We start from the raw sequence: 136,759 nt of genomic DNA, 5'->3' as shown, positions 1-136,759 counted from the left end.
CCTGATATAGGTCTATTCAGATTTGTTAATTTGAAGTCAGGTTCAGCAGTTTGTATCCATCTAAGAACGTGTCCATTCCATCCATGTTTCCTAATTCACTGGCATATAGTCCTCAGTTTTCCTTTTTATCCTTCTGATGTCTATAAGGTCAACAGTAATGTCCCTTTCATTCCTGATTTTTTTTTTTCTTGACAGGCAGAGTGGACAGAGAGAGAGACAGAGGGAAAGGTCTTCCTTTGCTGTTGGTTCACCCTCCAATGGCCGCCGCAGCCAGCACGCTACAGCCGGCACATTGCGCTGATCCAAAGCCAGGAGCCAGGTGCTTCTCCTGATCTCCCATGTGGGTGCAGGGCCCAAGCACTTGGGCCATCCTCCACTGCACTCCCTGGCCACAGCAGAGAGCTGGCCTGGAAGAGGGGCAACCGGGACAGAATCCGGCGCCTGGACCGGGACTAGAACCCGGTGTGCCGGCGCCGCAAGGCAGAAGTTTAGCCTAGTGAGCCGCGGCGCCGGCCCCTGATTTTAAGTAATTTTATTGGTCAGTCGAACTTAAGTGTGTTGATCTTTTCAATGAACCAATTTTTATTATATTGAGTTTTCTCTATTGTTTTTCTATATTTCTGCTCTGAACTTTGTTTCATTCCTTTTTTTTTTTCATAGTTGATTTGGGAGGAAGTTTAGGTACAGATATGAGACTTCTAAACATTTATATTTGCATATATAAACTTCCCTCTGAGCACTGCTCCAGCTCATCATGTAGTATTGATATCTTCTGTGTGCATTTTCATTCCTACCAAAATAGTTTCTGGTTTCCTTTGTGATTTCTTCTTTGAACCACTGGTTATTCATGGGTGCTTATTTCCACTTATATGTGAATTTCCCAGATGTTTTTCTGCTTTGATTTCTAATTTCATTCTACTTTAGTTGAAAACATACTCTGTGTGATTTCAGTCCTTTTAAATGTATTGATAGGTCTTGTGATGTAACATATGATCTTCCTAGAGAATGTTCTATTTACACTAGAAAAGAATACATCTTTAGCATTTTTATGTCGACATTGCTGGGAATTGCTCTGTAGATGTCTGGTACATCTAGATGGTTTATATTCATTCAAGTTTTCTTTTTTTAAATATTTTATTTATTTATTTGAGAGAGCATTACAGAGAGAGGGAGAGACAGAGAGAAAGGTCTTCCACCCACTGGTTCACTACCCAGATGGCCACAACAGCCAGAGCTGAACCCATCCAAAGCCAGGAATCAGAAGCTTCCTCTAGGTCTTCCCATACGGGTATAGGGGCCTTGCTTTCCCAGGCCATAGCAGAGAGCTGGATGGGAAGAGGAACGGCTGGGACACAAACCAGCACCCATATGGGGTGCCAGTGCCACACCTCCCAGCCCACTCCCTAAATGCCTGTACTGGCCAGGGTTGGGTAAGGCAAAAGCCAGGAGCTGGCAACTCAGTCCATGTCTACCCAACATGGGCAACTGGAAGCCAACCACTTGAGCTACCACTTGCCGCCTCCCAAGGTCCACACTGGCAGGAAGCTGGAATTAGGAGCAAAACTCAGACTCCTTTGCAGACACTCTAATACAGGATGCAGACAACCCAAACAGTGGTTTAACCACTAGACCAAATGGCCATCCACTTTTTTTCTACAATATATTCAAGTTATTTCCTTAGTGGTTGTCCTAGAATTATAATTAACATCTTAGTTTATAACATTTTTCTTCAGATTACTATCAAAATAACTTAAATAGTATACAGAAACTTTGCTTCTCTATAGCTCCATTCTCCCCCTACCTTTATACTATTTTTTTATTTAATAAATGTAAATTTACAAAGTGCAACTTTTGCATTGTTGTGGCTTTCCCCCCCTAACCTCCCTCCCACCCGCAGCCATCCCATCTCCCACTCCCTCTCCCATCCCACTCTTCATCACGTTTCATTTTCAATTATCTTTATATACAGAAGATCAACTTAGTATATACTAAGCAAAGATTTCAACAGACTGCACCCACACAACCACACAAGATATAGAGTACTGTTCGACTAGTAGTTTTATCGTTAACTCTCATAGTAAAACACATTAAGGACAGAGATCCTGCATGGGGAGCATGTGCACAGTGACTCCCATTGTTGATTTAACAATTGACACTCTTATTTATGACGTCAGTAATCACCTGAGGCTCTTGCCATGAGCTGTCAAGGCTATGGAAGCCTCTTGAGATCACCAACTCTGAACTTAGTCAAGGCCATATCACAGTGGAGGTTCCTTCCTCCCTTCAGAGAAAGAAAGGTGACTCCTTCTTTGATGGCCCATTCTTTCTGCTGGGATCTTGTTCACTGAGATCGTTCATTCAGGTTGTCTTTGCTACAGTGTCTTGGCTTTCCATGCCTGTGAGACTCTCATGGGCCTTTTAGCCAGATCCGAATGCCCCAAGGGTTGATTCCGAGGCTGGAGTGCTGTTTAGGACATTTGCTATTCTATGAGTCTGCTGTGTGTCCTGCTTCCCCTGCCGGATCATTCTCTCCCTTTTAATTCTATCCTTCATTCTTTGCAGACACTGGTCTTTTTTGTGAAATCTCTTCGACACTTACCTTTTTGAGCAATTATGTACTTAAACTTATCACTTTAACAAGTGAGATGCCATTGGTACATGCCTCCTTGATAAGATTGATTTGGAATCCCCTGGCACATTTCTAGCTCTACCATTGGAGGTAAGCCCGAGTGAGCATGTGCCGACCTGTACATCTCCTCCCTCTCTTATTCCCACTCTTCTATTTAACAGAGATCATTTTTCTGTTAATTTTAAATGCCTAAGAATAATTGTGTATTAATTACAGAGTTCAACCATATCCTGCTATTCTTACCCATCAGGGTGACAAAAAGTTTGAGAAAGTGGAATTAAAACATATTAGATAATCCATGCATCTGATGAGTCTTCAAAAGTTTACAGAAATGTGTACTATGGAAAAACTATGCACTTCTTGGTTGACATTTCTTCCCTGCAGCACACTGAATGTGCCATCTCACTGCCTTGGGGCCTCTATTGTTTCTGATGATACATCAGCTATTAATCTTTTGATGATTCCTAGTATATGATGTTATTTTCTCTCGCTGCTTTCAAGATGTTCTGTGTTTGGCTTCTAATAGTTTGATTATGATACGCCTATATGTGAAACTCTTTCAGTTCATCCTACTTAAGAATTCCTTGAACTTCTTGCATGTATAGATCCATATGTTTTATTAGGTTTAGGAAGTTTGAGGCCACCATTTCTTCAAATATTCTTTCTCCTCTTTTCTCCTTCTGAAATTAGTAAGCTTGATGGTGTCCTACTCTCTAGGATTGCATCCATCTTTCTTCTTTCTTCCTTCTTTCTGTTCCTTCAACTCAACAATCTCAATTTATCATCAAATTCCTGATTCTTTCTTCTGCTTAGTCAGATCTGCCACTGACACTCACTAGTGAATTTTCCATATTAATTACTATGTTTTTCAACTCCTCAATTTCTATTTGGCTCCTTTTTATAATTTCTGTGTGTTTTTTTTTTTTAATTTAGAAAGCATACAAAGATGGTGATCTTCCACCCACAGTTTTACTCCCCAACTATCTCTATCATGTGGGGCTGGGGCAGGCTGAAACAGGAAATGGGGAACTCAGTCCAGGTCTCCTCTGTGGGTGAAATTACCTGCTTCCTCCAATACTCTGCATTAGCAGGAAGCTGAAGTTGTGAGTGGAATCAGAACTTGAACCCAGGCACTCTGCTATGGGATGCAGATGTCCCAAGCAGCGTCTTGACTGCTGCACCAATCAGCTGTCCCTCTTTTTAAAGTAATTTCCATATTTAATATGGTCCATTTGATGAGGCATAGTTTTCATTAGTTCTTTACTAAACAAAACTAAATGGTTTCCTTTATACTTTCTTAAACAAGGGTGTCCTCACTCATCACTTCCATTTTAACATCTGTTTGAAAGGTAGTGACTGACAGAGAGGTCTTCCATCTGCTGGTTCATTCCCTAAATGCCTGCAAAAGCCAGAGCTGGGCCAGACCAAAGCCAAAAGCTTGGAAAACCATCTGGGTCCCCCACATGGCTGGCAGGGGCTCCCACACTTGAGGCAAAGCTGCTGTCTCCCAGCACGTGAAGCAGCAGGAGGCTGAAGTCAGAAGCCAGGTAGGATGTGGACATCCCAAGTGACAGCTTAACCCTCTGCACCACAACACCCACCTCTGAACTTATTATCAGTAACTGAATCAAGTCTTTGTCTAGTGAGTCCAATGTCTGGGCTCCTCAGGGATAGTTTTTTACTGAAACTGGAATTTCCTCTGAGTATGAGCCATATTTTGTTTCCTTCTTGCTCTCATAAAAAAATGAACATTTTAAATAATATAGCAATTCCAAAAACTAGATTCCTGTCTCCAGTTTGGTGTTACTAATGCTTGTTGTAGCAGTTGCTGTTATCTAGCCACTTTTCTGAACCAATGCTATAAAGTTTGTATTACTTATGATGTGTGGCCATTGAAGTCTCCACTTGGTTAGCCTGGGGGTCAGGACTGAATAGAGAACTCCCTACAAGTCTGGAATCAACAATTCTCCCAGCTTTTGTCAAAGAGCTCCAAGTACACGTTGTACTGTGTCCTTTCTGTTCTTAGCCAGGCAGTCCAGGGCTGTCTTTTCTTTTACTTCCTGCATGCATAGAACCTCAGGATCAGCCAGTTATAAAGAAGTCAGGGCCCCTTCAGGTCTTTCCTGGCAAAGCTTATAGCCCTAGATATGTGTAAGGCCTTCCAAATTCACAGGAATACATTCCACCATCTTCCAGTGTCCTGAGGGTATATTGTGTGTTTCAAAGTTCTAATGAACATCTTATTCCTCAGCTTCCCATGTTAAGCTTTTTGAATAGACTATCTTTTGGTCCCAACTGCTATCCAGTATCGCACACAGCTTCCATGGTGAAGCACTTGCCTGTAGTTATTTCCCAAAAACAGCCTCTGAGAGAGGCTTCATTCTGCATGTTTATCTCCATTCATTTCCATTCTCTCTGTCTCTGTTCTGTCTCTCTCTCTCTTTCTCTCCCTCCCTCCCTCCTTCTGTCCCTCTATCCCTCTCCCTCTCTCTGATACTGGGCATACAGGCTATTTTTTTTTTATTTTGGAGAGTTTGGAGGTTTTTTTTTTTTTGCTCATTTTACACATACTTCTCTTTTCTCTCATTATAATTCCTGATTTGGTTCAAATGTAGACAAAATAAATTGGACAAAGTTCAAACATTATCCAACATTCACATGGTTACATATGACTTTGAGTATGCAAGTAATACATCTCATAATTTTAAAAAAATTGAGAAGCAACAAATTAAAAATAAAATTCACCCACAATCCAAAAACCTAAACCCAAATATTACTAAGACATCAGTCTATTCCTAAAGCAGATGTTTCTTTTTTAACCTTTATTTAATAAATATACATTTCCAATGTACAACTTCTGGATTATAGTGGATTTTTGCCCCCATAACTTCTTCCCACCCGCAACCATCCCATCTCCCATTCCCTTTCTCATCCCATTCTTCATCAAGATTCATTCTCAATTCTCTTTATATACAGAAGATCAACTTAGTATATACTAAGTAAAGATTTCAACAGTTTGCACCCACACAGAAACACAAAGTATAAAGTATTGTTTGAGTACTAGTTATACCATTAATTCACATAGTACCACACATTAAGGACAGAGATCCTACATGGGGAGTAAGTGCACAGTGACTCCTGTTGTTGATTTAACAATTGACACTCTTATTTATGACGTCAGTCATCACCCGAGGCTCTTGTCATAAGCTATCAAGCCTATTTTTAAGGCTACCACTGAGCTTGCCAGGGAGGAACTGTCTAGGGCAAGTTAAATACACGAAACCCACACAAATCTCACTATTCTTAGAGAAAGTCAGCCAATTTTCTTGAGTAAATGCCCCACAGGTGGCTGCAAGCCTTTGGTTAAATTTCCAGAATTATCAAAAACTTGATTCTGACCACTTTTACCATTTTGTTGTTCCCTTTATGAAGGGATAAATTTTCAGATGTTCTCACTCCACTGTTTACATAGGTTTCCACTGATGTCACCTACAACATGCTTTTAAATCTCTAGTCTCAATGACTCTGAGCTAAATATCTAATTGTGGGATAAGATTAGGGAAAAGGAATAAAAAGAGAAACTAATTTTCATGAGCGCTATCCTGAGAAGGTTGATGAAATTTTCAAAGTACTTCTATATTTAGTCATCTCAAGCTTCAGATTAAAGTGACAAATATTTGGACCCTTTTCTGCACACATATTAGACACAGTCTGGGGCAGGACTGAGCTCCAGCTCCAGCTTTGCTTCTTACAAGTGCAGTGACCTACAACAAGTTACACAGCCTCTGTGACTCAGCACAATATATATCACAATAGGCTACTGGGGTACAATACCTATCACAGAGGTTACTGGGAACATCCAGTGTTGAATGCTGAACACAGATGCTTGGCAGCCCAATCAATATCATCTGTAAGAGTTATTATTTTCACAGTCTGTAACAGTACAGTACGTTTTTGAGTAGAGTTAAACTAAAGGCAGTTTTTTTTTTTTTTACCTGTTTTTGTTTTTGTTTGCTTGCTTTAAAAACTTTAAAAATCTATTACAGCATTTAGGAATGAAATTTCCCACAACATGAATTTATTCACTGTATTGGTAGGGAAACAAAATGTGAATTCTTTACTCAACAAATATTTATTAACCATGCAGTAAATTTCAGGCACTATGCCACACACAGGCATAACAAAGACAATAACAATATCCCTGCCCTCAAGGAGCTACAGGCCAGGAGACTGACAGGCCAACAGGTGATGACAAGCAACGTAACAAAGACTGATGTGACGTGATGTGACGTGATGTGATGTGACGTGATGATGTGATGTGATGTGATGTGATGTGATGTGATGATGTGTGATGCGAAATGAGAACACCAGTGGAAGAACGTGACAAGAGTATGGCTTTGACGTGGGTTCTTTTTCCATCAACTAAATGAATTAAGTCATGGCTTGTTTAAAATTTCCAAAGATGAAAGGCAAGCACCTTGAATTATGGAGAACACAGGATTAGTGTTTCCTACACAAAAAAGGGCTTCCCTATCAGTGTGGTCACTTCTATACGTCTTTCTTTTTTAAGACACAGACAGCTCCCACCCACTAGTTCACTTCCCAAATACCTGCAATGGCTCAGGCTAGGCTAGGCCAGGCCCAGGCTGAAGCTGGAAACCAGAAACCAGTCCACGTCTCCAAGTAGATAGCAGAGACTCAACCAATTGAGCCATCACCACTGCCTCCCAGGGTCTGCATTAGCAGGAAGTTGCAATTAGAAGCTGGAACTGGGAATCAAACCCAGGCATCTGATTTGAGACGTAGGTATCCCAATCTGGGTGTTAATTGCTAGGCAAAACACTGGCTCCACTTCTAAGGCTTTTCACCTAAAAAGTTCTTTGGCATATTTTGTGTTTATTATGCATTTTTTTGTATCTTTTCTCTTTCTCTTCTCCATTCATCCTCTAGGAGACATAGATAGTTCCCAAAGAACAAGTGCTTTTTGAATCCTAAGGGTGATTTGTAAGTACACAGAAAGTAATTTTAAGCCTAAAATGTCTACACAAAAAAGAATATAATTTCTCATACAGTCTTGTGCTTACTGAAATGGCCGATTCCTTTAATTCCATTGCCTTTTTCAGAAATCTCAATCGTAATCCTCTGACAAATGTTGAAGATTCGTATCTTTTTAAACTGCCAGCATTAAAATATCTGTAAGTATGAAAATAATCTTTTTTTATTTTCATCAAACATTAAGTATTTGAGATTGAGGCTAAAAAGTCATGATTTTAAATTAGGTTACTGAAAAAAGTTATTGACTGAGGCAAGAACTGAGAAAGAATTTATCATGGGAAAGACAGCTGGCAGGGCGAGACAGTGTTACATGCAAATACATGTTAGGAATACCATCTATCCCAAGCAAAGAGGTATAGATGTAAATTTTTTAAAGAAAAAATAAGAATTAAAAGAGGTCAGTGTAGTATAAAATGAAAAATAAGACAATGGCAGAAAAAGGTGTAGGTTCTACTCTTCAATGCCAAGGTCATTAATCTGATGATGCAAATAGTAAAGTCATTTCAACCAGGGCTTTCTGGAACTGTCTCCATGACAAACTCTTGAGCTGTCTTGCTTTATAGAGAAGCCAAAACTGATGTAACCACATCTTCCTGAAACAACCTTTTTAAAGACAGATCTTTTTATTGAGGTCCATACCGTGAATGTTTGGGCTTTCTCCTTCAGAGACTTGGGAACAACACAAGTACCACTTACCACAGTTGAGAACATTCTCATGATGACTCTTCAACTGGAAAAACTGTAAGGTATCTTTTTCTTAGGTTTATTTCCATGTAAGTCTGTAGATGTGTTTTCTTAAGTCAGGCTTATGGAGGTATAATTTTTATGTATTTCAATTCGCACTGTAAAGTTTGCTGAGTTTTGGCAAACACGTGGTTATGTAACCACCACCAAATTCCTGATGTAGAACATTTCTATCAACCCAAAAAGGTCCCTCATGGTCCTTTCCAGTCAATCGTCTCCTCCCATCCCCAGACCCAGGCCCTCAAACCACTCACCCTGTTTCTATTCTTGTAGTTTTTCCTTCCACAGTGTCTTATAAGCAAAATCATGTAGTAAGTGTAGCCTCTTGTGTCTGGCTCCTTTACTCAGCATAATCCTTTAGAGATTAAACTACTATTCATGTTGCTGCCTCTACCTATTGCTGAGTAATATTCCAATTGTGTAGTTACACCAGTTTATCCATTTCATCAGCTTATAGAACTGTGTTTTCCAACTTTTTGCAATTATAAATAAAGCCACTAACAGCACTCACATGCAGGTCTGTAAATGAATATGTGGCTTCATCTCTTTGGTGTAAAGATCTAGGGGTAGGACAGTTCATTACCTACTAAGTGTATATTGAACTGTTTAACACACAGCTAAACTGTTTGCCAAGTAGCTGCTGCAGTCTGCACTCTCACCAACAATGTTCGAGAGTGGCAGTTGCAACATGTGTTGTCCCAGTCCTCAGGTTTCAACTTTAACAAAAATTTAGAAACTGGATGTTGTGGCACAGCATTAAGATACCACTTGGGGGGCTGGCACCATGGCTCACTTGGCTAATCCTCCGCCTGTGGTACTGGCATCCCATATGGGCGCTGGGTTCTAGTCCCGGCTGCTCCTCTTCCAGTCCAGCTCTCTGCTGTGGCCCGCGAAGGCAGTGGAGGATGGCCCAAGTGCTTGGACCCTGCACCCGCATGGGAGACCAGGAGGAAGCACCTGGCTCCTGGCTTCAGTTTGGCGCAGCTCCGGCCATAGCGGCCATTTGGGGGGTGATTGGGAGGTGAGCCAACGGAAGGAAGACCTTTCTCTCTGTGTCTCTCACTGTCTAACTCTACCTGTCAAATAAATAAATAAATAAGATACCACTTGGGATGCCTACATCCCGTATCAGAGTGCCAAGTTTGAGTCCCAGCTACTCTGCTTCCAGCTAATGTGCACCCTGGGAGGTAGCCGATGGTAACTCGAGTATTCTGGTCTCTGCCACCCATGTAGGAGACCCACACACTGAGACCTATATCCTTGGCATAGTCCTGGCCCAACCCTGGCTGTTATCAGCATTTGGGGAAGTGAACCAGCAGATGGAAGGTCAATCTTTCTCTCTCTCTCTCTTTCTCTCTCTCGTTCTTTCAAATAAGTTAAAAAACAAAACTTTTTTAATGTAGCTTTTCTGCTAGTAGATATATAGTGGAATCTCTATTTTTTTTTAGTATTTAAAAATAGTTACTTGAGAGTCAATCAGTTCTCTCACCAAATGCCCACCATGACCAGCACTGGGCTGAAGCTGGAGTTGAAGGCTGGGAATTCAACCAAGACCTCCCATGTAGGTGGCAGGAACCCCAATTTCTCAAGCCCAAGAAAGGCAGGAGAACTATATTAGCAGGAAGCTGGAATCAGGAACCAGAGAGAAGAATCAAATGCAAGTGCTCAAATGTGGGACTCAGTCATCCTAACGCTGGCACCTTGGGTACACTCACTGCAGTTTAAACTTGCACTACTCTAATGACTGACGATACTGTTGTGCAAGTATCTTTACCAAGTGTCTATTCAAATCTGTTCCCATGTAGTAATTTGATGTTAATCTTAGGGAGGTTTTTTTTTTTTTTTTTTGACAGGCAGAGTGGACAGTGAGAGAGAGAGAAAGAGAGAAAGGTCTTCCTTTGCCGTTGGTTCACCCTCCAATGGCCGCCGAGGCTGGCGTGCTGCAGCCGGCGCACTGTGCTGATCCGAAGGCAGGAGCCAGGTGCTTCTCCTGGTCTCCCATGGGGTGCAGAGCCCAAGCACTTGGGACATCCTCCACTGCACACCCTGGCCAGAGCAGAGAGCTGGCCTGGAAGAGGGGCAACCGGGACAGAATCTGGTGCCCCGACCGGGACTAGAACCCAGTGTGCCGGCGCCGCTAGGTGGAGGATTAGTCTATTGAGTCGCAGCGCTGGCCGTGAGTTATCCTTTCACTCTACTAAGTGTACCTTCTGAAGAGTAGAAGTTAATTTTTTAATGTTGCTGAGCCTATAGCAACTTTTTATCTTGTATGGTTTGTCCTTTTATTGTGCCTTTCCTAAAAAAATCATTCAAATAACCCATTGTCTAATCTAAAGTTACAGAGATTTTTTCCTGTTTTCTTGTAGAAACTGTAGAGTTACATTTAGGTCCATGATCCTTTCTAGTTAATTTTCATGCAGAGTTTGAAGTATCTCAAGTTTTGAAGTTTTAAAAAGGATTTCCTTAGAGCCCTATTCTGACATTTTACCATAAACTCACTGCAACTTCCATTGTGACCTCCCCCCTGCCAATTGGACAAGCTAAACAGAAACTATGATAAGGCTAGTCGAGCGGACTCCACAAGATAAGAATGGGGAAAGGCCTCTCATAGCATACCCTGCCCTAATCACTTCTGTCAGATCACCTCCTTGACTAACTTCCCACATCATCAAATCCATTGGTTTCTGCTCTAGCCTCCTCTTCCTCAACCTTGGGCAGCATCTGCCACAGTGGATCCTCCCAGGTCAGTGAGAGGCCTTCCTCTCCAAAGAGTCAAAGCTCTCATCATCAACAAGCTTTCTCAGTTAGCCAAGGCTGTGGTGTTCTAGCTGCTTTTTTCATACTTGACCATCAGTGGACAGGAAAAGTGCTAGCATTTTCTGGAGCCATGTGCAACCAAGGCTATAAAAACCTGAAAGCAATTGTTACACTGGAGTTCATTATTGGAAGTCCTCAGGAGTTTAGACAAAGCAGGCCAGCTCACTTGTGTCATGACTCATAAGTGATGGTCCTTAATGCATTCTTAAAGACTTACTTATTTATTTGAAAGGCAGAAATACAGAGAGAGAGAAAGATCTTCCATCTGCTGGTTCCTAGCTCAAAAGACCACAACAGCCTGGGCTTGGCCAGGCCAAAGTCAGGCGTCGGAGCTTATTCTGACTCATGTGGGAGCAGGAGCCCAAGCACTTGGGCCATCCTCTGCTGCTTTCCCAAGTGCATTAGCAGGGAGGTGGATCAGAAGCAGAGCAGCTGGGACTTGAACCCGTGCCTATAAGGGATGCTGACACTGCAGGTGAAGGCTTAACCTGCTACACCACAGCGCTGGCCCCTTTATAGCATATTAATGTGCAATGGTCTTATCTAGTAAGAATAAGCTATACCTCAGGTCATTAGCAATTTCAAAAGATTTTCCAATATTTTTTTAAGATTTTATTTATTTATTTGACAGATAGAGTTATAGACAGTGAGAGAGAGACACAGAGAAAAAAGCCTTCCGATGGTTCACTACCCAAATGGCCACAATGGCCAGAGCTGCACTGATCGAAGCCAGGAGCCAGGTGCTTCTTCCCAGTCTCCCATGCAGGTGCAGGGGCCCAAGGACTTGGGCCATCTTCCACTGCTTTCCCAGGCCACAGCAGAGAGCTGGATCAGAAGCAGAGCAGCTGGGACTAGAACCAGCGCCCATATGGGATGCTGGCACCACAGGTGAAGGATTAACCTACTGTGCCATGGTGCCGGCCCAGATTTGCCAATATTTTTAAAAATAATGATTTGGGGCCCAGCACTGGTGTTGTGGCATAAGGTGAAGTTGTCTGTGATGCTGGCATCCCATATGGGAGTGCCAGTTCAAGTCCCAGCTGCTCCACTTCCCATCCAGCTCCTTGCTAATGAACCTGGGGAAGCAGCACAGGATGACCAAAGTGCTTGCCCCCTGCCACCCAGGAGAGACCTGAATATAGTTCCTGGCTCCTGGATCCTGGCTCCTGACTTCAACCCAGCCCAGCCCCAGCTGCGGTGGCCATTTGGGGCATGAACCAGTGGCTGGAAGATTTATTCACATTGGCCTTAGAAAGATAAATTGAGGTACATGCTGTAAAACAACTGATTTGAATGCCTCAAAAATCCCAATGCCATGAAACACTGCAAAAAAGGAACAGTTCTAAACTGAAGAAAATTAAAGAGCCATGAAAATAAAATGCAATGCCTGATTTAAAAGTAGCCAAGACATGTTTGGGACAACTGAGAGCACCTGCATGTGGACCACAATAGACGGTGATGTTAATGTTAAAGCTGACTGGGTGATAATAGTGTTGTGGATATGCAGGAGAATGCCTTTGTTCTTAGGAGACGCAGACTTCAGGTTTAGCAAGAAAAGGTCATCGTATGTACAGCTCATTCTCAAATGGTTTGTCCAAGAAGTGCATAGAGACACACACGTGGAAAGTGAATGTGGCAAAATGTTAGCAACAGTTGAATCTAAGTGAAAGAACATGTAAACTCATGACACCAATCTTTCGGATATTTTTGTAGGCTTGAAAATTTTCAAAATACGAAGTTAGGGGTAGAAAGGACTTAACGAAAATTTCCTGTTAGAATTGAAGTCTAGTAAAACACTAGCTTAGCATTCTGAGTGCATTCTTTCTATATGAAGCTTTCTCTGGACCCAAAGAAGTAACATTAGTCATCTGTAACAACTCAACCATTGGTTATTCTATTGGTTAGAAAGAGCCTGGCCCACTAAGTGTATCCAGTGTTAATCTAAACTCTATACATTGTGCCCCCAACCCACAGCCTTCGTGTTTCCATGAAACACAGGTTCTGTTTGCCTAATAAAGTCATCCTTTTGCCTCAGAGAAGGCCCCCAAACAACCCAAGGTGGGAGAGCATCAGTACTGTGCAGGTAGTGGTTTGCAAGTGAATAACTAGAGTGGCTAACTTGTGTTGCACACTCACACGTGTCAGGCACATTTCAAGTGCTGATTCATTTGGTCCTCACATCTCATTAGAGGTAGGTGCTATCAGAATGAGGTGGCTGAGAAACAGAGTCTAAGCCATTTGCCCAAGATCATATTATTAGCAGAGCTAAGATGTGAACCTAATCTGGTGATGGAATTTGTACTCCTAATCACTACATTATACTGCTTAAGTATAATATTGAGGACTCACTCCTATTAAACAGGCTGTTTTTATCTCCCTGAAACAGCCTCCAATAATTCTTTTTTTTTTTTTTTTTGGACAGGCAGAGTGGACATTGAGAGAGAGAGAAAGGTCTTCTTTTTGCCGTTGGTTCACCCTCCAATGGCCGCCACTCCCTGGCCACAGCAGAGAGCTGGCCTGCAAGAGGGGCAATTGGGACAGAATCCGGCGCCCGGACTGGGACTAGAACCCGGTGTGCCGGCGCCGCTAGGTGGAGGATTAGCCTATTGAGCTGTGGCTCCGGCTCAATAATTCCTTTTTTTTTTTTTTTTTTTTTTGACAGGCAGAGTGGACAGTGAGAGAGAGAGAGACAGAGAGAAAGGTCTTCCTTTGCCGTTGGTTCACAATCCAATGGCCGCCACAGCCGGCGCGCTGTGGCCTGCTCCGAAGGCAGGAGCCAGGTGCTTATCCTGGTCTCCTGTGGGGTGCAGGGCCCAAGGACTTGGGCCATCCTCCACTGCACTCCCTGACCATAGCAGAGAGCTGGCCTGGAAGAGGGGCAACCGGGACAGAATCCGGTGCCCTGACCGGGACTAGAACCCGGTGTGCCGGCGCCGCCAGGTGGAGGATTAGCCTAGTGAGCCGCAGCGCCGGCTCCGGCTCAATAATTCTTAATAAGATAACCAACTAGCTTTGTTAGCGTTTTTGCCAATTTTATTTTAAAAATACTCAAACCTACTAGGGACAGGCCTTGTGGCACAGCAAGGTAACTCACCACGTGTGATGCCGGCACTCCATATTGGAATGTCAGTTTGAATCCCAGCTACTCCACTCGGCTTTTGTGGCCATTTGGAGAGTGAAAAATAATAATAAATAATAACATAAATAAATAAATATTTTTAAAAATAATTCAATCCCCCAAGAAAAGTAAAGAATAGTACAAAAAGTACACCGAGAACCCAGGCACTGCCATACAGGATGTGGGTATCACAAGCAGCATACTTCTCATGTGGACTCAATCATTAGCCTTCCTTCCCTCCTCTGCTCCCTCACTCCCACCCCTCCCCCTTCCTCCTCCTCTCTCTTGCTTCCTCCCTTCCTTCTTTCCTCTGAGCAGTTTCATAGTAGTTCCAGAGATGAAGAAATAATAGACACAGTGGACCACCTATGTGGATAGATGTATATACCATAGGCCATGACCACAGCAAAATACCCGCCACCTCAACTTGTGCTTTTTTTTATCATTCTTCCCTTCCATCCCTCCTTGCGCTCCCCAATCCAATTTCCATGGAACCTTGACCTTCTTACTGTTACTATGGGCTATTATGCATGTTCTACACGTTTATAGAAATGGAACCACAAACAGTATGCACTGTTTTCTAACCAGTTTTTGTCACTCAACATGATTAAGACACTCTTGTTGTTGTGTGTACCAAGAGTTAATTTCCTTTTATTGCTGAATAGCATTTCATTATATGAACCTACCATAGTTTATCTATTCACCTATTTGTGAACACTTAGGTTGTTCCAGTTTGGGGGTATTAGAAATTAAGCTGTTTGCACTTACCCCCCCCCCCCCGTAGGAACTCTGTCCTTAATGAGCTGTACTATGAGAATTAACTGCAAAACTTGTTCTCAAACAGTACTTTTTATGTTGTGGGGTGGGGGGTTGGTGCAAAGTGTTGAAATCTTTACTTAGTATAGAGTTGCTCTTTTGTATATAAAGTCAATCAAAAGTGAATCTTAATGAAGAATGGGATGGGAGAGGGAGTAGGAGGTAGGACGGGAGTGGGGGTGGGAGGGCAGGTATGGAGGAAAAAACACTATATTCCTAAAGTTGTACCTATGAAATTGGCATTCATTACATAAAAGCTTTAAAAAATAAAACAAATAAAAATTAAACTGTTTACGATGGCAGGCATTTGGTGCAGCCGTTAAGCCACTACCTGGGATACTCCAATCCCACATCAGAATGCCTGGATCCAAGTCCCGGCTCTGCTCCACCCTAGCTTCCTGCTAACATGTACCCTGGAAGGCAGTGGGTGATGCCCCAAGGACTTGAGTTCTTGCTCCTCACATGGAAAACCAAACTAGTTTCTGAGCTCCTGGCTTTGGCCTGGCCCAGCCCTGCATGTCGCAGACATTTGGGGAGTAAACTACCTAATGAAAACATGTGGTCGGCACCGTGGCTCAATAGGCTAATCTTCCGCCTTGCGGCGCTGGCACACTGGGTTCTAGTCCCGGTCGGGGCGCCGGATTCTGTCCCGGTTGCCCCTCTTCCAGGCCAGCTCTCTGGTATGGCCCGGGAGTGCAGTGGAGGATGGCCCAAGTCCTTGGGCCCTGCACCCGCATGGGAGACCAGGAAAAGCACCTGGCTTCTGGCTTTGGATCAGCGCGATGCGCCGGCCACGGCGGCCATTGGAGGGTGAACCAATGGCAAAAGGAAGACCTTTCTCTCTGTCTCTGTCTCTCACTGTCCACTCTGCCTGTCAAAAAGAAAAAAAAAAGAAAAGATGTGTTTGTGTGTGTTTCTCTCTCTTCCTTCCACAGAAACTTTCGAAATGATAAATTTGAAAAAAATATAATGAAAATAGACTGACAGTTTCTTAAAAACACACACCTACCATAAGTTGCAGTCTTTCCATTTCTGGGTATTTAGGGAAGCACCACCTGACACATCCCAGGGCACTCCCTGGCAGGAAACAGGGATCAGAAATGGAGCCAGGCACTCCAGAAGGGGATGTGCTTGTCCCAAGCAGCATCTTCATGGCTGAGCTAAACACCTGCCTGTTCAAATTACTTTCACTCACCCATCAGTGAGCGAGTGTTCCTTTTTCTCCACATCTTTTCCAACAATTACTGCAGTCAGTCATTTTTCTGGGACCAGAGTAGTTTCTAATAGTGAACACTTCCAACAGGGATGGAGAAGAGTACTCCAGAGGTTGGGGGAAGTCCTCCTGTGCACTCCCAACCCACAATGAGACTTGTGAACTGGAAGGAGACACCCCTGAGTCAAACGACAGATCCATGGTGCCCAATGCTCACCCTGTTGACTTTATTTTGGATACACCACACCCACTTCCATGCCTATGCCTCCTTGGGCCACCTCTCCCTCCTTCCTTTATTCTCATATTCAAGACCAACAATTGGCCACCAGGCTCCTACCCAAATGTCCTGGCCACATACCTCAAGAACTCCTTTGCTGGCACCTTGGCTCACCTGTTTGACCCACCCAAGGAACCCCTTTACAGGTAACTTAATTCTCTGTCTCTATTCATAGGATCTTACCCAGCCATATGGCCTGCTGCCTCTGCCAATTTAAACATACTATCGAGGTTGTCTGCAACACCGTCAAGCTTCACTGTGACAATGAATGCCTGCCAAATACGACACATTGCCGTGAGTCGGAACTTCCTGAGGATCTTTTTTTAATATTTATTTGTTTTAAATTTCTTATTTTAAAATTTTAGGGTCAAGTTTAAAGTAACAATGTAATTAATTGCTGAATTTTTATTCATTCATTCAGATTTAAACTCCCTAAATTGCTACACTGCTCCCTTGCTGAAAGTCAGGTTCGCAATCACCGCTATGTAATTTAATAACATAGTTACCGCTATGTAATTTACATATGCACAAAGGATCATGGAAAAGAGGTGGAAGGGGAAGGAAGCAATGTTGGGAACCACACACGTGGTGTTCTGTGCTCTTGGGTGCTTTGCTTTTCAATGATAACTCATTTGCACACAGTCTATAAACTGGTTTTCTATGTGTTGGGCCTCAAGGGCCCTCTGTCTTATAGAACAGGTCTACACTGCTCACCGCGGTTGTTTGTTTTTGCACTTGTATAAAAGAGTACAAGTGATGCTGTTTTATTTGGAGCCGGGGAGTTTCTGGTTCCATAACCAGAAATGGCTGCCTGGCTGCTCTGATGGAGTCGGAAGGCTCCTCCATGCACTTGTAGACTGTCCAACTCTGAACCTGCTCTGAGTCTCACGCTTTTCTATCCACAGAACACTCGGGTAATTTTAAGTATCCTTCTGTAGATGAGGGTTATTACCACTGATGTCGTGACTTCCAAAATGTGACCGCTTTCTTCCTTAGACAGCTTGAATTCGGATCTCAGTCAGGGATCTGAGGCATTAGCACAGTGATAACTGTATACCCATCTACACAGTGTTGCTCACCTTCCAGACCAGTTTCCTACCAATTATATTATTCCCTTCGTCTCAAGAGGTGAGAAGGACAAGCATTGTTAATCTCCCTTTACAAGGGTGGGAAAGAACACACTGAGGTGAGGAGCAAGGCCCCTTGGCTTGACCACCTCTGCCCTCACTCCCCTTACATGCCTATCTCTTGCCATGGACACCTGTGATGGTAGCAAGAACACAGGGCCACAGGGAGGGAGGGAGGGAAGGAGGAAGCCTGTGCTCCCTCAGCATGAGGCAGGACTGTAGAATGATGTGGCTGAGAAGCAGGGGCAGAGCCACAGAAGGGGCAGCTGGGTGGGGCCATTTGTCCTCCAGCCTTATTCTAAGCCTGGAGTGGTTGGTCATTGGAAACCAATGAAATAATACTGATCATAGTTACTGCTTTTTAACACTGCGAACTCTTTGAATGCCACTCTCAAAAATATCTTTTTCTCCTTTGTTGTTGCCATTTCATAGGTTTGAGTTTGGTTTTACTTTTCTCTCTAAAGTCTCAATGGTACCCCAAATATTGGATTTGACTCCTAATTTAATTGATCAGAGTGTAGGGCTGTGGACTGACATAAAGCTGTCCCATCAGTCTTCTGTGCCAAAAAGCAGTCTCTTCTTTTTTTGACAGTTGAAGAAGCATCTATAGGGAACCCAAAGGGGGCATTCATGAAGATATTGCAAGCCCGGAAGAACAACACCAGCAAGCAGCTGACTATTGAGCCAGGGAACCCAGTATCAGAGAGAAACAGCGTGGACTTCCCAGGCCGCATGAGTGAACAGCGGGACCTCAACGATGAAAGTGATGTTATTAGTGCACTGAATTATATATTGCCTTATTTCTCAGAGGAAAATCTACAAAATGTAGAATCAACATTATTACCATTCATTACACTGCTTTTTTCAAATGTGCAAGATAGAGATAAGTCCCTGAGCTACGTGAAAACCCACATAAGAAGGCCCTCTCATCCTTACAGAAATAAGTTGAGAAAGCTCTATTTTCTGGAGAATTTGTTACATGAAGTAATTCAAGAAAAAAATCGATAAGGTTAAGAAGGAAGAAAAGGCCATGCTTATGCAGCCTATCCTGTTAGGTCATCAATTTAACCCTCAAATCCTCCAAAAGAAATCAGAAACTGCCCCGTCACAGGAGAACAGCCTGGCAACCATGCCAAGTGTGGGGTACAGGCTGCAGAGAGTGAAAAAAGTCATCAAGGGGCCAAAGGGCTTACGGGAAAGGCACCTCCAGGAGATGAGGAAGAGCCTCGGGAGGAGACGGGGCACCTGGCCCTTTGCGGAGAGCATTGGGGGAAGAAGGCTTGGGAGAGCAGGCTCCAGAGAGCTGAAGGAGCTTCAAGTGGCTCAGAGGCCCAGGCAGGTGGCCGGAAACTCCTTGCACACGGAGCCCTTGCTCACAAAGGAACGTGAGGCTGCAGCCTCCTCTTTCCTGAAGAAACACATCCTGGGCAGGCCTTCTACCTCCCCTGCAAAATCTCTCTCTGAGATCAACAACAAAGGAGGACTTAACCTACACCATTTTTGTCTTAGAAGATGCCAATGCTAGAGCCAAAAATAAGGCGGCAGGGAAACCAATCTGGCATTCCAGACAGAATTACCGCTTTCATAAAACTTGCTCTCACCTGGTCCTCCGAACCCCCAAGGCCAAACTGAGTCGGAAGTTCAGAAGGAAAAATTCCCTCAACAGGCTGACGGCTGGGAAGAGGCCTCCGTTCCCTGCACTGCGGAGTCTCATAAACTCCCCCTCCGGAGAGGCTTTCTCATCCCCTGGAGGCCTGCATTCTCAGGGGAGTCCTCCTCTGAGAGAACCTTCTATAGAAGACACTAGGGAGGAAAACCATTCCGGAGGGCGTGTTTTCGAAGAAAATGTTTTGACAGAAAACACCACTGCACATGAAGAAACGCTCCCTGGCGACAAAATGCACACAGATCCTTCAGCTACAGATTCTGCTGGGACCGAGTTCGACCTAATGCCGACTGTGGACCAAACCAAGGAAACACAGTGGGAATACCCCAGCGAGGGCACTGAAGCCCCCACCACGCCCGCAGGCTTCACCTACCCCGTGATGCTGTCCCAGGGGCAACAGTTTGAAATTCAGCTGAATCAGCAGCTACAGTCCCTCATCCCCAACACGGACGTGAGAAGGCTCATTTCTCACGTCATCCGCACTCTGAAAATGGACTGCTCTGAGGCCCAGGTGCAACTGCCCTGTGCCAAGCTCATCTCCAAAACAGGCATCCTGATGAAGCTCCTCAGTGAGCAGCAGGAAGAAAAGATAGCCAAGGAAGAATGGGATGCAGAGCAGTGGAGGACCGAGACCTATATCAATGAGAGTACAGAAGCCCCGAGTGGACAGAAAGAGCAGGAGTCGAGTAAGGTGAGGACAGGAGACCTGCACTTTCCCATCACTTAGGAGACCCCACGCGGGAAGACCAGGGGCTCCCAGTCCAGATCCCTTGGCTCTCTGAGCCCTGGTCTTCCCACTCCTTGAATGTCCCACCTGAATCGCCTGACTCGCTCACACCCATGGCAGACCCTGGCGGCTTTGATGACCTGGGGTCTTCTGCTCCCTCCCGGGTGCTGACCTCGCCTCAAGAGTCCACTGTGAGTTTGCTTCCTTTTTCTGGAACTGCCCCCAGAGCCAGAACAGCTTGCTGTTCCGTACCAGTATTTCGATAGGCTGACTCGACAACAGAGGCTACCAGAGGCCATTCCCGTGCTAGACGGGGATCAGGATCAGCCCCCGGCTCTGCCTCCTCGACTGGAACGAAATGCTCACCAGTCATTGGAAGCATTCGTTCTGCCTCTAGACAGTCAGAGTTCACAAGGAAACAAGTTGATTGTTTCACCCCTGACCCCCAAGAAAGATCTAGCTCGGCGTCGACGGCTTCCTAAGGTTGGTGTTGGAACTCCAGACAAAGCAGCCAAGCTTCAGGGTCAAAATCAAGTTTTGCCGGCTGACTATGGGGTCTATCCTGGTGGTTTTCCTACAGAATCCCAGGAGAACCCAGGAGAACCTGCACAGCCCTCTGAGCAGGCTGAACCATCTCAATTCCTGATGGAAGGCCAGACTCAAAATCCAGAGACTCAGGAGCCCATCCAATCCTCCTCTGCACAGCAAGAAGAACAAGTTCCGCCTCCACAGCCCGTTGAACCAGATGAACTTTCTTCACCCCAGCAAGAGGGCCCAGGTGCAGACCTGCAGCAGCCCGAGGAAGAAGCATCTCCGTTGCAGCAGGAGGCCCCCGCTCAGAATCCATTTGCTACTGCAGAAGTAGCAGGTCAGGCATCAGTGTATCACGATCCTAACACTCCATCCTCACCTCAGATTGTAGCTCTCCAAGCAAACTTCCCCAGCGTCACACTGAAACCTGCAGACACGGAGCTGACAGAAGCCTCAGGGGCAGGTGAGGAAGTTCAGTCTACTCCAAGCACGGAGCAGGCTCCAGCTCAGCCTCTGGGGCATCCTGAGGGAGTGGGACTCCCCTCAGCCCAACAAGAGGCCCCAGTGCAGACTCCGGAATTCCCTGGGAGGGTGGAATCTTGGACTCAAGAGGGTCTAGCTCAGACCTCAGATCTCCCTGAGGAGACTGGACCTTTCTCTACCCAAAACGATGCCACAGCTCAGCCCTCAGAGTATGCTGAGGAAGTCAGCCCATCTGTAGGCCAGCAGGGAGCCCCAGCTCAGCCTCCAGGCCTGCCTGTGAACACTGAATATTCCTCCAGCAATCAGGAGCAGCCTGCTCAGCCTTCTGAGTCTCCAGAGATCGAACCTTCTAGAAGCCAACTGGAAGCCCCGGAGAAGCCTTCGGCACTCCCTGTGGAAGTCAAATCTCCAGTACAGCAAGATCCCCGAGCTCAAGCGCTAGAATCTCCTGAAGAGACTATCATAGCTCAGACTCCACAGATTCAGAAGGGGACGGACTGGTCTCCAGATCAGAATCAAGTTCACCGTTATAACCTGCCCAATGTTACCATCAAGCCTGCAGATGTGGCGCAACCATAACTCCGGAGCCCACCATGGAGCGGGACTCTTCTCCAGCGCAGCAGGAGGGCTCTGCTCAGACTCCAGGCCCTCCTGTGGAGACAGAACCCTATATTAGTGATCAGGAGCAGCCCACTCAGTATGTTGAGTCTTCTGTAGAGAACAAACCCTCTCCAGCCCAGCAGGAGACCCCATATCAAACTCTGGGCCCTTCCCTGGAGACAGAAGCTTCTCCAGCCCAGCAGGAACCCCCAGAGCCGACTCCGGTCCCTTCTGCAGAGACGGAACCTTCCCCATTCCAGCAGGCACCCAGAGCTCACACTGCACGCCCTTCCGTGGAGGCAGAACCTTCTCCCCGTGAACAGGAGCAGATAGCTCAGTATGCGGAGGCTCTGGTGGAGACTCAGCCTCCTCCAGGCCCTCCCGTGGAGACAGAGCCTTCTCTCAGAGAACAGCAGCAGATTGCTCAGTACGCGGAGGCCCTGGTGGAGACTCAAGCTCCTCCAGGCCAGCTGGAGGCCCTAGCTCTGACTCCAGTCCCTCCTATGGAGACCGAACCTTATATCAGTGAGCAGGAGCAACCAAGGCGGCCCTCTGAGTCTTCTGAGGAGGTTGAATCTTCTGGAAAGAAGACAGAAGTCCCAGCCCAGCCTCCAAGTCATCACACAGTGACCATTTTACCTCCCGGTCACCATCAAGTTCAGCAGTACGACTTGCCCAATGTGACTACTAAACCTCCAGACCTGCAGCTGACCCTAACACCAAAACCTGCAGCAGAAGTGGAAACATTTCCAGTCAGCCACGAGGTCACAACAACTCAGGCCTCAGTCCCAGCTCTGCCTCCAACGCCTCTTGAAGAGGTTGAACCACTGCCAATTCAATCTCCAGAAGTTATGCAGGATGAGAAACCCTCTATGACCCAGCAGGAGGAAACAGCTGAAATTTTACAGGCCCCTGAAGAGGCTGCACCTTCTCCAATCCATCAGGAAGCCCAAGCTCACGCCTCAGTGTTCCCTACGGAGCATGAGCCTTTGAAAGACCAGGAGGCAGACACAGCTCAGCAGCCAAAGCCCCCAGAAGAGGATGAGCACTCCCCACTTCCAGGGGTCCCAGCTCAGCCTGAACAACTGAAGGAACCTTCACCAAGCCAGCAGGGGATTTCTGTTCCACCTCTAGAGTGCCCCATGAGTGCTTACCAATTACCACTCCAACAGGGAAACACAATCCAGCCTTCAGATATCTTCCCAGAGATGAGTGATGCTATTCCAATGAATATGACATTTTCACCTCATATTCCAGAAGAAATACTCAGAACTCAGCATTTAAGGATGTCTAAAACCAAACCAAAACATGTGGATATTGACCTTACCAGAACCCTAAAGCCCACTCCAGAAGTTTATCCTTACTGGAGTCAGCAGGAAGGACCTGCCCAGCCTACAGTTCCCACCAAGCAAGTTGAATTTTCTCCAACCCAGCTTGGGCCTCCTCTTGCCAAGCCTCCAGCACTGCCTGAAAAGATGGAACTTTCTCCAGCTGAGCCTCTAGAGCCCCTCAAGAATGCAGAACAAGCTCCAGTGCAAAATGTAGCCCCAGCCAAGCCACAAGACTTCCCTGACACTCAATCATCTGTAACCCAGCAGGAGCTTCAAACTCAGCAACCAAACCTGACCAAAGTCACAGGTCAACCTTTGGATGTGGAACTCACCATAACTACACAACCTGGAATGGAAGGCGGACTTTCTCCAATCATGCAGGAGGCCCCAGTTCAGCTTCCAGGGCCATCTAAGGAAGGTATAGCTCAACCCCCAGGATATCAGGGGGTGACAGTTCCAACACCAGCTCAGGATCAAGCTCCGTTTCCAAAATCACCCCGCATCACATTTCAACCTTTTGATCTGGCACTTACAATAACTCCACAGCCCATTACAGAGGCTGAACTTGCCACAAATGTGCAGGAGACTCCACCTAAAGAATCTGTAGCTCAGCCACCAGTGCATCATGAGGGTCAAAATCAACCTCCACTATCACCCAGTGTCACAAATCAACCTTTAGACCTGGCACTTACCATTACTACAGAACCTACTACAGAGGCTGAGCATCCTGCAGACCTGAGCAAGACTACAGCTCCATCTCCAAACCTGACTCCAGCCACAACTCAACATCTGGACCTGGGACTTACCATAACTCCAGAAACCAGCAGTATGGTGACTGAACCCTCTACAGACATGCAGGAGACCTCCAGTCAACCTCCCATGGAGGGTGTAACCCAATCTCCAATACATCAAGAGGTGACAGTTCCAACACTGGGTCATAATCAAGCTCAATATCCAACATTGCCTCACATCACAGTTCAGCCTTTGGACACAGTGCTTACCATAAATGCAAAGCGTACCAGGAAGGCTGAACATTCTACAGCCCTGAAGAAGACTAAAGTACCTCCCGTGCTCCATGAGGGGGTACTTTCACAACCAGACCAGGTTCAGGCTCAGCATCCAACCCTGACAGAAGTCACAGTTCAACCTTTTGATGTAGAACTTACCCTAACTCCAGAATCTGTTGTGGAGGGTGAACCACTCCCAACCATGCAGGAGACTTCAGGGCAGCCTCCAGGGCCACATAATGAAGTGGTCTATCAGCCTCCAGTTTATTATGAGATGGTAGTTCCAAAACCAAGTCAAGATCAAACTCCGCATCCAATGTCACCCAGTGGCACAGCTGAACCTTCGAAGTTAGAGTCAACCATAACTCAGGTACCCACTACACAGGATGAACATTCTACAGCCTTCAAGTCTATATCTCCTCCTCCTTATCCAATGTACCCTGAGGTGACATTTTCACCTCCAGTCCAGATTCAGACTCAGTATACAAACCTGCCTCAAGTCACAGTCAAGCCTCTGGACCTGGAAATTACCCAAACTCCACAACGTACTACAGAGGCTACACCTTCTACTACCATGCAAATGACCCTAACTCAGTCTACAGAGCCACTAAAGGAGCTCGTAACTCAGTCCCCAGGGGACAATGAGATGACAGTTCCAACAGCAGGTCAGCATCAAGCTCAGCACCCAACATCACCCAGTGTCATAGCTCAGCCTTCCAAGATGGAGCTAACCAGAACTCTGGTACCCACTGCAAAAGCTGGCCATTCTCCATCCCTGAAGAAGACTACAGATCTACATCCAGGCCAGGTTCAGACTCAGCACTCAACCCTAACTGAAGTCACAGATCAACCCCTGAATGCGGCTGCCACCATAAATGTCTGTGAGCTCTGCACCTGCAAAGATGAGACACTTTCATGCACTGGCCTCAGCCCAGTGCAGAAGCTTCACAGAGTTCCTGTACCAGAGCCCAACAGCTACAATGGCACCTTCAGCATATTGTAAGAATCTCCCTTCCTCATGGTTCCCTACAGCCTGCCTGTCTCAGCAGCTTTTACCCAAGATCTTCTGAGCCCTCCTCAAGTCCCCACCTTATGTTGACTGTGTGTGTGTGTATGTGTGTGTTTTGGCAGACAGAGTAGGACAGTGAGAGACAGAGAGAAAGGTCTTCCTTTTTCCGTTGGTTCACCCCCAAGTGGCCACTTTGCTTGTGAGCTTTCCTGATCCTCCTTCTCTTATTCTCTTCTGTCTCTTCTACAGTCTCATGTGATTGCCCTTACTGCTTTTCCTGATTCATTATTTATTGACATTCACCATGTTATTACCTCATTGCTTTAATCCCACTCTTCAACACAGCCCTCATCCCGACTTATTAGAGATGATACAACAGATTTAAGGATAGATTCTGGAGCCAGGTTGCCTGGCTTTGAACACAGGTCTCCCAGTGATTAGCTTTGTGACTTTGGACAAGTTATTTAGCTTGGATTCAATATCCTCATCTGTAAAGCTGGCTTAAAGAATTGTGTGATGGATTGTAACAGAAAATAAAAATGCGTGACTCCACAGTCTTTCCCTGGATGACAGCGAGAATGATGGTGGTCTATAAGGCAGAAGCACAGCAGTCAGAAAGAAGAGCCCGTTAGTGGGAGATGTGTTCAGTGTTAGGCACTTTTTATTGATGAGCATAAAGTAACCCGAGAGGACATATCCACCAGGCAGGTGAGCATACAGGTATCTGTTTTATTGCTGCTCCTGCTTCCAGGAAAATGTGTACCTAAAACAAATAGGTTCATTGTTGCTGAGGAGTGAGGACAGAGTTAAAGCTAAGCACTCACAGCAATTCAAAGTTGAAGCTAAATATAAGTCATTTAACAGCTTCTTGTAAACAAGTATCGATTATGAGCACCTTTCCACTTTTTAAAAAGTGCACAGAATGTAGGATAAAATGTGAAAGTATGAACCCCCACACACCCTCATCATCCCCTGGTCCTCACTCTATTACCTGTAACCCAGGTGTGCGTCTTTCCTTCCAACCTCCTCTCTTTTTTTTTTTTCCTATGGAGGTAATGCTTGGCTCCTGGCTCAGTGATCGGCACTTTTACCCTATGCTGTATTCCAAAAGGCTTTCCACATCAGCACATTAGTCCCTCTGATTTTAAATTGTCTGTATCCATTCAGTACTTGGAAAGATTTCAGCAGAGGGCGCTTGGCCAAAGCACTAGTATACCTGCATAGGTTTTCATTATTCTTATTGGTGACAATACATTTTGCCCATTTTTTCTTGAATAATTTATCCTTTTCTCACTGATTTATAGAAGTCAGTGTAGACACCTGAGTTATTTTGGTGAAAATACTTAATATTCAAAGTGATTGACTGTCTTTACTGTCAAAGAGACTGGACAGAGACGAAGTTAAGCTTCTGAGAGGATGCTTCATTGTTTATGTCAGTGGCCCCTCATTATTTATTGAGTGAGCAAACTGGGAAGCAGAGAGCTACGGAACATAAAAGCACTGGTATTTATTAGAAAGCTGATAATATTTCTGTATTTCAATACTCCCCCATGAGGGTGCCATGATTTTTTTCCTCATTCTGTTCATTCTTTTCCAACCCATTCAAGGATGTGAACTGTGTTCCTTTACAGAAATTTCCAAGGAAACTCGATTTCTTTCATTGATGAAAATGTATGGAAAGCATACCGCTGGGCTGAGACACTGTGAGTACACGCTCCCAAACATGAATACACAAAACTAACTGCATTGTAAGAGCTTTCTTGTTCTACTATTTTGAGGTCAGTATGTCAGAAAAAGTATTCCCTCTCCATGTCACAATCAACATCTGTTGATTATAATTCTATGGTTGTTTTAACAAGGCACAGAATTTGAAATAAGAAACTACTTCTATTTATTTGCATTTTATCAGTAATACCATTACATTCTTAGTAGATAAAAAGTGATAGGGATAGTGAAGACCTTCATTGTGTCCTAACTCCCTACCTATGAGGTAATAATTACTGCTCTGAGTTTGGCATATATCCTTCCAAAAAATTACCTACAAACATATTTACATAGAGCATAATAGTTGTGTTGTGTGGTTTCTTTCTTTTTTTAACCTAAATAGTAACATCCTGCAACTTGGTTCTTTCACTTCATGGTTTCTTCTGGATTTCTTTCCCTCCTAGTACTCAGTCAGTTACCCTATTCATTTAACTCCTGCATGATATTCTATAGTATGGATGGCCATTTCACAGTTTACTTAATAATCCCTCTATTGATGGATTTTCGATTATGTCCACTTCTCATGTATTGCTGCAAGGAAAATCCTTGTGCACACTTGTGAACATGGACAAGCATTTTGCAAAATAGAAGTCTAGAAAGAAAATGGGGCAGCTAGCATTGTGGCATAGTGGGAAAAGCCTCCACCAGCCATGCCAGCATCCCATATGGGCGCTGGTTTGAGTCCTGGCTGCTCCACTTCTGATCCAGATCTCTGATATGGCCTGGGAAAGCAGTGGAAGATGGCCCAAGTGCTTGGGACCCCGCACCCATGTGGGAGACCTTGAAGAAGCTCCTGGCTCCTGGCTCCTGGCTTCGGATCAGCACAGCTCTGGCCATTGTGGCCAACTGGGGAGTGAGCCAGTGGATTGAAGACCTCTCTCTCTCTCTCTGCCTCTCTCTCTCTCTCTCTCTGCCTCTCCTTCTCTCTGTGTGTAACTTGACTTTCAAATAAATAAATAAATCTCAAAAAAAAAAAGAATGAAAATGGATGAAGACTACGGAAATAGGAAATTTTAATTGCCCTCAGAAAAGCTGTGCACACTTACTTACACTCCAGCTAACAGAATATAAGAACATTCATTTCCCTTCATCCTTTTTAAAAAGATGTATTTGTTTACTTGAACTATGGGAGTGGGGGGAGGGGGAGATGGAGCGAGAGCAAATGAGAGAGTGAGAGAAAGAGAGAATCTTCCATCCACTGCTTTATTCCCCAAATGCCCAAAACAGCCATGGCTGGGCCAGGCCAAAGCTAAGATCTAATACTTGATTCTGGGTCTCCCACAGGGATGACGAGGAATCAAGCACTTGGGCCATCATCTGCTGCCTCCTAGGTGCACTAGCAGGCATCTGGCTCAGAAGCAGAGGGCCCAAGACTTTAACCAGGCTCTCCAATATGGAATTTACGCTTCTCAAGTGACGGCTTAGCCTGCTATGCCCCAACACTGACTCTTCCCTTCACCTTTTCACCTCGGGATGCTCTTTGTCTTTTTGCTAATGTGACTGGCAAATAAAAGGGTTCCCAGCTGAATCTGGATTTCTCTGATTACTCATAAATTTAAATGTCTTTATATACTTATTGAACATCTATGTTTCGTTGAGGTTTTGTCCACTGTCCATTTGTTGAATTATCTTTTCCTTACTGATTTTTGAAAGGAATCAGTTTAGACTCCCAATTTTGGGGGAAAATACTTAACATTCAAAGTAATTAACTAAAAATAAAAATCTATCATGTCACCTAGGCCAGTGAACTAGAAATTTTGAAGTGCTGAGTGTAACATAATAAAAAAAAAGGAATTAATTGACATTTTTCACGACAGTTTGCGTGTTATATCACTGGGACAACTTGTACAGACATCATAAATTATTTCTGAATACAAACAAGACATATAACAGACAAAGGAGAAGGGTTATGATCACTTTAAGATAAATTTTCCCAGGGCCTGTGCAGTGCTGCAGTAGTGCAGTGGGCTAAGCTGCTACTTGCGGCGCTGGTATCCTGTACAGGCACCAGTTCTAGTCCCAGCTGCTCCACTTTAAATCCAACTCTCTGCTATGGCCTGAGAATGCAGTAGAGGATGGCCCAAGCACTTAGGTCTGTGCACCCATGTAGGAGACCCCAAAGAGGCTCATGGATCCTGGCTCCTGGCTTCCAATTGGCCCAGCTACAGCCATTGCAGCCATTTGGGGAGTGAACCAGTGGAGAGAAGACCTTTCTGTCTCTCCTTCTCTCCATCTGTAATTATAACTCTGAAACAAATAAATAAAATCTTTTTTTAAAAAAGATAAAAGTTTCCCCTTAGCCTACTATCTCATTTCTGATGGGAAAATGCTAGAATCAGGCAGTTGTGACTTTTAATTTATGATGTTTCTTAAATGCAATACACACAGTTTGTATATATTTTGGTTATGCTTCATTTAAAGATGTCCCAAACTTGTAAGAAAAATCAAAGTCAGGGCTGGCACTGTGGCATAGCAGGTAAAGCCACCACCCACAGTGCCAGCATCCCATATGGGTGCCGGTTCGAGTCTCAGCTGCTCCACTTCTGATCCAGCTCTTTGCTATGGCCTGGGAAAGCAGTGGAAGATGGCCCAAGTCCTTGGGCCCCTGCACCCACATGGGAAGACCTGGAGGAAGCTCCTGGCTCCTCATTAGCACAGCTCCAGCCTTTGTGGCCAATTGGGGAGTGAACCAGCGGATGGAAGACCTTCCTCTCCCCTCTCCCCTCTCCCTTCTCCCCTCTCCTTCTCTCTGTGTGTAACTCTGACTTTCAAATAAATAAATAAATCTTTGGAAAAAGGAAAAATCAGAGTCATCTGACACAAAAGTAAATAACAAAATCCACTCAACGTGGATTAAAGACCTAAATCTTCGTCCTGACACCATTAAGTTATTAGAGAACATTGGAGAAACCCTTCAAGATATTGGCACAGGCAAAGAATTTCTGGAAAAGACCCGGGAGGCACAGACAGTCAAAGCCAAAATCAACTATTGGGATTGCATCAAATTGAGAAGTTTCTGTACTGCAAAAGAAACAGTCAGGAGAGTGAAGAGACAACCGACAGAATGGGAAAAAATATTTGCAAACTATGCAACAGATAAAGGGTTAATAACCAGAATCTACAAAGAGATCAAGAAACTCCACAAAAACAAAACCAACAACCCACTTAAGTGATGGGCCAAGGACTTCAATAGACATTTTTCAAAAGAGGAAATCCAAATGGCCAACAAGCACATGAAAAAATGTTCAAGGTCACTAGCAATCAGGGAAATGCAAATCAAAACCACAATGAGGTTTCACCTCACCCCGGTTAGAATGGCTCACATACAGAAATCTACCAACAACAGATGCTGGCGAGGATGTGGGGAAAAAGGGACACTAACCCACTGTTGGTGGGAATGCAAACTGGTCAAGCCACTATGGAAATCAGTCTGGAGATTCCTCAGAAACCTGAATATAACCCTACCATTTGACCCAGCCATCCCACTCCTTGGAATTTACCCAAAGGAGTTTAAATTGATAAACAAAAAAGCGGTCTGCACCCTAATGTTTATTGCAGCACAATTCACAATAGCCAAGACCTGGAACCAACCTAAATGCCCATCAACGGTAGACTGGATAAAGAAATTATGGGATATGTATTCTTTAGAGTACTATACCGCAGTAAGAAACAACGAAATCCAGTCATTTGCAACAAAATGGAGGAATCTGGAACACATCATGCTGAGTGAAGTAAGCCAGTCCCAAAGGGACAAATACCATATGTTCTCCCTGATAGGTGACAACTGACTCAACACCAAAAAGGAAACCTCCTGAAGTGAAATGGACACTATGAGAAATGGTGACTTGATCAGCATAGCTCTGACTGCTAATGGACAACTTAATACATTATCCCTCATAGTATTTTTTTTGTCTGTTCTACTTAATATGACTGGTTTAATTCTGTAATTATCACACAGTTATTCTTAAGTGTTGAAAATTAACCGAAATGTGATCCCTGTTAAACATAAGAGTGGGAATAAGAGAGGGAAGAGATGTATAATTTGGGACATGCTCGGGCTGACTTGCCCCAATTGGTAGAGTTGGAAACATACCAGGGGATTCCAATTCAATCCCATCAAGGTGGCATGTACCAATGCCATCTCACTAGTCCAAGTGATCAATTTCAGTTCACAATTGATCATAATGAAAGGACTAAGAGTCAAAGGGAGCACATAAACAAGTCTAGTATCTGCTAACACCAACCGATAGAATAAATAAAGGGGAGAGTGATCCAACATGGGAAGTGAGATACTCAGCAGACTCATAGAATGGTGGATGTCCTAAATAGCACTCTGGCCTCAGAATCAGCCCTAAAGGCACTCGGATCTGGCTGAAAAGCCCATGAGAGTATTTCAGGCATGGAAAGCCAAGACACTCTGGCAAAAGATCTCTGTGAGTGAGATCCCAGTGGAAAGAACAGGTCTTCAAAGAGGGAGGTGCCTTTCTCTGAAGGGAGGAGAGAACCTCCACTTTGACTATGACCGTGTCTAAACAAGATAAGAGTCTGAGAACTCAAGGGGCTTCCATAGCCTTGGAAACTCATAACTGGTGCATAGGGAGATTACTGATGCCATAAACAGGAGTGTCAATTGGTAAAGTCAACAACAGGAGTCACTGTGCACTTACTCCTCATGTAGGATCTCTGTCCTTAACGTGCTGTACACTGAGGCTTAATGCTATAACGAGTACTCAAACAGTATATTTCACTTTGTGTTTCTATGGGAGTGCAAACGACTGAAGTCTTTACTTAATGTACACTAAACTGATCTTCTGTAAAAAAAAAAAAAAAAAAAAAAGAAATTTTCAATTCCCAACTTGACTCTCACTGGGATTAAACATGACAATAGGTCTGATCTGATTTCATCATCATTTTAAAAAAATCATCTATTATTTTTCACTTTATGTTTCTGTGTGGGAGCAAACTGTTGAAATACTTACTTAAGGTATACTAAGCTGATCTTCTGTATATTAAGATAATCGAAAATGAATCTTGATGTGAATGGAAGGGGAGAGGGAGTGGGAAAGGGGAGGGTTGTTGGTGGGAGGGACGGTATAGGGGGGGAAGCCATTGTAACCCATGAGTCGTACTTTGGAAATTTATATTCATTAAATAAAAGATAAAAAAAAAAATAAAAAAAAAATTAAAAAAAAAAAAAAAGTAAATAACACTAGTTTCCTCTGAAGAGTGAAGACGGGAGTTGGAAAGGCTAAGGGATAAAGGGAAGGGGAAGAAAATTTAATTTTTCTTATTTGAGAGGCAAAGGCAGCATGCTATCATACACTGTTCACTCCCCAGATGCCTGTAGTGGTGAGACTGGGTCAGTCAAACTCAGGAACCTCAAACTCAGTCTTGTTCTCCTACATAGATGGCAGGGATTTAAATACTCAGCCATCATTACTGCCTCCCTGGTCAACCTTAACTTGTAGCCCCGGCATACCTCAAACATGGGGCTTCGGTAGTAGGGCTTGGGGAAAAAACAGAAGGAAATGGCAGTTCTGCCAATCTTGGTGCCTCCCAGTGTTAGGTTCTAACAGGGACATTGTGACCTACAGAGCAGACATTACATTTATGATTTGGTGGGAAGGACGGATAGGTGTATAGAGATGGACAAAAAAGGGAGAGTGGGAAAAATGGTTTAAATTAAAATACAACAGACATTGCCACCCTAGAAGTAAATTAGAATCTGGGTATTTAAACAGCACCATTACCAAAGTTTCCTCTACATACAGAGTTAGTCCTGTGAAGCAAACAGCTGCAGTTGTCATTTTGATTCAGAAGTACCTCTTTCATTTTCCAGAATCCTCAGTGAAAATGACTTGACTGAATTACATAAGGACTCATTTGAAGGCCTGCTGTCCCTCCAACACTTGTAAGTCAGTTAATCATACTTATTTATGAGATTTTAGTTACATTATCTAGAAAACAAATATGGGTCCCAGCTGGATAATCTCCAAGGTTTCTTCTGGAAGTCTACACTGTAGGGTCTCATATCTCTAACATGGAATACCTACTATGTGCTTTGTGGTTTTTTTTTTTTTGACAGGCAGAGTGGACAGTGAGTGAGAGAGAGAGAGACAGAGAGCAAGGTCTTCCTTTGCCATTGGTTCACCCTCCAATGGCCGCCGCGGCCAGTGCGCTGCGGCCGGAGCACCGCGCTGATCCGATGGCAGGAGCCAGGTGCTTCTCCTGGTCTCCCATGGGGTGCAGGGCTCAAGTACCTGGGCCATCCTCCACTGCACTCCCTGGCCACAGCAGAGATGGCCTGGAGGAGGGGCAACCAGGACAGAATCCGGCGCCCAGGCCAGGACTAGAACCCGGTGTGCCGGCGCCGCAAGGTGGAGGATTAGCCTAGTGAGCCGCGGATTATATTTGTATTTAATTTACAAGCAATGGATGAAATTGGATCCAAGGTCTGTCTTCATACAGGTCCTAAGTTAAGAATGAGTTTTATATTTATAAAGGACTGTAAAGAGAAACAAAGAAACAAGAAAATACAACAGAGACAATATGTGGCCGACCAAGTCTCAAACATTTATCATCTGGCCTTTACAAACAAGGTTTGAACAAGTTGGTTTAATACAACAAAGGGAAGAAAACATAAACCAACAACATTAATTTGAATGCCATCAACTGAAAGTTGTTAGATGATCTAATCTTGAATAAGTTAACCTTTAGCCATTAAGTGACTTGCTAAACAGGTAAATTATATAAACAATATTATCAAGAATACTAAGCTACCAAGAGAACAGATTTGGCATTAATGATTTCCATTAAGGAACTATTATACCCATGTTGGAAATAGATAATTAAAACAATAGCTACATAGTATTGGGAAGTGTACATCATTAATCCTTATTAGGCTAATTACTGGGCCTCTTCAGCAAATAGATTCTTGTCTCAAAAGTACAAGGCTTAAGGAACATAGCATGTGATACTCACAACACTCCTTTGAATGATGATCAGAACTTCTAGGCCATACGGGGACAACCACATCTGCATGGTTCCTCTTGAGCACCTTTCCCATCTGGGCTCCGGAACCTTGCAAACATGGTTTGGAGAAAAACAAATGAGACTACTGCTGGTAGAATAGGCCCTTCATTGTTTCTGCTGGAAAATCCTTTGTAGCCTAATTAGTTTATGCTAGTGTATGTATTCACTTCATTTTCAAAATGCCAATCAATTGTCTAAAGCTGAAAGAGAAAGCCAAACACTTTGCCTAGTACTGGAGACACATAAATGAGTAAGACAGGATCCCACCTTCCCAAGAGCTCACAATCTTGCAGGGGAAACAAATACACAAGCTCAAACCAATACCCAATAAGCACTATGTAGCTGACAGAGTGCTGCAGAGGGACCAGGGAATAATAAAACCACACTGCTTTTTAAAAATTCACTTTTCCTTCTTCTACCTACTCAACCATTCCTTCATTTAATAAACACCTGAGTCTATTTCCATGAGTCAGTTTTAAACATAGTGGGCAATGTAGATGAGCAAGGCCAAATCCATGCTTTCAAGAAGTTTATGCTCTGGGGAAATGGAAGGCACAAGTAACGATATCAAAAGAAATGGATATAGAGTCCAGACGAGGGAGAAGACTTTGGGCTGGGTCAGGGACGATGGAACCAGGGAGCAATGCCAGTTGAACAGGACTTCCAAGGGGGCAGTGGGCATCATCAGACGTCTTGGAGAGAATATCGTGGGAGAAAGGGAAAACATGGAAGCTTCTGAGGCACAGAGATGCAGGGAAAGCTGGAGGGTGAAGCCAGGTCTTCCAGGCCTTTGAATGCTGAGCAAGAGTCACCACGGGGAACCATGCTATCACAGCAGTGCTCTAAAACAGACTTGAGCTTGCACCACAGTTACCTGGGGCTCTGAACCCTACCCCCACAGTAACTGCCTGAGTCGGTCTAGAACAGGGCTGAGAATCTGCCTCTTCTGTAAGCACCTAGTGATATTGGCCTCGGAGAGTCACTTAGGGCAAGTCCCACTGGTGACTGCGCGTGGGACAGGTGAGAGAAGGAGATTCTAGAGATGGAGCCACCAACAGATGAGTTGCAGGTGAAAAGTGAGGGTCAAATTGTAATCAGTGGAAGTAAGAGTCCTCTACCACCAAGAGTGTTTTCAAGTGGGAATCCAGTGTCGTGCTGTTTTCTGACGGTTCTATCATGGCTTTCATGGACTATCAAGCAACAAGCAACAAATAAATTTCCTTTAGTATGACAGAAAGTGTAATTCTGAATCAGTTCAAAATAATGAATTAATTAGAGAACCAATTTCATTTCAAATGATTCAAAAGGGCATCTTTTTTTCTGGTATTGAATGAAGTTAGAAAACTAGGACTAAACCAGGAAAGATGTGAAAATGTGAGTATTCTTTGGAATATTAGACATTAAAAATGGAGATGACAGCTTTGCTCCTTGTTTCTAATGGATGAAGACTATGAAAGTTCATCTAATCAATTCTGCACTCAGGAAAGTTTACCACCACAATCTATCAAGATCTATAGTTGTGTATGTCATTGATGAAGGTTCTAACAGTGAGACTATTAGGAGAGGTTGTAAGAAGGGGTAGTATCTCCAGAGGGTCAAATACAAGTCCAAAGCTTTACAGTTTAGGTAAAAACTGCATATCCAACATTATCAAATGCAAATTTTATTATCCCCACTGACTATATAGGTAATAGCTAACCAAGGCAATGTTTTCCTTTTCCTAGAGATTTATCCTGCAATAAAATAGAGTTTATCGAAAGACGTGCATTTGAGTCACTCCCTTTTTTGCAGTCTATGTAAGTTACAATTTCATCACATTTGGAATTTTAATAAATCTTCACTGTTCACCTTGAAATAGGGTTAAGATTCTACTTTACATTTGTAGTAGAAGGTTGCTAAAATTCTGTAACAGGTCCTTTTCCTCTCTAGCAAAAATACTATCAGGTACAAAAGTCAGAGTGAATCCCACAGAGCAGGGCTTCTCAGCCAACATGATTTTGCATTCAGGTAACAGCTTGCAGCCCTGCACGTGCTGCTGACACTGCGTGAGCTAAGCCCAGCCTGCTGTTAAGCCACTTACTATGTACAGGACAAACCTCCACAAGAAAAGCATTATCGAGTCCAAAATGTCAATAGCATTCAAGTTGTGAAACTCTGTTCCAGAGAAGTAAAGATCACACAGTACAAGTATGTCATGTAATATGAAAATAATATGATGAAATTTAATGTAAATGTGCAAGTATAATTCAGAAACCAAATCTTCCAGTACAAGTAAATTCTTTAGTGTGTAGATAAAATGTGGAAGTATTGTTTCATCTATAAAAATTAGAATCACTCCTGAAAGAAGAGTATTCTGAAAATATTTCTTTTTTTCTTCTTCATTCTCTTTCACTCGTGTCTTTTTTTGTAGAAATCTTGGTTGCAATTTACTGACAGAACTGAGCTTTGGGACATTTCAGGCGTGGCATGGAATGCAGTTTTTGCACAATGTGTAAGTGCAATAGATGATGAATACATATTTAAAAACCATTTGTGTATAAAAATGGTATATAGTTATGCTTATCTGGGTATTAAGCCCTGTATATAAACTCTGCAAAGAAGGTCTTCATTTCCATTTTTTTTTTCCAAAAATCTAACACAAAGTACTCTGGGAGAAAAAGGTTCTGGTGCTTTCTCAGGGTTACCTGCTTTTAAATCCTAATGCAAAAATAATTCCTGGGACCCAGCCAAAGGGCACATCTCTCCCCATCACCCACCCAGATCATAAGCTTTTTCCAAAATGTATTTAGCTCTCAATTTATAAATTATCTGTGGATACTAATAACTTTTGAAATAGGAAGAAGTGGCATATATGTTAAACTGTAGTGTTAAAAAAATAAGAAAATACACTGCTCTAGCCTAATCCCACATATTTTGTCCTGACTAAACTGCAACAGAAAGTGAGTTTTATTCACTTTCAACTCAACAATTCTGTGATGTTCAATGGCCCAAGGGAATTTTAGATTCAAGATACAGATTCTCCACTAAACCTGATGTTGAAAGACTATCCACCTGTTCTGTGGTTCAGAATCCCAGCCAAACACAATTCATTCTGGTTATGAGGGAAGGTTTTAGGATGTGTTGGGGATGGACCAACAGTGCCTGCAGATCTTGAGGAAGAACACTGAGAGTCTGTTTTTACTTCACCCACACACCGGGAGCTGGTTCCTGGAGCCCCAACACCAAGTGGTTTTGGTAGCATCAGTAAAAATGGCCTCAACATATATCATTCCATTAGATTCCCTCCTAAGGGGCCGAGTTCCAGTACAGCTTTCTGTAGACAACACAGGGAGAAAATCTGTGGAATCACAGTGGATGAAAAGTAATGAATTCATTTAAGAACATTCACTGAGTGCCAGGCCCACCGAGTGCCAGGTGCTGTATTAAGTGCTGGGGGTACAAACTGGAGCAGGACAGAAGCTTTGTCTCCAGAGACTTTCATGCCAGCAGGGGGAAGTTGGACATTGATGGGAAAATGAGTGACAGCCATGCTAGCATCTGTGCAGCAAGGCCAGAGAGATGAGCTGAAAAAGTAGGAGCAGAGCTAGGGATGGCGCACAGTGCACGAGGCACCAGTTCATTTATCTCAAGTTTCTGTGTCCATCTTAAGCCAAAGAAAAAAAGCATTTGCTTCATGGTGATGCAAAAACCAGAGCTAGCTGGTATTGGAAACTAATCCTCTTATCATGCGATCTGAACATATCTAACTCATGGTTGCTTCAAAAATTGGCACAATGGCTGTAATACACCAAGTGTGTGTTGGGAGCGGGTCTCCTTTATTTGGGGACATATTCTTTTATTAGACAAAGCTAATCTGCTTCAAGGAAACTTTTGCTATCCCCGTTGCCCCAGGAAGACACCAGTGATCTTATGACCAAAGATGAGGGTTTTTAAAGTGAAAACAATGCTGTTCACTGCATTACAGAGTCCAGAAAAGAGTGCCAGCTGAGCTGGATTCATCATGAACTGGAGCCTAAGCTTCAAGGCTTTACGCTTGCACGTGCCCCTTCCAAGGTCCTGGGAGGGGCTGGAGCAATTTTTATATTCATAATTCTGCATGTTTCATTATAAGGGATTCCCCAAATTAGGTTAGGCTCATGCTCAGCAAAATCTGCATTCACCCTTACTTTGCATGTACTACATGCAGCCCAGTAAACATTCTTCTGAATGAAGTCTCTGTGTAAAACAGCAGTGTGGTAGGATCAATCTATTGTGAATATGAAATCTACCTCAAAGACATGCCAAGAGCTTACCAGTGACATAACATTCTTTGAATAGTAATACTCATCAAATCTTTCAGTGAAATCAGAAATGAAATATATTATGGAAAATCAGCAGTAATTGATAATTCTAAACATTAAGTATACTTTATTTCTTCTGCTTCATTCATTTATGTCGCTCCCCCTCTTCGTGGAGGAACGACACAGGACCCTGCGTTGTTCTTTCGTCTGCTCGGCCCTCCCCAGGTTTGCTGCTGGTTCTTCCCGGGTTGGCTACCGTCCCTTCCACCTCCGTGGAAGGGCGGTTCCCCCTGCCGCTTTCCCCACTTCTGCGGGGGAGCGGCACACCGCCGGCCGGCTCTCTCGGGGGCTGCACAGGTGTTCCTTCAGATAGATGTTCCTGGTGCATGTTGTCTCTCTCCTCCTTTATAGTCCTCTTCCACCAATCCCAACTCTGCTACCCACACGCCGAGTACGCTGCTCTCCTCCAATCAGGAGCAGCTCCTGCAGCTTGTCAAGTTGGTGAAAGGCAGCTGGGTAGAAGCTGTTTGCTCCTCTCCCAGCGCCATATTGTGGGAGAGCAGATGCATAGAATAAGTCTTAATTCCAGTAACTTAGTCTAGTCCGAGTTGCTCCCAGTTGCTCCCCACAGATCCCCCTTTCTTTTTATTTTTGGCGTTGATACACGCCTGTCTTCGGTGCCCCGCAGCACACACACTGCTCTGCTTGCTAGAGTTGCCCACAGGTGCTTACAAGCCCTACCAATCAGGCAAACTGAATCCGGGTCCTCTCTTCGCCATGTTGTGAGGAGGTTTTTAGGCGCTGATGCGTGCCTGTGTTCGGTGCCCTGCAGCGCATGCTCTGCTCTGCTAGAACTGCCTGCAGGTGCTTACAAGCCCTACCAATCAGGCAAACCGAATCCAAGCCTTCTCATTGCCGTATTGTGGGGAGACTTATTGATGTTAATTCGTGCCTGTCTTCGGTGACCTGCAGCGCATAAGCTGCTAGCTGCCCGCAGGTGCTTATCGTCTTACTAATCAGGCAGACCGAATCCAAGCTCTCTCATTGCTGTGTTGTGGGGAGGCCTTATTTTTCTCTATTTCTCTACCTCCGGGCATTCCTATTTCTCCTATTTTACTTCTATCTGCCAGCATTCCTATTTCTCTCATTTTACTTCTAAACTTGTTTCTCTTATCCCCGCGGTTTCCCAGCGCCCGCCCCGAGGCTGCTTCTCGGCGCCTCCCCCGCGGTGGCTTCCCGGCTCTGCGCGGCTTCCCGGGGCCCGCCCTGCGGCGGCTTCCCGGCTCTGCGCAGCTTACCGGCTTCTATTCGCACCCCGTGCGCTCTCCCCGTTTGTGCCCCGCGCGCTCTCTCTGTGCGTGGCGGCTTCCGCGAGTCACACAGCCCAGCTCACGTTTCCGCCACCGGCATTCAGTCCAAGTTCCCCGGGCTAACCTGGTGAATTCAACCTAGCTCACGTCTGCGCCCCCCAGTTTGGCTTCCCGTCTTTTGCTCCCCGGGCTAATCTGACGGATTCCAACCTGGCGGCCCACGTCTCTGCCCCTGGTTCCAGATTTTCGCCTTTTGCTCCCCGGGCTGACTTGAAGAATTCCAAGCTAGCTTACGTCTCCGCTTCAGCCTTTCCCCCCGCGGCTTCATCCTCCCTACCATTTTTCTCTACCCGGTATGTTTCCTAACTTTTCTTCCAACAACAATCCCCTCTCATTTCTCCTGGCTTTTCCCCACAGTCCGTATCCGAGTCTAAGTTTCTTCTAGGTTTCACTTTCGCTTTCAACCTGCAGTCCGTATCTGAGTCTAAGTTTCTTCTTGCTTTCACTTTAAATCCTAACTTCTTTCCCACAGTCCGTATCCGAGTCTATGCCTAGGCTTTCAATAGCTTCTTCCGGCACCTTTTCCATCTGGCTTTTCCCTAGGTTCTTTGCTAGTCTCTCTCTCCGGTATTTTCCCACTTCTTCCCGTTTCTTCCCTCTTCTTCCCTCCTAGGTTTCCTATCCGAGTCACGGCACCATTATGTCGCTCCCCCTCTTCGTGGAGGAACGACACAGGACCCTGCATTGTTCTTTCGTCTGCTCGGCCCTCCCCAGGTTTGCTGCTGGTTCTTCCCGGGTTGGCTACCGTCCCTTCCACCTCCATGGAAGGGCGGTTCCCCCTGCCGCTTTCCCCACTTCTGCGGGGGAGCGGCACACCGCCGGCCGGCTCTCTCGGGGGCTGCACAGGTGTTCCTTCAGATAGATGTTCCTGGTGCATGTTGTCTCTCTCCTCCTTTATAGTCCTCTTCCACCAATCCCAACTCTGCTACCCACACGCCGAGTACGCTGCTCTCCTCCAATCAGGAGCAGCTCCTGCAGCTTGTCAAGTTGGTGAAAGGCAGCTGGGTAGAAGCTGTTTGCTCCTCTCCCAGCGCCATATTGTGGGAGAGCAGATGCATAGAATAAGTCTTAATTCCAGTAACTTAGTCTAGTCCGAGTTGCTCCCAGTTGCTCCCCACACATGTACATTAAGTCTTAACTCATTGGCTTCTTTCTAAAAATTGTTTTAGTCACTTCATTGGTCCTCACAAAACAAGTTTCATAGTTTAGTAGTGGAAGGACTCTAGAGTGTAGAGAGGGGCTCCCTTATCCAGACAGAGCACATCCACATGCTCACTCGTCTGTTACTCACAAGCACTGTGGGTGACTAGGAGGAGAGTCCAGGCTTTCTCCCTCCTCAGATATTCGCCCCACTGTTGACACTGTAGGTGAGCTGGGTGTGGTCGTACCCTGAAGGTCAGCCATGGGCATAGCCTCCTTCAGGCAAGCTGTGGATACACCTGCATTTGCACACTGCTGGCACAGTCCTCCCTCTGTGGTGTGTCCTGGAATCCAAACAGCATCTCCCCAAACTCAGAGAGAGGCATAAACCTTACAGATGAAGAGAACAACTCAGGTCTGCCCTTTGGGGGTGTTTTGTAAGGGTTCACAAGTTTTCACATTGTCACTTCCTGCAACTATTACACTTTTCTTCTCATAATCTTTTCATCTGCACCATATTCTCATCTGTGTAGCAAGAGGTCTTCTTTTCTCTTAAGGTAATTCTTCCTCTGCACCGTATGCTTCTCTTAAAGTATTCTCTTCATTGGCTTTAGGGTTTTTTTGTTCTTTTACTTTTTTCTTTAAGATTTATTCATTTATTTGAAAGTCAGAGACACGGCTGGTGCTGTGGCACAGCAGATTAAAGCCCTGGCCTGAAGCGCCAGCATCCCATATAGGTGCCGGTTTGAGACCTGGATGCTCCACTTCCAATCCAGCTCTCTGCTATGGCCTGGGAAAGCAGTGGAAGATGGCCCAAGATTCTGACAGCTCACTGGGATGCACTTTGGAGGAGCTCAGCTTCATTCTGCATGCTCATCTCCATTCATTTTCTTTTTTCTTTTTTTTTTCTTTTTTTACAGGCAGAGTGGACAGTGAGAGAGAGAGACAGAGAGAAAGGTCTTCCTTTGCCGTTGGTTCACCCTCCAATGGCCGCCGCGGCCAGCGCGCTGAGGCCGGCGCACCGTGCTGATCCGGTGGCAGGAGCCAGGAGCCAGGTGCTTTTCCTGGTCTCTCATGGGGTGCAGGGCCCAAGCACCTGGGCCATCCTCCACTGCACTCCCTGGCCACAGCAGAGAGCTGGCCTGGAAGAGGGGCAACCGGGACAGAATCTGGCGCCCCAACCGGGACTAGAACCCGGTGTGCCGGCGCCGCTAGGCGGAGGATTAGCCTAGTGAGCCACGGCGCCGGCCCTCATCTCCATTCATTTTCATTCTCTCTCTCTCTCTCTCTCTCTCTCTCTCTCTCTCCCCCCCTCCCTCCCTCCTTCCCTCCCTCTGTCCCTCTGTCCCTCTATCCCTCTCCCTCACTCTCTCTGATACTGGGCATACAGGCTATTTTTTTTTTTGGAGAGTTTGAGGTTTTTTTGTTGTTGTTGCTCATTTTACACATACTTCTCTTTTCTTATTATAATTCCTGATTTGGTTCAAATGTAGACAAAATAACTTAGACAAAGTTCAAACATTATCCAACATTCACATGGTTACATATGACTGTGAGTATGCAAGTAATACATCTCATAATTTTAAAAAATTTTGAGAAGCAACAAATTAAAAATAAAATTAATCCACAATCCAAAAACCTAAACCCAAATATTGCTAAGACATCAGTCTATTCCTAAAGCAGATGTTTCTTTTTTTTAACTTTTATTTAATAAATATACATTTCCAATGTACAACTTCTGGATTATAGTGGCTTTTTCCCCCCATAACCTCCCTCCCACCTGCAGTCATCCCATCTCCCATTCCCTTTCTCATCCCATTCTTCATCAAGATTCATTCTCAATTATCTTTATATACAGAAGATCAACTTAGTATATACTAAGTAAAGATTTCAGCAGTTCGCACCCACACAGAAACACAAAGTATAAAGTATTGTTTGAGTACTAGTTATACCATTAATTCACATAGTACCACACATTAAGGACAGAGATCCTACATGGGGAGTAAGTGCACAGTGACTCCTGTTGTTGATTTAACAATTGACACTCTTATTTATGACGTCAGTTATCACCCGAGGCTCTTGTCATAAGCTGCCAAGCCTATTTTTAAGGCTACCACTGAGCTTGCCAGGGAGGAACTGTCTAGGGCAAGTTAAATACACGAAACCCACACAAATCTCACTATTCTTAGAGAAAGTCAGCCAATTTTCTTGAGTAAATGCCCCACAGGTGGCTGCAAGCCTTTGGTTAAATTTCCAGAATTATCAAAAACTTGATTCTGACCACTTTTACCATTTTGTTGTTCCCTTTATGAAGGGATAAATTTTCAAATGTTCTCACTCCATTGTTTACATAGGTTTCCACTGATGTCACCTACAACATGCTTTTAAATCTCTAGTCTCAATGACTCTGAGCTAAATATCTAATCGTGGGATAAGATTAGGGAAAAGGAATAAAAAGAGAAACTAATTTTCATGAGCGCTATCCTGAGAAGGTTGATGAAATTTTCAAAGTACTTCTATATTTAGTCATCTCAAGCTTCAGATTAAAGTAACAAATATTTGGACCCTTTTCTGCACACATATTAGACACAGTCTGGGGCAGGACTGAGCTCCAGCTCCAGCTTTGCTTCTTACAAGTGCAGTGACCTACAACAAGTTACACAGCCTCTGTGACTCAGCACAATATATATCACAATAGGCTACTGGGGTACAATACCTATCACAGAGGTTATTGGGAACATCCAGTGTTGAATGCTGAACACAGATGCTTGGCAGCCCAATCAATATCATCTGTAAGAATTATTATTTTCACAGTCTGTAACAGTACAGTACGTTTTTGAGTAGAGTTAAACTAAAGGCAGTTTTTTTTACCTGTTTTTGTTTTTGTTTGCTTGCTTTAAAAACTTTAAAAATCTATTACAGCATTTAGGAATGAAATTTCCCACAACACGAATTTATTCATTGTATTGGTATGGAAACAAAATGTGATTTCTTTACTCAACAAATATTTATTAACCATGCAGTAAATTTCAGGCACTATGCCACACACAGGCATAACAAAGACAATAACATATGTTCCCTGCCCTCAAGGGGCTAACAGGCCAGGAGACTGACAGGCCAACAAGCAACGTAACAAAGACTGTGATGTGATGTGATGCAATGTGACGTGATGTGATGTGATGATCAGTGTGATGTGATGTGACGTGATGATGTGATGTGATGTGATGTGATGTGATGTGATGTGATGTGACGTGATGTGATGTGACGTGATGATGTGATGTGATGTGATGTGATGTGATGATGTGTGATGCGAAATGAGAACACCAGTGGAAGAACGTGACAAGAGTATGGCTTTGACGTGGGTTCTTTTTCCATCAACTAAATGAATTAAGTCATGGCTTGTTTAAAATTTCTAAAGATGAAAGGCAAGCACCTTGAATTATGGAGAACACAGGATTAGTGTTTCCTACACAAAAAAGGGCTTCTCTATCAGTGTGGTCACTTCTATACATCTTTCTTTTTTAAGACACAGCTCCCGTCCACTAGTTCACTTCCCAAATACCTGCAATGGCTCGGGCGAGGCTAGGCCAGGCCCAGGCTGAAGCTGGAAACCAGAAACCAGTCCACGTCTCCAAGTAGGCAGCAAAGAATCAACCAATTGAGCCATCACCACTGCCTCCCAGGGTCTGCATTAACAGGAAGTTGCAATTAGAAGCTGGAACTGGGAATCAAACCCAGGCATCTGATTTGAGACGTAGGTATCCCAATCTGGGTGTTAATTGCTAGGCAAAACACTGGCTCCACTTCTAAGGCTTTTCACCTAAAAAGTTCTTTTGCATACTTTTTGTTTATTATGCATTTTTTTGTATCTTTTCTCTTTCTCTTCTCCATTCATCCTCTAAGAGACATAGGTAGTTCCCAAAGAACAAGTGCTTTTTGAATTCTAAGGGTGATTTATAAGTACACAGAAAGTAATTTTAAGCCTAAAATGTCTACACAAAAAGGAATATAATTTCTCATACAATCTTGTGCTTATTGAAAGGCCAATAACTTTAATTCCATTGCCTTTTTCAGAAATCTCAATCGTAATCCTCTGAAAAACGTTGAAGATTCGTATCTTTTTAAACTGCCAGCATTAAAATATCTGTAAGTATTAAACTAATCCTTTTTTATTTTCATCAAACATTAAATATTTGAGATTGAGGCTAAAAAGTCATGATTTTAAATTAGGTTACTGAAAAAAAATAAATTAGGTTACTGAAAAAAAGTTATTGACTGAGGCAAGAACTGAGAAAGAATTTATCATGGGAAAGACAGCTGGCAGAGGGAGACAGTGTTACATGCAAATACATGTTAGGAATACCATCTATCCCAAGCAAAGAGGTATAGATGTAAATTTTTTAAAGAAAAAAATAAGAATTAAAAGAGGTCAATGTAGTATAAAATGAAAAATAAGACAATGGCAGAAAAAGGTGTAGGTTCCACTCTTCAATGCCAAGGTCATTAATCTGATGATGCAAATAGTAAAGTCATTTCAACCAGGGCTTTCTGGAACTGTCTCCATGACAAACTCTTGAGCTGTCTTGCTTTATAGAGAAGCCAAAACTGATGTAACCACATCTTCCTGAAACAACCTTTTTAAAGACAGATCTTTTTATTGAGGTCCATACCATGAATGTTTGGGCTTTCTCCTTCAGAGACTTGGGAACAACACAAGTACCACTTACCACAGTTGAGAACATCCTCATGATGACTCTTCAATTGGAAAACCTGTAAGTTATCTTTTTCTTAGGTTTATTTCCATGTAAGTCTGTAGACTTGTTTTCTTAAGTCAGGCTTATGGAGGTATAATTTTTATGTATTTCAATTCACACTGTAAAGTTTGCTGAGTTTTGGCAAACACGTGGTTATGTAACCACCACCAAATTCCTGATGTAGAACATTTCTATCAACCCAAAAAGGTCCCTCATGGTCCTTTCCAATCAATCGTCTCCTCCCATCCCCAGACCCAGGCCCTGCAAACCACTCATCCTGTTTCTATTCTTGTAGTTTTTCCTTCCACAGTGTCTTATAAGCAAAATCATGTAGTAAGTGTAGCCTCTTGTGTCTGGCTCCTTTACTCAGCATAATCCTTTAGAGATTAAACTACTATTCATGTTGCTGCCTCTACCTATTGCTAAGTAATATTCCAATTGTGTAGTTACACCAGTTTATCCATTTCATCAGCTTATAGAACTGTGTTTTCCAACTTTTTGCAATTATAAATAAAGCCACTAACAGCACTCACATGGAGGTCTGTGAGTGGATATGTGTCTTCATTTCTTTGGTGTAAAGATCTAGGGGTAGGACAGTTCATTACCTACTAAGTGTATATTGAACTGTTTAACACACAGCTAAACTGTTTGCCAAGTAGCTGCTGCAGTCTGCACTCTCACCAACAATGTTCGAGAGTGGCAGTTGCAACATGTGTTGTCCCAGTCCTCAGATTTCAACTTTTTTAACAAACATTTAGAAACTGGACATTGTGGCACAGCATTAAGATACCACTTGGGGGGCCAGCACCATGGCTTACTTGGCTAATCCTCCACCTGTGGCACCGGCATCCCATATGGGCACCAGGTTCTAGTCCCAGCTGCTGCTCTTCCAATCTAGCTCTCTGCTGTGGCCCGGGAAGGCAGTGGAGGATGGCCCAAGTGCTTGGACCCTGCACCCGCATGGGAGACCAGGAGGAAGCACCTGGCTCCTGGCTTCAGTTCGGCGCAGCTCCGGCGGTAGCGGCCATTTGGGGGGTGATTGGGAGGTGAACCAATGGAAGGAAGACCTTTCTCTATGTCTCTCCCTCTCACTGTCTAACTCTACATGTCAAATAAATAAATAAATAAATAAATAAATAAATAAGATACCACTTGGGATGCCTACATCCCGTATCAGAGTGCCAAGTTTGAGTCCCAGCTACTCTGCTTCCAGCTAATGTGCACCCTGGGAGGTAGCCGATGGTAACTCAAGTATTCTGGTCTCTGCCACCCATGTAGGAGACCCACACATTGAGACCTATGTCCTTGGCATAGTCCTGGCCCAACCCTGGCTGTTATCAGCATTTGGGGAAGTGAACCAGCAGATGGAAGGTCAATCAATCAATCTCTTTCTTTCTCTCTCTCTCTCTCTCTCTCTCTCTCTCGTTCTTTCAAATAAGTTAAAAAATAAAACTTTTTTTAATGTAGCTCTTCTGCCAGTAGATAAATAGTGGAATCTCTATATGTTTTTTTAGTATTTAAAAATAGTTACTAGAGAGTCAATCAGTTCTCTCACCAAATGCCACCAAGACCAGCATTGGGCTGAAGCTGGAATTGACAGCTGGGAATTCAACCCAGATCTCCCATGTAGGTGGCAGGAACCCCAGTTACTCAACCAAAGAAAGGCAGAAGAACTATATTAGCAGGAAGCTGGAATCAGGAACCAGAGAGAAGAATCAAATGCAAGTGCTCAAATGCGGGACTCAGTCATCCTAACGCTGGCACCTTGGGTACACTCACTGCAGTTTAAACTTAGACTTCTCTAATAACTGACGATACTGTTGTGCAAATATCTTTACCAAGTGTCTATTCAAATCTGTTCCCATGTAGTAATTTGATGGTAATCTTAGGGAGTTTTAAGAGTGTTTTATATGCTCTGGGTATGAGTACTTTCTCTCAGATGTATGTTTAGTAAATATCTTCTCTCTGGTTGTGAGTTATCATTTCACTCTACTAAGTGTACCTTCTGAAGAGTAGAAGTTAATTTTTTTTAATGTTGATGAGCCTATAGCAACTTTTATCTTGTATGGTTTGTCCTTTTATTGTGCCTTTCCTGAAAAAAATCTTTCAAATAACCCATTGTCTAATCTAAAGTTACAGAGATTTTCTCCTGTTTTCTTGTAGAAACTGTAGAGTTACATTTAGGTCCATGATCCTTTCTAGTTAATTTTCATGCAGAGTTTGAAGTATCTCAAGTTTTGAAGTTTTAAAAAGGATTTCCTTAGAGCCCTATTCTGACATTTTACCATAAACTCACTGCAACTTCCATTGTGACCTCCCCCCTGCCAATTGGACAAGCTAAACAGAAACTATGATAAGGCTAGTCGAGCGGACTCCACAAGATCAGAATGGGGAAAGGCCTCTCACAGCATACCCTGCCCTAATCACTTCTGTCAGATCACCTCCTTGACTAACTTTCCCACATCATCAAGTCCACTGGTTTCTGCTCTAGCCTCCTCTTCCTCAACCTTGGGCAGCATCTGCCACAGTGGATCCTCCCAGGTCAGTGAGAGGCCTTCCTCTCCAAAGAGTCAAAGCTCTCATCATCAACAAGCTTTCTCAGTTAGCCAAGGCTGTGGTGTTCTAGCTGCTTTTTTCATACTTGACCATCAGTGGACAGGAAAAGTGCTAGCATTTTCTGGAGCCATGTGCAACCAAGGCTATAAAAACCTGAAAGCAATTGTTACACTGGAGTTCATTATTGGAAGTCCTCAGGAGTTTAGACAAAGCAGGCCAGCTCACTTGTGTCGTGACTCATAAGCGATGGTCCTTAATGCATTCTTAAAGACTTACTTATTTATTCGAAAGGCAGAAATACATGTAGGGTTTTTTTTTTTTTTGCCAGAGTGTTTTGGCTTTCCATGCCTGTAATACTCTCATGGGCTTTTCAGCTAGATCCGTGTGCCTTAAGGGCTGATTCTGAGGCCAGAGTGCTGTTTAGGACATCTGCCATTCTATGGGTCTGCTGTGTATCTCACTTCCCATGCTGGATCATTCTCTCCCTTTTTTATTCTATCAGCTAGTATTTGCAGACACTAGTCTTGTTTATGTGCTCCCTTTGGCTCTTAGTCCTATCATTATGATCAATTTGAACAGAAATTGATCACCGGAACTAGTGAGATGGCATTGGTACATGCCACCTTGATGGGATTGAATTGGAATCCCCTGGTATGTTTCTATGTGGGTGCAAACTGTTGAAATCTTTACTTAATATATGCTAAACTGATCTTCTGTATATAAAGAGAATTGAAAATGAATCTTGATGTGAATGGAAGGGGGGAGGGAGAGGGAAAGGGGAGGGTTGCGGGTGGGAGGGAAGTTATGGGGGGGGGAGCCATTGTAATCCATAAGCTGTACTTTGGAAATTTATATTCATTAAATAAAAGTTAAAAAAAAAGAAGAAAAAAGAAATGCAGAAATACAGAGAGAGAGAAAGATCTTCCATCTGCTGGTTCCTAGCTCAAAAGACCACAACAGCCAGGGCTTGGCCAGGCCAAAGTCAGGAGTCGGAGCTTATTCTGAATCATGTGGGAGCAGGAGCCCAAGCACTTGGACCATCCTCTGCTGCTTTCCCAAGTGCATTAGCAGGGAGCTGGACCAGAAACGGAGCAGCTGGGACTTGAACCAGTGCCTATAAGGGATGCTGACACTGCAGGTGAAGGCTTAACCTGCTACAGCACAGCGCTGGCCCCTTTATTGCATATTAATGTGCAATGGTCTTTAATACTTAAATATTATCTAGTAAGAATAAGTTATACCTCAGGTCATTAGCAATTTCAAAAGATTTTCCAGTATTTTTTAAAATTTTATTTATTTATTTGACAGATAAGAGTTATAGACAGTGAGAGAGAGACACAGAGAAAAAAGCCTTCCGATGGTTTACTCCCCAAATGGCCACAATGGCTGGAGCTGCACTGATCGAAGCCAGGAGCCAGGTGCTTCTTTCCAGTCTCCCATGCGGGTGCAGGGCCCAAGGACTTGGGCCATCTTCCACTGCTTTCCCAGGCCATAGCAGAGAGCTGGATCAAAAGCAGAGCAGCTGGCACTAGAACCAGTGCCCATATGAGATGCCGGTGCTGCAGGTGAAGGATTAACCTACTGCACCATGGTGCCGGCCCCAGATTTGCCAATATTTTTGAAAATAATGATTTGGGGCCCAGCGCTGTGGTATAGTGGGCTGTCTCCACCTGCGGTGCCAGCATCCCATATGGGCACCAGATCCAGTCCTGGCTTCTCCTTTTCTGATCCATCTCTCTGCTATGGCCTGGGAAAGCAGTAGATGACCTAAGTGCTTGAGCTTCTGCACCTGCATGGGAGACCCGGAAGAAGCTCCTGGCTCCTGGCTTCAGATTGGCCCAGCTCTGGCCATTGAGGCCATTTGGGACGTGAACCAGCTTAAGATGGAAGATCTTTGTCTCTGTCTCTCCCTTTCTGTGTTTGTAACTCTACCTCTCAAATAAATAAAAATCTTCTAAAAAATAAATATTTTATCACTGACATCATCCCTAGTGCATCCATTTTAGTAAGCAGCAAAACTACAACATTCTCTATGCAAGATGCAGTGTTCCTGCCAGAAATGGTCCCTAGTGGGGCTGGTGTTGTGGCATAAGGTGAAGTTGTCTGTGATGCTGGCATCCCATATGGGAGTGCCAGTTCAAGTCCCAGCTGCTCCACTTCCCATCCAGCTCCTTGCTAATGAACCTGGGAAAGCAGCACAGGATGACCAAAGTGCTTGACCCCCTGCCACCCAGGAGAGACCTGAATATAGTTCCTGGCTCCTGGCTCCTGGCTCCTGACTTCAACCCAGCCCAACCCCAGCTGCGGTGGCCATTTGGGGCATGAACCAGTGGCTGGAAGATTTATTCACGTTCATTCTTTCTCTCTCTCTCCCTCCCTCTCCCTCTCCCTCCACTCATTCTCTCTCTCTCCTGCACCCAACCATCACTCTGCCTTTCAAATAAATAAAACTTTTTAAAAAAAATCTTAGCCACTCAAAAAAATAAATGTTCCCTGGTGATTATATTCAGTATTGGTCTTAGAAGGATAAATTGAGGTGCATGCTGTAAAACAACTGATTTGAATGCCTCAAAAATCCCAATGCCATGAAACACTGCAAAAAAGGAACAGTTCTAAACTGAAGAAAATTAAAGAGCCATGAAAATAAAATGCAATGCCTGATTTAAAAGTAGCCAAGACATGTTTGGGACAACTGAGAGCACCTGCATGTGGACCACAATAGACGGTGATGTTAATGTTAAAGCTGACTGGGTGATAATAGTGTTGTGGATATGCAGGAGAATGCCTTTGTTCTTAGGAGATGCAGACTTCAGGTTTAGCAAGAAAAGGTCATCATATCTACAGCTCATTCTCAAATGGTTTGTCCAAGAAGTGCATAGAGACACACACGTGGAAAGTGAATGTGGCAAAATGTTAGCAACAGTTGAATCTAAGTGAGAGAACATGTAAACTCATGACACCAATCTTTCGGATATTTTTGTAGGCTTGAAAATTTTCAAAATACGAAGTTAGGGGTAGAAAGGACTTAACGAAAATTTTCTGTTAGGATTGAAGTCTAGTAAAACACTAGCTTAGCATTCTGAGTGCATTCTTTCTTTTTTTTTTGTTTTGTTTTGTTTTTAACTTTTATTTAATGAATATAAATTTCCAAAGTACGATTTATGGATTACAATGGCTTCCCCCCATACCGTCCCTCCCACCCACAACCCTCCCCTTTCCCACTCCCTCTCCCCTTCCATTCACATCAAGATTCATTTTCGAATATCTTAATATACAGAAGATCAGCTTAGTATACATTAAGTAAGGATTTCAGCAGTTTGCTCCCACACAGAAACATAAAGTGAAAAATAATAGATGATTTTTTTAAATGATGATGAAATCAGATCAGACCTATTGTCATGTTTAATCCCAGTGAGAGTCAAGTTGGGAGTTGATAATTTCTTTTTTTTTTTTTTCTTTCTATATGAAGCTTTCCCTGGACCCAAAGAAGTAACATTAGTCATCTGTAACAACTCAACCATTGGTTATTCTATTGGTTAGAAAGAGCCTGGCCCACTACGTGTAACCTACCATAGTTTATCTATTCACCTATTTGTGAACACTTAGGTTGTTCCAATTTGGGGGTATTAGAAATGAAGCTGTTTGCACTTACCCCCCCCTGTAGGAACTCTGTCCTTAATGAGCTGTACTATGAGAATTAACTGCAAAACTTGTTCTCAAACAGTACTTTTTATGTTGTGGGGTGGGGAGTTGGTGCAAAGTGTTGAAATCTTTACTTAGTATAGAGTTGCTCTTTTGTATATAAAGTCAATCAAAAGTGAATCTTAATGAAGAATGGGATGGGAGAGGGAGTAGGAGGTAGGACGGGAGTGGGGGTGGGAGGGCAGGTATGGAGGAAAAAACACTATATTCCTAAAGTTGTACCTATGAAATTGGCATTCATTACATAAAAGCTTTAAAAAATAAAACAAATAAAAATTAAACTGTTTACGATGGCAGGCATTTGGTGCGGCCGTTAAGCCACTACCTGGGATACTCCAATCCCACATCAGAATGCCTGGATCCAAGTCCCGGCTCTGCTCCACCCTAGCTTCCTGCTAACATGTACCCTGGAAGGCAGTGGGTGATGCCCCAAGGACTTGAGTTCTTGCTCCTCACATGGAAAACCAAACTAGTTTCTGAGCTCCTGGCTTTGGCCTGGCCCAGCCCTGCATGTCACAGACATTTGGGGAGTAAACTACCTAATGAAAACATGTGGTCGGCACTGTGGCTCAATAGGCTAATCTTCCGCCTTGCGGCGCTGGCACACTGGGTTCTAGTCCCGGTCAGGGCGCCGGATTCTGTCCCGGTTGCCCCTCTTCCAGGCCAGCTCTCTGGTATGGCCCGGGAGTGCAGTGGAGGATGGCCCAAGTCCTTGGGCCCTGCACCCGCATGGGAGACCAGGAAAAGCACCTGGCTTCTGGCTTTGGATCAGCGCGATGCGCCGGCCACAGCGGCCATTGGAGGGTGAACCAATGGCAAAAGGAAGACCTTTCTCTCTGTTTCTGTCTCTCACTGTCCACTCTGCCTGTCAAAAAGAAAAAAAAAAGAAAAGATGTGTTTGTGTGTGTTTCTCTCTCTTCCTTCCACAGAAACTTTCGAAATGATACATTTGAAAAAAAGATATAATGAAAATAGACTGACAGTTTCTTAAAAACACACACCTACCATAAGTTGCAGTCTTTCCATTTCTGGGTATTTAGGGAAGCACCACCTGACACATCCCAGGGCACTCCCTGGCAGGAAACAGGGATCAGAAATGGAGCCAGGCACTCCAGAAGGGGATGTGCTTGTCCCAAGCAGCATCTTCATGGCTGGGCTAAACACCTGCCTGCTCAAATTACTTTCACTCACCCATCAGTGAGCGAGTGTTCCTTTTTCTCCACATCTTTTCCAACAATTACTGCAGTCAGTCATTTTTCTGGGACCAGAGTAGTTTCTAATAGTGAACACTTCCAACAGGGATGGAGAAGAGTACTCCAGAGGTTGGGGGAAGTCCTCCTGTGCACTCCCAACCCACAATGAGACTTGTGAACTGGAAGGAGACACCCCTGAGTCAAACGACAGATCCATGGTGCCCAATGCTCACCCTGTTGACTTTATTTTGGATACACCACACCCACTTCCATGCCTATGCCTCCTTGGGCCACCTCTCCCTCCTTCCTTTATTCTCATATTCAAGACCAACAATTGGCCACCAGGCTCCTACCCAAATGTCCTGGCCACATACCTCAAGAACTCCTTTGCTGGCACCTTGGCTCACCTGTTTGACCCACCCAAGGAACCCCTTTACAGGTAACTTAATTCTCTGTCTCTATTCATAGGATCTTACCCAGCCATATGGCCTGCTGCCTCTGCCAATTTAAACATACTATCGAGGTTGTCTGCAACACCATCAAGCTTCACTGTGACAATGAATGCCTGCCAAATACGACACATTGCCGTGAGTCGGAACTTCCTGAGGATCTTTTTTTTAATTTTTATTTGTTTTAAATTTCTTATTTTAAAATTTTAGGGTCAAGTTTAAAGTAACAATGTAATTAATTGCTGAATTTTTATTCATTCATTCAGATTTAAACTCCCTAAATTGCTACACTGCTCCCTTGCTGAAAGTCAGGTTCGCAATCACCGCTATGTAATTTAATAACATAGTTACCGCTATGTAATTTACATATGCACAAAGGATCATGGAAAAGAGGTGGAAGGGGAAGGAAGCAATGTTGGGAACCACACACGTGGTGTTCTGTGCTCTTGGGTGCTTTGCTTTTCAATGATAACTCATTTGCACACAGTCTATAAACTGGTTTTCTATGTGTTGGGCCTCAAGGGCCCTCTGTCTTATAGAACAGGTCTACACTGCTCACCGCGGTTGTTTGTTTTTGCACTTGTATAAAAGAGTACAAGTGATGCTGTTTTATTTGGAGCCGGGGAGTTTCTGGTTCCATAACCAGAAATGGCTGCCTGACTCCTCTGATGGAGTCGGAAGGCTCCTCCATGCACTTGTAGACTGTCCAACTCTGAACCTGCTCTGAGTCTCACGCTTTTCTATCCACAGAACACTCGGGTAATTTTAAGTATCCTTCTGTAGATGAGGGTTATTACCACTGATGTCGTGACTTCCAAAATGTGACCGCTTTCTTCCTTAGACAGCTTGAATTCAGATCTCAGTCAGGGATCTGAGGCATTAGCACAGTGATAACTGTATACCCATCTACACAGTGTTGCTCACCTTCCAGACCAGTTATATTATTCTACCAATTATATTATTCCCTTCATCTCAAGAGGTGAGAAGGACAAGCATTGTTAATCTCCCTTTACAAGGGTGGGAAAGAACACACTGAGGTGAGGAGCAAGGCCCCTTGGCTTGACCATCTCTGCCTTCGCTCCCCTTACATGCCTATCTTTTGCCATGGACACCTGTGATGGCAGCAAGAACATAGGGCCACAGGGAGGGAGGGAGGGAGGGAGGAAGCCTTGGGCTCCCTCAGCATGAGGCAGGACTGTGGAATGATGTGGCTGAGAAGCAGGGGCAGAGCCACAGAAGGGGCAGCTGGGTGGGGCCATTTGTCCTCCAGCCTTATTCTAAGCCTGGAGTGGTTGGTCATTGGAAACCAATGAAATAATACTGATCATAGTTACTGCTTTTTAACACTGCGAACTCTTCTGAATGCCACTCTCAAAAATATCTTTTTCTCCTTTTTTGTTGCCATTTCATAGGTTTGAGTTTGGTTTTACTTTTCTCTCTAAAGTCTCAATGGTACCCCAAATATTGGATTTGACTCCTAATCTAATTGATCAGAGTGTAGGGCTGTGGACTGACATAAAGCTGTCCCATCAGTCTTCCGTACCAAAAAGCAGTCTTTTCTTTTTTTGACAGTTGAAGAAGCATCTATAGGGAACCCAAAGGGGGCATTCATGAAGATATTGCAAGCCCGGAAGAACAACACCAGCAAGCAGCTGACTATTGAGCCAGGGAACCCAGTATCAGAGAGAAACAGCGTGGACTTCCCAGGCCGCATGAGTGAACAGCGGGACTTCAACAATGAAAGTGACATTATTAGTGCACTGAATTATATATTGCCTTATTTCTCAGAGGAAAATCTACAAAATGTAGAATCAACATTATTACCATTCATTACACTGCTTTTTTCAAATGTGCAAGATAGAGATAAGTCCCTGAGCTACGTGAAAACCCACATAAGGAGGCCCTCTCATCCTTACAGAAATAAGTTGAGAAAGCTCTGTTTTCTGGAGAATTTGTTACATGAAGTAATTCAAGAAAAAAATCGATAAGGTTAAGAAGGAAGAAAAGGCCATGCTTATGCAGCCTATCCTGTTAGGTCATCAATTTAATCCTCAAATCCTCCGAAAGAAATCAGAAACTGCCCCGTCACAGGAGAACAGCCTGGCAACCATGCCAAGTGTGGGGTACAGGCTGCAGAGAGTGAAAAAAGTCATCAAGGGGCCAAAGGGCTTACGGGAAAGGCACCTCCAGGAGATGAGGAAGAGCCTCGGGAGGAGACGGGGCACCTGGCCCTTTGCGGAGAGCATTGGGGGAAGAAGGCTTGGGAGAGCAGGCTCCGGGAGCTGAAGGAGCTTCAAGTGGCTCAGAGGCCCAGGCAGGTGGCCGGAAACTCCTTGCACACGGAGCCCTTGCTCACAAAGGAACGTGAGGCTGCAGCCTCCTCTTTCCTGAAGAAACACATCCTGGGCAGGCCTTCTACCTCCCCTGCAAAATCTCTCTCTGTGATCAACAACAAAGGAAAAGACTTAACCTACACCATTTTTGTCTTAGAAGATGCCAATGCTAGAGCTAAAAATAAGGCGGCAGGGAAACCAATCTCGCATTCCAGACAAAATTACCGCTTTCACAAAACTCGCTCTCACCTGGTCCTCCGAACCCCCAAGGCCAAACTGAGTCGGAAGTTCAGAAGGAAAAATTCCCTCAACAGGCAGATGGCTGGGAAGAGGCCTCCGTTCCCTGCACTGCGGAGTCTCATAAACTCCCCCTCCGGAGAGGCTTTCTCATCCCCTGGAGGCCTGCATTCTCAGGGGAGTCCTCCTCTGAGAGAACCTTCTATAGAAGACACTAGGGAGGAAAACCATTCCGGAGGGCGTGTTTTTGAAGAAAACATTTTGCCAGAAAACACCACTGCACATGAAGAAACGCTCCCTGGCGACAAAATGCACACAGATCCTTCAGCTACAGATTCTGCTGGGACCGAGTTCGACCTAATGCCGACTGTGGACCAAACCAAGGAAACACAGTGGGAATACCCCAGTGAGGGCACTGAAGCCCCCACCATGCCCGTAGGCTTCACCTACCCTGTGATGCTGTCCCAGGGAGAACAGTTTGAAATTCAGCTGAACCAGCAGCTACAGTCCCTCATCCCCAACACGGACGTGAGAAGGCTCATTTCTCACGTCATCCGCACTCTGAAAATGGACTGCTCTGAGGCCCAGGTGCAACTGCCCTGTGCCAAGCTCATCTCCAAAACAGGCATCCTGATGAAGCTCCTCAGTGAGCAGCAGGAAGAAAAGATAGCCAAGAAAGAATGGGACACAGAGCAGTGGAGGACCGAGACCTATATCAATGAGAGTACAGAAGCCCCGAGTGGACAGAAAGAGCAGGAGTCGAGTAAGGTGAGGACAGGAGATCTGCACTTTCCCATCACTTAGGAGACCCCAAGCGGGAAGACCAGGGGCTCCCAGTCCAGATCTTGTCTCGGTAATGTAACTTTTGCCAAGACGGTGATACTTTGTTAGGAGGCAGACCTAACACACTGTAGAGAAAATGAGTAATACCAAGATTATATATAATACAGCAGATTTTGTATGGTCTTTTAAGATCTTTTACGCCACTCACCTGAAGAACGGGGTTCTGAATATTTAGCATCCATATTTTCCAGCTCTTTATTCTGTCTTTTTAAACTGTGCTCTTTCTTAGCTCGCAAAAGGAGCTCAAGAACACGGCTATCACAACAAGCTCATCGTGGCAATATCTGTGACGGCAGTGGTCACAATGCTGGTTATCATCTTCTGTCTCATTGAGGTAGGGACGACTCATTCAGGTTGCCAGAGTGCATCCTTCCTTTGTAATAGATTCGGAATCCACAGACTGTACATCAAAGCCACTTTCCACGTACCATGAGCTGACCTTCCTCTTTAGTCACCAAGACCGAGATGCGCTTTACTCTTTCCCTTGAAAAGCACATTCCACAGATTTTTAAAGGAACCCCACTTGTGGGAAATCTCTGTGCAACTGGAACCGAGATAACAAGGGACTGGACATTTGGAGAGGTTAAGTGTAAGAAGGCCAGAGTAAAGTGGCAGAAGTTCTCCAAAATTGTGTCAGGGATTTGATGTACTCTCTTCTACCACTGATTTCTTTCCTCATTGCTGAAACGATGAGATTATATACTCTCCACCCTCGAGGAACTGTCTCTGCCCTTGGGAGAAAGGATGCAGCCAAAAGACAAAAGTATTGTCTTACAGAGTCATTAGATCTACGTAGCATCCCACTGCTCCAATGTCTAAGACTTTGTCTAAATGAGTTCAGCTGATGCACTGCAGCTGATTCCTGCATCAAGCTGCTCTAAGATGTGTTCCCTCCCTGGAGCTTGCCTGCACCCTCCCACACAGCCCAGTGTTTTCACAGTCCCACCACACAAGGCTCCCACAGCCACAAGCACCCAGGCCCCTGTCAATTCTCCCAGAGTCTGGCATCTCCTCTAGGTTGGTTTCTGGGTTCACGGTCACTAGCTGGAGCAGCTGTTACGTATCTCCAAAATGGTGCCTGCCCTCTCTTGGCTAGTTACAGCATGCCAGTGCCTGAGGTCGGGCAGAGAGAAACGTGAACTCCCCCACTTTTTTTTGCTCTAGGTTGGCAGGTACATCATCCCCCACAGAGCTCCAAGCCAGACCCATGCCAGGCTTTTCCCACAGCTTTATTGCCAGTGGCTTGAGCTGTTGCAGTATGGTCTTGCCTCATTCCAAAGCTGGTGCTGAGGCTCTCAGCTGCTGGGGTCTCAAACTGTGCAAGTCCACACCCTCCACATAGGTCCACAGCGTCCATCCAATTTGCATGGAGTTTCCTCTACCATTTTCTCCCTAAACCTTCCCTGAGATTGCACTCCTTCCACTTTTTTTTAACTATCCACCCCTAGACTAGAGCAGCAAGCTGCCTCCCTATGCCACCATCTTGAAAAATCCCTGAGATGTGATGATTTTAAATAGCCCTTGTGTGAACTGTTGAAGAACAGTGAATTTTTTTCTTCATACTAGTTGTTGAACATTTTACTTAGTGTAGGGTTAATCTTATGAGTATAATGTTAACTGAAAATAGATCTTCATAAAAAATAAGAATGGAAATAGGAGAGGGGGGAAGAATAAGGGATGGGAGTGTGGGCAGGAGGGAGGGTAAGGTGGAAAGTATCACTATGTTCCTGAATCTGTATACATGAAATCTGTCTATCTTCAATGAAAGTTTTTTAAAAGACATGTCTAGCCACAAGAAGTAAGTGATCACAGCATAGAGATGAGAAAGAGACCAGCATGGGCAGTGCCCACCCTAACACTACACAGTTTCAGTGTAGGGCAGCTCCTGCTTCATAAATTTAGTAGTTTTTATCATCTATTTTTTCCTAAAAGATGGCAGCTGGTCAGAGTTTGTAAAAAGTTTTCTTGGGGTTTGAGTTAAGTTGCCTTGAATTTGTAGATTAATTTGAGAACTGACGTCTTTATGATACCCTAGAAACATGACATTTTATGGACTTCAGAAGAGCATCCTAATCACATAAATCTTACACAACTTTCGTTGAGTTTATTCCAAGATAGTTTATTCCTTTCTATTGCTATTAAAGAAGGGCTCTGTACTCCATTTTCCCTCTAGTCACTGGTGGTGCACAACAAACAGGAGATTCACTGTACTACTCTCCTGACTCAGCACCTAGTCACCTCCCCGGACCCACACGTTACGTCCAACAAAATGTCAGCTGATTATCTTGGGCTTTTTTTTTTTAGGTTGTCCACCATCTCCTATGCAAATGATGACAGTTTTGTCTCTTCCTTTGCAGTAATTATACCCCATTTATTTTTCTTATTGCACTAATTTCAGCCTTTTCAACAATGATGACTAGTAGCAGTCTAATAAGTATCCTACTCCTGTTCTTGCCTTTAAAACACCATTGTTTAGGTTTCTGGTCCATACTTTCAGCAGGTTAAGGGTGTTTCCTACTACTCCACTTTTTTTTCTTCCAGATTTTTTAAATTTTGTTTAAGGACTACAACTTCCATGTTCCCAAATTAGTATAGATTAAATGCATGACGCTGCACTCCCATTCCACTTTTAAGAGGACTCACTGATGACTGGCTGTCAATAGAATGTATTAAGTCCCAGAGGCATTCAAGACCAAGGACTGTGGAAGAGTGAGAACTATTAACAAGACAGAATTCCTGTCCTCAAAAAAGTTATCTTATTGGGCAGGCAAGGCTTTTAGAGAAAGAAAGGGAAGGTAAATGATTTGGAGATAGAATCATTATGGTGAATAATGATTGCTTTTCCTTACAAAAAAGATTTACTCTCATAGAGGAAGAGGAAGAGAAGACATAGAAAAATCTTCAACGTAAGTATCAGTCTGACAATTGTTAGAAAAATCTTCAACGTAAGTATCAGTCTGACAATTGTTACATTAGAATTTTAGAAGTAGAGGAGTACTGAGAACTCATCTATTTAAACCTGCTCATTTTAGAATGAGGACATTGCCAGAGGCAGAAGACTATCCATCTGAGTGTTTTGCCTGATTCCAGCAAATCTGGTCCCCAGCCATGGCTGGGGAGACGGCACCAGCACGGACACATGTGCTGTCAGTGGTCCTTCCGAGACACAGCAGCTAGGGAGGGGCTTTGTTTGTGCTGTTCCTGCTGCTGGTGGCATCTGGCCAGTTCAGAGGCCTTTCCAGAGGCTCGGAGAAGGGCTATGGAAAGACACATGACACTGGGGGAAGGGGGACAGTCGCCCTCAAGGCTGCTGGAGAGTAAAACGTATGAGGTGGCTGGAAAACTTACTGGTTTCCAGACCCCCACTGCCTATGCCTTTTATTCACACCTTCTCAGACCGTTTGTCTCTCCCTGTTATGGTAAGGATACAAGGAGAAAGGGACAATACTGGTCCCATAGTCACACTGCCAGTGAGTATTACAGAGAGGAAGGTTCCTCCCCAGCCAGGGACTTCTCCCTTGGTCATAGTGAGCTTGGGCTGTGTGCTACAATTTCTATTGCAAATCAATACCCACACGCTCTGTAGACACAAGCAGTTGCTGAAACAATGCACTCTTTTTCTGTTTTAATCATATTCAAAAAGGGTACCTTGTATTTCCACGCTGGTTTTGCCCTTTAAACTGGTTTCACAACTCAATCTTCCATCAGTGACAGACACCCTGCAGTGAGAAAAATCTTTGAGCTGGGTAACGTTGCTATTGGACTCGGGCATTGCTTCATAGGATTCAATTTATAGGGGACTAGAGCAGCTATGGAAACACAAGCATTTTCTCCCTACACCCCAGTGAATGATGCTTGTGAGGCTAAATCCTAAAGGGGCAGGTGTCAAATGCCTCTGGAGAGAGAAAATACTTCTGCCCCGTGTGGTGGTGCAGTGTGTCCCACTGCGCAAGCACACTTGGCTGAGAAAGGCACTGGGACTGACAACAGACAAAAGTCTCCCCAGAGACACTGCAGGTCTGTAGGGACAGAGGGCTCCTGGAAGCCCAGCGCCCTGGGTACTGCATCTGAGACCCCAGGCTTGTAGTGAGCACTCACTGCAGTGATGGCTGAGGTGCATGTGTTGTCCCAGGAAGACCGGAGATGCACACTGTGAGAAGTGAACAATGGCACTCGTCTCTAATGGTCTTGTGTGTGTTTTTCCCCAAGGAGCTTTCACCAATCAGTGCCTAGAAAGTGTTCGGAAGATGAGACTCAGGTAAATGGGAGGAGGCTGCAGTGTGTGGCTGGAGACAGCAGGGAAAATGCTCAATTCACATGTCTTTTTGTCTTTCCTAGGGCTTCTTCCGGCTGAGGTGGCCACTCTGGCTGAGGCGTCTGCTCAGCCCTTTCAGTGGCACACGCAAGAAAGCCAAGGACTTGCCCCCAGACAAGGAGCCTTCCGTAAAGGAAGAGTTTCCTGACAAGGACGCAGGGTCCTTGACAGGGCCACTTCACCGTACTGAGTTTGGGGAGGCGGGGAGAGTGGCAGGAGTGGAAGCCTTGCTCTGCTCTCTTCCCACAGGGAGCTCAGCGAGGCCCCCGCCAAGAAAACGCCCCCTCCAGAGTCCTCGGCAGAAGGTGAAGAGAGCGAAGCCCCCGAGGAAAACACGGAGTGACCGTCCCGCCTCTGTCACCTGCAAGTCCTGTTTTCTGAATATTGGCATCTCAGCGGTGCTTATAAAATATTTATTTGCTTACATTCATGGGTGTGATATTCGTAAGCAATTCTAGCCAGGTGGCGAGAAATTAAAATGTTGTCAAATATTTATTGTATGCAGTAACAGGGGCCACAGGCAAGAAAAGCAGGACTGCTTCTAGAAGCCTCCGAGGGAGTCAAGCCCTCCCCAGGGGCACAGCACCAGCAAGAACTCTCACCTCTCTTCTTCCATTAAGTCAGTCTCCAAGAACCCGAAAACACATCCCCAAGGTGTAGACTTTTAAATCAAATACCGGGTGTTCTGGTGCTTTCTTTCCCCTGGATCACTGAGAACCAATCAACAGAGGGGGATTAGACCTCCAGCTCACAGAGGACCCGCTTCCTCTGGTCGGTCTCGGAGGGCCTTGGGGTGGTCAGAATATTTGGATCTTAATACCTCCCAAGTCACTGTCCAAAGTTTGTCACTGGGAGTGAGAAGCACTTCAGCAAGCTACCAGTATTCCTGAGTCTAAAATATAAGATGAAATGGTACTAATAACAATGAGCAGAGGCCAGCGCTGTGGCGTAGTGGGTCAAGCTGGCACCTGCAGTGCCGGCCTCCCATATGGGAGCTGGTTCAAGTCCCAGCTGCTCCACTTCTGATCCAGCTCTCTGCTATGGCCTGGGAAAGCAGTAGAAGATGGCCCAAGTCCTTGGGCCCCTGCTCCCATGTGGGGGACCCAGGGGAAGCTTCTGGCTCCTGGCTTTGGATTGGCTCAGCTCCGGCCATTGCAGCCAACTGGGAAGTGAACCAGCGAATGGAAAACCTCTCTTTCTCTGTCTCTCTCTCTCTCTCTCTCTCTATCTCTATCTCTGTAACTCTCCTTTAAAGTAAATAAACAAATCTTTTTAAAACCAAAACCAATGGGCAGTGACAGCAGCCACTGCCATTCGGGATTTTCCTAATTTGTGCCAGGCTCTATGTCTGGCATTTTACATTCTTGTATCACGTATCCCAGCAATCCATGGGAGCAAATGCCTTTATTATTTTACAGATAAAGAAACACGGCTCAAGGCATGGAGGTGACCTGCCCAAAGTCACACATCCAAAAGTGTTAGGATGTTTTTTAAAGATTTGTTTATTTGAAAGTCAGAGTTACACAGAAAGAGCAGAGGGAGGGAGAGGGAGAGGGAGAGGGAGAGGGAGAGGGAGAGGGAGAGGAGGAGAGGGAGGGGGAGAGGGAGAGGGAGAGGGAGAGGGAGAGGGAGAGGGAGAGGAGGAGAGGGAGGGGGAGGGGGAGGGGGAGGGGGAGAGGGAGAGGGAGAGGGTCTTCCCATCACTCCCCAATTGGCCTCAATGCCTGGAGCTGTGCCAGTCTGAAGCCAGGAGAAGAGTTAGGATTTTAACCCAGGGCTGTTAGACTCCAAAGCCTCTGGGACCTGCTGTAGGGCACAGGGATAGAGAAAAAGAACAACCGGGCCGGTGCTGTGGCATAGTAGGCTAAGCCTCCACCTGCGGTGCTGGCATCCCATATGGGTGCAGGTTCTAGTCCCGGCTGCCCCTCTTCCAATCCAGCTCTCTGCTATGGCCTGAGAAAGCAGTAGAAGATGGTCCAAGTGCCTGGGCCTGTGCACCCATGTGAGAGACCCAGAAAAAGCTCCTGACTGCTCACTCCTGGCTTTGGACTGGCCCAACTCCAGCCTTTACGGCCATTTGGGGAATGAGCCAGAGGATGGAAGAGCTCTCTTTCTTTCCCTCGCTCTGTCTGTGACTTTGTCAAATAAATAATCTTTAAAAAAAAAAAAAAAAAAGAAGAGCCACCAAAGTGGTGACAGCAGTGATGATCACACTGATGGGAAAAGGCGGTGGCTGCTACTGTTCACTGAGCACCAGCTGAGCACCGGCACAGTACTAGGCAGTAGGGTCACAGAAACTCCCCCCATGCTGGTCACATTTTATAACTGGGGGAGGGGGATGTTGATTTGAATGTGAGTGTTGGATATAAACAGGGAGAAATCACAAATAGAGACTTTTGTACTTGCTGGGCTTCCCGGAGACTGGATGAGGATTCCAGACAGCTGCAGGTTTCTATGTTGGCTTACTTACAGTATTTACAACATGGTACACAATGTGAGGCTTAGATAATGTTTTTACGTAATACAGTCTCAAATTAAATAATTCTTATTAGTCTCAATAATAAAAATAAGCCCATCATATTTTTTAACTTTTATTTAGTAAATATAAGTTTCCAAAGTACAGTTTATGGATTACAATGGCTTTCCCCACCATAATTTCCCTCCCACTCACACCCCTCCCATCTCCCGCTCCCTCTAACATTCCATTCACATCAAGATTCATTTTCAATTATCTTTATATACAGAAGATCAATTTAGTATATATTAAGTAAAGACTTAACCATTTGACATTCTTGTTTATGGCGTCAGTAATCTCCCTAGGCTCTAGTCATGAGTTGCCGAGTCTATGGAAGCCTTTTGAGTTCGCCGACTTCGATCTTATTCCGACAGGGTCATAGTCAAACTGGAAGTTCATTCCTCCCTTCAGAGAAAGGTACCTCCTTCTTTGATGGCCCCATTCTTTCCACTGGGATCTTTCATTTAGGTCTTCTTTTTTTTTCCAGAGTGTCTTGGCTTTCCATGCCTAAAATATTCTCATGAAGCCCAGCATATTTTAATATAACAGTTTTTTCAATGTCATCAACATTACTTTGCGTTTACATATCACTTGATAATCTGAAGAACACATTTGAAGATAATTGGAAGAACACATATGAGGGTATACTCCCTGTATTATTTTTGCTAAAGTTCCTATAATAAAGTAACGTAAAGCATAGACACTGCTTTTCTCACAGATCTCGAGGCCAGAAGTCTGAGATCAAGATGCTGGTAGCCTTTGGTTTCTTCTAAGCACTCTCTCCTCAATTTGGCTATCATATTTCTTTTTTTTTAACTTTTATTTAATGAATATAAATTTCCAAAGTACAGCTTATGGATTACAATGGCTTCCCCCCCATACCGTCCCTCCCACCCACAACCCTCCCCTTTCCCACTCCCTCTCCCCTTCCATTCACATGAGCATTCATTTTTGATTCTCTTTATATACAGAAGATCAGTTTAGCATACATTAAGTAAAGATTTCAACAGTTTGCTCCCACACAGAAACATAAAGTGAAAAATAATAGATGATTTTTTAAATGATGATGAAATCAGATCAGACCTATTGTCATGTTTAATCCCAGTGAGAGTCAAGTTGGAAATTGATAATTTCTTCTTTTTTTTACAGAAGGTCAGTTTAGTATACATTAAGTAAAGATTTCAACAGTTTGCACCCCTATAGAAACACAAAGTGAAATATACTGTTTGAGTACTCGTTATAGCATTAAATCTCAATGTACAGCACGTTAAGGACAGAGATCCTACATGATGAGTAAGTGCACAGTGACTCCTGTTGTTGACTTTACAAATTGACACTCCTGTTTATGGCATCAGTAATCTCCCTATGCACCAGTCATGAGTTTCCAAGGCTATGGAAGCCTTTTGAGTTCTCCGACTCTTATCTTGTTTAGACAAGGTCATAGTCAAAGTGGAGGTTCTCTCCTCCCTTCAGAGAAAGGTACCTCCTTCTCCTTCTTTGAAGACCTGTTCTTTCCACTGGGATCTCACTCACAGAGATCTTTCATTTAGGTTTTTTTTTTTTGTTTTTTTGTTTTTTTTTTTTTGTTTTTTTGTTTTTTTTTTGCCAGAGTGTCTTGGCTTTCCATGCCTGAAATACTCTCATGGGCTTTTCAGCCAGATCCGAATGCCTTTAGGGCTGATTCTGAGACCAGAGTGTTGTTTAGGACATCTGCCATTCTATGAGTCTGCTGTGTATCTCGCTTCCCATGTTGGATCACTCTCCCCTTTATTTATTCTATCGGTTAGTATTAGCGGGCACTAGACTTGTTTATTTCTTCCTTTGACTCTTAGTCCTTTCATTATGGTCAATTGTGAACTGAAATTGATCACCTGGACTAGTGAGATGGCATTGGTACATGCCACCTTGATGGGATTGAATTGGAGTCCCCTGGTATGTTTCTAACTCTACCATTTGGGACAAGTCAGCCTGAGCATGTCCCAAATTGTACATCTCTTCCCTCTCTTATTCCCACTCTTATGTTTAACAGGGATCACATTTCATTAAATTTCAACACTTAAGAATAACTGTGTATTAATTACAGAATTAAACCAGTCATATTAAGTAGAGCAGACAAAAAAACTACTAAGAGGGATAATGTATTAAGTTGTCCATTAGCAGTCAGGGCTATGCTGATCAAGTCACCGTTTCTCATAGTGTCCATTTCACTTCAACAGGTTTCCTTTTTGGTGTTCAGTCAGTTGTCACCAATCAGGGAGAACATATGGTATTTGTCCCTTTGGGACTGGCTTACTTCACTCAGCATGATGTGTTCCAGATTCCTCCATTTTGTTGCAAATGACTGGATTTTGTTGTTTCTTACTGCGGTATAGTATTCTAAAGAGTACATATCCCATAATTTCTTTATCCAGTCTACCATTGATGGGCATTTAGGTTGGTTCCAGGTCTTGGCTATTGTGAATTGTGCTGCAATAAACATTAGGGTGCAGACCGCTTTTTTGTTTGCCAACTTAAATTCCTTTGGGTAAATTCCAAGGAGTGGGATGGCTGGGTCGAACGGTAGGGTTATATTCAGGTTTCTGAGGAATCTCCAGACGGACTTCCATAGTGGCTTCACCAGTTTGCATTCCCACCAACAGTGGGTTAGTGTCCCTTTTTCCCCACATCCTCGCCAGCATCTGTTGTTGGTAGATTTCTGTATGTGAGCCATTCTAACCGGGGTGAGGTGAAACCTCATTGTGCTTTTGATTTGCATTTCCCTGATTGCTAGTGACCTTGAACATTTTTTCATGTGCCTGTTCGCCATTTGGATTTCCTCTTTTGAAAGATACCTATTGAGGTCCTTGGCCCATCTCTTAAGTAGGTTGTTTGTTTTGCTTTTGTGGAGTTTCTTGATCTCTTTGTAGATTCTGGTTATTAACCCTTTATCTGTTGCATAGTTTGCAAATATTTTTCCCATTCTGTCGGTTGTCTCTTCACTCTCCTGTTTCTTTTGCAGTACAGAAACTTCTCAATTTGATGCAATCCCAATAGTTGATTTTGGCTTTGACTGCCTGTGCCTCCCGGGTCTTTTCCAGAAACTCTTTGCCTGTGCCAATATCTTGAAGGGTTTCTCCAATGTTCTCTAATAACTTGATGGTGTCAGGTCGTAGATTTAGGTCTTTAATCCATGTTGAGTGGATTTTTGTGTAAGGTGTAAGGTAGGGGTCTTGCTTCATGCTTCTGCACGTGGAAATCCAGTTTTCCCAGCGCCATTTATTGATAGACTGTCCTTGCTCCAGGGATTGGTTTTAGATCCTTGATCAAATATAAGTTGGCTGTAGGTGTTTGGATTGCTTTCTGGTGTTTCAATTCTATTCCATTGGTCTATCCATCTGTTTCTGTACCGGTACTTTGGGGAACAACTCGGACTAGACTAAGTTACAGGAATTAAGACTTATTCTATGCATCTGCTCTCCCACAATATGGCGCTGGGAGAGGAGTAAACAACTTTTACACAGCTCCTCCAGTTCGACCAGTAACCTGCAGGAGCTGATCTTGCTCCTGATTGGAGGAGAGCAGCATACTCGGCGTGTGGGTAGCAGAGTTGGGATTGGTGGAAGAGGACTATAAAGGAGGAGAGAGACAATATGCACGAGGAACATCTAAGGGGAACATCCGAATAACATCTGAGCAGCCCCCGAGAGAGCTGGCCGGCGGTGTGCCGCTCCCCCACGGAAGTGGGGAAAGTGGCAGGGGGAACCGCCCTTCCACGGAGGTGGAAGGACGGTAGCCAACCCGGGAATAACCAGCAGCAAACCCGGGAAGGGCCGAGTAGACAAAAGAACAACGCAGTGTCTAGTGTCGTTCCTCCGTGAAGAGGGGGAGCAACACAGTACCATGCTGTTTTGATTACAACTGCCCTGTAGTATGTCCTGAAATATGGTATTGTGATGCCTCCGGCTTTGCTTTTGTTGTACAAGATTGCTTTAGCTATTCGAGGTCTCTTTTGCTTCCATATGAATTTCAGCATCATTTTTTTCTAGATCTGAGAAGAATGTCTTTGGTATCCTGATTGGAATTGCATTGAATCTATAAATTGCTTTTGGGAGAATGGACATTTTGATGATGTTGATTCTTCCAATCCATGAACATGGAAGAGTTTTCCATTTTTTGGTATCCTCTTCTATTTCTTTCTTTAAGGTTTTGTAATTTTCATCGTAGAGATCTTTAACGTCCTTGGTTAAGTTTATTCCAAGGTATTTGATTGTTTTTGTAGCTATTGTGAATGGGATTGATCTTAGCAGCTCTTTCTCAGTCATGGCATTGCTTGTGTATACAAAGGCTGTTGATTTTTGTGCATTGATTTTATATCCTGCCACTTTGCCAAACTCCTCTATGAGTTCCAATAGTCTCTTAGTAGAGTTCTTTGGATCCTCTAAGTACAGAATCATATCGTCTGCAAAGAGGGATAGTTTGACTTCTTCCTTCTTGATTTGTATTCCTTTGATTTCTTTTTCTTGTCTGATGGCTCTGGCGGAAACTTCCAGAACTATGTTAAATAGCAGTGGTGAGAGTGGGCATCCCTGCCTGGTGCCAGATTTCAGTGGAAATGCTTCCAACTTTTCCCCATTCAATAGGATGCTGGCTGTGGGTTTTTCATAAATTGCTTTGATATTATTGAGGAATGTTCCTTCTATACCCAATTTGCTTAGAGTTTTCATCATGAAAGGGTGTTGAATTTTATCAAATGCTTTCTCTGCATCAATTGAGATAATCATATGGTTTTTCTTCTGCAGTCTGTTAATGTGGTGAATCACATTGATTGATTTGCGAATGTTGAACCATCCCTGCATACCAGGGATGAATCCCACTTGGTCTGGGTGGATGATTTTCCTGATGTGTTGTTGTATTCTATTGGCCAGAATTTTATTGAGGATTTTTGTGTCTATGTTCATCAGGGATATTGGTCTGTAATTTTCTTTCAGTGCTGCATCTTTCTCTGGCTTAGGGATTAAGGTGATGCTGGCTTCATAGAAAGAATTTGGGAGGATTCCCTCTTTTTCGATTGTTCTGAATAGTTTGAGAAGAAATGGGATTAGTTCTTCTTTAAATGTCTGGTAGAATTCAGCAGTGAATCCATCTGGTCCTGGGCTTTTCTTTGTTGGGAGGGCCTTTATTACTGTTTCAATTTCTGTTTCAGTTATGGGTCTATTTAGGTTTTTGATATCTTCATGGTTCAATTTTGGTAGATTGCATGTGTCCAGGAATCTATCCATTTCTGATAGGTTTTCCTGTTTGCTGGCATACAGGTCCTTGTAGTAATTTCTGATGATTCTTTTTATTTCTGTGGTGTCTGTTGTTACGTTTCCTTTTTCATCTCTGATTTTATTGATTTGGGTCTTTTCTCTTCTTTTTTTAGTTAGTTGGGCCAATGGGGTGTCAATTTTGTTTATTTTTTTCAAAAAACCAGCTTCTCCCTTGGCTGATTTTTTGTAGTGTTTTTTTGGATTCAATCCTGTTAATTTCTTCTCTGGTTTTAATGATTTCTCTTCTCCTACTAGATTTGGGTCTGGGTTGCTGCAGTTTTTCTAGGTCCTTGAGGTGCGCTGAAAGCTCATTTATTTGGTACCTTTCCATTTTCTTGGTATAGGCACCTATTGCTATAAATTTGCCTCTCAATACTGCTTTTGCTGTATCCCATAAGTTTTGATATGTTGTGTTGTTGTCTTCATTTACTTCCAGAAAGTTTTTGATTTCTCTTTTGATTTCTTGAATGACCCAGTGTTCATTCAGGAGCATGTTGTTCAGTCTCCATGTGTTTGCATACTTTCTGGGGTTTCCTGAGTTGCTAATTTCCAGCTTCATCCCGCTGTGGTCTGAGAAGCTGCATGGTATGATTCTAATTCTTTTAAATTTGCTGAGACTTGCTTTATGGCCTAGTATGTGGTCAATCCTAGAGAAGGTTCCATGCGCTGCTGAGAAGAATGTGAAGTCTGTAGATGTAGGGTTGAAAGTTCTGTAGATATCTGTTAGATCCATTTGGGCAATAGTGTCAATTAAATCTGCTGTTTCCTTGTTGATCTTCTGTCCGGATGATCTGTCTATTTCTGAGAGTGGAGTATTGAAGTCCCCCAGTACTATTGTATTGGAATCTAAATCTCCCTTTAAGTCCCTTAACATATCTTTTAAATAGACCGGTGCCCTGTAATTAGGTGCATATACATTTATAATAGTTACATCTTCCTGTTGAATTGAACCCTTAATCATTATATAGTGTCCCTCTTTGTCTCTCTTAACAGTTTTTGTATTAAAGTTTATTTTGTCTGATATTAATATGGCTACACCTGCTTTTTTTTGGTTTCTGTTGGCATGGAATATCTTTTTCCAACCTTTCACTTTCAGTCTGCATGCCTCTTTGTTAGAGAGATGTGTTTCTTGTAGGCAACAAATAGTTGGGTTGTGTTCTGTGAGCCAGTCAGCTAAACGGTGTCTTTTAACTGAAGAATTCAGACCATTAATGTTCAATGTGACTATTGATACGTAGTGACTTTGCCCTGCCATTTTCCCGGAAATATTTTCTAGTATATGCTTTGAGCTTCCCATGCTCTTTTACTGGTAGGTGTTCTTCCTTTCCCTTCTTTCATATTGAACACCGTGTTTCTGTGTTTCTGAGTGTAGCACATCTTTAAGTATCTTTTGCAGGGCCGGACGAGTGGCCACAAAGTCTTTCAATTTCTGTTTGCTATGAAAGGTCTTTATTTCACCTTCATTCACAAATGAGAGCTTGGCAGGATATAATATTCTGGGCTGGCAATTTTTCTCTCTTAGCACCTGTGCTATGTCTCGCCATTCCCTCCTAGCTTGTAGGGTTTCTGATGAGAAGTCAGCTGTGAGTCTGATTGGAGATCCTCTGAGAGTAATCTGACGTTTCTCTCTTGCACATTTTAGGATCTTTTCTTTATGTTTCACTGTGGTAAGTTTAATTACCACGTGTCGTGGTGAGGATCTCTTTTGGTCATGTTTATTGGGGGTTCTATGAGCTTCCTGTACTAGGATATCTCTGTCCTTCTCCAAACCTGGAAAGTTCTCTGCTAGTATCTCACTAAAAAGGCCTTCCAATCCTTTCTCTCTCTCCATGCCTTCAGGAACTCCTAGAACTCGAATGTTGGTTTTTTTAATAGTATCCTGTAGATTCCCAACAATATTTTTTAGGTTTCTAATTTCCTCTTCTTTTCTTTGGTTTGACTGTATGTTTTCCTGTGCTCTATCTTCTAAGTCCGATATTCTCTCTTCTGCTTCACCCATTCTGTTTTTAAGGCTTTCTAATGTGTTTGTCATTTGATCTATTGAGCTCTTCATTTCATTTTGATTTCTCTTCACTATAACACTTTCCTGTTCTACTAGTTTCTGAGTTTCATTTTGACTCTTCCTTAAAATTTCGTTTTCACGAGAGAGATTTTCAATCTTGTCCATTAAGGATTTCTGTAGTTCAAGGATTTGCTTTTGAAAACTTCTAAATGTTCTTATCATAAATTTTTTGAAATCCGTATCTTGCATTTCTTCTATCTCATCATCTTCATACTCTTGGCTTGGGGTGTTTTGCTTATTTGCTTACTTTACAGAAAAGTCTCTGAAACTGTGAAGTGTCTGGAGGAATTGTTTTTTTGGAATCACACCTCAGCAAGTGTGATGAATTGCCATGAAGACTGGTTAACCATTCTTGAGAGATTCTTTCTCTTATACTACCTTCATTTTTTAGTTTCCCATTATTATGAATGGAACCAGACAAATGAACTGTGTTTTCATGTATAAAGTTTGCTGACAAATATTCAACACTTGCAGCAGTTGATACAACAGTTATTTCAACAGTTTTTTGAAATGCCGTCTTAATCAATTATAAATTTATTTGTTGTACATTAGTTTTGATGTCTGTGCATGATTTTTGCCCAACATTATTGTAGTGCAAACGAGTGATGTTGATATAGGGTAAGTTAGATAGTTTAAGTTCACGATCTGGAAGCCACACTTTACCCACCCTATGCTCCTATATCCATCTACCTGTCAGTCAGATAACCCCTTCTCCAGGAAATATTTCTCCTTACCCAGAACATGGAGGTGGTACCCTGTGCTTTCTAATCACCTATAAGTTTGGGTAAAGAGGAGGTGGGATCTTCTCCTGGAGCAACAGCCAGCAGGGCATGAAAATCACTTTCATCTTCTCTGGCCCACTCTCCAAAGAAAGTCCTCATGTGCCTCTGTATTTTCTTCACTCAGAACTCAATTTCCACAATATTGCTAAGCTCTCACCTAAATATGTGTTTTTATCATGGAAACTATGAATATTATGTTTGAAAAAATTTACATATGTGCTTATGTTGAAGACTTTGAAATGAGTTAGCGTGGGTTTACCATGTAACCCTGGCTATAATCACAAGTGCCAATAAAGTCACTCATGTCACTCAGCTCCATCACTTTCTAATTCATGACCCTGGACTGCCTCTCTGAGCCTGTTGGATCTCCCCTCCTGCTCAGTGAGGCCTCAAATTAACTAGTTACACACTGCTGAGAGATGGAATCATCACAAAAATGTGGAGATAGCATGGACCATAACTGGAAACAATCCTTGGTCCAATGTAGGCTTTGTTCCTAGTCTGCCCCATGAGATCTAGCCACTACCTCCACACCCACTGTCTGCATCACTCATGGAGAAGCAGGGTTCTTCATGGGGACACAAAACATGATACCTTATCATATTCCTAGGACACACCATTGACAGTTCATATTCTACAACTGGTGGATCACATCCCTTTCAAAATTCTGACCTATATACTCCTTTACTTTTTTTCCCACTAGGTTATATGAATCTACCTCCAGTACCTACACCCCCTCAGACTATTATCAGTGGAGGAGACCAGCACAACACATCCTCTTATTCAGTATATATGGGAGAACTCATGTCAATGCGAGGTAAAAGTTGCTGCCTTTCTCAAACACTGATCTTGCTAGAGGCTTTGTTTTGGCTGTACCCTGGTAAGGTTAATTGCAATCAGAGGTTTCTCTTTTTTTCTGCAAGACTCCTATATGTTAGCATTAATAGGGTATGATTCCTGTTATAGGGTTGGAGCTCCCATTACCCACCACTATCGTCTCAGACAGGATGTGGCCAAAGACTGCTCAGCGGCTTTTTAGAGATTTTTTTTTGTTTTGTTTTACTGTTCAATAATACATGTCAGCAATTCCCACAAGAGATTGCTTTTGCAGACAGCTAAGCTATGTGCTAGAGATGGTTATCTACATATGCTTAGGTGTCTCAAGGAATAACCCTATTACTGCAATTTCCTGATTTTATGATGTAAAAACAAAGTAGAGCTGGGAATCAGGGTTCACTTGGGACAGGATTCCAGTCAAGTTTGCACGTGTAATAAGTTCTGTGTCTTTTTTCCCGAATATCTCATGTGTGACTTCATTTTATTTGGTCTCTTTTCTGTAACATTTGGTTTCCTGACCAGGAAGTTGAATGAGCTGGCCCATTGTGCCATTTGTACAGGGGACAAATAGATCAGAGGTGACCACTGCAGGACAGATGACTAGACACCATTTCCAATACTTTTGGAGAGATTCCTCCCTATGCAAAAGCTTGCTGTCACCCTGACCACTGCTGCTCATTCAGACTCACAGAGACTTGGGGCATTTGGACCTGGAAACACCAAATGAGATAAGAATCACCTGTCACCAGAGTCTAAGACATGCCTGACCCTATGGGTGGATGGCAGACTCTCCAAGAAATATTTATTTTAGGTTTCAAGATGGGACTCACCTTTAGAGGGAGGGAATGTTTTACACTCTGAAAGGTGTTTGAATGTATGGCTGCTTTTGCATGCATTGGCAGTTTGAATCTGTTGTCCCCAGTAGAAGCTATGAGTTATGAGTGGGCCTGAAACTGAAGTTCTCTGGTGATCCTCATATGGTCAAGGGTAGTTGGAGTCACATTCTGACATTGCTACAGTGAATTATCACCTAAATTCCAATAAGGAATGTGCTCAAATAGGCATCTGGCTGACCTTTATTGGAGGCACAACTCCCTTGTTTATCCTGTGTCTACAATCATAGTGTGGTTGCATAATGGATGGATCCCTTTCTGTGTTAGACATGTTAAAACATTTTAAAACAGGTTTAGTGAGGATTATGGAATCAAACCAATCTGTGCTACACTTAGAACCTTGTGTTGGTTTGAGTGGCCCACTTTCAGTATTGGCTGGCCCTCAGAGGGAATGAAACATGTTGCCATAGATCAAATAGTCTGAAGAGTCCTTACAGAACATCTCAGATACCCATATCAATTTCCCTAGATCAAATCATGGCTGTCCATGGCTTCTTTTGGTCTGGGATCCAAAACATTCTCACTCTGACTCTAGGAAAACCCTCACCAAAGATTTTCCAGGGCAAAACAATGGAGGACAAAGTCCTGCCACACTCTTACCAATTTCAGTATCCATGCTCCACTAGCAGGGCTTGTGGACACCTAGCCACCCCCGGATCTGTCCGAAGCAATTCTACCTCCTATGGCTCCATGTCTCCCAACTTCCAGTAAATCAATGTCTCTGGGCATCACAGAACAACCTTCTACTAGCCCTACAGATACCATTGAGAAAGACAAGGGCACCCCCTGTCATTGAAGCAGATGGCAATGTTCAGCCAGCAGCTGTCATGATCTACAATCAGGCATTCAACACTACCAACCTTTTAAATTGAAAACATCATATACCCTCTTCCTTGGAGTAACTGCAGGCACTTTAATTTTATTTGAGACCATTTTCCAAACCCATCATCTAACATAGAGGGACTGTCGCCAACACCCCCGACCCTGTTCAATACTGAAGAGAGATGGAGAATTCTCAAGGCCCACAAATGGACTCAAAAACAGTACCCAGCTTGGACATTCCATCCTGACACATAGGTCCCCCAGGTTGTTCCTAGCCAGGCTCCATACTGGAAAGTTTACCAGCCAGAAGAAATAATCCTCCTAGACCACTACTGAGAGATACTCTTGAGGGGTCTCTGGGTGGCATCCAGAAAGCTCACCACACAGCCAAAATTATAACTGTCATCCAGAAGAGTAATGAGGCACCAGGAGATTTTTATGAGTGGCTAGTTGAGGCATTCAGATTTGTTCCCCTTTCAACCCTGAAGCCCCAGAAAATGAACAGAAGGTCAGCAGCACTTTTGTGCTCAAAGTGCCCCTGACATTCATCAAAAGCTCCAGAAACTCAAGGGCTTTGCAGGCATGAATGCTACTCAGTTTCTGGAAGTGGCAAGCAAGGTCTATGTTAACTGAGACCAGAATTATGATCCAAGGCAGGTGGCACTTAGCCTGCTACACCCCTCTCCAAGTACCAGAACTCTGTTGCCCTGCACCTATAGTAGCAGGGAGGATCAGAGCAGGGGCCCATTGTGTATCTTTAGTGCTGAGGCTTGTCATGTCTGGTACTCTCATGTTCTGGCCATTGCAGTGTTTGACACAGTACGAGGCACTTGGCAATTTACATGAGATTTGAGTGGGGATTCATTATACTAACTTTAACACAAAATGAGAAGGCTTAAAAGTTGTTACAAAATTGTGCTGGTGGAAAATGACTGGTAGGAGGAGGAGGCTCATGGGGACTTGGTACCTTGTTCAATAGATGACAACCGTGGCTCATCTGGGTCTATAGCACACTTGGTACAGACATGTCTTCTTCAATCATGGCTTGGAAAAATCAGAGTATCCAGCAATAGCAGTTTTAGATTATTTGTGAGTAGTGAGGGTTTGAGGATGCCGACCCTGGATACTCTTGACAGGGGGAACTTAACTGTAACAGGGCTGGCAGAGCTCCATCATGTCACTGTTGTCTACCACCTCTCCCTCCATGTTCTGTAGCAGTTAGAAGCCACCAGTGTGTCCAGGGTCTGACTGAACTGGTGTTCATTCTCTAGGCAGAAGGCACCATCAGCAGAGCGGGAGGATTCTGGATCCAGATATGTGGGAATAGCACTTTTTATGCCCTGCTGATGTGGGACAGCCATCCCCATGTGTGTAGCCCTGATCTCCTATCTTCTGCTGAGACTGATGACAGTTGATCCCTTAGTGCTGCCTATTGTGTGCTGAGACTGTGGTGACTGTTCCTCGCCACCGCTGGAGAATTAGGCAGGCTCCCCACAGCTTACCTTGACCGAGGAGGGGAAGTACGCCACCCACCACTCAGCCTTCCCCAAACCCAAACCCGGGGGACAATCAGGCATGGTGTGGAGCCCAGTCGAAGCAGGGTCTCACTTTATTGTAAAAGGGAGGTGTATATATAGCTGAGTTACAGAGCAAATGGTACAGAGCAGATGAGCAGATGCGGGCAAGTGGTGGGGTGTTGAGATGCACAAGGGTCTTAGCCACTCCTATTATACCACCTTAATGATCCTTAAGCAGAAGCGCCCTGGGGCTGGGGTGTTTGCTACCAGGGATTTGAAACTTAAAGACAGATTTTCAAATTTGAGGCAGGCTCAGGAAGTTCCTCTAGGCCTCTCCGGATTCAGCCTCCCCCACACTGAGACTGTGTAAATTTCTCCCATTCCTTAATATGACCCTGTGGGGGTGAGTGAGCATGTACACTTGGTGTGTCTGTGTTTGGATCATGGGTCTTTGGGCAGTCAGCACTGACCCCAGTATTGGGCAATGGGCCTGCAATGAATGCACCAGACAGATGAATCCTGTGAGTGTGGCAATTTAACTGGTGGCCACCCAATGCCAATTGGGTGAGAAGCTGCCTCTTTGTGGACCAGGGAGGTGAGATGTGGACTTTTTCTATTTAGCTCTCCCTCTGACACTTCTATTGGCTAAGTCACCCTTCCAGGTGTCTAGCTCCTGTCATCCACCTGTCTTTAAGGCTGTCTGTGCCTCTGACCAGATGGATAGGAGCTCTGTAAGGGGAAGTGTATAGTGATTCTCTGGAGCTGTGTGATGTTGAGAGATTTTTCTGCCAACTTCAAAGAGGACTGGCCTCTGACAGCTGGTGGCTGTGGAGTTTCAAATGATGAGCTGAGGCACAGCCATCTTCATTTGGAGAGAGTTGCTGGATAGCTCCAACCAGTGCTTTTTATTATTTAATCTAGTGTTCAACTAGTAACATAACAATTAGGAACGCACAGCCAGACTAATCACTGTAGAAAAATAACAAGCAGGCACAAACAAGAGAGATAAGTATCGTCTGACATATGTAGAGCTTTTTGGGGGTGAGAGAATGCAAGATTCTCTCCATCTCTCTCTATCTCTGTCTCTCTCTATTCCCACAACCATGCCTCTAAAATAATTAAGGGCCAGAGCTTGGTACAGTGGGTTAAGTCACTATCTACATTGCTGGAATCCCATATGGATGCCCATTCAATCCTGTACAGCTCCCTGATTATGCACCTAGGAAAGTGGCAGAGAATGGCCTGTGTCCTTGAGCCCCTGCAACTATATGGGAGACCTAGAGGAAGTTTCTATTCCTGGCTCTTGGTTCAGCCTGGCTCAGCCTCACCTATTGCAATCTTTTGGGGAGTGAACAATTACATAATCATATCTCTCTCTCTCTCTCTCTCTCTCTCTCTCTCTCTGACTTTCAAATAAATAAGTAAATACTTTTAAAAGGCCACAAATGTTTTACATTTGTTTGATGTTGCTTTTCCTTTCTTTTTGTTATGGTTGTATTTTATTTGTAAAGCAGAGCTGAGAGAGAGAGAGAAGAGCAGAGCAAAGAAGCAAAGCTTGGAGAAGAGAGGGGAGGGGAGGGAAGGAAGGGAAGAAGAGAAGAGGTTAGGATTAGAAGTGAGGGAGTAGGCACCCAAACCAGTTCTCATATAGGATACCAGCATCACAGATAGCAGCTTAACCCATTGTGCCACAATGCCAGTGCTTTGATGTTGTGTTTTCTTAACTGGAATCCATGAGTATCATTTTCTTTATGGACCTCCATAAAAATGTTTCTATGTTTTGTTTTATTGAATATAAAATGTATTCTATTAATATAGAAATAATTATTTTAAAGTCTTGACTTATCTCACATGTGTTGATCTTGTGATATTCTCCATTATAATCGTAATCATTACAATCAACTTCATAGAGACAAATTTGACCATTACAAACAATATTTTGTGGCCATTTACATTTCAAGCATCCTGTCTTACTGACAATTTGTCTTATGGTTAACTGTTTTTATAGAATAAAAATTTATTATCCTATCAAGTTTAGAGTTTTTGCCTTATAAACTACTTTTCCTAAATGACTTCATATTTTTTAAAAGTATTCATGCTGCCTACTGTTTTTGTCATTTATTTTTCCTGAAAACTATGGATAAGAGTGACAATTGAAAACCAGAAAGATTGTGAATGGGAGAGAGGAGGCTTGTATTTGGGGATTTAAACCATGGAAATGGCCTCATGAATAATGGACAACCTTACTGTGTTAATCAAGTTAAACTATGTTCCATAATCTGTATATATGAAAAACATGAAACTTGCATACCTTAAATACAGTTGAAAATCCCAAGTTTCCAGAAGAATTAGTTATTTAGCCTAGATTATTACTTCAGCACCAGTGGTCATTAAATGGAAAGTCATTGAATAAAATTTACACCTAAATTAACATAATAAGGTCTTGTACCTAAATACCATTATTTCTAGAGTGGCTTTCAGGGCACAGAAGTTTTAATCATTATGATAACCAATTTTCTAATAATGTGCTATAAGTGTTTGGCTCTGGATAAAGATAAATATTTTTCTGTTGTAGAATTTCATAGCTGGAAGATACACTGAATGACCAGATGTAACATCAAAATAATCTGGGGTTGGGCCAGCGCCACGGCTCACTTGGCTAATCCCCCACCTGCGTTGCCAGTACCCTGGTTCTATTCCCAGTTGGGGTGCCAGATTCTGTCCCGGTTGTTCCACTTCCAGTCCAGGTCTTTGCTGTGGCCCAGGAAGGTAGTAAAGGATGGCCCAAGTGCTTGGGCCCTGCATCCACATGGAAGACCAGGAGGAAGCACCTGGCTACTGGCTTTGGATTGGCACAGCGTGCTGGCCGTAGTGGCCATTTGGGGGGTGAACCAATGGAAAAGGAAGACCTTTCTCTCTGTCTCTCTTTCTCTCTCTCTCTCCCAACTCTGCCTGTCCAAAAAAAAAAAAAAAAAAATCTGGGGTTGGTGCTAAGCCACTGCTCGCAATGCAGGTATCCCATATCTGAGTGTCAGTTTGAGTTCTAGATCATCTGTTTCCAATACAACTCCCTAGTAATGTTCCCAGAAAGGTAGAAGATGGCCCATATGGTTGAGCTCCTGCCACCCATGTGGGAGACCTGGATGGAGTTCCATAATCCTGGCTTTGACCTCGAGAAATGCTAGCCATTGTGGCCATTTGGGTAGTCAATCAGCAGATGTAAGAGAGATTTCTCTCTTGTTCTGTCTTTCCATTTAAAATTCATCATACTTCATAAGTGTGTTAGTATATTTGTGTCCTTTAAACCACATTAAAGACATGGCTATTATTTTACAGAAAAAAGAATAAAATTTGTAAATGCCTTTTTCGAGTAGAATTTCTTTTTCCACTCCATTTTCTTTCTTTCTTTTTTTTTTTTTTTTTTTTTTTGACAGGCAGAGTGGACAGTGAGAGAGAGAGACAGAGAGAAAGGTCTTCCTTTTGCCGTTGGTTCACCCTCCAATGGCCGCCACGGCCAGCACGCTGTGGCCGGCGCACCGCGCTGATCCAATGGCAGGAGCCAGGAGCCAGGTGCTTTTCCTGGTCTCCCATAGGGTGCAGGGCCCAAGCACCTGAGCCATCCTCCACTGCACTCCCTGGCCACAGCAGAGGGCTGGCCTGGAAGAGCGGCAACCGGGACAGAATCCGGCGCCTGACCGGGACTAGAACCCGGTGTGCCGGCGCTGCTAGGCGGAGGATTAGCCTAGTGAGCCACGGCGCCAGCCATCGAGTGGAATTTTAAAAAAGATTCTCATTTAGCACATCTGTGTGAGAGATGCTTTATGTTTTCAAATTTTTCTTTCTGTAGTTTCAGATAATATGAAAACCCTCGTTCCCATGCATTTTCCTCATCAGTGGCTAGTATAAGTTTTTAATGTTATGGGGTGATTTTATTAAACACATTACACTGTACAAGCATATTTTGCATTTACAGTGTATTTTATTTCTAGATTTTCAGCATGTATTCTGTTCCATTGCTTCAGCTTGCTTCTGTGTTGTCACCATTGCTGAATAATCTTGTCTAACTCTGTACATGCTTAGTTTCCTCTCAAATCTGTTTGATTTATGTTCATTCTTATATTACCTTCCTTTATGTACCACTCTTGTATTACCTATTTAATTTAATTTAATTTTTTCTTCTCTAATTCATTTTTACTGAATTCTAATTCTTTTTCTTTTGGGTATTTACATAGTAATCTAATTATTCATATTTGAATTGTTCTGATTATGACAAATTTGTTCTTTTTCAATCTTTTATTTATGTCAGATCATTTTAATGCTATATATATTTTTGTTGTTGTTTAGTAATAATGTCTTTCATGTGTCTTCACTTTGCTTTTTTATTCTCTGTTGCTCTGTGTGTGAATTGCAACTGTGCCTATTCCATGTTCATGTTAGAGCACAATGGCTCTATGCTGTTTTATGGGGAGGCTTCTGTGTAGGTTGTTAGGAGACAGGCAGGGAAGAATCTTCTGGCATCATATTTTAGTTTCGTATCAGCTTATGAATTGTACTAAAACATGGCTCTTCTCTATTTTCTGGAAGCTTTCCTTTCTGCTATTTTTTCATCATAGGTTAGAACTCTCTCTTTACCTTGATTTTAGTTTTGCCAACATTCACATTGGATTCTCCTCCCAGTGGAGCTTCCTCATTGTAGATCTCTGCTCGGAAACAAGTGCATGTGCTTATGACTTTTGTGAGTTACTTCTTCCTAGGCCCCACCAGCATCAATGAACCTTACAGAAAACCTGCTCCTCTTTAACACATCTTAGCTGATTTCAGCTTTTCTCTTAAAGGCATCCCACCAAATTTCTCCTCAGGATGAAGACTTCACTTTTCTTGGGAATTTTGGATCTTGGATACTTCTTACTTTAAAAAAAAAAGAATTGTGGTTATGTGTATTGGCCATATACATATTTAGTCCCTTGAGGGATCTATTTACTGACATAGAAAAACCACTTTGAAATAATGATCTTGATACCACCCTCCACATATTCTAATATGGCCCCAGCCTCCTCAGGTTTTCCTTCATGGGAAATAAACTAAAAATTCAGGCAGGGGCTCATGGTTTATTAATAAAATAATGCCTTCAAAGACTCAGTGGGCCTTGTGGCACTTTGGCTCCAAAGAGTACCTTGTTACAAGTCATTTTCATGACAGACACAAGCCATCTTTTTATTGCTTCTCTCCTGGTCATGATACTTCATCTCAAATTAATGGAAATGCCCTTAGCACAGTGGAAAAATGATAGTAAGAAATATTTCCTTCAATGTGGTCTTTAAACTAGAGCACACTATTTTCTTTAAAATTCTTACTCAGTTTTTATATCAAAGTCTCATGAAATTGATTGCTTCATGCTTGGGGTTTGAAAGCAAATTTTCCCATCCTAGAAATCATCACATTGCTGAACACTATTTTTTTTACTATTATTTAATGGAATCATCTGCTTTCACACTATTTCTATCTACTAAATAAAAATTTTACCAAATATTTGACCCTGCATAGAAAAATCTTTTTGTTTTAATCCTCTGAAATTAGTTTCCTTATTAATCATCACGTTTCAAGACTTGTTTTGTCTTTGCTAACCTTTCTTTTCAAGGTACTCATTCATGATATTCTTTGCTGGACAGGGGAAAGTAGGTCCTGTGTGGGTAATAAGTCACATCTGGAATATCAGAGACATGGTAATATCAAAGTATGCACGTTCTACAAACCACTAGAAGAGTAGCTGACTTGACGTGCAACAGATTAACACACCATTTGGGATGTCACATACAACTGCAGAGTGCTGAGGATAAGTCCCACCTCTGCTTCTCCTCCATTTTCATACTAATTCTAGTGGGAGGCAGATGATGACCATACTCGGCCTCCCCTCGTGGTCGCGTTTCCCTTTTTTCTCTCTGGTCTTTTCCTTCTCTGCCTCTTCTCATCTTTCTCGCTGGGGCGCTCTGCGGTGTGACACGGACGAATCCTCTTCCTCACCAGGCCCGCGCCTTTCTTCTTCTGCCCACGGTGCTCCATTTCTCTCTGGCCGCCGCCGATACTGCTGCACAGCTGTTGTTGGTGCCTCGCTTTTTCCCCCGACGTCGTTCCTGCAGCTTATGGCCCAGGCCGCCTTGGGTCTTTCTGCTCAAGGTTACCACATCCCTCTTTAAAAATTCTGCCGAGAAAGAGAAGATGCTTTACCCGACTCTTTGTTGCTCTTTCAAATAAACAAATATAAAAATATTTTAAGGGTTCATAAAATTAAATTAAATATATGATTTTATTTTGGTGCAGTAACAATTTGGAATTCATAAAATGCATTTTTAGCTTACACTTTCCATATATTAAAAAATGTCTTTTTTGCCAAAAAACTATACCAAAGTAAACTCATACTTTTAAGTCTCCTTCCATGTACTTTCCAAATCTCCCCATGTTTCACCCACTGCAATGTAGGGCAGCCACAACTGATGTTCCCATCCAGGCAGTAGACTTACATTCTGAGTATTTATGGAGCCTGAAAATAAATTTTGATGCAATTTTAATTTAGAACTAGAGTGAAAAGTTTAGAATACAGTGAGAGTGGACATGAGTTTTAAGTACTCTTTTTCTTTCTTTTTTTTTGTGTGTGTACATTTTTTTTAACTTTTATTTAATGAATATAAATTTCCAAAGTATGACTTATGGATTACAATGGCTTCCCCCCCAATAACGTCCCTCCCACCCACAACCCTCCCCTTTCCCACTCCCTCTCCCCTTCCATTCACATCAAGATTCATTTTCGATTCTCTTTATATACTGAAGATCAGTTTAGCATACATTAAGTAAAGATTTCAACAGTTTGCTCCCACACAGAAACATAAAGTGAAAAATAATAGATGATTTTTTAAATGATGATGAAATCAGATCAGACCTATTGTCATGTTTAATCCCAGTGACAGTCAAGTTGGGAATTGATAATTTCTTTTTTTTTTTTTTGCAGACAATTTCAGCATAAAATTTATTGGTGACAACTTGCTACACAGCAATGTGCAACAATTGTCAAAAAGTTCATGGCAAATGATTATGAAAATAGAAGTGCCGATTTCCATTTGCTTTTGCACTAAAATAAAGTTTTTAATTCCATTTACCATAGATTTTTTGTGTGTGTGTGTGTGTTTTTTAACTTTTATTTAATGAATATAAGTTTCCAAAGTACGAATGATGGATTACTATGGCTTCCCCCCCATACCGTCCCTCCCACCCATAACCCTCCCCTTTCCCACTCCCTCTCCCCTTCCATTCACATCAAGATTCATTTTCGATTATCTTAATATACAGAAGATCAGCTTAGTATACATTAAGTAAGGATTTCAACAGTTTGCTCCCACACAGAAACATAAAGTGAAAAATAATAGATGATTTTTTTTTTTTTTTTTTTTTTTTTTTTTTTTTGTTACAAAGGCGTTTAGTTTATTCTCGTATCACGGATACTCTAGCGGTTCACATTTCTCGACGCCGCTCCTCCTCCTTTACAGTAGTTCATGTGCAATCTCACTCCCAGGCCCGGGGAGGGGGCAGGGCGGGCCTTGGCACTCCACGCGGGGCCAGGGGTGGGGGCGGTGGGCCCCGCGGGAAAAGGGGCTTGGGGGTGGCGGAGTGGGGGTGAGCGGAGGTGGGAGAGGGCCCTACAGTCTTTTTAATTTTTTTTAATGTCCGTGGATGATTCTCCCCCGTTTGCGTTCCTTCCTGGCTGCCCAGGGTAGGGGACCATGCAGCGCAGGGCAGGGCTAGGGGGGAAAGCAGCTGGCCGCCCGGGGGGAGAGGGGGGCGCTGGGGGGGGCTCCTGGGCTAAGGCACAACCCTGTCTTTGGCTCTCCTGGTGGGGAGTTCCCTCCCCTGCACCCCCCCGGCCCGCCCCCCCCAGTCCCAGGAGCCAGGGGCCACCTCCTGGGGTCCCTGAAGACAACTGGGCTCTGCCACCCGGCTGGGCGCTGCAGGGGCTCCAAGGAGGCGGGGCAGCCGAGCGCCCCTACCTTGGGAATAGGCGGGGAGGGAGGAGACCCCCCCCCCCCCGTTCCAGGGAGCCGGTCCCCCCTGCTCAGGCCTGGAAGGAGGGGCACACCTGGGCACGCCCACTGTCTTCCGAGGGTCAGGCTGGAACCCCCCGCCCTCCCCCCACCCCCGGCCGCAGCTGCTTGCCAAGTGACCAGGATATTGTGCTTTGGGGTTGGCGCTGGGGCGGGGGGCGTGGACTAAGGTGCTTGTGCTTTAGCAGGGGGTGCCGACTCCCCCCCACATACACACTCGGATTGGCTGGAGGCTAAGGTGCGGGGGGGGGGGTGCGGGCTGAGAGAACAGAGTGCCAGGACATCCCCCCCAAGCAGGCTGGTGGTGACGCTGTAGGAAGGGTCCAGTGTGGGGCGACCCCGCCTCCCGTCCCCCCCCCCCCCAGGACCTCCCCTAAAATGCCTTGCCTGGGCAGCCAGAGGCAGGGGACAGAAAGACTGGTGATGGGGGGGAAGGCGAGAGGTACGGGGGTGGGCAGAGAACGACCCCTCCATGTGCGTGTGCGCGTGTGCACACGCACCTTGCCCTGGGCGAGAACGAGAGGAATAGAGAGAGAAAACTCTGCCTGGGGAACCAGGCTCACCCAACCCGCCAAGGCCAGGGACCTCCCTTGAAATACAGCAGTGGGGGTGGGGTGGGGGAAGGAGGGGAGCAGGTCAGACCACGGGGGCCCACGTCAGGAACACGCAGCCACACTCCACACACACGCACGCACGCGCACTCCGCCTGCCTGCCCCAGCACACGCCCCCACCCCAATATCCTGCCTTCCACAGTGCGCCCCACCCCACCCCCACCGGGGAACTGGAGGTGGGCGGGTGGGGGTGAGACCCAGTCCCGTTGGTTTGAAAAATAAAAGGAAATCTTATACTTCAGTATTTCAGTCGCTAAAAAAATGTTTTAAAAAGTTATATACACGGGTAAGGGGCTGGGGGGGCCCTGTCCCGGGGTGGGGTGGGGGGCGGCAGGGCAGGGGGCGGGGAGCAGGCTGCGAGGGGTGGGGCTGCTGCCCTCCCCTCCGCTCCCCGCCCCCCATTCCAACCCTGGTCCAACTGCCTCTTCTATCTTCATTTTCATTCAAGTTTGGGAAAAAGCAAAAAGTTCTGCGCACGCGCACACACGCACACACTCCGCAAGCCCGAGGTGGGCGCCCCCAGAGCCTCTTTGGCTGGGGGTCCCCTCCCTCGGCTTCCAGGGGACAGGGTGGGGGGAGGGGGGACACGGGTCGGATGGAGGTGTGGGGGGGTGAGGGCAGGGTGCCGGGCCCGCCGCCCCAGCCACCCTAGGTTGCTCGTGGAACTGCTCCGAGCCTGCTCGCTCGGCTGCACCACGGGCAGTGCCCACGGCCTCCCTGCCCAGCGCCCAGGCGCAGGACTGAGGAGCGAGGCAGGAAGGCGCTTCTGGAGGCCTGGAAGCACTGGGGGGTGGGTGGGGGGTGGGGAGGGGTCCTGAGACCCCCGCCCAGGCCCAGCGGAGGCGGAGAAAGGACTTCCACCAGGCAGGCCCCTGCCCCGTGCCCGGACTAGTGAGTGTGTGGGGGGGCACAATGCTTGGGGTGTGGGAAGGGGGGTGAGCCGTGTGTAGACCTGGGCTTGGCCCCCCCGCCTGCCCGCCCGCCCCACCCGGCTCACTGGGGAAGGGGCTGGGACAGGGGAGGGGGGCCCAGGAGCATGCAGCGCCCCCCGCGGGGCCTGGGGAAGGACAGACAGTAGCTCGTGACCAAGGTGTGTGTGACAGGACAGAGGGGTGGGGGTGGGGGGCGCGGTTACTGCAGGGCCTCGGCCGAGGGGCCCGCCTCGCCGTCGTGGGCCGGCTCGAAGCCGTGCTCCGCGCCCATCACGTCCGGCTCCATCTTGCCCGTGTCGCTGATGAAGGTAGTGTAGGCGTCGCCCTCGGCGGTGAGCAGCTTCAGCTTGGGCATCCAGCTCTTGCGCACGACCCGGCGCGCGTTGGTGCACATGTCGGCCGCGATGGCGTTCATCTCGCTCTCCTTGAAGTTGGGGGCGAAGTTCTGGCAGTAGTACTTGACGGCGTGGAGGACACGGCTGTCCAGTGGTTTGCGGCTGGGGTCATTGCTGGAGGAGCGGATGCCGGTGCCACAGCTGTTGGCCAGCGTGTTCCGGTCGAAGAAGGAGGCGAGGAGCCGCCGCAGCAAGACCTTGTGCCGGGTGCCGGCGCTCACGTGACAGTTCATGAGCTGCGCCCTCGTGATGTACACATAAAGTGAAAAATAATAGATGATTTTTTTTAATGATGATGAAATCAGATCAGACCTATTGTCATGTTTAATCCCAGTGAGAGTCAAGTTGGGAGTTGATAGTTTCTTTTTTTTTTTTTTTTTTTTTTTTTTACAGAGGATCAGTTTAGTATGCATTAAGTAAAGATTTCAACAGTTTGCACCCCCATAGAAACACAAAGTGAAATATATTGTTTGAGTACTCATTATAGCATTAAATCTCAATGCACAGCACATTAAGGACAGAGATCCTACATGAGGAGTAAGTGCACAGTGACTCCTGTTGTTGACTTTACCAATTGACACTCCTGTCTATGGCATCAGTAATCTCCCTATGCTCCAGTCATGAGTTTCCAAGGCTATGGAAGCCCTCTGAGTTCTCCGATTCTTATCTTGTTAAGACAAGGTCATAGTCAAAGTGGAGGTTCTCTCCTCCCTTCAGAGAAACGTACCTCCTTCTTTGAAGACCTGTTCTTTCCACTGAGATCTCACTCACAGAGATCTTTTGCCAGAGTGTCTTTGCTTTCCATGCCTGAAATACTCTCATGGGCTTTTCAGCCAGATCCGAATGCCTTTAGGGCTGATTCTGAGGCCAGAGTGCTGTTTAGCGGGACATCTACCATTCTATGAGTCTGCTGAGTATCTTGCTTCCCATGTTGGATCACTCTCCCCTTTATTCTATCGGTTAGTGTTAGCAGGCACTAGACTTGTTTATGTGCTCCCTTTGACTCTTAGTCCTTTCATTATGATCAATTGTGAACTGAAATTGATCACTTGGACTAGTGAGATGGCATTGGTACATGCCACCTTGAGGGGATTGAATTGGAGTCCCCTGGTATGTTTCTAACTCTACCATTTGGGGCAAGTCAGCTTGAGCATGTCCCAAATTATACATCTCTTCCCTCTCTTATTCCCACTCTTATGTTTAACAGGGATCACATTTCAGTTTAATTTCAACACTTAAGAATAACTGTGTATTAATTACAGAATTAAACCAGTCATATTAAGTAGAACAGACAAAAAAACTACTAAGAGGGATAATGTATTAAGTTGTTCATTAACAGTCAGGGCTATGCTGATCAAGTCACCGTTTCCCATAGTGTCCATTTCACTTCAACAGGTTTCCTTTTAGGTGCTCAGTCAGTTGTCACCGATCAGGGAGAACATATGGTATTTGTCCCTTTGGGACTGGCTTATTTCACTCAGCATGATGTGTTCCAGATTCCTCCATTTTGTTGCAAATGACTGGATTTTGTTGTTTCTTACTGCGGTATAGTATTCTAAAGAGTACATATCCCATAATTTCTTTATCCAGTCTACCGTTGATGGGCATTTAGGTTGGTTCCAGGTCTTGGCTATTGTGAATTGAGCTGCGATAAACATTAGGGTGCAGACCGCTGTTTTGTTTGCCAATTTAAATTCCTTTGGGTAAATTCCAAGGAGTGGGATGGCTGGGTGGAACGGTAGGGCTATATTCAGGTTTCTGAGGAATCTCCAGACTGACTTCCATAGTGGCTTGACCAGATTGCATTCCCACCAACAGTGGGTTAGTGTCCCTTTTTCCCCACATCCTCGCCAGCATCTGTTGTTGGTAGATTTCTGCATGTGAGCCATTCTAACCGGGGTGAGGTGAAACCTCATTGTGGTTTTGATTTGCATTTCCCTGATTGCTAGTGACCTTGAACATTTTCTCATGTGCCTGTTGGCCATTTGGATTTCCTCTTTTGAAAAATGTCTATTGAGGTCCTTGGCCCATCTCTTAAGTGGGTTGTTGGTTTTGTTTTTGTGGAGTTTCTTGATCTCTTTGTAGATTCTGGTTATTAACCCTTTATCTGTTGCATAGTTTGCAAATATTTTTTCCCATTCTGACGGTTGTCTCTTCACTCTCCTGACTGTTTCTTTTGCAGTACAGAAACTTTTCAATTTGATGCAATTCCAATAGTTGATTTTGGCTTTGACTGCCTGTGCCTCCCGGGTCTTTTCCGGAGATTCTTTGCCTGTGCCAATATCTTGAAGGGTTTCTCCAATGTTCTCTAGTAACTTGATGGTGTCAGGTCGTAGATTTAGGTCCTTCAGTCTCCCACTGGGTTGCCAAAGTTATGGAATTGTAGCGTCTCTGGAGAGTACTCACATGAATTCCGTGAGTTCTCTCCCCCACCGTCTCTTTTTTCACAGTCTCAGTTCAGTAGCACCAGAAATTTACTAGGTCCTAATCTCCTGTTAATTCGCCCCACCCAGAGTCAGGTTTTTCTGCTAGGCTCAGGGCCGGTGCAGACCTGAGGTTGCTCTGCTTATGACGTATGTCCAAGATGGCGCCTGCTCTTTGTCTTGATTGCCCTTGAGAGGTGAGCAGAGAGAGAGAAACCCGTGTCCGTACCAGGCACCTTTTTTTTCTCTCTCTCTCTCTTCCAGTTAACTTGGTGAAGTCCCCCCCCCGGGGGTCTTTCCCTCTAGTCTCCTCTCTCCGCTTGCCTGCCGGTGTCTTGGGCTATTGAGGTTCAGCTCACCTCGCATTCCAGCGCTGGTGTGTTGAGTCTGCCGCTGGTGTCCCGAACTGTGGTCTCCCACGCTCTCCACGCAGGTCCACTGTGAATCACGCATTCCGGAAGAGTTTCTTCTGCTGTTTCCTCCCCTACTCTTCCTTGAACCTGCAGTATCTCCACTTTTATTAAACTGTCTCTCCCCGGACTATCAGTGTGCTCCCTTCCTACTCCGCCATCTTGCGTCCTCCCTATCCAACTGAATCTTTTTAAAACCCTTGGAATATGAAACTTGAGTTCTCATTTCTTACATGTAAAACACATCAGATATTCCATGAAGTACATGCCTTGACCAATCCCTGTAACTAATAGCTCAATGAAGATTCAATCTTCCTAAGTGTCTTCTAATAACATTCTTACATTTTCTGAGAGTCAAGATATGAATTTACACTCAGGCTATGTAAACTAAACAGGACTTCAGCAGCGAACAGAAATTACACATCAAGTATACACATACCGAAAAGTAAACAGTACAAAGAGATGAACTTTACTGTAATTATTTCTAGAAAGAGCAAATTATCAGCATGTCTATTTCTCAAGGGGGGAAGAGAGGGAAGGAGTAAGGAGAGGTCAGGGCAAAGGGGCCATGGAGAGAGGGGACAGTTAGTTCTCTGAAGGCACTTAGCTCACTGGCCAGGCACAGGATAAGAGGTCAGCAAATGACCATGTATGGTACATCCGTACGTTGGAGTGAGTCCTCTATAAGGACATAAACAGTATGGTCAGAACCAAGAAAAACACATCAGGTATCATTAAGGCCACGGTAGGTTTGTTTGGAAGATCTACTGGAATCAAATCATTTTACCAGTGGACCTCAGAATACCGGAGTCATGTAAAGTACAGAAAACTGATATCTAAACTATAAAGTGATTTGCCTGTCATTACAACATAAGGACTGCCATGACAGAGATGATCTCCTTAATAAAACTTAATAAAAAACTCACAATTCAACTGTGCTGCTCAGTAACTTGCAGCAAGTTCTTTTGAGCAGAAACACATAAAGTCATTTAAGAATAATTACTGCTAGCGATTTGGACTGTACATTAAGAGCTCTGTGTTGTGGAAAGAAGCAGCCATCAAAGAAGGATGTACTTTTCTCTGACAGGAGGAGAGAACTTCCACTTTGCTCATGGTCTTGTCTAGATACTAATGGGGACTGTGGATTCAAATGCCTTCCACAGCCTCGGCAGCTCATGGCAAGAGTCTTGGGTGGTCACTGACATCATACATAAGAATGTATGACAACAGGAGTCACTGTGCACTAACTTCCCATGCAGGACCTCTGTCCTCACTGAGTTGTATTAGGAGAGTTAACTGTAAAACTTGTTCTCCAATAGTTTTTTTAAAATATTGTGTGTATGTGAGTGTGCAAATTGTTACAATCTTTGCATAATATAGAGTTGGTCTTCTGTGTATAAAGTTAACCAAAAACAAATCTTAATGGAGAATAGGACTGGGAATGGGAGAGAGAGGAGGTGCAGTGGAAGTGGGGGTGGGAAGGCAGGTATGGTGAGAACAATCACTATATTCCTGAAGTTGTACTTATGAAATTTGTACTTACTAAATAAAAGTTTTTTAAAAAAAGTTCTGTGTTTTAGTTACAAATACTATAAATAGTGGTAAATGATATATAAATGTAAAATTCTAATATATTTAAGATATATACACATTTATTAAATATTCCACATAAAATACTGCATTATATATATATATCTTTTTCATTATCTTTTGCAGATAATTTGATTCTATAGAAATTAACTGAATTCCAGTTAGAATGGTTATGTGGTGAAATTTAACCTAAATCTTAAGACTACATTTGCAAATCAAAGATAGGTTTCTGGGGCTTGGCATTGTGGCAGAGTGGGTTAAGCAGCCCTGTGCAATGCCAGCAAACCACCTGGGCATCGGTTCCAGTCCTGGTTGCTCCACCTCTGATTCAGCTCCCTTCTATTGTGCCTGGGAGAGCAGTGGAAGGTGGCTCAAGTCTATGTGCCCCTGCACCCTTGTGAGAGACCCAGAGTGCCGGGCTCCTGGCTATGACCTGGCCTAGCCCCCACCCATGTGGCCATTAGGAGAACAAACAAGCGAATATACAATCTCTTCATCTTTGTCTCTCTGAAACTCTGCTTTTGAATTAACCAAATTTTTTTAAAGATATATTTATTTATTTAAAAGTCAGAGTTACACAGAGAGAGGAGAAGAAGAAAGAGAGAGAGAGGTCTTCCATCCGATGGTTCACTCCCCAATCGGCTCCAACAGCCAGAGCTGTGCCAATCTGAAGCCAGGAGCTTCTTCCGGGTCTCCCACAGGGGTGCAGGAGCTCAAAGACTTGGGCCATCTTCCATTGCATTTCCAGGCCACAGCAAAGAGCTGGATGGGAAGTGGAACAGCTGGGTCTTGAACTGGTGCCCATGTGGGATGCCAGTGCTTCAGGCCAGTGCGTTAATCTGCTGCGCCACAGTGCCTGCCCCAAATAAATATTTTTTTAAATAGGTTCTTATAAAATTCTCAAAGTCAGATTTGAACAAAGGGTACTTCCTAAGCTGGGGCTCTGCTTACACACTGACTTGTAGCAGAAAAGGTATTGGCATTCCCGCCAGCACAGGCAGCACTGGGAGGAGGAAGCGTGCAAGCTGAGAGCAGGAACCTCGAGGTCGACAGCAGTGGAGATGTATGACGACAAGATTCGTTAAGGTCACCACTGTTCTTGCACTGCAGAAGCCCACATGCCCAGGTTAACACAAAGGATTTCCAAAAGAGGAACATGATTAACTCACAGTGATTTCAGGGGTAACACAGTCAAGCGACTATTACTGATAGACTCAATAAACTACAACTCGATCCACACCACTGACCAAACGCACGGAATATTTCTTAATAGACGCATGCCTCTCACATGCTCACAAGGGACAAGAAAGAACAAATTGTGAAGGGCGTTCTTAGCCTTTCAGACTTGGTTGCTCTGACATGCAAACCACAGCCTCATCATGGAGCCTCTCCCTTCAGCATACAAAGCATGTGCCTGGGGTTATCCATAGTCCTCCTTTCCTTTTCTTCAACTGTCTCCTACGGCTATTAAGCCTTTGACACAAGACAAAAAAGATCTATTTGTATAACAAAATCAACTCTTGATTTCCCCATCTTCTAAAGATTAAAAATTTGCAGATGCTGGAGGATGAAGGAGAGTTGGCAAACTCCTTTTTCTAGTTAGTACTTCTCTAACTTTATGGATGCCACCTGAGGCTTCAGAGTGGGGTTCAAGATACCCACACAGGAAGGGGTGTCCAAAAAGCTTATGAAGATGCATATTATGAACAAAACGGTGCATGGACTCCCAAGGCGTCTCGCACCCAAGTAAGCTTATCTTTTCCTTTCATTTGCCCACAAACCATCGAAAGCCCTCCCTTGCCCAAGGACTTCCTGTTTAGGCAGGTACTGGTATTTGTTCCTTTGTTTTATCTCATTAGAGCGAGAAAGGCCAAGCTGTGTCCTCTGTGACACTGGCCTGGGTCTCCTGGCCCCTCCTTCCCGGTGCTCTCCTCAGCCTGATGGTGATGCCTCAGGGAGGCGGCCTGGGAAACCATCCGCTGAACTGTCATTCGGAAGTGGTTTACCTGGGTGATGCCTCCAACTATCACTCCCCATCAACTCCCCCCACACACTCCACCTTCCTCTCAATGTTTCTGTGTGTGGTAAATACAGGGGAAAGTGGACGTTTGATCCTGTGGAACAAGGAACCCTATTCTCCGTCTCCACCTGTGCTTGCTTAGGTTAACACAGGACCAACCAGATTAAAAACAGAAACAAAACTGGGAAGATCTCCCTGTTGGCCTGAGTGCAAGAATGCACAACGCATTACCGGCACAGGATAGGTCCTGGAAGGTGCTGAGAATGGCCACAGTGTCTGTTCCTGAAATGCATTCCTGCCCAGAAGCCTGGGGGACAGCAAGTGACCGTTCCCCCCACTCCTGCAGGTCACCCTGTGATATGCTGCATTCCGTTCACATTCTACAGTCAGCACCCACATTCTATCAGGCCCTCCAGACTTCACCCCCTTTAAAGATAACACAAGGTTCTGCAGGTTGGGCAAATAAAAACACTCAAGAAAGTATACGTAACAGCTCCACCTACGACCATTAATGGTACAACGAAGTCCCTTCTCTTGGTTAGAGATGCAGCTTGTCCCCCAAATGACAGCAGTGGGATGTACACAGTCTAAAACAGAAGAGCGAGAGGTGCAGCATTGCGAGCTCAGCTCAGTGGCTGGGCTCCGCGTGGGAGCACCTGCCACACACCGTCAGGAATGCCTAAGCAACGAACAATCTCACAGCATTACTTACCATCCCTTGATGTAGTCAAGCAAAGAAACTTCCGTTTCTACCAAGAAGGAGCGTAACATTACCTGGAAAAGAAACCCAGAATTAGCTCTAGCAGAACTAACTGTAACCCCGAAGGACATTTTTCCCCTAAAGGACACAGAGAAAACCCTACTTCCTAGCGTTTGGAAAAAGCACTAAATATATGATAGTTTATTAAAATCTGCTAGGACTGACTGCTCTTACGTTGAAAATTAGCAGAAGAGACTGGACCAGAAAAGAAGAAAAAATTAACTCCTTTCTATGACCAGTTTTCTCGCTTTGAAGAACAGCTTGAAAATTATCTAAGAGGACACTGTGCTCCTTCTGATTTTAGATCAAAGGGGAGATGAAAGGGCGCTGGAAAATGGTTCAAACTGAAAACCCAGAGTCAGTGAGCCACCCTGCAGAGGGAGGGGCCCGACGCTTCTGACTCAGCTCTGTGCACGATCATCTTCCCTGCGGGTGTCCTGCCTCTCGGGAATCCTTACACAAGAACGCAGAGAAAACTCAGATTTTGCCTCTCCAAAGGAAAGTTAATCTCAGGGGGAAAATTTCAGTATTTTATTACTCAATAAGAAGATTTCTTTTTTTTTAACACAATTTTCAGATACATTCATCTTTGCACCCTACTGCACTGATTTAGCACAGCATCCATTCCCACAGTTGTAACGCTTAATGCATTATCAACAAGCACCTTCACACCCGTAAAATAAATCTACTTAACAGTTAAGGGAAACATTAAGGGTATGGTCTTTCTACCTTTTTTAAAAAATTTTATTTGACAGATATAGTTAGACAGAGAGAGAGAGACAGAGAAAAAGGTCTTCCTTCCGTTGTTCACCCCCCACCACAATGGCAGCAACAGCCGGAGCTACGCTGATCTGAAGCCAGGAGTCAGGCGCTTCTTCCTGGTCTCCCATGTGGTGCAGGGCCCAAGTACTTGGGCCATCCTCCATTGCCCTCCCAGGCCACAGCAGAGAGCTGGACTGGAAGAGGAGCAACCAGAACTAGAACCTGGTGCCCATATGGGATGCTTGCACCACAGGCAGAGGATTATCCAAGTGAGCCATGGCGCCGGCCCCAGGTCTTTCTAAATATGACTTGAACTTTTCCATGTCTGCCTGATTCTCTGTACTCTGACTCCACTGAAGAACACATGAGCTTCCCTCCAGGAACTCAGCCCACAGGAGGACCTGCAGGAAGCCAGGCCACCAGCCCCAGCGGGTGTGCTCCCCTGTGATCACTCCCTAGGCAGGCGACTCCTGTGTCATGTTCACAGTGCAATCCTACGTGAAACAAAGCCCCAGTCTTACTTGTTTCCAGCCTGATTTAAAATGTCCACTTGGGCTTTATTCATTAATTTTAATGTTTAATGGGTAACACAAAAATTGACTTACTGTTCCAGAATTCGTATACTTTTTCTTTTTTCCTTTCTTTTTGGGATTCACCACCTAAAAAAACAGATGAAACAATTCAAACCCGTTAGGTAATTTTGAAGACGGTAGTTTAATCGGCTGCCTTGGCGTCTGGTGCAGGTATTGCTTTACAAATGCTTTGAGGACTCCTGGCCAGTTATCTGGGCACTGCTTCTCTGCACACTTGCTGGGGAGACTCGGGAAAGAGAGCTTCGTTTGTCAGAGGTACTCTCCTCACTCACTTGATGCACTGAGTATCTTTTACCATCTGCTTCTTGGGAACAGGTTGTTAACATCCAAGGCCCACAATAATTATTATTACTTTCTAGAAAATTTAAAGTGATGCATATCTAAGAAATGTAGCTTGTTAGAATTAAATACCCTAATACAACAGATCACCCAACATGTGAGTATCTAAGAGGTTTACCAACCTATCAATTGCTTCATCATGTTAGTAATTTCCACGGAATGCCCATGCTACCTAGTAGGTAGTCTATTTTATTGACACAAGACTGATTTTTTTTTTTTTGACCATTGGTTTCGCGAAGAAGTATCAATGCAGTATCAATGCACTCCTACATTTGAACAAAATTGAAGGCACCAAGGAACAAGAGAGTGCCACCTGTCAATCTCACAGGATCAATAAAATACAGTAGTGCCTTAAGAGGCTCTGCCAGCTCTTCTCAATCCACAGCATGGGGACAGCACTTGACCGGGAAAGAAAGATGAAAGACTTTATGAGTAAGTACTATTTGAGCCAGAATTTATTAACGTAAACCAGGGTTCCAATAAAAATGAAATGAACAAAGACAGCAGTCTAGAAAGGGTTTGACTGAAACAGAGGTCACAGACAAACAGATTCAAAATGAGTCTGAAAAAGTGAGCGGGAGCCATGTTGAGGAGATCCTAAATATCAGAGCGCAGGGTTGGGACGCTCTTCAACTGAGGTTTCAACCAGAGCACGGTCTACTCAGTCGACAGCACAGAGATCCACGTAGAGAAACTGGAGACAACAGTCAGGATTCTATTTCTAACCACCTCTGAAGAGGTAACGAGGCACTGGATAAAGCAGTGCCAGGAAGCCTGGCTCCCAAGGAGAACTCAGAAAACAGATTAAACTGGATTAGGACCACCACTACAGAGGGCCTATGTCAGCTGTACTTCATATGTCTGCCTCTCCCATTACACACTGACATTTTCTAGTCATCTTTGTATCCCCAGAGGGATACACAAAATATGGACTATGGAAGACATTTAGTAATTTTTACAAGTGTACAAATTAGTGTGTGGAATACTTAGTGCAGTAAGAAGGTGGTAGGTGAAGGAGACTCCTTCACTTTTAACTTAAAAGAGGCCAATTTTAATGTCCACTCGGCAGAGAAAGGTTATTATTCTTGACGAAACACTAATAATAATATTTTCCTTTGACCTCCACAAGTATTAAATTATAGGAACACAGCAATACCACAGCTCAAGGATGAACAGTGCTAAACTACGCCAGGTGTCCCAACACATGCTTGCTGATCAACTAGTGGAGTGCTTTAAGGCAGAAGTAACTACTGTGGACTTGCTTTAATAAATGGATTTTTTTAAGATTTATTTATTTCAAAGGCAGAGACATACAAAGTGAGGAAGAGACGGAAAAAGAGATCTCTTCACTAGTTCGTTCCCTAAGCCAGGAGCCAGGAACTCCATCCTGGTCTCCCATATGGGAAGTGGGCCCAAGTACTTGAGCCATCCTCTACTGCATTCCAGGCCCATTAGCAGGGAAGTGGATCAGAAGATCAGCAGGGACTTCACTGGCATTCCAAATAAGGGTGCCAGAGGTGTCACAAGCAGCAGCTCAATCCAGGGCCACACTGCAGGCCCCAGCATGATTTCTTATTGACTGTGCATGGCCTTGTCACTCCCTCTAGTTTGCACGTGAATGAGAGCGAAGGCACTCTGCAGATCACAGGCCACTGTGCAGTGCCACTGATCACAACTGAAGCACATTCTCTTTTCTTATTAGGGAAGTTTTGGTGGGCAAGTTGGTAGGAAGACAAAATATAAAAGATGAAGCTTAAAAAATTAACATATCCATACTTAATTTTTAAAGTTTCACATGCAAAAATTCAAAATCACTCCAGATTTAAAAGGCCTTGGGACTTGAAGAGAAATAATATCATTTAGTCTAAGAAACAAGTTGGCTAAAGGAATTTAAATATTCTTAAAATCATATATTGTTGCTAAGTTAACCTGTGGCACTTATCCTTATCCTTTGCAAAATCCATATTTTTAAGACATAGAGTTACTGGAAGTGATTAAAATAAAATGCTTCTCACCTCGTATACATTGAATTGGGACTGCCCTCTAGAAAGTTCCCGGTAGCTTGTTGTAAATTCTCCAATGATATCGTGACTAAAAAGGAAAAAAGTATACATTAAGTCTAGTGATCGTGGAAAAAGCTTGCTATTATTATGCATGTAATAATTAGTAACTCTAAGAGATGGATATATCATTGTCCTCTAATTCAAAATCATGTATATACAAGTCTTATTTTTATTAATATTCAGATGTGTAGTCCACCAAAATTCATTTTTACATAGGTATATTAGTATTAAGATCTGCAATCTCAGAAATATTGTTATTAAAATAATTATTTAATAGGATGAAAATTGGAGACACTCCAATTTACTCATCAATGAAGTAATCAAAAATATACAGAAATCTTCAAACTTTCCTGTGGCTGGGGGTAATAAGACACCACTACAGAAAGAAATGACATGCTAGCGTGTCTAACAGTCACCAATCTGCTCTTTAATGACAGCAATTAACAAGTGTTTTGCTAGCACCAACCTGGTAATTCTAAACGTCATCACTACTTCTCGGGGGCCTTCTCAGTTTAGTGAGGAGGGGAAAGAAATGAGTAACATGGGTGAGTTCTCACTGAGGCTGACCCACGCTTGCACAAAATAAACGTTCAGCACTCAGCCGCAGGGAGAGGACTTCTATTCTACTCCTCTGGAGTCAACGTAATGCCCAATACTATGCTGAACACACAACGCTCTCTCCCTTTCTCTCTCTCTCTCCCCGAGGCTGGCAGGGTGGAAGAGGGCGCCCCGCCACCCCCCGGCATCCCGCCCCACCACGACCCCCTCTACAGCTCGGCTGAGTCGCCTCGCCAAGAGCGAGTCTTGCAACCCGGGGCATTTTCTGGGAGACGCCCAGTCTGAGGGCTGCTGGTACTGACGGGGAGGGACAGGCGTCCGGGACGGCCGGGTGAGCGGGTCCTGGCGGGGTGGGGGGCAGGGCCGCGAGGCTGGCAGGGTGGAAGAGGGCGCTCAGCGTAGCACCACCTCGAGGGGACAGGGAGGGCCGGCCCGGATGGCTAGGGCCGCTGGAAGTCTCGCAAGAGTACGAGCTGGGCCCCAGGGGCGCCTCCTGGCAGGGCATCCCGCTGCCCAGCGGAGGCCTGGCGACCAGGATGCCGGACCCGTCCCGTGAGCTGGCCCCGCTGCCCGGCCCAGGCGCGACGCCAACAGATGCTGCGGGGCTGGAGGCGGGGGACCCTCAGCCGGTAGCGGCCCGCGCGGTCCGCACCAGCCTCGACAGCCGCCGCCGTCGCCCACCCCGGCGCTCGCCGCTCGCCGCTCCAGGGCCTTACCGAGGCACTGCCCCACCGGCGTGCTGAACGGATTCCCCAGCAGGAACTCCATCTTGCACGGAAAGCGCGGCGGCGGACGGGGCGTCCAGTCTGCCCGCCCGGGTCTCCGCCGTCCCCAGCCGCGGTCCCGACCTGACTGACACTTGCCCCCGCCCCACCCTCAGGAACGCCGAGCCCGGGCCCTTGGCCACGCCCCCTTGTCGCGTCTCTATTGGGCAACGCCTACACAGCCCTCATCCGATTGGCCTTCGCCTCTACCTCAGTGAAGCTCCCACCCACCCCGCGGCGTCCGATTGGCCGGAGAGCGAGCTAGGTCGCTGGAGTCCCCGTCAGGCGTAGCGGCACCTCCCCTGGCCCGCCTCCGAAAGAGAGGCTTTGCGTGTTGATTCGTCCATATATCGGTCAAGCTAGAGAATCCTTAGTATTATTGGATAAAAGACGAGTCAATCACTTAAATAGGGACAGGGAGAGGAGGTGGATCCACGAAGATCCCCGCCCACAGAAAGTGCTGATTGGGTAAACGTTTGTTTTCTCTAAGCCTGGTTGGTGTGGTAGGATTTCCCCGCCCCGAGAACTGATCACGTGATGCGTCCACTTTCACCCAGGATGTCTACCTCTTAACTTCCCCTTAGCGACCGAGCGGGCGGCGCTTGGTTCCCTAGCAACCGGGGGACGCTGTTGCTGCGCAGACCCAGCCCGGAAGCCGGCGCCTGAGAGGAGAGGAGAGGAGACCCGGGGCGGACAGCGGGGAGAGAGGTCGGTCCACTAGTGTGCTCCCCAGATAACCTCAAAAGCCCAGGTCTCCCGCGTGGGCGGTGGGGCCGCGAGCACTTGAGCCGGCACCCGCCCCTTCCCAGGTGTGCATTGTTAGCAGGAAGCGGGAGCCAGGAGCTCCCGGGACTCGAACCCCGGCACCCCAGCACGAGACGTGGGTGCCCCAGCGGTGTCCTAAGGGCTGCCGAATCCCACGCCCACCTCTGCGAAGTGAGCTCACGGCTCCTGGGCCAGCCACCTCACGCTGGCTTCAGCCGGCCACATCACTTAGTCTTGGGCTTTCTTTGGGTGAGGAAGGAGAGGGTAAGGGCGCAGGGCCAGAAAAGATTTTTTTTTTTATTTTTTTTATTTTTTTTTTTAATTTTTTTTTTTTTTTTTGACAGGCAGAGTGGACAGTGAGAGAGAGAGACAGAGAGAAAGGTCTTCCTTTGCTGTTGGTTCACCCTCCAATGGCCGCCGCGGCGGGTGCGCTGCGGCTGGCGCACCGCGCTGATCCGATGGCAGGAGCCAGGAGCCAGGTGCTTCTCCTGGTCTCCCATGGGGTGCAGGGCCCAAGCACCTGGGCCATCCTCCACTGCACTCCCTGGCCACAGCAGAGAGCTGGCCTGGAAGAGGGGCAACTGGGACAGAATCCGGCGCCCCTGCCGGGACTAGAACCCGGTGTGCCGGCGCCGCTAGGCGGAGGATTAGCCTAGTGAGCCGCGGCGCCGGCTAGATTTTTTTTTTTAAAGATTTATTTTATTTCTTTGAAAGACAGAGTTAGAGGTAGAGCCAGAGAGAGGTCTCCCCTTCACTGGCCCACTCCCCAAATGACCACAACAGCCAGAGCTGCACCAATCCGAAGCCAGGAGCCAGGAGCTTCTTCCAGGTCTCCCACGCTGGTGCAGGGACTTGGGCCAGCTTCCACTGCTGTCCCAGGCCGTAGCAGAGAGCTTGGTTAGAAGAGGAGCAGCCGGGACTAGAACCGGCGTCCATATGAGATGCTGGCACATCAGGCCAGGGCATTAACCCGCTGCGCCACAGCGCCAGCCCCTTAAACCTTTCCATACACGGTGTGCTTGCTCTCCTGTCTGCTGATCATTCCTCCAGGTTCCGGCTGTCATCGTCAACCTCTGCACGTCCATGTGATCATTCTCCCTTGGCTTTGGCTGGGAATGCAGGGTCGTCCCTGTTAGTTACTCCGCTGTGTGACCTTGGCCAAGTACCTTCTTCCCCTCCACCGCGTATCTGAACCCTGTGCCGTGTCCCGGCCTGCAGAGCTGGCGTGTAATTCAATAGTGCGTGTGCGCAGAGTCCACGCAAACCCTGTTAGTGGCTGCTCCCCTCCTTAGTAATTCATGGGCACTGGGAACTGTGCGTCGCAGAGCCGATTGGCCCACGGTTCCTGTTTCCCAGGAAACTGCTGCACCTGCTTCCCGGCGAAGAGGCTCTTCAGGTCGCAGCGGCGTCAGACTCGAAGCTGCTGTCTCTGCCGCCTAACTCTGGGCTCACTGACGCCACTGACAGGCAAGTCGGCAGGGACCTGGCCTGGGTGGGGAATTACTGACTGTATCCCCACAGCACAGGGCTGTTCGGGCCTCATCCCTGACCTGGGACAGCTGTGAGAAACCTTGTGCACGGTGGCAGTGAGAGTGTCTGGAACCCTGGGTACAGCTGAGCCATGCTTAGAAAGATGGGTCCATTTCTTACCTGGAAACTGGGGTTCGTCCTATGTGTAAATCGAGTCCCCAGGGAGCTCTCAAGTGTGACCCCCACCTCGGTTGTCACCAACCTCACTCCTCTTGGGGTTCTCAGTACTGTAGCTGGAATGTGCTTCTTAGAATTATTAAAGTCCAGGGGCCGGCGCTGTGGTGCAGCAGGTTAACGCCCTGGCCTACAGTGCTGGCATCCCACATGGGTGCTGGTTCGAGACCCAGCTGCTCCACTTCCGATCCAGCTCCCTGCTAATGGCCTGGGGAAGCAGTAGAAGATGCCCAAGTGCTTGGGCCCCTGAACCCACGTGGGAGACCCATAAGAAGCTCCTGGCTCCTGGCTTCAGATCAGCGCAGCTCCAGCCATTACAACCATTTAGGGAATGAACCAGCAGATGGAAGACCTCTCTCTCTCTCTCTCTCTCTCTCTCTCTCTCTCTCTCTCTCTGTCTGCAACTCTGCCTCTGAAATAAATAATCTTTAAAAAATAATAATTATTAAAGTCTGGGCATGGGTGGCTTAACCAGGGCCCAGGGTAAGTAGCCACCCCTGGCTCCTGACTCCAGCCCCGCATCAATGCAGACCCTGGAGGCAACAGGGGAGGGCTCGAGTGCTTGGGTTCCTGCCACCCACGTGGGAGATCCAGATGGAGTTTTTAGCTCTTCTGGCTTTGGCCTCAGCACAGCTCAGCCCAGCCCTCACCGTCACAGGCATGTGACGGCTGTGCTGCTTCCGTGGGCAGAAGGTGGGATAGCAGTGGCACGTGTGGCCAGGGCCAGGTTGGGAGTGGAAGGTGCATACCTGTGTCAGGTGCATCCAGGCGGGGGGCGAGGAGGAAGAACCGGTGAGGACGCCCCCTGTCCCACCTCACAGGGCTTGTATTTGATTTCCAGCTCTGCTTCCCGACATCCCACACCCCAGAAGCAGGAGTGATGGTGCGAGTGGTTGAGTCCCTGCTGCCGGTGCGGGAGACCTGGATGGAGTTTAGGGCTCTTAGCTTCACCCTCTCACCCTGCCCACCCCCTCCATTGGGAGCACCTGCTTGCACTCGTGTCCCCCCCCCCGCCCTGCCCCCCGTCTCTGTTTCTGCTTGTCGAAAACAATTTTTTTAAGATTTATTTATTTATTTGAAAGGCAGAGTTAGAGAGAGAGAGAGGTCTTCCATCCACTGGTTCACTCCCCAATTGGCCGCAACGGCCAGGGCTGTGCTGATCCGAAGCCAGGAGCCAGGAGCTTCTTCCGGGTCTCCCACACAGGTACAGGAGCCCAAGCACTTGGGCCATCTTCTGCTTTCCCAGGCCACAGCAGAGAGCTGGATCAGAAGTGGAGCAGCTGGGACTCGAACCAGTGCCCATATAGGATGCCGGCCACTGCAGGGGGCGGCTTTGCCCGCTATGCCACAGCGCCGGCCCCCAAAAAGAAATGTAAGAGATCACAGAGACCTTAAGAGAAAGGGATGGGAAATGCCCACAGAAGGAGACACAGAACTCGCAAGGCCTGGACTCGGGCACGTTAGGGACTGAAAAGCCAGCAGGAGGAAGACAGTGTCTGTCTGTGTCAGTCTGTCTGTCCTGTGTGTACCCCCCAGCCCCCATCTTCCTCTCTCTGCCTCTGTGTCTGTTCCTCCTGTTCTTGGCTTCGCCCTGTGCCCGGCCAGGCCAGCTGTGGGGTCCCCACCTCTGCTGAGCACCCTCATCCCCAGTCCCGAGTCTCAGGAGGCAGGGACACGAGTGGGCAGCTTGGGTCAGTGCCTCACTGAGCACTGGACCTGCAGGGGACAAGGCAACTGTCAGCCGGCAACTTGACCGGGGCTGCCAATGGTTGGCACCAAGAGACCTGGACGGGGAGGCCTGGCACCAGGCCACAGCCCAGTGGGACAAGCTGTAGCTGTGGGGCCGAGAGATGGACCCCGGCAGGTGGCCCAGGTGCTTGCCAGGAGCACCCAGAGCTCCCTGGGGACACATGTACGGACCCTGAGGGGCAGCCCTCCGAGTTAAGACGCCGTCACAGGACCTGGCGTTGTGGGTTAAGCCGCCGCTTGTAATGCCCACATCTCATATTGGAGCACTGGTTCGAGTCCTGGCTGCTCCACTTCCCATCCAGCTCCCTGCTAATGCGCCTGAGAAACAACAGATGATGGCCCTAGTGCTTGGGAGACCTGGATGGAGTCCAGACTCCTGGCTTTGCCCTGGCCCAGCGCTGGCTGTTGTGGCCATTTGGGAAGTGAACTAGCAGATGGAGGATCTCTCTCTCCCTCCCTCTCTCCTCCCCCCTCCCCTCCTTCTCTCTCTGTCCTTCTTTTCAAAGAAAGAAATCTTGGGTAAAAAAAAAAAAAAAAAAAAAACAACAGGAAACAGAGAGAAACCTTAAGAGAAGACCTCAGGGAGGGCCGGCGCTGTGGTGTAGCGGGTAACATGGCCGCCTGCAGTGCCCGCATCCCTTAGGGGCGCTGGTTTGAGGCCTGGCTGCTCCTCTTCCAATCCAGCTCTCTGCTGTGGCCTGGGAAAGCAGTAGAAGATGGCCCAAGTGCTTGGATCCCTGCATGCCGATGGGAGACCCGAAAGAAGCTCCTGGCTCTGGATTGGCCCAGGTGTGACCATTGCAGCCATATAGGGATTGAACCAGTGGATGGAAGACACCCCTCTCTCTCTCTCTCTCTCTCGGTCTTTAACTGTGCCTCTCAAATAAATATTTAAAAAAATAAAAGCAAGGGAGACCTCAGCAGTGCCTGTCCCCCGACGGAGGAGGGGTGCGGGGCCTCAGGAGGGCGGGGCCTCAGGAGGGCGTGGCGCTGTCTTGCAGGGAACATGAGCCGGCTGCACAACTCCATAGAGCCGCGCGTGATGGACGACGAGATGCTGAAGCTGGCCGTGAGCGAGCAGGGGCCTCGCGAGGAGGCCGGGCAGCTGGCCAAACAGGAGGGCATCCTCTTCAAAGATGTCCTGACCCTGCGGCTGGACTTCCAGAGTGCGTGTCCATGTCCCCTGGTCCCCCCGCCCGGGAGCAGCCCCCTCGCCCCCCCCCCCCAGGAACCCACTGCGGGTCCCAGCACGGATGCGCTGAGGACGCCATACTTAGTGCCGTCGTCGTGTGACTGTCCACAGCGCCCCTGACCTGATTGAGAACAGAACAGATTAGAAACCCGTCCCGCTGCCAGTCTAAGCCCCGAGGGGACCCCACACTGGTGTCTGCAGCAGGGAGCTCCCAGCAGGTAGAAGCTTGGGGTCCTATGCAGCCGGCAGCTGGAGATAGGAAGCAGGGGCCCAGTAGCCTTGGTGGGGGGCGGGGGCGGGGTGGCTGAAGAACGGGCAGGGAAGCAGGAGGGCGCAGGGCGCCTGAGGCCGAGAGGCAGCCCGTGGACGATGGGGCTGGGGACAGGTGGATCCCTCCCGCCTCGCGTCCCCAGCGGTGGAATGGGCGCCTGCAGCTCCCGACGGGAGACAGCCCTGCCGGGCAGAGCGAGGGCGTTTCGAGAGGAAGTGGGGAGAGCTTTGCGGGGATCCTGAACCCCCCGTGCTTTGTGCACCTGCTCTGATCCTCATCCCTGCTCCGTCTTGAGCCCTCCAGGCTGCCCAGGCGACCAGCCAGCAACAAGGAGGGAGCGGGATTCCCTGGTGGGCAAGACGGGGTGTGGTCCAGGCCGGCCTTAATTAAGAAGCCTGTGGCTGACCGCCCCTCCCCCGTCCTGGGTGCTCAGCCTTCGCCGCCAGGGCACCTAGCTTCTTCCTCCAGGGCAGGGCAAGAGAAGGTGAGGCGTCTCGGTGCCGCCGTGCGCCGGCCCAGAAGCCCACGCGCCCCTCTCCTCTGGTCTTTGTAGACATCCTGCACATTGACAACCTCTGGCAGTTCGAGAACCTGCGCAAGCTGCAGCTGGACAACAACATCATCGAGAGGATCGAGGGCCTGGAAAACCTCGTCCACCTGGTCTGGCTGGGTGAGGCCCCTTCTGCGCATGCGTCTGCTCCCGCCCACCTGCCAAGGTTGTGCCGCGCCCCGCCCCGCCTCCCCGCCTCTGCCCCCCACCCCGGGAGACGGCACTCTCACACTTGACCCTCAGCTACCTGGGCACGGTCCTTAGCCTGGGCACGGCTGCTGTCTTTCAAAAGACCCGGGATCCACACTGGACAGAGCACAGCACAGACGGGCCATTCTGCTGCCGCCCGCCGGCCTCTCAGGCTGGGCGGGGCGCTCAGGGGGCTGCTACAGACTCCTCCCCTTCAATTTCCACTCGGATTGACAGGTAGCCACTGACTGGCAGGGCCCCGGGAGCAAAGCAGCAATAGTCATCGCAGAAGCCGGTGGGCCTGTGCGTGGGCTCCGTGAGCTCCGTGACCCCACACAAGCACCCAGCACCCCCACTGTGCAGATAAGCAAACAGAGGTCACAGTGCCTAAGAGCGACATGGGCTCTGGCCCTCCCTGCCCAGGCCTGGGTGGGGAGGATGAGGCCGTTTGGATGAACAGGGGCCATGCACTGGCCTCCCAGGGGCATCTGGTGAGGGGCAGGTAGGCACCCAACAGGGAGAAAAGGATGGGCCTGCTGCGTTCCCACAACAACCCTAGGATACAGGTGCCTGGTACAGTCTACGCAAGAGGAGCCAAGGCTCAGAGAGGCCAAGGCGCGTGCCCAGAGCCAAGGACCAAGCAGTAGCAGTGCTGGGACTCGGACCCACACCAGTCTGACCCCAAAGCCCATGTTCTTCCCGCCCCCAGCACACACACACACACACACACACACACACCCCTTACCCAGCATTCCTTACTGCTGATTCCTGGGCACGGTGGCCTGTCCACACCATCAGGAGGCCTCTCTCTCTCTAGCCAGCCCTGAGCCACCGCCCCCACCCAAGGCCACCCTGCACGGGCCATCTGAATGCCACTGTTTTTTTTTTTTTTTTCCTTTTAAAGTTTCATTGAGAGCTTCCATCTACAAGTTCTGCACCCCCCAGCACAGCGTCAGGGGCCGGGCTGGGCCAAAGCTAGGAGGCACGTGGGTGGCAGGAACCCACGGCAGGGACCTCCCAGGTCTGCATTTAGCAGGAAGCTGAGTCAGGACCAGAGCTGGGTGTGAAACCCAGGATCTCCACTGTGGGACGCGGGCATCTTAATTGGCCCATTAGCCAGCAGCCCAGCCCCCACACCCACCCGGGACACAGGGCCGAGGGTGCCAGGTGTGCCTAGTGTCCTGCATCCTGGGATGCTCTGTGGGTAGCTTGGAATTGGCCACAGTGGGAGTATGGACACCCACCCATCCCCCGGAACTAAGAAAGAACCACAAAGCAGGGCTTCCCCCAACCCCTGCTGTTAAACACTCACCACGCGTTCTTAGGGGCTGGGCCAGGCCCCTCAAGAACAGAACCTGGGGGCGAATGTAGTGGTGCAGTAGGTGAAGCCACTGCCTGGGACACCAGCTTCCCACGTGAGAACCAGTTCTGCTCCACTTCCCATCCAGCTCCCTGCTAATGTGCCTTGGAAAGGCAGCAGAAGATGGCCCAAGTGCTTGGGCCTCTACCATGCAGCCCGAGCTGTTGCAGCCATTTGGGGAGTGAACCAGTGGATGCAGCCAGAGGCAGGCATCAAACACGTGATGTGGACATCTTAACCTGCATCTCTCTCTCTCTCTCTTAGATTTATTTAGGCAGAGAGAATCTTCCATGCATTGATTCATTCCCCAAACCAATCCAAAGCCAGGAGCTTCTTCTGGGTTCCCCAACAAGGTCTTGGAACATCTACTGTAGCAGAGAGCTCTATTGGAAGTGGAGCAGCCAGGACTCGAACCGGCGCCCTATGGGATGCCGGCGCTGCAGGCGGTGGCTTTACCCGCTGCGCCACAGCGCTGGCCCTGAACCTGCCTCTTAACCATCGGGCCAGCTGCCTGCCCCTGCGGACTCGGAACTGACTGCAGACATCGCCTCAGTTTCTGTGCTGTGCTATCTGCAGCAGGTCGCCAGGGGGCGCCGTTGAGTCCCAGTTCCCTCATCTGCGGTGGGATGACGACACCTGTGCTATGAGGATTAAATAAGGCGGTGCCAGTCCAGGGCCTGGCACAGAGCAGGGGACAAGGAGATGTTGGCAGTGTCACCCGTGCACAGATGGGCGTCGTGGACATGCAGACGAGACCAATGATGCTGGGGTTAAGCTGACTCCCAACTCACCCTTGCAAAGTGACCGCTTGTCTGCCAGGATTGTCCGTACTGCCAAGCTCAGGACAAATCCCCAGTGCCGGCCGCTGGCCCACTGGCCTCCTGCACAGGGTTACAACCCCAGCCACCAGCCAAGCCCGAAAGCTCGTGCCAGATGGGTTCCAGGACCCCCTGAGGTCACATCCCTGGATGCTCAAGTCCCCTGTGTAGAATGGCATAACACAGGGCCAGCGCTGTGGGGCAGCAGGTTAAGCCACCATCTGCAGTGCCAGCATCCCATAGGTTCGCCAGTTCAAGTCCTGGCTGCTCCACTTCTGATCCTGCTCCCTGCTAATGGCCTGGGAAAACAGTAGAAGATGGCCCAGGTGCTTGGGCCCCTGCACCCATGTGGGAGACCTGGAGGAAGCTCCTGGCTCCTGGCTTCGGATTGGCACAGCTCTGGCCATTGCGGCCATTTGGAGAGTGAGCCAGCAGATGGAAGACCTCTCTCTCTGTCTCTCCCTCTCTCTGTAACTCTGCCTCTCAAGTAAATAAATAAGAATAAATAAATCTGAGGGGGGGAATGGCATAACAGGAGGACACTTCAAAAAGTTAGTGGAAAAGTGAAATTAAAAGTTTCGGAGTCAGGATGTAGCCTTGCAGTGAGACACCTGCATTGTTGCCAGGCTCCACCCCCCACCCCAGTGCCCTCCCACTGCGGCCTCTGGGGGCAGTGGTGACAGCTCAGGTAGTTGGACCTCTGCCAGCCACCTAGAAGACCTGGACTAAGTTGCCGACTCCAGGCTTCAGCCTGGCCCAGCTTTGGCCCAACCCAGTCCTGATCATTGTGGACATCTAGGGAGGAGACAGCAAATGGTAGTCTCTCTTTTGCCTCTCAGATAAATAAATTGGTGTTTAAAAAGAAACCTTTATTTTGGGGCTGGTGTCCTGGCACAGTGGGTTAAGCCGAGGCCTATGTCACCAGCATCCCGTATTGGAGTGCTGGTTCCAGTCCTGGCTGCTCTGATCCAGCTGCCGCAAATGCACCTGGGAAAGCAGCAGAAGAGGCCCAAGTGCTTGGGCCCCTGCCACCCATGTGGGAGACCCAGATGGAGTTCCAGGCTTCTGTTTTCAGCCTGGTCCAGCCACAGCTGTTGCAGCCATTTGGGGAGTGAACCAGCAGATGGAAGACCTCTCTTTGTCTCTCTCACCCGCCTCCCACCATCATTGTGCCTTTCAAACAAATAAGATAAATCTTTTTTTAAAAAAAAAAAAAACACTTTATTTGGTGTAAATAATTTTTTAAAGATTTATTAATTTTATATGAAAGAGTTACACACACACACACACACACACGTCTTCCATCCGCTGGTTCACTCCCCAGATGGCCACATCAGCTGGAGCTGCACGATCCAAAGCCAGGAGCCAGGAGCTTCCTCCGGGTCTCCCACGCGGGTGCAGGGGTCTAAGGACTTGCGCCATCTTCCACTGCTTCTCCAAACCACAGCAGAGGGCTGGATCGGAAGTGGAGCAGCCGGGACTCGAGCCGGTGCCCCTATGGGATGCCAGCACTGCAGGCGGCAGCTTTACCCACTACACCACAGCGCCGGCCCCATCCGTGAACTTCTTAAAGTACCCTTATATTTGTGTGTAACTTACACCCATCCTTCCGAGTACTTTAAAGTATCTCTGGATTACTTCACAATACCTAAGCGGGGTAGATGAGATGCACACACACAGAGCACTGGATAAACCCGGAATTGCTACGCGGATGGGAGGCCTGAGGCTAGGGGCGTCCCTGAGCCCATGGTCTGCTGCCTCAGAGCTGCCGGTCTCCTCCGAGCTCTGACCCAGTGAGCGCCGCCCACAGGGGTGATGTGGTGAGCGTGTGAGGCTTCCAGAAATAATCGCAGGCTTTGCCCCGGGGGTGTGGAGGGCGTGCCGCTTGCTGCCGGTCCGCAGAGCACCAAGTCCCCTTGATGGCCTCGCTCGAGGAGCGCCCACCGCCCAGCCCAGGCACCGGACAGCAAAGCCTCTTCACAGATCCGCCCCTTCCCTTCCCCCAGATCTGTCCTTCAACAACATCGAGGTCATCAAGGGCCTGGACAGCCTGGTGAACCTGGAGGACCTGAGCTTGTTCAACAACCGGATCTCCAGGATCGACTCCCTGGACGCGCTGGGCAAGCTGCAGGTGCTGTCGCTGGGCAACAACCAGATCGACAACATAATGAATGTGAGTGGACGACACGCACACACCCGTGCGCATGCGCGGGGCTCGGACAGGGCGGGGTCTGCCGCGTGGGCAGGTGCACCTGGAGCATCGCAAGTCTTCTCCCCCCTACCCCTAACCCACCTCCGCGTCGCTTGACAAGCCGGCTTAGTCCACCAGGGACCCGATCGTGTTGGGACAGCACGCTTCACAAAATCTGTCTGTGGCTGCCCGTTCACAGCCTTTGCCACGGCAACCTCTCGTTCTGCCCCCTCGGTCTCTGGCTCATTTAGCCAACGTTTGCCTGCTGGGTGCACTTGCTCTGTTCTCAGTGGGGACAGAGCCGGACAAGGCGGGTTCCCCTCGGGGCTGACCAGCCCACAGGTTAAAAGAACCCCTGGTGTCCCGTGTCCGCGGACGCCGGGGGCATCTGTGCGACACTGACAGTGGTCATCTCCAGGGAAGGCTGGTTGGCTGCCCCTGCACTCCCCACAGGGGGCTCCCAGCTCAGCAGGCTGGGGCTGAGACTGCCCCCCCCCAATAGCTGGGGGTCTGGCAGCCTCGGGAAGGGGCCCACATCAGAGGTGACCCAACAGAGACCTTCCCCTGTGGTTCCTGGCCAGGGCCCCTGGGAGCTGCCCCGAATTCCATTACTGCTTGGGTCAGATGGATGGCCTGGGCTGGAATCCCAGCTCTACGTGAGGCTGACTGAGATGGATGGCCCGGGGCGGCGGGGGAGGAGGTCAGTCACCCAGATGGTCCCTATACGTAAATCCATCCATCTGACGGGGCAAATCCTGGAGGCAGTGTAGTCTCAGTAGTCTGCCCTGTATGCCCCATGGAAGCCAGCGTGCTTGTCGGGGGTCCAGAACTGGTCACACAGCCTGCCCCCTCCCTGCTCTGCTGGGGTGGGGGTGGGGGTGGGGGAGATCCACCGTGGACCAAGGACGTGGCCTTGGATCAAGGGCTGAGATTTTAGCCACCTCCCAGCTGTCTGAGCTGGGGCCAGCGTCCACTTGCCCATCTGTGAAATGGGCTCAGCCAGTAGAGCTGTAGCGAGGACCGAGTGGACCCCAGAGTGTTCAGTACCTGACATGTGTGAGAGGCAGGGTTGCTGGTTCCCAGAGTCGAGGAGAGAGAAGGCCCCTAGGGAGAAGCGGCCGGGGCCAGAAGCTCCTGCGGCCAGGCTGCACCCGGGTCCTGGAGACCCCCGGTTGTCTCCACCTAGCTGTATCCGAGTGCCTGGGTTTGGGTCCTGGCTCTGCTGTCAGTTCCAGCGTCTTATGCTGTGCAGCCTGGGAGGGTGGGCAGGTGACGGCTTCCGTGCCACGTACGTGGGAGATCCGGATGGAGCTCCTGGTTCCCGGCTTCGGCCTGGCCCAGCCCCTGGCTGTTGCTGCCATGTGGGGAGTGAAAACAGTGAATGCAAGGTCTGTGTGTGTGTGCACGTGTGTGCGTGTGCCTTTGAAAGGCAGAGAAAGAGAGGGGAGGGGAGAGAGAGCGAGCTCTCCTCTGCCAGTCCACTCCCCAAATGGCCACAACAGCCGAGGGGAGGGCCACATCGAAGCCAGGAGCCGGGAACTCCATTCAGATCCCCCACTTGAGTGACAGGGATCCAAGCGGGTGCTTCCCAGGCGCAGGGGCATGGAACCGGATCAGAAGCAAAGCAGCCGGGACTCAGACAGTACTCCAGTGTGGGGTCCCCAGACAGCATCTCAACCCATGAGCCACAGCGCCCATTTCAAAACACGCGGACTTTGAAGCAAAATCAGGGCCCCCGGGAAAGAGCCTCTGTTACCCCCTCACCCTCTGTACCTGCGTCCCTGGCCGAGACCACAGCTGCGGCCAGGCATCCTGGCTCTGTCCAGCTGCCCTCCAAGCCCCGCCCTCATGTCCTGTCTCCACCCCCGTTAGCAGCCCACTCCGCTGCCTGCGCCATATTCCGATGCCACGCGATGTACTTCCCCCGTCCCTCGGAGGTGGACGCTGAAGTTGCTCCAAGCTGGTGGCATCACACAGACCACCTCAGATGTCCTTGAACCCCAGGATGACCTCGAGCAGGGGTCACGTGCGCCTGGGTCAGCCCACATGCAAGATACACTCCCGGCGAGGGTTGCTGGACCAGAAGGCAGGTGCATCTTCAATTTGGACGGCTCTCTGCCAGCTCGGCTCCGGGGAAGTGGAACCGTTTACAAACCCCCCGGTGTGGCCCGCTGCCTGTCAACTTTCTATAGCGCGCTCGCTTCTGAGGCTTTTCTCTTTGCCTGCCAACAAGCTGAGAAATGGAATCTCACCAGGAGATCTCTAAAAAATGAAATCAGGCCCCGTCTTTTCTCATACACGCTTCAAACTCCACTGGCTTCCATCATCCTTAGAGCAAAATCCAAACCCTCGACCACAGCCTGCATGTTTTTTTTTTTTAAGATTTATTTATTTATTTGAGAGGCAGAGTTTCAGACAGACAGAGGGAGAGACAGAGAGAAAGGTCTTCCATCTGCTGGTTCACTCCCCAGATGACCGCAATGGCCAGAGCTGGGTCGATCTGAAGCCAGGAGCCAGGAGCTTCTTCCAGGTCTCCCACGTGGGTAGCAGGGGCCCAAGCACTTGAGCCATCTTCTACTGCTTTCCCAGGCCACAGAGGGAGCTGGATCAGAAGTGGAACAGCTGGGACTTGAACCGGTGCCCATATGGGATGCTAGCGCCACAGGTGGAGGCTTAGCCTACTGTACCACAGCACTGGCCCCAGCCAGCATGGTCTTACATGAACCAGCCCCTGACCTTGTCTCCACACTTGTATCAAGTCTTTCCTCCATCATACTGCAGCTGCCCCAGCCTTTCTCTGTTCCTGGTGTACCCTGAACTTGTCGCTGCCCCAGGGCCTTTGCCCGTGCTGTTTTGGCTCCTGAGAAAGTGCTCTCCTTGCACTACCACCACTGGCTCCCTCCCGTCTCCCATAAATGCCACCTCTCACGGTTGGTGCTGTCTTTACGTTCCTTGTAGCACTTTGCCTAGTCTGTGATGATACTACTTAATTTTAAAAACACTCCCAGCACCACCCACCGTGTAAGCTCTGGGGTCCACGTGGGCTTTGGTCTCCCTGGGCACACACCTGAGGCTTGCTGCCTGCTTGGTCGTGAATGCTATTTATTATGACTGACGGCCTTGGGCGCAGTTCCGACACTGGGCGCTGGGAGGCGCTGTGCGCTGCGGTTCTAGCGCAGCTGCGCATGGCTGTCTCCCGCTGGCTGGCCGCCGGTCTTGATCCATTTGATGGATGAGATGGGGTGGGGGTGGGGCATCCACGAAGCCCTGCCCCGAGGGCCCACAGACGACAACCACCACAGCCCTAACTTGGCTTCTGTGTCTGGATGTCAGGCGCCTTTCATCTGGGCCTTGCTTTACGACGGCTGTAACACACGTAACATCCCTCCGCTCATTCCTCATTCTACACGCACTGAGGCTTAGGGGAACTTGCCCAAGGCCCCATAGCTGGGATTGGAGCTCCCGTCTGTCCGTGCCTGATCCAATATCTCAGGGCAATACCTAGTCCCCTACCTGCAGGCCTGGACCCCCACCCACCCACTCTGCACCTGTGCCCCACCCCCGCCCTGCCTGAGGCCTGAAGGTGCCAGGGCCCTCCCGGCTGCAGGGAGAAGGCGGGGGTGTGTTTCCAGGCAGCCAGGACGGAGCGTCCTCTCCTCCCCAGCTCGTCTACCTGCGGCGGTTCAAGTGCCTGCGCACGCTCAGCCTCGCCGGGAACCCCATCGCCCAAGCGGAGGACTACAAGATGTTCATCTACGCCTACCTGCCCGACCTCGTGTACCTGGACTTCCGGCGCATCGGTGACCACATGGCACGTGTCTTCCCCCTCCCCCACCCCCGTGGGGTCCCGCAGCACCTGCGTGGGTGCCCTCTCGCCCAGGCTCCCAGCAACCAGGGCTCCCCCATCTCTGCGCATTGTCCCAAGGCCACCTCGCAGCCACTGTGTGGTTTCCTAAAGGAAACAGTGGAGAGGGCTCCCCCCTACCCCCTGCACCCTGGTCTCTGTGACCCCGGGAGCAATATTAAGAGCTAGCTGTTGTTGGGCGTTCATCAATCAAGCCCATGGCGCCGTCTCACCACCAGCCAGCCGGGACCCTGCTGTCGTCCCAGTGGCCAAACTGGCGCTCAAGGGCGGGGACTCCAGTGGGCGGGGCTGGAGCTGGGAGTCAGTCCCTGTGAGTGAGCTGCCTGCCTGTGGGAGGGTCTTCCTGCTGCCCCCTGCCTGCCTCCCTCCCCGCCCCCCATCCCCTGCTGTGAAGCCCTTGCTTCTCACTCTGGGCCGTGCCATCCATTGTGGGAAGGAGTGGCAGGGGGTGGGGGGTACTGACCCATTGGGACTGGGGTGGCACCTTGAGTCGGGCCAGCTGACCTGCCTGCTGGTACCTGTCCTGCAGACAGGAGCTGTGTTGAGCACTAAAATGACCCCCAGGGTGGGGGACACCTGGAGAGGCAGGCAGGAGGGTGGGCCCCCAGCCTCAACTCTGAGCCCCTAGAACCTACAGTGAGAGGAGCCCCTCTCTCCTGGGTGGGCCAAGGTGCCGTCCAAGCACGTGGTCCCCTGCCCACCAGCACTGCTGTGGAGGCTTAGAGAGGAGGTGACCTCAGGGGGAGTCCCCTCCTCCCGCCACAGGCTTTCTCTTGTCCCTGCATGGGACCGGAAGCTGAGACTACAGCTGTATCTATTTTATTTATTTTATTAAAAAGATTTATGTGTTTATTTGAAAGTCAGAGTTACACAGAGAGAGGAGAGCCAGAGAGAGAGAGAGAGAGGTCTTCCATCGCTGGTTCACTCCCCAATTGGCCTGATCCGAAGCCAGGAGCCAGGAGCTTCTTCCGGGTCTCCCACGTGGGTGCAGGGGCCCAAGCACGTGGGCCATCCTCCACTGCCTTCCCGGGCCACAGCAGAGAGCTGGATCGGAAGTGGAGCAGCCGGGACTAGAACCGGCGCCCATATGGGATGCGGACACTGCAGGCGGCAGCTTTATCTGTGATGCCACAGCAATGCCTCACCCCTTTTTTTTTATTTTAAAGATTTATTGGTTGATTTGTTTCTTTGGAAGGCAGAGTTACAGAAAGACAGAAGAGATTTCTCATCTGCTGGTTCACTCCCTAAATGGCTTGCAAACAGGCCAAACCCAGGAGCCGGAAACTCCATCCGGGTCTCCCACGTGGGTGGCAGGGGCCCAAGCACTTGGGTCATGTTCCGGTTCCCCAGGTGCATCAGTAGGGAGTGGAGCAGCTGGGGCTCACGGGGGATGCTGGCATCGCAGGCCAGTGCTTGACCCGCTGTGCCCGCTGAGCCACAGCACGGGCCCCTGAGCCAGTTTTAAAGGCAACGGTGCTCTCGGATGCTGGGTTGGCCACATACCTGTTTGAGTGTGCTCTTCTTGTTATGAAACCATGGGGCACCTTGGACCTGCACCTATAGAGAGCATAAAATCTGTTCTCTTTATAGTAATAAAAACATCATAAAAATAGGACAGAGGAAGGTGTTAGCTGTAAGTTGTTTGGGACGCCCGCATCCCATATCGGGAGCCCCGGCTACTCCCCTTCTGATCCAGCTCCCTGCCGATGCCCATCCCGGGAAAGCAGCGGAAGACAGCCCAAATACTTGGGTCCCTGCCACCCACGTGGGAGACCCGGATGGAGTTCTGGGCTCCTGGTTTCAGTCTGGCCCAGCGCTGGCTGTTAACAGGCATATGGGGAGTGAACCAGCAGATGGAAGATGTCTTTCTCTCTCTCTCTCTCTCACTGCCTTTCAATGTTTTTTATTTTAAAATCTAACAATAAAATAATTTAGAAAAGAAAGCCTCTCACTGAGCAGTGCCCCAGCCCCCCCCCCCAGCACAGCAGGGGTCGGGGGCTGGGGGATGAGGGGCAGGGGAGGGCGCTCAGGGTCCCAGAAGCAAACCAAGGCCCCCTCCAGACTCAGACCCTCGCCTAGAATCATCCGGACAAATCGGAAACGAAACCCAGGCTCTTGAAGGGGCCTTCTCAGCTCCCTAATTTCCCTGGGACCCCTCAGCCAACCTTGCCTTGTGAAGGGGTCTGTCCGGCCCGGGCCCCTCCCCCAGCCCACGGCAGGGAGGGAAGTGGTGGTGGTGGGGACAACCAGGCGAGCTCCGCTAACAGTGCCACCTGCTGTTCTCCGGCCAGAAAGAACTCGCAGAGGCAAAGCACCAGTACAGCACGGACGAGCTGAAACACCGGGAGCACCTGGCGCAGGCCCGGCTGGAGGCCGAGCAGGCCCAGCGCGCGGAGCTGGAGGCGCACAAGGTCTCTCGCGGACGGACACGTTCAACGCAGGCCCGCCGGGATCCCTGGGCGCCCTGGGAGAAATCGTGCCCCACGCACAGGCCACGAAGCCCTCCCCGCCCCGCCCCCCTCCCTGGGGCTGGCTCCAACCACAGCGCAGACTCCCGGTCGGTCCTGTCCCGCGCTTGCTGGCGTACCCCTGCGTCCAACACTCTGGGCTGCGAGAGGGTGCTACAGTCTTGCGCCTTAAGACCCTCGGGCAGACGTCCCCTCCCCACACACCCTCCAGCACGGCATGGCATGCCAGAAACAGGCTGAACATGGCCTCCCGCCATGAGCCCCACCCCTCCGTGCAGCCAGACCGAAGCAGCCTCGCACCTGCTGTTCCTTCTGCCTGGGAGGCACCCCTCCACCACCCCCTCCCGCCGCCCCTCTACCTCGGAGAGGGTTGAAGCCCAAGGGGTAGTGTCTGTGTTAGTGCCCAGCCGGGGGGCCGTGCCCAGCGCGTCCTCCCTGGAGCCCGCCTGGGTCACCGCGGGGCCCTGTTTCTGCCCGCAGGCTGCCTTCGTGGACCGCCTGAACGACTCCTTCCTGTTTGACAGCATGTACGCTGAAGATGTGGAAGGCAACAAGCTGTCCTACCTGCCCGGCGTCGGGGAGCTGCTGGAGACATATCGGCCCCGGCTCTCGCCGCCTCTTGTCTGGCAGAGCCTGCTCACGGAGCCCCCAGCCCCTGCTGGGACTGTTTCCCCATCCTGGGCCAGGCTGAAGTCAGACGCCTGGACCTCCATCTGGGTTTTCCATGTCAGTGGCGGAGGCCCAAGCACTTGGGCTATCTTCTTTTTTTTTTTTTTTTTTTTTTTTACAGGCAGAGTGGACAGTGAGAGAGAGAGACAGAGAGAAAGGTCTTCCTTTGCCGTTGGTTCATCCTCCAATGGCCGCCGTGGCCGGCGCGCTGCGGCCGGTGCACCGCGCTGATCCGATGGCAGGAGCCAGGAGCCAGGTGCTTTTCCTGGTCTCCCATGGGGTGCAGGGCCCAAGCACTTGGGCCATCCTCCACTGCACTCCCTGGCCACAGCAGAGAGCTGGCCTGGAAGAGGGGCAACCGGGACAGAATCCGGTGCCCCAACCGGGACTAGAACCCGGTGTGCTGGCGCCGCTAGGCGGAGGAGGGCTATCTTCTTTTTTAAATTTTATTTATTTATTAGAAAGGCAGAGTTACAGAGATGCAGAGGCAGAGACAGAGAGAGGTTTCGCATCCATTGGTTCACTCCCCAAATGGCTGCAACAGCCGGAGTTGGGCTGATCTGAAGCCAGAAGCTTCTTCCGGGTCTCCCACACAGGTGCAGGCACCCAAGGACTTGGGTCATTTTCTGCTTTCCCAGGCCATAGCAGAGAGCTGGATCGGAAGTGGAGCACCTGGGACTAGAACCGGCGCCCATATGGGATAACAGCACTGTAGGCAGAGGCTTTGCCCTCTGCACCACGGCACCGGCCCCATGTTAAGTTGTTACAACAGAAGGTTCGTGGATACCAGCAGTCACTGGGCGAGACTTGACACCTCAAGGCCTAAGCAGCCTGTTGTGTGGGGGTGGGGCTGGTGGAGCCGCTGTCCGGCAGGTGCTCTCGTGAAAGTGGCCCAGCGGGTGTGTGACAGTCCCTTTGATCAGGCACATCTTGCGCTGCCAGCCCCCCCCCCCCGCCCCGCAGCCTGCCTTGGCTCTGCTTTGCCAAGGTATGACACGGATGACTCTGTTTTCAAATCTTGACAATTTTCCCAGTGGCAGTGGCGGGGCCAGGACTTGAACCTGGATCCTCCACTTCCACCCCTGGCCCCTCCACCCCCACCTACCCCACCCCAGCACAGCTGAGCAGCAAAACGGGCCCTCTGCCCAAGAGCCCATCTCGGTCACACACCAGAGACAATGCACACCACCTCATCCCCTGGCCAGGGCTGGCTCCTCGGGCTGCCAGCCCCTCCCTGTCCCGCCAGGTCCCCAGGCAGTCTGTTTGGGGCCTGCTCTGCCCTGTGGGTTCTGCCCGTGGTCCCCAGCTCCTTCCCCCACCAGGCCTCCGATGGTGGCGAGACCTCAGCCACACCATTACCCTCTGAATCTCCAGTGCCAGGTCTCTGGGCCCTCAGTGGCTTCCTCCATCAGACGAGACCCTGAGTTCGAGTCCTGCACACACACACGTTCAGCGTAGCAAGCCCTTGCACCCTTGTGGCCCTCCCCGGTGGCCTGCTCCAAGGGAGAGAGACGCTGCCCTGAGCTTCCTTAACGCCCACCCACCTACAAGGACAAATTTGTCACCATCTGCGTGAACATTTTCGAGTACGGCCTGAAACAGCAGGAAAAGCGGAAGATCGAGCTGGACACGTTTACTGAGTGCATCCAGGAGGCGATCCAGGAGAACCAGGAGCAGGGCAAACTCAAGATCGCCCAGTTCGAGGAGAAGCACTCGCTGGTAGGGCCCACCCCTCCTGAAGCCGCGGCTCTGCACCCACCGAAGGGCTGTAGCACCTGTGCCCCTGCTGGCCCTTGCGGCCCAGGCCAGGGGGTCACGCAGCCGCGAGCAGCAGAGCCAAGGCCCAGCCCACTCACCGCCTCCCCTGCTGCTCCACTGTGGCCACGAAGGTGGGGCTGTGGCTCCATCCTATAACATGCCCAGGGGTTCAAGGTCATCCTCGCCCTGCATGACCTCATCTGTTAACTGTCGCTATTTTATTTTATTTATTTGTTTGGAAGGCAGAGTTCAAGAGGGGCAGAGAGAGAGAGAGAGAGAGAGAGAGAGAGAGAGAGAGAGAGGTCTTCCTGGTTCACTCCCCCAAATGGCCACAATGGCCAGAGCTGAGCCGATTCAAAACCAGGAGCCTGGATCTTTTTCCGGGACTCCCAACGCAGGTGCAGGGGCCCAAGGACTTGGGCCATCTTCCACTGCTTTCCCAGGCCATAGCAGAGAGCTGGATCGGAAGTGGGGCAGCCGGGACTTGAACCGGCGCCCATAGGGGATGCCGGCACTGCAGGTGGCAGCTTTACCCGCTACGCCATAGCGCTGGCCCCAGGATGTCCTTTTTTATTTATTTGAAAGGCGGAGCGGCAGAGAGAGAGGGAGAGAGAGAGAAATCCCAGCCACTGCATCAAGCTCTCCAAACAGGGACAGGAGCTTCCCAGGCATTTAAACAGGGAGCTGGATCGGAGCAGAGCAGCCAGGGACTGGAACTGGCGCTCGTATGGGGTGCCAGTGTCGCGACCCTGGCCCCACACTTGTGACGCCTCTTTTCTGGTCCCAGTGGCCATTGGGTTTGGGATGGCAGGGGGTCAGCCGGTCAGTGCTTCCTGGAGCAACAGGTACCTCTGGGGAAGCAGGAGCAGCTAGAACGGGGCTGATGAGGACTCTGCTCCCAGGGTCTGGAGTGGCTGCCTCCTCCTACAAGGCCACCAGGCATGAGCTGACTCGCCTGAGCCTGGGTCCAGGGCAGTGGAGCTTGCCCAGCTGCACAGAGCGGGCCTGGGGCCTGGCGCCCTCCTTGAAGGCCTTGTGGGCGTGGCCTGCGGGCACTGGGGCTGGCCAGAGCTCCCCAGGTGTTTCAGAGTCCACTGTCTGGGGAGATCCCAGGACCCACAGGCCCTGAAGGCCCCCTACCCCTCCCCGTTGCACGTAACACCTGCTGCTGGTACACAGTGACTCCCACAATGCTTGTGGCCCAGCTGCGCCCCGCAGAGCCGTTTTATTTTCTCCTGAGCAAGGCGAGCTGCACCTGTCCTCCAACCATCGTTATCTCCTATTCTGTCAACTACGTCTGCCTGTGTTTGCCCTTACCCATTTTTTTTTCTATTTGGTTTTTGGTTTCTCGGTCTTTCTCACTCTCTGTGCCTCTTTCTTTAAAAAGAAAAAAAATTACCATATAGGAGTGCTTTAGAGATTTCCAGGTGAGCCCTGTCTCCGTGAGATGAGTCGCAAACATTTCCCCCACTTTGCTGTTCGTCTTGCCATCTTGTCTGTGTTGCATCTCACCATTGCGATTTTTATTGCAATTTTCACTTTATTTGAAGCAGGGTGGGGACAGAGAGAGAGCTTTCACGTACTGCAGGGGTGAGGAACATCCAGCCCAGGGGCCACATAAGGCCCTCCAAATCATTAAGTCTGGCCTTGCCGAGGCAACCATAGGCAGGACTCAAAATCCAGTCAAGTTATAGCAGGCTAATTAATTTCGTATGGGCCATGAATGATATTACAAATACCCAAAAGGCCCTTGGCAGAAAAAAAATGTCCCCCATCCCTGCTGCTAGTTCCCTCTCCAAATGTCCCCTCAGCCAGGTATGGGTCTGGCTGAATCGGGATCTCCCACGCAGGGCAGGGACCCATGTGCTGTATCGGTCACCAACAGCTCCCCAGGGTTTGTATCAGCAGGAAGCCGGATCAGAAGTGGAGTAGCTGGAACTCGAACCTAGCACTTGGGTATGCGAGGTGGGCACCCCGAGCAGAGACTCAACTCCTGCACCCAGCACCCACCTGGCCACTCAGTGTTAATTTTTTTAACGTGCTATTTGTCAGTCTGTTTTGCTGCTAGTATTCGGGAAGGAATTCTTCACTCAGAGATCATTGGAAAAACCCCGTGTTCTTCTATTAGCCCTTCCATGGTTTGCTTGCTTTCTTTCTTTTTTTTAAAGATTTATTTGAAAGAGCTACACAGAGAGGAGAGGAAGAGAGAGAGAGAGAGAGAGAGAGAGAGAGAGAGAGAGAGAGAGAGAATCTTCCATCCATTGGTTCCCAATTGGCCGCACTAGCCAGGGCTGCGCTGATCCAAAGCCAGGAGCCAGGAGCTGCTTCCAGGTCTCCCACATGGGTACAGGGGCCCAAGGACTTGGGCCATCTTCTACTGCTTCCCCAGGCCACAGCAGAGAGCTGGATTGAAAGTGGAGCAGCTGGGACTCGAACTGGTGCCCATTTGTGATGCCGGCGCTGCAGGCAGTGGCTTTACCCGCTACGCTACAGCGCCGGTCCCCCATGGGTTTATGTCTTTCATGGGAATCTTCCCTCCCATAAGGTCAGGGAGCCAGCTCTGTCTTTCTCCCGATGGGGAAACCATGATGAGAACAGCGCTCATCCCTCCGAATCATGCCCAGTTACTCTGTCCTCCTCCGGGACTGACGCCAAGCATCCACGAGACAAGTGGACGTGGCACCTGGCACCAGGGGTGTTCCAGGCCTTCCCTGGTGACAGCTGGCATTCAGTGCCACCCTCAGCCTGGCTCGTTCTCTCCCCCCGCAAGAGCACCCTCTCCCTCCAGACGGGTCCAGGATCCACGTCTCCCACTTGCCCCCTGGGGTTCCCTGTGGGTGCGGCTGCCTCTTCCCTGTCCAGCACCTCTCCTGACCTGTGCCTGCTATAGGAGCCCCTGGAGCCCACGGTGTGTGCCAGGCCTCCCGCACAAGGCCCATGGTCCCCAGGACCCTGTGAGCGCAGGAAGCCTGGGAGACGCTAAGCGGCCGTGCCAAGCTTACACTGCACATCGTGGGCTCGGCTCCACCTGACTCCGATATTACAGGACAGACAAAATTGCTTGTCTGCCCTCTTTGGGGGGAGGGGTCTCTGACCAGGACCAAGAATGAAATACCTTGAGGACCAGGTGTCATGTTAGTAGCAGGTTAAGTCACCGCTGGAGTCAGGCTATCACGTATCAGGGTACCTGGTTCGAGTCCCAGCTACTTCACTTCCAGTCCAGTTCCTGCTTGTGCTCACCTTGGGAGTCAGCAGCAGCTGATGGCTCAAGTGCCGGCGTCCCCGTCACCCGTGTGGGAGACCTGGATGGCACTGCAGGCTCGTGCCATCAGCCTGGTCCAGCCAGGGCTGTTGGGGGCATTTAGGGAGTGCACCAGTGGATGGAAGATTCCCTCTCTCTCTCTCTCTCTCTCTCTCTCTCTCTCTCTCTGTCTCTCTCTGTGTGTGTCTCCCTCAAGTAAATAAAAGCAAATACATTTTTTTAAAAAATGCAATCTGGCCGGTGCCGCGGCTCACTAGGCTAATCCTCCACCTGCGGCGCTGGCACACCGGGTTCTAGTCCCAGTCGGGGTGCCAGATTCTGTCCCGGTTGCTCCTCTTCCAGGCCAGCTCTCTGCTGTGGCCAGGGAGTGCAGTGGAGGATGGCCCAAGTGCTTGGGCCCTGCACCCCATGGGAGACCAGGAGAAGCACCTGGCTCCTGGCTTCGTGTCGGCGCAGCACTGGCCATGGCGGCCATTTGGGGGGTGAACCAGCAGAAGGAAGACCTTTCTCTCTGTCTCTCTCTCTCACTGTCTAACTCTGCCTGTCCAAAAAAAAAAAAAAAAAAATGGCAACCTGCACGAGACAGATGAAGAGGGGAAAAGCATACACATTTTATTCCATGATGTGCACATGTACATTTTATTTAGTGATCTCTATATTACGCACCAGAGTAACGGGAAGACCCAAAGACACAGCTGGGGCTGGAATCTTAGCACAAAATTGGACAAAGAGCCGCACCCTGTGAAAATGACCAAAACAGTGAAAACGACCAAAACAGTGTGGTTAGACCAGGGCAGGGCACGGCGGCGCAGGACCAACAGACAGAGAAGGCTCACGTGCGCAGTGGTCCCTTGGCCCCCCGCCTCCAAGCTCTGGTTGCTGCGGACAGCAATGGCTTCTTCCGGGCGGGGGGGGGCACAGGAAAGGGCACGTCTCACCTGCTCTTTCAAGGTAAAAAAGTGGAGGAGACAGATGACTTCTTGCAGCTGCAGTCTTCAAGTGTCTTCGGCTCAAAAGCGATCCACATGGCAAAGTGGTGTGGCGTAGGGGGTTGCGCTCAGAAGCCCCCCGAGCCCCGGCACCTTCCACCTGGCCCTGCTCGCAGGGACAGAAACCCACGCGAGCAGCGGCGAGCCCCGGTTGGTGCCCGTGAGCCTGTGCTTCAGCATTCCCCTTTTACAGACAGGGAAACTGAGGCAGGAGAGGGCCGGTGGCTTCTGCAAGCTCGCAAGGCTGGCACCTGCCGGGGGGGAACCTCAGCTCTCCCGCGCGGCTGGCTCAAGCCCTGGCTTTGTCCCGCAGAGCCTAAGCAACATCCGCGAAGCATCAGAGCTGCCCACCGCGGAGAGGATCGCGGAGTGCGACCAGGACATCACCGAGCTGTTCAACGCGCTCATGACCCTGGAGATGCAGCTGGCGGAGCAGCTGGAGGTGAGGCGGGCCGGGGGGATGGGCGGGCGCAGGTGCCACCTGGTCCCGCAGCTGCGCGCGCACCTGTGACCCGCAGACCACCCACCCACCCTGGGCGCGCGCCCCTGTTGCACACTCGGCGCCTGCCAGCCCGGCGTCTGCTTTTCATCCATTTAAAAAACTCAGACGGGAAGGGGTCCTTGCAGGGGAACTGAAGAGTGAGCCCCTTCCCACATCACCTTCTCCCCCACATCCTGGGAGAGCCCCGAGCCTCCTCCGTGGGGAAGGGTTTCTGATGCGACCTCAGGAGCGGGGCCGGGTGCCCACGAGACCAGGCGGGCCACCCCACCCCCACTCACGCGCGCGCACGCAGCTTGGGGACCAGACCGAAGCACCTGCCGCTCAGCACGCGGTAGAAATGATACCCGGATGGCTGCTGGAGCAGCCGGGCGAGCCTCGCGTGTTCCCCGGGAGGAGGAGCGCGGGCCCGGAGTGGGAAGGGATGTGACAATGACTGGAACCTCATTAGGGGCTGCCACGGCTGGGCCAAGAGGTAGCGCCGAATCGATACTCAAGTGATTCCTCCGCCGCTGGGGGATGGATTCCCCCCTTCCCGTCCCAGGCAGAGGCTGGCTCGCCCCCCCGCTGGGGACTTGCAAAGGCAGCTGAGCGCTGGCCGGCTGGCGGCCCTGGGGAGGGCTGGGCCGCGGCTCTCCCACGCAGTCCAGGCAGGGAGACCACGTTCCAACATCCACGTGTCTCCCGGAGCCCAGGCACTGCCCTATTTGTGTTACCAGGAAGCGGCTGGGCCTGCAGACCCGCGCTCGGCCCCCTCCCCCCTCCCCTGTGCACCTGCACCAGCTGCGGCCCACCGCGGATCAGGCGGGGCAGGGGGGGGGGTGTCCGCGCTCCAGAGGGAGCCAGCAAAGTCCCCACGTAGGCCTCTGTGCCCTTCTAAGCGCAGGAAGCAACACTGATGGGGAGAGCTCATGGCGGGCGTGGGGGGCCCACTCTGCTCAGCAGCCTGCAAAGCATTCTGTGGGAAACCCATTTCACAGATGAGGAAGTCGAGGCTCGGGGAGGTCAGGTGACTTTCCCAGAGTCACACACAGTGGTGGAGCTGGGACGCGGCCCCTGAGGGCTGCCTCCAGCGTTTGTCTGTTGAGTGTGTGTGTGGTGGGGGGGGGGGGTTGAGAGGAGTCAGGCTGTGACAGGTGGGCCCGGCACAGGGCACCGACATGACACTTCGGAGGGTGCTGGCGGTGAGTGAGTCGGGCCTGAGAGGGCACGGTGGCTGGTGTGTGAGCGGGCAGATGGCTGCTCGGTCCCTAGGGTGTTTATGCCGTGGTGCTGGGCGTCTGAAGACGCACGGTGACTGTGCGTTCTCATTTCCAGGAGACCATAAGCATGTTTGAGAGGAACATTGTCGACCTGGTGGGGCTCTTCATTGAGAACGTGCAAAGCCTATATCCTAGCTGCTGCGGCCCAGGGTAGGGAGGGCTGCCCTGGCCTCTAGGGGGAGCGAGGGGTTTAACAGGAGGCCAGGAAGGGTGAAGCAAACCCAGCAAGGACCCCTTGCCGGCAGTGTCTGCAGGGTCATGCCCTCACCCCTCCCACCCAGTGCCCTAAGCTCCTCCCAATCAGTATCTTAGGCACCTCCCACCCAATGCCCTAAGCTCCTCCCACTCAGTGCCCTAAGTACCTTCCACCCAGTGTCTTAGAGACCTCCCACTCAGTATCCTAAGCTCCTCCCACTCAGTGCCCTAGGCACCTCCCACCCAGTGTCTTAGAGACCTTCCACTCAGTGTCCTAAGCTCCTCCTACCCAGTGTTTAGGCACCTCCCACCCAATGCCCTAAGCTCCTCCCACTCAGTGCCCTAGGTACCTCCCACCCAGTGTCTTAGCGACATCCCACCCAGTGCCCTAGGTACCTCCCACCCAGTGTCTTAGAGACCTTCCACTCAGTGCCCTAAGCTCCTCCCACTCAGTCCCCTAGGCACCTCCCACTCAGCCCCCTAAGCTCCTCCTACCCAGTGTCCTAGGCACCTCCCACCCATGCCCTAAGCTCCTCCTACCCAGTGTCTTATGCACCTCCCACTCAGCCCCCTAAGCTCCTCCTACCCTGTGGGCAGTGAAGGCGATGAAGCCACCTTTGGCCCTGGCAGCCTGGCCCTGGCTGAGCCACTCGGCCTGCCATGCACCTGCTAGAGCCCCTACCCCCGCCCCGGCCGCCACCCCAGGGGCACAGGGCAGCCCCGGCCAGCTGTCCTGGGACCTTTGCTTGACTCCCGGCGGGACGATGGCGCAGTGTCGGGACCTGGAGAACCACCACCATGAGAAGCTGCTGGAGATCTCCATCAACACCCTGGAGAAGATGGTCAAGGGCGAGCCGGACGAGGACCTGCCCGATGACGTGCGAGCGGTGAGCACGGCCGCGGGGGAGGGCCCCCCCAAGACAGGAAGCCCGCAGCAGGTGCCCGGTGGGGGCGCCGTCAGCCAAGGAGGGCGCGAGGAGGGGGTGGCGTCAGTTTTCCAGCAGGCCGGGGCTTCTGGAACTTTCTACAAGACACCACTACAAACGTGTCGCGTCTGAGGTGGCCCCCGCGTGCAGGTCGTCTTACTTTTAGCAGCACGGTTCCTGATGCAACGGGACGTTCTCCCGCTTCCCACCGGCCCGGTCCAGGGATGGACGTGGGCAGGAAGCAAGAGGCAGCCCAGGCTCCCCGCTCCTTGCCTGGGGCCTGTGCATGGGCGGGCCCAAGCGCAGCCACAGCCCTGGCCTGTGTGTGTGTTTGGGACAAAGCCCAGGCTTTGACAGGAAGGGCCCAGGGCCTGGAAGGTGTCCCGGCATGCCTGCTACTGGCATTCCACATTCTCAGCTTCTCTCCCCCACCCTGCTGGTCACGCCGAGCCCGGCCACCGCCACCCTGTGCGTTCAGCCCCAGAACAACCCTCTCAGGCTGCCCTCCAGCCTGTGACACTGTTGCCTGCTAATGGCTTCCTGTGGCTCCTAGATCAAGCTCTTCCTGCAGCCCACCACACGCCGATGACCGGGCCTGCCCTGCGTCAGCAACTGCCTCTCGCCCTTCTCATGCCCGGTTCCCAGTGCCCCGGCCTGAGCCAGTCCCATCTCCCGGGCAGCTGAGAGTCCAGCTCTCCGGTGTGCTCTTCCTGTGGTCTCTATGCCCCTGAGACCCCAGCTCCAGTGTCCGCCCCTTGGAGGAGACACCCTCAGGGTCTCTGTCTTGCATTGCCATCCCTCACTGTCTGGTGTAGGTGGGTCTCCCTCTGTCTGTCTCTCTGTGCGGGCAGCAGGGCACGGGGCACAGCATGGAAGCCGGGAGGCGTCCCCAGATGGTGCAGGTGTGTGCACCACGCCCTCCTCTGTCACGTGCTCGGCTGATTCCTGCAGACACAGCCTCTGTCCCACGGTCCCAGACAGACAGACAGACAGACGCCCGACAGCATGGGGGACAGGGCTTCTCTGTCCCCGGCTTTGCCTCTCTCAGCCACGAACCACAGCTGAATGGTGCTGTGTGTTGTTGATGGCGGTGTTTTTAAGATTTATTTCTTGATTTGAAAGTCAGAGTTACACAGAGAGGGAGAGACAGAGAGTAAGATCGTCTATCCACTGGTTCACTCTCCAAGTGGTCGCAATGGCCAGGGCTGGAGTTATTTTCAAGACTAGAGGCCAAGACTAGAGTTATTTTCATTGTTAACTCTACAAATAATGTTACAGAGAAAAGGCAACTACCCTTTCCACACACTGTAAGAAAGGCATCAGCAGTAACAGTCTGTTAATAAATATAATACAATAATGCCATTTGGCATTATGTTTGTTTAAAAACCAATGTATTTCCTGTTTGAGTCTGTGAGTTAGTTCCTGGTAAAACTTTCCACTAGATTCCACTCTAAAAAAATAAACTGCCTGTAGCTTCTATCTTTTTGAAAAAAAGAAAAATCCCCATCTAAAATAAATTAATACATTCTTCAAAAATAAAGAACAGTCTTCCCCATTTCGTCTAGCTTGTCCATAGTTCCCTGAAACCTGTTTTGGTCACAACAGCCAACTCTAAAATAGGATATAAATAGCCCTAGAAAAAATACTAACCATTCATTTCTTTTACCAAAAAAAAATAGTTACTAATATAACTCTGTTTATTTTATGAACAACCCAGGTGGTGTAAGAAAGGAACTGTTTTGATGTTGGGAGTTAATAAATAAAAGGACTGAAGAATTTTTTGTTCAGCTCTTCCCAGCTTAGCTACAATGAAACAGAACAAAATGTGTCACCTATCTTTTTTAGCTTGGCAGGAACAAATGATGGTAAATTCTCATCCCCTGATATTTGTTTTTATCACTGAGGGTAAAAGAAATAGATCTGTAGCAACTAGAGGCAAAATGAACTTCCCAAAGACATTCAGAGATACTCTCCCACAACTGACAGGTTAAATTCCACATTGTCCACACCGGCTGGATCACATGCTTACTCAGTGTCAGGCACACACCCACATCTACATTATTCCCAAAGAACGTTCCTACTCCCACCTCTCACCTTTAAGACTAGACACATGAGGTGCTCAAAAAACAGAAGCTGGTGGAGGGGAGGGAAAAACACAATCACTTGGGAAAACACTGCATATTTCATGCCCTTCCTAGAGTTTGGTCCTCATTAGAAAATAAAAAGACTGAAAAGTTCTGCAGCAAAGAAATATTAACTTACTCCAACATTACCCAAATTTAAGGGAAAGGAAGATTTAACACACAAAACACAGTAGAAAACATCTCAGGAAATATTTATTCATATTCCACGGATATCCACAGACAAGATGCATCTCCGCTAGAGGAATGCCAGCCTGGTGAGGGTGATGGGCAAGGGTGCAATTATAAAAAATAAAGAGGTAAGTACCAAGACAAGGCTGCACCATGCAACCCAAGAGCACAGCGGACTGCCCTCCTGGAGAGAAAAGGAAAAGACCTGGAGAACAATTGTACAGGAGAGCATTTGGAAGAGAATCTTGTGGCAGTGAGGGTTTCCAGGGTAAAGAACAAGAATCCACAGAGAAAATGCTTTCACAACAGCTCTTGATGTTTTCTTCAAAACCTATTCCTTTTCCAGCATTCCCTAAAAGTCTCAATAAAAACGTTTATTATGCAGACCAGATTCATCCCAAAAATCTAAAAATCACCTGATGTCTCCTTCTCTCTAATATGCCATTGTCAAGTCCATCCCTCATTAAGTCCTAGTAATTCAAGCTCCAAAATAAATCTTCCACCTGGTTCTCTCAAATCTAGTCCTAAACACCCTCAGGTCCAGACCACCATCACCTCTCCTCTGCTCAGTCTAATGAGTGTTTACCATAGCTTCTTTTGTCTACAGACTTCTATTCTATACTTCCTCAATGCTGTGCCCACAAAACAAAGTTGTCATTTTCAAACATTAATCTGAACATGTAACCACACCCCTCATTCCCAATTTTAAAAACCCTTGATGAAAGTACAGAAACACTGCTGTGAACATTGCATACATCTACATTTTAGCGGCTTTCCCTCCCTCCTGTTCACTAATCTCCAACCACAGAATTTCCTTTCTGTTTCCTGATTAGTCTTCTTTCCAAGGGTCCTAAGGCGCAAGGTGTTCCTTCAACCAAAAACAAAAACCCATTCCACTTTCCTAATTAACTACTACTAATTCTTTGAGTCTCAGCTTAAAAGTCATTTTGTTAGGTGGAATTTTCTTGAGCCTTTAGATTAGGGTAGGTCTCTTTTTCCACCCATGCACAGGACCCTATACTCCTCCTTAACACTTTCCCTAATTACCATTATACTATTTATGTGGGGTTACACTGGGTATCTCCTTTCTCAACACCATTAAATTGTAAGCTCGATTAGTACAGAGACCAACTTACTCTTGTTCACCACTTTCTTTTCCTATCCTAATTAGGGCACATAAAGGCACTCAAAAATGTTAAATTCAGGGACCTTCTTGTGGCACACTGGGTTGAGCATGTTGACCATCCTATACGGGTGCTGGTTCAAGTCCTGGCTACTCCACTTCTGATCCAGCTCCCTGTTAATGTGCCTGGGAAAGCAGCAGAGGATGTCCCAAGTGCTTAGGTTCCTGCCAACCATGTAAGAGACATGGACGAAATTTCAGGCTCTTGGCTTCTGCCTGACCCAGCTCTGATTATTGTGGCCATTTAGGGAGTAAACCAGTAGATGAAAAACCTCTCTCTGTCTCTCTTTCTCTCTAAATATAACTCAGATTTACAAATAAATAAATAAATCTTCTTAAAAATGTTAAATATGAGGCAGCATCAGGGAAGGAAAACATGTACAAGGACAGACTACTGCAGGTATGTGCTAGAACACAGTACACAGCAGTGAGAAAGGCAAGAGACACCTTTCCTATTGCTTTTATTAGATCAAGCATTATATTTTATATATAAATAAATAAATAAATCTCAAATGTATATATTTAAGGCAGAGTTATAGAAAGCGAGAGAGAGAGAGAGAGATCTTCCATTCTCTGGTTTACTCCCCACATGTCCCCAATGGCCAAGGCTGGACCAAAATCAGGAGCCAGGAATTTCATCTGGGTCTCCCACATGGGTACAGGGGCACAAGTACTTGGGCCATCTTTCAATGCTTTCCCAAGCCATCAGCAGAGAGCTGGATGTGAAGTGGAGCAGCTGGGACTTGAACCAGAGCCCAAATGGGATGCTAGTGCCACTGGCAGATGCTTAACCCACTATGCTATAGTGCTGGGACCAAAATATGGACAGTTTTGAAAATTGGCTATGGGTAGTTAAGAAATTTCCCAAGGTCTTCAAATGAAAGATGTCTTAGTAGTAATCAGTGTACTATATACTTTTAACAAGAAAGCTGCCCTTGGAAATAAAATGGCTAAGAATGAATGCATAAATGATGTTTCTCTAATTGTAGGTAAGAATTAAGAATATAGGTTTCAGATAGCAATTCCAAGATCTACTAATCTGTGGAGGTCAGGCTTGAAAAATCTGCACTTTTCACATATTTATCAAATGACTCCTATGCTAAAGTTTAAGAATCACTAGGGTTGATACTGTGACATAGCTGGTAAAACTGTCACCTGCAATGCTGGCATCCCACATGGGTGCTGGTTCAAGAAACAGCTGCTCCATTTCTGAACCAGCTCCCTGCTAATGTGGCTGGGAAAGCAGAAGAGGATAGCCCAAGTCCTTGGGCCCCTTAACCTACATGGGAGACCTGGAAGAGGCTCTGGGCTCCTGGCATCGGCCTGTGGTCATTTGGGAAGTGAACCAGTGGATGGAAGATCTCTCTCTGCCTCTCCCTCTCACTGTAGCTCTGCCTTTGAGATAAATAAATCGATCTTAAAAAAAAAAATCACTGAGATGGATGTTATTGGTCTTCACTTGATCTTAGCCAAAAGGCCAAGAAGCGGATGTTATTGGTCTTCAGCAGACAGCATTGAGAAAGGGATGGTATGAAGTGTGTAGAGGCTTGGGAAAGATCAAGTTAATCAAGTTAAGGAAAGTATACCCTCAGGACTGCAGTATAACATCTATGATCTAATCAGCTTTACTGTACCATGACTGCCTAAAGTATTGGAGGAAACAAGGAGCTGTCTGCAGGAAGCATTTCAAAGACAGAACTGCAGAGTAAGAACTTCTGTTTACTCAGAGCAGAGCAATTCTTACATAGAAACACCAGGTAATTACTCCTCTGCAGGACAGAATCGTTCATCTGACATTTCAAGAGCATGAAAACCATCTATTTCCCTCTGCTCTGATTATAACCTCCTGAAAGACTACCCTATTAATAAATTGGGCTCTTTGCTATTGTGAAGGGGTAACTTGTGAACTCGTACACAAATAATCAACCACTGAAATTCTATTTCTACAAGCATCCAGTTAAAACATTGGTGTTCTAATTTGTCCAGTGAATACTTGTCACGTTGGTATTCATGCACTCATTTGGTGGCATAAAATCAACCTCAAGACAAAATCATTCCCAGCAAAGTGTAACATTTTAGTTCTTGCACATGTATTACTGAAACGGAAACTCTAAGAGGCTGCAACTAAAGGGTGCCCCATGAGAAGTCCTGATTTCCCATCTAGCATCTCTCTGACATGTATCTTTTCTTTAAGGGAAATAGTCCCCAAGATCAAAATGTTTTAAGAAAGCCACATTACTTACCAAAAATTAAATCTTCTATACAGAATGTATAAATCTGCCTTAGAAGTCCGATATTTCCACATAAAACATTTACAGTCAATATTTCAATAGAAGCAAGAGAAAGATTTCTCAACTGCTATAACTGGCCATTCAACTTTCTACCAATAATCTGGTTCTCTGGAAGCTACTTTCAGTTCCTATTCAAAACAAAGCTTTTGTTCTGAAAAAACAGTTCCCTGGGAGTATGATAAATTCCAGTACAGGCTACAGCAAATGACCTTGGGTAAGACATTTCATTTTCATTTGTCCCATTTGTATAATCAAAGATTGAACTATAGGAAAAGGTTTCAAATCCCTCAGGACAGCAGAATCCTTTTTATTACACAAAACTCTTATGTAATAAAAAGTGATCTTATTTTGTATTAAGAATATTAAAACTTCACAGTAGGTATCACAAACTTAACGTGCTTACAGTAGAACTCTTGTTATCTACCTTAAACCTATTTAATCCACTTGCTTAATCCAGAACCTGAACATCATTTTCTATCTTTTTGTTTAGTCTCCACATTTGGTTCATCAACTTGATGCCATCTGTTAAATTCTACTGTTGATTTTCCTGAAAATATGTTAAATTTGCTCACTTCTCTGCAACTTCATTGCCATCACCCTATCCTAACCACCTTTATCTCCTACCTAGACTACTGCCCTAACTGGGCAATCCACTTCTCACTCTGCTCCAAACAGCAGCCAGAGTTCTCTCAAAAACATAAGTCTGATCACTTGACCTGCTTTAAAGCTTCAAAGATTTCCTCTTGCTCTTGGAGCAAGTTCAAAATCCTCACCAGAAGCTAAAGTCCAGCAAGATCAGATTCTGTTTTTTCCTCCAAGCTCATCATTCTTTCTTCCAAACTCATTTTAAGATGCCCTCCTCCCTCACTCCAAGCTTCAGCCATTTTAGGCACCATTTATTTCCTCAAAGTAAGCCCTTTCCTGTCTCAAGCCTTTAAAAATATATATGTAACAGTATTACTGAAATATAATTTACATACCATACAATTCACCCATTTAACCCATTAGCAGTTACTCTCCATTTCACCTCAACTTCACAGCCCCAGGCAACCGTTAATCTCCTTTCTGTTCCAAAAGATTTGCCTATGCTGGAATTTCCTACAAATGGTACCCTAACAATACTTTCAAGGTTTTTCTATGTTGTGGCATAATCAGTTACTTTGCTTCAAGTCTTTTACACATGGGAGTTCCTTCCACATCCCTCTTTTAAAATAACTGCTTTATGATATCTGAAATTTCCTTTAAAATACTACAGAGGAAAAGGGGAGAGGAGAGCATATATAGAATAAGATTGGCAAAAAAGTTGATGATCAATGAATTGAGTGATGGGTATATCATAGTTTATTGAATTATTTCATATTTGAATATACTTGAAATTTTCCATAATAAAAAAATCTTAGAGACAATTGTTTCTCCATCCTTTGAGTTCCAGTTTATTTATTGTTTTACAAGATATATTTATTTATTTGAAAGGCAGAGTTACAGAGAGGGAAACAACTCTTCCATCTGCTGGTTCATTCCCAGAATAACTGCAATGGCCAGGACTGGGCCAGGCCAAAGCCAGGAGCCTAGAACTCCATCTGGATCTCCCATGTGGATAGCAGGGACCCACGCTCTCAGATCATCTTCCGCTGCTTTCCAAAGTTCATAAGCAGGGAGATGGATGGGAAGTAGAGCAGCTCAGACTTGAACTGGAGCTCTGACATGGGTTGCCAGCATCACAGGCGCAAGTTTAATCTGCTACACTACAACACCAGATTCTGAGTTTCAGTTTAAATATCACCTCTTCAGAGGTGTCCTCCCTACATTAGAGGGAATCTCCCATTCTTTCCTGCCTAGTACTTACCACAACTGTTAAGAATCAAAGTGTTTATTTCCTTGATTTATTGTCTCTTCCTATCAACATGAAAAATGAGTAGGGTCAGAGGTCATGCCTGGATTTCAGCACAGAGTAGGCAAATGCTTAATGAATAAAATGAGTAGAAGATCCAGAACAACTCCTTCATTCTTTATTTCAGCCCCTCCTGGACCAACTTCCCACAAAACTTAAAAAAAAAAAAAAGTAGGATCTTATTCCCCTACTATCTTCTATGCTCAAATTTTATGACTTTAAAGACAAAAAACTTAAGTATTATATCCATGAAAAGAAATCCATGTCAGAAAAATCTTCAACTCCTACCCATATTTTATGCTGCAACCATCCATAACTTTAAATAAAACACTCATATAACTGCGTATGAGTTAGCAGAACGGATGTTTGCACCATGGTCTCATCAGAACAGCTGATCACTCCCAATCCCCTCACGCAGGATTTTGATAGACTTGATCTCAACTCAGTATATACATTTGTTTTACTGGACTTCAGAACATTCATTAGCAACTAAGACACCCAAGAATGTCAACAGATTTTTTTGGACTAAATTTTTGCAGAAGTATATTTATAATAGTAACTCAAGACATTATTTATTTATATTATTTACAAGGATCTATATTCTCCTTTCTGCTCTACAACTAGGAAATTCTGATATACATTAAGAACAGAAAGGGAGTGGCTGGTGTTGTGGTAAAGCAGGTAAAGCCACCACCTTCATTGCCAGCATCCCTTATGGGCACCAGTTCAAGGCAGGTAAAGCAGCCTGAAATGCTGGCATCCCATATGGGCGCCAGTTCAAGTCCCAGCTGCGCCACTTCCAATCCAGCTTCCTGCTGATGTGCCTGGGAAAGGAGTGGAAAATGGCCAAAGTCCTTGGACCCCTGCACCTATGTGGGAGACCTGGAAGAGGCTCCAGGCTCTTGGCTTTGTATCAGCCCAGCTCCAGCTGTCGTGGCTGTCATGGGAGGGTGAACCAGCAGATGGGAAATCTCTCTTTTTCTACCCCTGCTTCTGCCTCTGCCTCTCTGCAACTCTGTCTTTTAAATAAATAAATAAATAAAATCTTAAAAAAAAAAAAAAGAGTCCACTGGCCTGTCAACAAGAACTCAAAAATTTTGCCAACATGGGTATTTAATACAGAGTATGAGTTACAGTTGAAGTTCTAAATCATAGGTAGAGAGAAGTAATATCAGCAAGTCTACTTGTTATGCTTTTAAAAAAGATCAAATGTCAATTAAATCTCTGATCAAATGAGTAAATGAACATGAGGAAATATGCTAGTTCATCAAAATTATACTATGCAGAATTGGTCCAGATGAGTATATCTCAAGGAATGACAGTGCTAGAAATGAGGTAAATCCCCATGGCTATGTCACTGCATTTAAGGAAGATAATATGTCTTCTTTTTCAGTGTTGGGAACAGAAGACTAAAAAGCATGGACCAAACATATCTGCCTATTCTTTCATTACAGAAACCCAACATTCAATCTTTCAGCACTCTACCTCTCTCTCACACATACAATTTTGATTTTCTCTTCTTCATTTATAACTATCAAACTTGCAAACTTACAAAGAGCAGGGACCAACTCACTCTAGGCCGTATTTAGTATAACACTTGATACAAAGAAGATCACAGCTTTTGAAAACAATAAAATCAAACCTTACAAATAGATATAGAGATAGTGACATGGAAAAAGAGAGAATAATTTTTAAAGGAGCTTAGAAAACATGTGATTTTATATTCCTGGGGTACAGCACTTAATATAATATTTATAGAAGTATTTTTAAAAATGCCCAACTCTGTTCTGCACAGATATGTATTACTTTAATCCTAATAAGTAAGCATTTTATAAGGGCTAATTGTACACATGGTATAGTGTTAGGCAAAAGAGCAACTGTCCTAAAAGAACTTCTCTCTAATAGAAGAATCAGGGCATATAATAAAGACAAGAAGAATGCAAGGGAGCAGAAACAGAGGAAAACGGTATGCAAGGTCAATAGGCAAGGCTTTCTGGAAAGGATAAGGCTTAAATTAAGGCTTGAACTACTGAAGTAAAGATATGCCTTAAAGAAGTAGAAGAGGGGCCAGCAGGTTAATCTTTCACTTGCGGCCCCGGCAATCTATACAGATGCTGGTTCTAGTCCTGGCTGCTCCTCTTCCAATCCAGCTCTTTGCTGTGGCCTGGGAAAGCAGTAGAAGATGGCCCAGCACCCATGTGGGAGACCAGGAAGAAGCACCTGGCTCCCGGCTTCGGATGGCTGCAGCTCCAGCCGTTGCAGCCATTTGGGGAGTGAACTAATGGAAGATCTTTCTCTCTGTCTCTCCCTCTCACTGTCTGGCTCAAATAAATAAATAAATCTTAAAAAAAAAAAAAAGAAGAAGAAGAAGAAGTAAAAGAGAGAAAGCATAGTCAGTACTTGTGATGGCTGGAGAGTGGCAAAACATGTGGACTGGTGAGAGGAAGGGGAGGTGGGGAAAATGGAAATGATGAATCTGGTGAAACACAGAAAGACCAGGATCATGGGGACCCTGAATGGTGAATGAGAGTGATACAAAGTGGTGTTTCATAAACAGTAAGAAGAAAAAATGGTACAGGAGAAATGAACACGTATAAATGAGAGGGATAAGGCCTGAAAAACTAGAGGGAAAATCTTGATAAGATTTGGTGACTGGGGGCCAGCGCTATGGTACAGCAGGGTTAAGTCGCCTCCTGCAGTGCCAACATCCCATATGGGCACCAGTTTGAGTCCACTTCCAATCCAGCTCTCTGCTATGGCCTGGGAAAGCAGTGGAGGATGGCCGGAGTCCTTGGGCCCCTGCACCCACGTAGGAGACCTGGAAGAAGTTCCTGGCTAGGGCATTGCACAGCTCTGGCCATTGCACCAAATTGGGGAGTAAACCAATGGATGGAAAACCTCTCTCTCTCTCTCTCTCTCTCTCTCTCTCTGCGTAACTCTTTCAAATAGATAAATAAATCTTAAAAAAAAAAAAAAAAAAAAAAAGATCTGGTGACTAATACGTGAGATGAGGAGAGGCCAGGGCCTGCTCTCTACTCTCCAGAAGGTGGTTCATTCCTTACTCCTCCCTAACAGTAATTATTTTTCTAACAATGAAAAAAAAATAGTATGATACAATATGAGTTTTAATGATATCATTTCTAGGCTTTAATGTTTTAAATTTAAAAATAAGGCAAAAGACATGAATGATATTATTTCTACAGTTAAAAAATAATCAAGTATACAAATGTTTTTCTACATGGTGATATTGAAAACAAAAGTGGTATGATTTCATGATACATACATGTTAGGTCCTGCCAATATTCATTCATTCAACAGATATTTAGAATAAGTAAATACTAGGAAGTCAACATCATTATGTTTGAGACTTAAGTCAGAGACAGCCTGATGAATGTAAGCATTAGCAAATAAGGAGTCAAAAAACATATTCTAATATTGGCTCTAGCTTTAAGCGGAGGTTAGACAAGTGAATTACTCCATCTGATTCAGCTTCTGCAAATGAGCAGCAAACTAACGCAGATTGGTAGTATGCTTTTCATTTACATGTTGCTTTTTTTTTTTTTTTTTTTTTTTTTTGGACAGGCAGAGTGGACAGTGAGAGAGAGAGACAGAGAGAAAGGTCTTCCTTTTGCCGTTGGTTCACCCTCCAATGGCCGCCGCGGGGGTGCAGGGCCCAAGCACTTGGGCCATCCTCCACTGCACTCCCTGGCCACAGCAGAGAGCTGGCCTGGAAGAGGGGCAATCGGGACAGAATCCGGCGCCCCGACCGGGACTAGAACCCGGTGTGCCGGCGCCGCAAGGTGGAGGATTAGCCTAGTGAGCCCCGGTGCCAGCCTTACATGTTGCTTTTTTTAACTAGAACCTCATTAACATTCTGAAGTTGGACAAGATTGGATTTATTATCTGATCTAAGACATAAGGCAATGATTACAGCCTAGGTGTTTGACCTTAAATACTATCTTCTTTGTAATACATTAGATTTCCCCAAGCCACTTATAAAATTACTTGAAAAAACTAGATATAGAAATGCTGTAGGATGGTTAAGGCACTATACAAATGAAGGTTACATTATTTTGTTTAGGCTTCACTGGGAGATAATGCAAGGTTTTATGGGAACTAAAAGGCTAATCTGGGATCCCTCTAAGAAAAAGAACATAAAAATTAGGTAAAGACTTTGGAATAGACTCCTGGAAGTTAGAGTCCCTGAAATTTAAGCTTCATTTAGCTTCTGAGTAAATCTGTTTCTAGATATAAC

At 47.1% G+C, this 136,759-nt stretch overlaps 4 protein-coding genes across 8 annotated transcripts; all 4 read left to right on the top strand.

The window, feature by feature from the left end:
• The first annotated feature begins 16,380 nt into the window (after positions 1-16,380).
• Positions 16,381-21,445, top strand: LOC138846323 (leucine-rich repeat-containing protein 37A3-like). Its single transcript, XM_070061732.1, is given in 3 exon segments — positions 16,381-16,963; positions 18,389-19,272; positions 19,274-21,445. Coding segments are annotated over 2 exon segments (1,362 nt in total). The 5' UTR covers positions 16,381-16,963; positions 18,389-18,826; the 3' UTR covers positions 20,190-21,445.
• On the top strand, positions 20,835-21,782 carry LOC138845937 (putative uncharacterized protein FLJ43944). The gene is made up of 2 exons (XM_070059986.1): positions 20,835-21,057; positions 21,442-21,782. Exons 1-2 carry the CDS (start codon positions 20,835-20,837, stop codon positions 21,780-21,782), a joined length of 564 nt encoding a protein of 187 aa, XP_069916087.1.
• Positions 21,783-55,438: 33,656 nt separating this feature from the next.
• Positions 55,439-62,673, top strand: LOC138846326 (leucine-rich repeat-containing protein 37A3-like). Its single transcript, XM_070061751.1, has 2 exons — positions 55,439-61,278; positions 61,368-62,673. The coding sequence occupies exon 1, from the start codon at positions 56,042-56,044 to the stop codon at positions 56,762-56,764; it is 723 nt and encodes a 240-aa protein (XP_069917852.1). The 5' UTR covers positions 55,439-56,041; the 3' UTR covers positions 56,765-61,278; positions 61,368-62,673.
• A 9,791-nt stretch (positions 62,674-72,464) lies between these two features.
• LOC127489693 (dynein regulatory complex subunit 3) lies at positions 72,465-135,489 on the top strand. 5 transcript variants are annotated; one of them, XM_070061725.1, is made up of 12 exons: positions 72,465-72,582; positions 100,267-100,377; positions 103,365-103,529; positions 104,380-104,496; positions 108,750-108,916; positions 112,599-112,745; positions 115,091-115,210; positions 115,748-115,860; positions 117,481-117,655; positions 122,259-122,387; positions 123,762-123,832; positions 124,665-135,489. In XM_070061725.1, the coding sequence occupies exons 1-12, from the start codon at positions 72,474-72,476 to the stop codon at positions 124,957-124,959; spliced, it is 1,719 nt and encodes a 572-aa protein (XP_069917826.1). In that variant the 5' UTR covers positions 72,465-72,473; the 3' UTR covers positions 124,960-135,489. The 5 variants fall into 5 exon arrangements, with proteins under 5 accessions (XP_069917826.1, XP_069917825.1, XP_069917827.1 ...); XM_070061724.1 differs by having other exon boundaries at positions 112,542-112,745; XM_070061726.1 differs by lacking the exons at positions 72,465-72,582; positions 100,267-100,377 and adding exons at positions 98,705-98,853; positions 103,048-103,152 and having other exon boundaries at positions 112,542-112,745.
• Positions 135,490-136,759: the final 1,270 nt, after the last annotated feature.

The sequence above is a fragment of the Oryctolagus cuniculus genome, chromosome 17 (genome assembly GCF_964237555.1).
Source record: "Oryctolagus cuniculus chromosome 17, mOryCun1.1, whole genome shotgun sequence".
Lineage (NCBI taxonomy): Eukaryota > Metazoa > Chordata > Mammalia > Lagomorpha > Leporidae > Oryctolagus > Oryctolagus cuniculus.
This window is presented reverse-complemented; position numbering and strand designations above follow the sequence as displayed.

Excerpts from the sequence above, each read along its gene's own strand:
- LOC138845937 (XM_070059986.1), top strand. The coding sequence starts at position 20,835 with ATGGAAGGCCAGACTCAAAATCCAGAGACTCAGGAGCCCATCCAATCC. Across the intron at positions 21,058-21,441 it reads TGCTACTGCAGAAGTAGCAG|GCCAGCAGGGAGCCCCAGCT; the intron begins GTCAGGCATCAG and ends GCCCATCTGTAG.
- LOC138846326 (XM_070061751.1), top strand. The coding sequence starts at position 56,042 with ATGGCTGGGAAGAGGCCTCCGTTCCCTGCACTGCGGAGTCTCATAAAC.
- LOC127489693 (XM_070061724.1), top strand. The coding sequence starts at position 72,474 with ATGAATCTACCTCCAGTACCTACACCCCCTCAGACTATTATCAGTGGA. Across the intron at positions 108,917-112,541 it reads AGATCGACAACATAATGAAT|GGAGAAGGCGGGGGTGTGTT; the intron begins GTGAGTGGACGA and ends TCCCGGCTGCAG. Across the intron at positions 117,656-122,258 it reads TCGAGGAGAAGCACTCGCTG|AGCCTAAGCAACATCCGCGA; the intron begins GTAGGGCCCACC and ends TTTGTCCCGCAG.